Source organism: Heteronotia binoei, chromosome 3 (assembly GCF_032191835.1).
Source record: "Heteronotia binoei isolate CCM8104 ecotype False Entrance Well chromosome 3, APGP_CSIRO_Hbin_v1, whole genome shotgun sequence".
NCBI classification, from domain to species: domain Eukaryota; kingdom Metazoa; phylum Chordata; class Lepidosauria; order Squamata; family Gekkonidae; genus Heteronotia; species Heteronotia binoei.
This window is the reverse complement of record NC_083225.1, coordinates 92,850,067-92,987,879: the sequence shown is the minus strand read 5'-3', so window position 1 is coordinate 92,987,879 and position 137,813 is coordinate 92,850,067. Positions and strand designations below refer to the sequence as shown.

Sequence of the window (137,813 nt, the reverse complement as noted above, 5' to 3'; positions counted from 1 at the left end):
CCCTACAAATTTTACATCACCGGCACACCGAGCCCTTTGTTTCAGCCTCCAGATGCCGAAACAAAGGGCCATCACCTTCACCCCTGAGTAAAATCCATCTATACCTTATATCATTGTCCCATAGTTTTCCTGTTTATGTTTTATGTCTTTCTATCAGACAGTACTTTCTTTGGCAGCTGTCTCATAATCCTCACTATGCTGCCTCCTACCACAAAGTTCTTTTCAAAGCTTTTGGCTATAATTCTTCCCACCATATCCCATGTCACAAATTTTACTACTACGTCTCTTGGTAATTTATTCTTTTTGCCATAAAGGGAATTGACTCTATACACATAGTCATATTGGTACATTGATGTTTCTAAATCATCTTCCCAAAAATCCACAATAATTTTTATTATATAGTCCTTCAGATCATGTTCATTTTCAGATACTACAGTTACTACTACTGTTACTACAGTTTCATTTTAAGGTCTTCAGATTTTTTCTCTAGAGCTACTGTACTAGCTTCAATGTCCTTTTTAATTTCTTTCCTGAGCTCCTTCATTCCTTTTGCCTTGCTTCCATAGCCTCTAACTGCTCCTGCATCTTTTCCATTGAGGTGGCCCTTGTATGTATTGGCTTGTGATCTGACATTAAAAAAATGCTCGAAAATTTGATCTCAACAAATTGAAAACTATGTATCAGATTTGAAAGAGCAGGACTTCCCCTTTCCAATGAGCCTAAAATCGCCGCTCTAGGGCCCCCCCAATCCGAGATATTAATATTTCAATTTTTTTAAAAAAAAATCCAAAATGGCGGTTGCGAGTTTTCTTACCCTTTTTTTTCAAAAAAATTTCTTCCTTTTTAGGTCTCTATAGTTGCTTTCAACAGTCCTGTCCAGTAGGATTAATTTTATAATGTCCAAATATACCAGTACCACCAATTTTCAAAGTCCCAAGCACTTAAAAAAATATTTTATTTTGCCCTTCTTTTAATGGCCGCTGATGTTTTTCTATGGTTTTTCAGTCCTAGAGTAGGCTGGCTGACTTGCAATTTCACCTTCTTCCAATGGTTACTTCCTGCTTTTCTTGCCTCCAAGTCCTGTTCTCACTGGTAGTCAGATCATGTGATGGTACAAAACATCACTTCCTGTGGAATTCTACCGACCAGCTATGCTGTGACGATGGGGGTGTTTTTCAGAAACCACAAGTATTCAAAACATTCTTGGTTTTTTTCCACTTTTAAACTCTGTTCTTTAATATTACATAGTTCCAAATTCACCTCTCCTCCTCTTCTTTATATAAGCATGCTATAGTCTTTTTGCCACCTTTTAATTATTTTTGTAAATCCTTATTTTAGCCCCCGAGTGAAAGATAAAAATCAATACCTTCTGCAGTGGCTATCCAAGTAGACACCGTCCTGATAGTAATCCAGATGTTATTTGTAGTATAGAGGTGCTGGATCCTGGTGAGTTTAAGTCAATTTAATGACTCTGGAGTCCCTCTGCAGACGATGTAACGCACTCGTCGCCAGAGACTCTTCAGAGCTTCAAAGGAGCCTCCTCCGGAGCTCCCTTTCCACCAAAGTAGATCTCCTCCAAGTTTCCCAAGCGTGTCTTGGACTATGGACCAAAGGAAGCCTGCTTAATAATAATAATAATAATAATAATAATAATAATAATAATAATAATAATAATAATATTTTATTTTTATATCCCGCCCTCCCCGCTAGGCGGGCTCAGGGCGGCTAACAGACATGGGAGTCCCATGATTCACATTAAACAATATAACAGACATGGGAGTCCCATGATTCACATAAAACATAGCAATTTAAGCATTAATTACAAATAAGTTATTTAAAATACATAAAACATATAAAATAGGGGCTAAAATGATATAGTCCTGATGTATATAAGATGGCTAAGTATCTGTTCGTTCGTTAATCAGGTTCTGTCTCAAATACCACAAGATGTCTCAAATGCCAACTGAAAAAGAAATGTTTTGCAAGCCCTGCGGAATTGGTTCAGGTCCCGCAGGGCTCGCACCATCTCTGGAAGGTCATTCCACCAACGAGGGGCTATCACCGAGAAGGCCTGCTCCCTAGTGGCCTTCAGCCTAACTTCTTTTGGCCCAGGGATTGTTAATAAATTCTGGGAACCAGATCTCAGTGCTCTCCGGGGTACATATGGGGAGAGGCGGTCCTTTAGGTAGGCAGGTCCTCGGCCATATAGGGCTTTAAAGGTAATAACCAGCACCTTATAGCGAACACGGTAGACAACCGGCAGCCAGTGCAGATTGCGCAGCCCAGGCCGTGCAGGCTCCCACCGTGGTAGTCCCTCCAACAGCCTGGCCGCCGCGTTCTGGACTACCTGGAGTCTCCGTGTTCGGTACAAGGGCAGCCCCATGTAGAGGGCATTGCAGTAGTCTAACCTCGAAGTGACCGTTGCGTGGATCACAGTTGCTAGGTCGACGCGCTCCAGGAAGGGAGCCAACTGCCTCGCCCTCTTAAGATGGAAGAAGGCGGATCTAGCAGTGGCAGCTACTTGGGCCTCCATTGATAGGGAGGACTCCAGTAGCACTCCCAGGCTCTTGACTCTGCGCACCGGTACCAGTGGCGCACCGTCAAAGGCCGGTAAAGTAGTCTCCCCTCCCGGTCCGCCGCGGCCCACGCAAAGGACCTCAGTCTTTGCCGGATTCAACTTCAGCCCGCTCAGCCTGAGCCAGTCAGCCACGGCTTGTAGTGCCCGGTCCAAATTTGCTGGGACATCACCAGCCCGGTCGCCCATCAATAGATAGAGCTGAGTGTCATCTGCATATTGATGGCAACCCAGCCCATACCTCTTAAAATCGACAAGGGACCTGGCCTTTTCTATTATGGCCCCCTCCTGTTGGAACCAGCTGCCGGAAGAGGTGAGGGCCCTGCAGGACCTCGCCCAGTTCCGCAGGGCCTGTAAGACAACCCTCTTCCGGCTGGCCTATGACTAGCTGGTACAAGAAACTGAGCGTAGTTATACTGGATGTCTGCTGCCCCCAATGTTTTAAATGTTTTAAATGGTTTAATGTTTAAATTTAATGCTCTATGTTTAACGCCTATTTATGTTAGATTCCTGTGTTGTAAGCTGCCCTGAGCCACTTGTTGGGAAGGGTGGGATAGAAGTCATTAAATAAATAAATAAATATTCTCTAAATGAGAAAAGTAGGTAGTAGGAATTACATTGCCTTCTCTACCCCCATTTTCCAGCCCCCAGAAGTCCTCTATATTCTATTTTCTATGCAGTTATTGAGTCAATCGTGCTGTCTATACATTAATTGAGAAGAGACAAGTCAAAGAAGACTAATACATGTCCACTCTGCTGCCCATACAAAAAGGACACTACCACCACCCAGTCAATACAAGTGTTCAAGGTTAGACGTATCTTTGTATAGGTGGCTAAGAAAGTTCAGAAGAAATCTATATCACCCATCACCAGGGGTCCTTTTTAAGACAAAAGGTGCAGGAGCTCAGTAACATATCTTATTTGCATATGCCCTGGGATTTGTGTGCAGCATGGAGCGAAATCCCCACTGCATGCAGACCCTGGCTGGAGGTTCAGGAACTGTGCTCCTGTGAGCTCCTGTGAATTCAAGCTGTGACCATCACCATCACTGCACCTCTTACACTCCTCTGGATATTTATCTCTGCTATGCGCTCTTCAGATAGAAGTTTGTTTGTGTACATATACATGGACATGTGGATCATGACTGCTCTATGACAAAGATAAACATGGAACTTTTCACATGAGTTATGCTATACTGCAAATGAGTAATTAGTTTAGCACTGTGGTACATTTCTTTCTTCTTGGTAATGCTGGATATAATTTTAGTCATAGCCAAGCTGTGTCTGCTGCCTTTTCTCTGTTAAAATATTCACTCAAGTCAAATAAGACAGCAAACTTTGTCCTCTAGCTCATCACCTCACACTGAATTGGGTAATCTTTAGCCATTGGTCTTTCTGCCCTGTCCTTTGTACATTTTTGTGTGCTTTCCTCCCTCATTCCTCTCTTGAGAAGGCCCTAGTATTTTACTTGCTTTGTGCTTATGAGTATTCTGGAATCTGGGAGCAGTCATGCTTGCTTACATAGGTTTTTATTGTTGCTTATTTGAAGGCTGTGTGGGAAAAAAATCCATAAATAATTGCCCATTTTAATAAATCTTAGTTATTTATCTTTATCAATTATTTCCCACCTTTCCAGGAGCTTAAAGTTTCTTCCATAATGAAATTTATCTACACAAGAATAACAATTGCAGCATTTCAGCAATAAAAATTACATATCAGAAGTGCTGCCCTGCTAAACAAACTCTGTTTCAAACAATTTTAGCAAAATACTTTCTGAAATAAAATTCTCACAAGTGCATTTAAAGGCCAACAGAGATGTACATATTCTTTAGTCATTTGTTCCTTAACTGTAGGATAGTGCAAGGAAGGAAACACCCAGGTTAATACCAGGAGATGCAGTCCTTTAAATGTTTGGATCCCAGGCTATGAAGAGCTTTATAAGTAAGTACTAGCACCTTGAATTGAACTCAGAAGCTTACAACAGCATGGCTCACTATAGGCACATTAGCTGAGTCTACAAGGGAGGCTGTATTCTGCATTAGATGTAATTAGGAAAAGGCAGACTTGGTTTGGCATCAGTGACACACCCAAAAACCATGATAAATCCAAAAACACCCCAAGACTTTCCTTTTGATGAACTATATGTCACCTGACTCCATCTAAAATTGGCAGATTTATCCCTTCCAGCACAACAGCTTTTCCAGCCAGGATCACTTCTGTCGTCCAGATTCACTTTCAGGATAGCAATGACCATCATCATATTTCTGAAACCCAACCTCTGGATGGTCTCTAACAGTGATCCAATATAAATATTTAACAACATAGGTAATAACACAGAATTCAAGGGATTACAACAGTTTAAATCCCATGTAGCTGATTCAGCCTCCCCAAAATGAAACTTTCTGACTACAACCAGACAATTATGATTGAAATCATTGGAATGAAATCCCTGTGATACTCAGCTTTGTTTCCAACCATGCAAGAAGATGGAATGGGCTGCTAATATCAAAGAATCAATCAGGGTGACAAATTTTATCCATTTGTATATGGTGATCATGCACCATTATAACCAAGCCTGTCCCTAAACTAGACCTGAAATTAGGCTGAAATAAGTCAGTGGCAGAAATGTCATTCAGGTGTCCCTGAGGTTGTTCTTCTTTCACCATCTCAGTCATCTTACCCTCCAAAAGGAAATCTGAAACTCATACATATTTGTCCAGTCCTTCCTTCAGCAGAGAAGTTTCCTTTGGAGTGGCCTGGCTACTGCCTCTTTAAGAGATTTTAGAAAATGCCCTTCAGTCAGATAAATATTTACAGTTCTGACCAAGCCAGGTTTAATCACATCCTGACAAAATATCAAGGAGCAAGAGTCTTGTGTTGAAACTGGCAGTCTTTACAACCCCAAAAACTCTCCTCCACACTGGTCAGGGAAAGCAACCTGAAACTATTCATATAAATTTGACAAGAGGATACTTTTAACGCCTGCCTTGACAAAGGATCTGCATGAAACTGGGCATCAAAATCAGATCAAGTGAGAGAAATTTTATCAACAGAATCTTGCCAAGCATTGCACTGATCAACTGAAACCTCTCCACTCATGCAAGTAGACCCTGCCCCACCCTAAGTAATTAAACGATAAGAATTTGCTAATACTATAGTGGGGGAAATAGCCTTCTTTTACCATCATCACCGGTCTATCTGTATATAAATGGACTCTGGTTTGCTCTGACTGATTTGGTTTGGGACTTCTACCATTGTCATCCTTGCTATCTCTGAGCCCATTTTATCTCCCCCTAGTTCACTAGAGAACCAAATAGCAAGAGCCTGTTGTGCATGGAGTGGCGTGAGGGAATAACTCGATAAGGCTAGCTAGGCTTACTAGCTGTAGCTGGCAGCCTGGTAGAAGAATTTTTTTGGGGGGAGGGTGGGATCTCTTCAGTGTCACACTGATGTACTTTATCACTTCTGATGCTAAATAAAAATTATGTCATCACTTCAAGACGTTGCTATAGAATCCACCGCAAACTCTATGAATAAACTGTAAAAAAATCCATTTTAATGTTAGAAGTGATGTAAGGCATCATTGTGACACCCAAGAGTCTCTTCCATTCCCCCCCTGCTAGCCTGTCAACCAGTGGTGGGGAGAAGGGGACCCCAGTTGGGTGGTCTCCCCCTGTAGCTGGGTAACAAGGTTGCAGAAACAGGGGCTGGGGAAGGTGTTCTCAGATTCAGTTCCAAGTGACGCTACCTTCTTCAAATGGAGAGGTCGTTTCAGACTTACTTTTCTGCACATTCCCCAAATGATGTGGAATTACTTCCATGTAGAATCATAGAATCATGGAGTTGGAAGGTTCCTGCAGGATCATCTAGTCCAACCCCATGCACAATGTAGGAAATTCTCAAATATCCCCCACACCCCCTCGTGATGCCCACAAGATGTAACACTCATGCCCGCAAGATGTAACACTCTAAGGTTATGAGAAACTTTCAAGGTTCTTTTAGAAACAGCACTTGATAACTCTCTGTATCTTTAGAACAGAGATCTCAGTAACCATTCATAACAAAACATATTACTACTTTAACAAGTTACACACTGCACAATTACTTCTGCATTTTTTCAATTGTTCCCTTTTAGTAACATCTCAATCCAGTAAACAAATGACCCACTTATTTTTTTAAAAAATAATATTTCAATTCACCAGATTGGGGAGAGCATTTTGTTATCTTTACATGCAGTGCAATTCTCCATATATGTTCTATAAATACTTATTACAAAGTCTGAAGCAGAACTTGCAACTTTCCAAAGAAAAGAAGACAGCAGACCAAAGACAAAGAGGGATGAAGCTAACCACATCATTTTTTGCTTTGGCTTTTTATTGCATCAGGAAGAAGCAAGGTGTCGAACAGCAGAAAAAAGAAACAGAAAAGGCGATTCGCATCTGTTGTTCAAGTGGTCTAATAAGCATTAGCCTTTTGCAGGATTCCACTGGTGCCCTGTCATCAGGCAACAATGGATCATGATGATGCAATGCTTGCTGAACAGCTTCCTCATGTAGCAAAGTGGCTTTGGCTTGAGTTCTTCATGTATAACACCCTCTCAGGCTTCTGGAAAACATTTTATAGTCCACACTCTGGATGGAGAAATGGAAAAAAACATTTAGCAGCAACATTTGATTTCACTTCTCACCCCAAAGAATTCCCTTAATGTGCCCATTTCAAACTACACAGTAATCACAACTTGAAAACTAAGGTCAGAAAGGGAATTTATGGTAGCTCTGTAGCTGCCACCAAAAAGGCAGCCGCAAGTCTCCTCCTTTTTCTCCTCTCTCCCTGGTAAGATCCAACAATACAAAACCTGTGATCATGTTGTGAGTCTCAGCCATTCCCTCCCTTTCATTAGATGGAGCATGCGGGGGTGGGGAAATCTGCAGCATGATGATGTCACATTATGCATTTGTTTACTAAACATGAGAAGATGAGTAGAGGAGGAGCCTGCAGTTGCTGCTTTTGGAATATTTAGTTTCAGCATGAGGCTGCCCACCTGGATCTATCTACATGAGATGTAGTTATTGTTTTTAAGCCCAAATGTATGCAACAAGAGATGGGGTTCATCAGAAGAATCCTAGAACAACACAATAACCTTGAAGTCTCCATTGACGTTTCCTGCATTCTGTGATAATGTCAGACAGGTAGGTAAGGGGCCATTTTGCCTATTACACTGCAAGAAATCCAGATTTACTACCAAGGTTTATGTCTGCTTTGGTTGTCAAATGGCAGCACTTCTTTTGGGGAGCATCCACATGACATCATGTTCTAATAATGCTCTAGCCATCCCTTCCCCATGCTCACTATACTTTTCCCCAAACCTGCATTTCTCTGGTTTTTTTAGGGTGAGACAGACAAAGGACATTGATGAAACACTGAAGTCCAAAATAAACCACAGACGAGGATACTAACCATCAGAAAAATCAGGTTTAAAACACCAGGGGACACCAACCACATTTGAATCAAAGCAACAGTTCTTCTGACTGCATTCTATTTCACCAATGCCTGGGTAGCCACAGTTTTCTCGTAACCTTGATGGAACATTACATACTCCTTCAGCTATTTAAAACAAAGCACAAACACAAAGCTGCTTTCTATGAGGCAAAAGATAACAAATGAAATAACTAGCTATTTGATCTTTTTATAATAATCCTGCTAATTAGTTAAACAAAAGCAATCTGAGTTCCAGTGTTGAAATTCTTTTTGTTAATTCCCTGCTAAAGTGATAAGTGGCATTCTGATCATTTATTGTTTCCATGGGCAAGCTGGGTCATGAAACTCATATGTACAGTCCTGCATGGTCTTGTCAGATTCCCAAAAAGATCCATTCCTTTTCTTAATGATAAATTTCTAGCCCTCCTGGTTCCATAGAAAAGACTGAAACTGGTGAAGGTTGTGCACCATTATCAAAAGCCTCAGAGCAGGCAGGCAAATAATAAATACTTATAGTTGCTGTAGATTTTTCTGGACTGTATGGCCGTGGTCTTGGCATAATACTACTATGCCAAGACCACAGCCATACAGCCCGGGAAATCTACAACAACTAATGAACTCCAGCCATGAAAGCCTTCAAAAAGAAATACCTTTCCTTCAAGGTTTCAAAATTTTCCTTTAGGCGTTTACAGAATTACCCTTTAATTCTGAACATTTGTGCTTTTTACCTTTTAAAAATTAGCACATATGATTTTATTCCTGGAACATGGATGGGAAATTGTATCTGCTGCATGTTGTATCTGCTGCAACTATAGCATTACTATTGCTTGGATTAAAACTTTCCCCAGTTCTCACTCACATTGCAACTAACTTTTTTTCTCAGTGACAAACTGAAGACAGCCTACTTGCAGTATACTTAGCAAAGACTCAGGAAACAGTTCTCCTACCCTTCCCCCAATCAGCATGAAACCTGAGAGTCACAACTTCTTGGGGACCTTCTCCATTTGTATAATGTAGAGAGTGCATTCTACTCCTTAGGTCATACTAGGTATAACTACAACACCAAAACTAAAATCAAAGTCAAGCCTAAAACTATTACATTTCAGTTTTCAAACTCACATTTACCCCACTACGTTTCCCTTTGTAACGTTACTATCTTTGTATTCTTAAGACCAACCAAGTTTTATTCAAAATGTGAGTTGAAAGCACACTTCATCAAACAATATTGTCTAATGAAGTGTGCTTTTAGCGCACGAAAACTCACATTTTGAATAAAACTTGGTTGGTCTTAAAGGTGCCACTGGACTCCAACTTTGTTCTATAGCTTCAGACCAACACAGCTGCCCACCTGGACCTATCTTTTTATCCCTTACATGTTTCCCTTTGTAATGTGACTATTTTTATATGTTTCATTTTAAATTTTCAAAACAAAATTAAAACAAACAATAATAACAATTTTAATTAAAAGCCATGATAATGGTGTATGTGTCTCACAAGCCTGAAAATATATGGGTCTCTTCTACTTAAAGTGTAAAGGTTTGGGAGTTGCAGACTGGGTTTTCCCCTTTAAGGTCAGCACAGCTTTCAGTTACTTTCCATGGCTTCCAGCTTCATCCTGCCCCTGCAAACCTACTCCCTTCTTAATTATTCTAAGGCTTTATCCACACAGCACAGGATATTTCTTATCATTACTCTGTGGTAGTCAATTGCAACTGGGTTTTTCTATTGTGCGTTATCCAGTGATGTGTGAATGCAGACTATAGGTTTTTTTGTTTTTGTCATCCCACTTCAAAACTCTGTAAATGCAGACAGTTCTAAATTGCTGGCTGGTAATGTCACATAATCCTTCCAGATCTAGCAAAAAAAAAAAAATTACTCTGCCTTTTTAGTACTGAAATTTGCAGTGCCACCCTAAGCAGAGTTTCATCCTTCTAACCCCACTAATTTCAATAGACTTAGAAGTGTGGAAATTTGCTTAGGTTGGCACTGTGAATGTAGTCTAGCTCAGGCTACTTGATTTTCCATAGAATACAAGCAAAACAACAACAACAACAACTGAAAATCTGAACTTACGCAGCAAGGCATTGCTGAGCCCTACAATTAGGACAATGGTGAAAACCCAGAGCATTTTCTTTTCCATTGCAGTCTTCAGTGCTCAGCCTCTTGGGAAGATTGTGAATCTGTGGGTTTAAAATCTCCCAAGAGAATTTTGCTTTATATGGTTTTGTGTGTGTTCATTTCAAACAACATTTGCCTAAGGTGGTACTTCCATTTTCTTTATCACCTTTTGATTAAAATTAACACATTGAACAATGAATTGACTAATCTTTCTTGATTAAAAGAAAAAGCTGATTCAGATATTAAACTTTGTTAAAGGCTTGTGCAGCAGAGCCATGACTACACAAAACCCTACATACATTAAGGTGTCCGTCAAGACAATCAACATGTGTATAGCGCTTACAAGTATTTTGGTACACTGTGTAGTAATCCTCACAACGAGCCTTGTAGCCCCATCCTAATACTCCCAACACTGGAGTTTCTTTAACACTGACAGTGTACCAGCACTGCTAGTCAATACCGTATTGCAAACAAACAGCATTACAAACAGGGGAAGTAAGTGACAAAACCCCTCTTGCGAAGGTTCAGACCCCACAGTGAGTCCACTGGAGTCCACAGCAAATGCACCAATCTCCACCATTCATGAAGCAGCATGTTGCTAATGCTCCCATGAGAGGTACACATGGATGAACCCAATCAAAACTGCCATACGTGGCCATGATCCACCCCCATGACTGGCAGCTGCTGCCTATATGAGGTGCACATTTAGAGAGGGAACAAAGGAAGCATAGCTTCACCCCCATTAGAAGGAGCACAATGGTATAACTGGCAAGAATCCCAAAATGAATATACTCCAGGGAGCTCTGGAATTGTACATTAAAGTCTGTACCTGAAGCCTGTACCCTTTACCCTTTTGCCAGGGACATACTAGAGGAAAGAAAAATGGCCTCTCTAGCCACAACATTCTCATATTCTCATAGTTCAATCAGCCATAGTTCACTCAGCTATGATAAAACAGGCCAGACTGCTCCCCTGCCCCCCAGGGGTCAGATACTGACCAGCAGTTGGAATACACACCAGCTCCTTTCAGAAAGCAGTTTTGCCTCAACAGAAAGCTCACTGGGGAAAGGCACTCCTGTGGCAAATGAGAGACAAGGGTATGATTCCCAATGCACTCAGATAGATTCCAATCACTGTGATGAGTGTCTAGAAGACACATCCAAGCAAGGACCAGGATCACTCTGTCCCCTAGGTTATACTTTTCCTTATTTATGAATAACCTTTAGGGACCATCTTGGATTCAGGGTTTGATTCCTACTCCTCCACTTGCAGCTGCTGGAATGGCCTTGGGTTAGCCATAGCTATTGCAGAAATTGTCCTTGAAAGGACAGCTGCTGTGGCTCTTTTCCCAGCCATGATATAAAATCTCAATGCTAAATGCTAGATCAGTCATAGGAAAAATAGCAGCTATTTAGAATTTAATCCTGAAAGAGAGGCCTTAATATGTATAATTTGTATTAGGTGTGTGGGGGAAGGGGTAACTCTTCAAACTGTGTGGTACTTGGTGATGCATCAGCATAGGCCAGTAGAGTTGTCATCCTCCAGGTGGGACTTGGAGTTATCCTGGAATCAAACTGACCTCTGGACCACAGAGATCAGTTCCCTTGGAGAAAATGGTAGTTTTGGAAGGTGGACTCTATGGAATCACATACACACTGAGCTCCCTTCCCTACCCAGACTCCTCCCTCCCCAGGTTCTGCCTCCAAATATCCAGAAATTTTCCAAAATAGAGTTGGCAACCTTATTAAGGCCAGGTGGGCAGAGAAGTGGTGTCACTTTATTGCATAGGGACTCAGTCCCCCTAGCACAGTGCCCTGACCAGGACATTTCAGGTGAAGGAGGAGGAGATTGGATTTATATCCCACCCTTCACTACCCAAAGGAGTCTCAGAGTGGCTTACAATCTCCTTTCCCTTCCCCTCCCCACAACAGACACTCTGTGAAGTAGGTGGAACTGAGAGCTCTGACAGAAACTGCTCTTGACAGGAACTGCTCTGCAAGAACTTGAGAATGACTCAAGGTCACATCAGCAGGTGCATATGGAGAAGTGTGGAATCATACCCGGTTCTCCCAGATAAGAATCTGAGCACTTAACCACTACACCAAACTGGCTCTCAATCTTAATGCTAAATGCACCTAGTGTTGAGTCTGTGCACCTAGTGTTGGGACTGAGAAACAGTATTGAGATTGTGTTGATATCCTGCCCACTCTGCTGCTCAGCTGTCTCCCTGACTGAGGTGGTCTCAGGAGTGGTGTTGAGGTCTCCTAGGCTGATTGTCCTGGAAGACTTCAGCACTAATGCAAAGGCTGTATTGTCAGGAATGACTCAATACTTCTTGGCCTGCATGACTGCCATGAGGCTGTCTCAGGTGGTCCCACACATTGTTCAGGTCACACTCTTGACATAGTATTTTGTTCTCAGCAGAAAGAAGATAATCTGAGGGTGGAGGAATTGATGGTGTTTCCTTTGTCACAGTCAGATCACTATCTGCTTGGGTTTAGACTTACTTATGAAGATACCAAGACAATGAAGGATTATTAAAATGGTCTGTTGTCAGAGCCAGATGGATCCATATGGCCTTCTGACAGCTGTAGGGGATTTTCCTGTTTATATAACTGATGTTCCTGTCAATGCCTTGGTTTGTAAACGTCACCAAACTCAGAAATAACACTGAGATACTGGGAAGGTACTGTGGTTCAGTAATAAAGCATCTGCTTTGTATGCAAAAAAATCTCAGGTTCAGTCCCTGACATCTCTGGCTATAAGGAGTAGATTTGCTGTGAAAGACCTCTTCCTGAGATTATGAAGTAACAACAGAGACTGCTGACTTGGCTTGACCAATGGTCTGATTCAGTAGGAGACAGCTTCATATATATATGTGCTTCTTGCAGTGTGACATCGTCATCATTGCACTAAACATTATAGCTGATGTGGTTACTCATGATGGTGAATTTACTTTTGACTGAATATCATGGTATCTATTGCAATGTGTAATGAGCAAAGTTAATGTTCCAAACCCAGGTGGGTCTTTTCCATCCAGAAGTTAATTATCTATTTGCAATAGGCTGGACTTGTAACTACCTACTTCCCTCCCTAAAGTTAAACAAGCGATTTTAGATTGCATATACTAAAAGCAATCTTTTAGATTGAATTATATGGGGGGAAGTCCATTGCATTCTTGCTGTGTACTCATAGCTCATTAGGAGAACTCCCTCCTGAGTCCTGGTTACATAGAAAGGGTTGTAAAGATACACCAGCAGAAAGTCAAATGACAGTTCTCATTCATGAGAAATGTTTTTTGAGGAAAACAAATCAGTATCTCATTTTACCAATGGCGTGATCATTTTTAAGTCCCTGGAGACTGCTCTCAAGTGCCAAACTTTTGTTCCTTTTCCTTTTCCACTTTCTTTTCTTATGTTTTCTTGTGGTGGGGGGCTTCATTTCTGCTTTGGGTAACTGGAGAATGGATTGCTTGTTTTGCTGTTTTGTTTTTTTAAAAAGTCTTACAATGCTATTCCAAAGTCAAAACAGGGCTAAGCAAAGAAAAATACTAAGACATTTCATCTACAAGTATAATGCTTTTCAAATAATAAATAAATGAATTGCAGTAAATTAAAACAAATAGTGTCATGCACAAATTATCATGCAATGACTCCACTCTTTGGTGCATCATTTTTCTTTGAAGACAGGCATAATAGTTGCCCTTTGCTTTTATCAAAGGATACAAAACAAAGTCAGCAGATTTTAAAAAAATTATCAGACTGCTCATGTATGGATATTTAAACCCTTCTTTTGGCACATTCCATACAGATTATGGAACTCCTGTGAAATTTTCCTGGAGCATGCAGGTCAACTGGACTTGCAGCACACTTTTTCAGGCTCAGGTTTGTGTGACTGAAACTACAAGGATCAGTGTAGCTGTGGATACATCACCGGTGTGAAGGCAGCAATGCACTCATGAGGCACTTCTGTAAGATCCCAGCACAAAGTGGGCTTGCACATTTTCAGGGGGGATAGCTGTATCATCCAGGTCTTACCTTAACACAGGAGTCAGTTATTTGGTTCAACGCTAAAGTGTGCAGTCGGTATTAAGCCCTGGTGTTGTTGCTGCTGCTTGTGAAAAGTTGTCTAGAGCCATTCTGTCTGAAAGGTGATATGTTTCTAAATCCTTCCTGTGTCTGTAACACCATCATGTGGAAATGCAGGTACTTTCCATTGTGGTCTGAGTGAGTCAACAGTACTTAAACTGTTGTATAATAATATTGTTTAACAGTGAAGCAGAAATACATACCATCATCCTAATCCAACAATTTCTAATGAGTTTAAGATGTCTGGTGCACATATAGCGCTAACGAGCTCCTTTTTTCAGTGCAGCAGAGGAAGTAGATCTGCATTTCAGATGACTAAGGGGGGACATGATAGAGGTTTATAAAATTATGCATGGAGTGAAGACAGTTGACAAAGAGAAATTTTTCTCTCTCTCCCAAAACTTAGAATGCGAGAGCATCCAATGAAGCTGATGGCCAGTAGATTCAGGGTGGACAAAAGTAAATACTTCTTCACACAGAGAGCAATTAAATATGGAATATGTAGTGATGGCCAAAGGAATAAACAGCTTTAAAAGAGGATGAAATAGAGTTATGCAGGAAAAGTCTATCAATAGCTACTACTAGCCACAGTGACTGAGAACCTCCACATTCAGAAGCACTAATCCTCTGAATCCCAGAGCCAGGGGGCAGCATTAGGGGAAGGTCTCAGCCTCTATGCCCTGTTGTTGGCTGTCAAGAGGAACTGATCGGCCACTGTGTGAGACAGAATGATGGACTGGATAGACTACTTATCTGATCCAGCAGGGCTCTTCTTATATTCTTAAATACATTCATATCCATGTATGAATCATTTCTTCCTTTAGTTTGCCAAGTTTTCCTCAACAAATTTGAGCACTTGAAAGATTCCTGGCTACAGTTACATCTAAGCATTAGGAAGGGGTACAAACTTTTGGAGCACATGAAGAATAGTCAAGACCCAGGTGCTGGGTGATTTCTCAAATGGATTCTGTTGCATAATTCCAGCTTGATTAGACAGTGCTCGCTAGGGACAGTCAGAGGTTGATTCATTGAAAAACAGAATTGATTCACTCTATGAGATGTAAGGTCTTATGTCTGGGTGTGGATCTAGCAACATTAGTATCAAATTTTGATTTAGGGATCAATGGACTACAAGGCAGACCAGAGCTGAGCTGATTATCTGAATGGAAATTTTTGCTTTGTAAAACCTCGAAAGCTGAAGAGGCTGACAATGATGCACCCACCTTCATGCCATAAAACTACCTTGTTGTCTACTGATCACACAAGAAGCATTTGAATAACTTTTTATGTCATCAGCCTGAGCTGAATTGACTTCTTCATCTTTCAGATTAAGCATAGTGATATACCTTATGTACTGCAGAAGGAGATTTATGTTTAAAATAACTTAAACTGCATAAAAGGTGTTAACATTATGAGACCAGTGTGTTTGTTTTCTAACATGATCTACACTTGTGACAGATTAGTTATCTTGGCCTTTGCACTGAAGGCAAACTACATTCTAATTTTTTAAATGAAAAAGCAGCCTTGGGAAGCTGGATTTTGAGTGGAGAAACAACTGGGCATGGCGGGAAAGGATACTTAACTCTTCCCCTGCTGACTGTGTTTACCCTCCCAGAGGTACACTTGCAGGAATGAGTGTGTATATGGAACTCTCTGGAGTGGAAACATAGTGGAAAGAGCTGGCGGAGGTGATTTTGAGAAGAAAAATGGCCAAAAGAGAAAGATATGTGTGTGCTGTTCTTTCCCCCTCTTTACTGAAACAAAAAATTTCCATGGGTCCCCCCACAAAAAAAAAAAGTCAGGACTTTGTTCTATGCATCAGCATGTAAACTACAGTCAGCAGGGAGTTCTGTGTTATTGCTGTGACTGCACAAGATACTGGACAAAAACCAAAGGAACTTTAACTCTCATAGGGTGCCATATAGCTTGAAAATGTTGTCAGGTTCAAAGATCTGAAACCAATTACACAGAGAAAATCGTCATGATCTCCAGCTGGGGAAATTCACACTATTTCTTTACTTCCTGTTTTCTAAAAATAAGAAACATGATAACTTCTTACAGTGTGTTACAAACAATGGAGATGAAGCACCAGATGTTTTGCAGTGTAGCTAGGTGCAATAGTTTCCAAAAAATGCATGTGAGAGGATACCACAGCCTTTTCCCGTCAAGATACTGCAGAAGGACATTTCCATTAGTTAAAAAAAATGTTTAGTGCATGCATAATATTTTTATAACTTATTTACATTTATCATCTTTAAACATACTGCACCGTTTCAAAGCCTCAGGATAAGCTAAGATCCTGCTCGCTTAATTAGGTGCCAGGCATATTGCAGTCCAAGCTCTCCTCATGACCTAAGTTTGATCCTGGCAGAAGCTGGGTTCAGGTAGCCAGCTTAAGGTTGACTCAGCCTTTCATCCTTCCGAGGTCAGTAAAATGAGTACCCAGTTTGCTGGGGGTAAAGTGTAGATGACTGGGGAAGGTAATGGCAAACCACCTCATTAAAAAGTCTGCCATGAAAATGTTGTGATGCGACATCACCCCAGAGTCAGAAACGACTGGTGTTTGCACAGAGGATTACCTTTACCTTTATAAGTCATGCAAATACTACCTCCATATGCTCCTCTGGCTTGTCCTATGTAAAGTCTGTGAAACGGAGAGCCAAACTAGACATGATGGAGACCACTCCCATTTTAAAGTGATTTAAAACAGTGTGTAGAGTTGCCAGCTTCCAGGTGGTTGCTGGAAATCTCCTGGGATCACAACGGATCTCCAGGCAACCAAGATAAGTTCACCTGAGAAAATGGCCACTTTTGAAGGTGGGGTCTATGGCGTTACCCCCTCAGGCTCCACCCCTCTCCCCAAATTTCCAGGTATCTCCCAATCCAAAGCTGGCATCCATACAGTGTGGCAGGCTGAAGCACTCTTGCTCCTGCCCCTCTGCACCTTCTCAAGTGCTGAAACACCTGCAGGGGGAGGGGATAGTGGTGGTGTAGCTGTTTCATCCTGAGGGCCAAACTATACATGAGGTTTGCTGGATATATCCCCTGATATATCAGAGGGCGGGGGGAGGCTGCGGATGTAGGATTATCAACCTCCAGGTGGGGCCTATCAATTAAAATTCTCTCAGAATTACAGCTGTTCTCCTGACTACAGACATAAGTTCCCCTGAAGAAAATGGCAGCTTTGGAGGATGGATTCTTTGGCATCATTTCCCTGCTGAGCTCCCTTCCCTCTGCAAACTCCCCCCAGGATCCCTGGAATACTGGTTTGGTTTTTGGTTTTTTAAAAATCCTTTTTGTGTTGTGTTATATGCTCAGTTATAAAAAGCAATATATTCATAGTTTTATGTCCAAATGTATGAGTTCTGTGTTTTTGCCATTCAAGACTGCAAAATGAGCACTGTTAAATTAAGTCATTCACTTATAAAAGTACTCAGATCTATTAGACACTGACCATAATTTAGAAATCTCATCCTAAGTAGAGTTACACCCTTCTAAACTCACTGACTTCAATGACATTAGAAGGATATACCTCAGCACTAAGTACTGCACTGTATACATTTGTGCAAGAGAGCAACATCATGTTTATTCGCCTCCTGTGTTGGGTTGGAGTAAAAATAGGTCTTTTCAGTTTTAGAAAGAAACACCAATCTGCTGACCAATGTATGCTGCAGAAAGCATCACAAGACTAATGTTTAAACAGGTGCAGGAGGGAAATAGCTGTGTACATCTGATCTTTGAGGTAGATCATCAAAGTCAGAAAACAACAGCTGGCAATCTGATTTGTGTACATGCTCTCTTTCTGTTGTTAGCAAATATTGACTGCGTCTAAGGGCATTTATCCTTTGCATTGTGATCCTTCTTCTTTAATAAAAATGTCTTAGTATCAAATATCTGAAATCCTCAGCATTCAACAGCATTGCTGCACCAGTAGTGATTCCATGATTCTTTCTTACTTTGGAGTCTGCAGGGCATTCAGTAGACTCAGCCTCCAAATCTTCCATCATTTGGGATCTTCCTTTTTCTTCCAACCACACAAGAGAAGGGTGGGGTAAAAGAGATGGATTCTTGGCATGCAGGTATGTTTACTCCTATGAATGAGGTGAAGGACTCAAGAGAATGTGGCTGTGCTTCATAATGAGATAGAATGCATCACCAAAAGTGATCGACTAATAGAAAAGATAATTGCAGTCACCCTTCTGTTAGCAAATGCAAAAGGTGCATACAACGAAGGTTGGTTTTCATAAAGTATTTCCAGGAGTATGTAGAGATGACATTACCCTCCTCTTTTCCATTCTTCTCTCTATAAAATAAAAATAAAGTATGTACTGTTTGAGACATAAAAATATAATTTCTTCTCATTGAGAAAATAACATAATTTACTATGGAAGTGATTTTGAAATCTGGACTTAGGGAGGATTGTGTCACATAATCAGGGCTTTTTTTGAGCAGGAACACACAGGAACACAGTTTCAGCTGGCTTGGTGTCAGGGGGTGTGGCCTAATATGCAAATGAGTTCCTGCTGGGCTTTTTCTCCAAAAAAAATCCCCTGTGCATAATTAAAAGAGGACACAAATTAGCATTCATTCTGTTATTCCTGAACCAAATGTGTTTTTTAAGTCAGGACCAATGGAGAGACAATAACAGTTTTTGTTACATAAATGCTTCTAGAATATCTGTTTTTTTCTATCCAGTTTATGGCTAGAGCTAAAATCATGTAGAAATGATTGCATTTCTACATATGCACTGGCATACCTTAGTCTCTTGTATGTTAACACATCAGTTCTCAGGGTTGCACTATAACTGTTTTGCATTACCATCTACATGAAAATATAAGTTTCTTTGAGAGTAGAGGCTCAAGAAAGTGCTACCATCAGCACAGGTATAAGAATGTTCTCTTAAACCTGTGGAGGTACCAGCTCACAGAAACAGCTGCCACACAAGCCCAGTGGTTTCTCATGCTCCCAAGTTCTCACATGTTAGCAACTGCATTCTGAACAACTCTTAATGCCAACAATGACTGTTCATTTTGATTTTTATCTGTCTGTCTGTCTGTCTATCTCTATCATCCTGTGTTGTTTTAAATAAATAAATTACAGGCAGCATTATGGGAATGATGCATTCAGCGGTAGCCATTTGATCAAACTGGCAATTGTATTAGATGGAAGGGCTAATGATGGCTACTTAGAAAAGGGTTGCTGGAAGTGGCTGCTTTTTCTTTCTAGTCAAAGGTTGGGGTTTTTTTCAGCTGGTGACTGCCACAAGTGAATCATATACTTTTCTCACACTGGCAAGATCCTCACCTGGTTTCATTTCTGCACCATAAATAAAACATTTCCTGTATGATCCTTTAAGTGCATGCTGTTATCAAGCAGCCTTCCCTGGGCCCTGCTAGATAAGCCAGGCATTTCCCCATGGCAAGGTCTTCTATTGCTCTGCATTCCTTAGGCATGTGAAATATCAGCTTCGAACAAGCCTTATATGATACCTGCGGTCATTGCCTCCTGAGCTCATGATTGGGAAATCATTGCACATAATCTGCTGTGCAAATCATACAGGAAATGCACAGTCCTGGAAATCATATCTAATTTCCTACTGTCTTATCAGTGATATGAAAACGTCCGGATGTTGCCAGGCTAACATGTTTACCACAGTTCAGTTCAGTAGTCTTCAGCTATAGCATTCACTGTCCTATAGAAGAATGCTGCTTGTTTTGCATATTTAACACTTTCCCCTTCACCCTCTTGGAAATAAGGGCCTGGGAGAGGAGTTCTTTCTTAATAAACACTGAATTTAGGCAATTATTCTTGGGTCAATAGGTAGCACAAAGTGAGGCAGTAGAATTTCTGGGGCTCTGAGCAGCCACTTTCCCCTCATTCTATACAAATAAATGGGGCTAAAAATCTCTCCCCATTCACTAATATGGAACAAGGAAACAGAGCTGCAATTCAGAAAATAACTGAGGAGGAAATATAACTCTCCCACCCTGTGCTGAATGCAAGGAACACTGGGGGAAAGAAAAAGATGGAAAACAAACCTCCATCTGTTCATGTATCCAGTCAAGGAATGAGGTGGTACGACTGTAGACCCCTGGTTTGTTTTCTTCTGCACAGCCCACCCCAAAACTGGTAGTTCCTACCAACTTCCAAGTATGCGTAACTTCACATACCAGTGGTCCTCCACTATCTCCCTGAAATACGCAAGAAAAAAGAGTGTTTGCCTGTGTCTCAAAAAGAAAAGTACATCAAATAGTGAGCATTTATTGAAGGAGTTGAAGCATTTTTGAATGACATAGCAGATTCAAACAGGCAACGGGCTTTTTCCCCTCTTCTCAGTAAGACCAAGATATTGTAAAGTGTAAAAAAAAATGGCATGTGATTGGGGATCCTCCTTTGAGGAACTCTTTGCCTTTATATTGCCCACCCATCTGCCCCACCACACACACACACACACACACACACACACACACAATTTTGCAGTCTCCTGCCTCATAATATCTCTAATGTCATTTTCTCGTAGCATTTCAATGAATAAATTATTTATTTATTTGTTTGATTTATATCCCGCCCTCCCCACCAAAGCAGGCTCAGGGCAGCTTATATGTTCATGTATATACATGAGATATAAAAATACATTAATACATAAAAACATAAAATCATAAAAATATCAAAACATTTCAAGTGCTATATTGATCTTTAGATGGTAATCTTTTTGATAAGATGGGTAGCTGCCTATTCTAGGGTTGCCAAGTCCAATTAAAAAAAAATCTGGGGACTTTGGGGGCAGAGCCAGGAGACTTTGGGGGTGGAGCCAGGAGACATTGGGGGTGGAGCCAGGAACAAGGATATGACAAGCATAATTGAACTCCAAGGAAGTTCTGGCCATCACATTTAAAGGGACAGCTCACCTTTTTAAATGGCTTTCTTCCATAGGAAATAATTAAGGATAGGGGCACCATCTTTTGGGATTCATGGAATTGGACCCTCTGGTCCAATCGTTTTGAAACTTGGGGGGTATTTGGGGGAGAGGCACTAGATGCTATACTAAAAATTTGGTGCCTCTACCTCAAAAAATAGCCCCCCCAGAGCCCCCAATACCCACGGATCAATTCCCTATTATTCCCTATGGGAATTGTTCTCCATAGGGAATAATAGAGTGCCTAGTAGACATTTCCCTCCCCCCCCACATGCTTTCTAAAGGGGGGGAGGGGCTCCATACCAGGGAATCCCCCCTCCCTGCCCCCTCCCTCTCTCACACACACAAATACTTACTTGGTCTTCTTCCGGAGAACTCTGCCTGCTGTGAAAACGAAAGCAAAGAAAGGGAGGGGCCATTCTCCGAAGCCCTTCCTGTTTCCTCTTCCTGCCCAGCCTTAAAGGGGCAGACATTTTACAAACTGCTCAGGAGCTCTACACCAACATGAACCCTACATGTATGTTCTCCCCCCCCTCCACCCCCCCCCCCGCTTCCCGATTTCTGGAGACCGGGGGATGAAGCTGCAAACCCAGAAGTCTCCCGCCAAAGCGGGGGGGTTGGGAAGCCTAGCCTATTCTGTTTTATATCAAGTTTTACTATTCTACTGTTCCAGCTGGATGTTCTATATAAAAACAGATCTTAGGTTCATGCTAGAGGTGGTTCAGATGTTTCAGAGTCTGTTGTAGCTTGTGATCTTAATTAACAAATGCCTGGTGGAAGAGTGCCTTCATGCAGGCCCTGTGGAACTGTACAAGCTCTTGCAGGGCCCTAATCTCCTCAGGGAGCTCATTCCACCAGCATGGAGCTATAACAGAAAAGGCCCTGGCTCTGGTTGTCATGAGCCTGGCCTCTTTGAGGCCAGGGATTGAGAGCAGGTTTTGTCACCCTGACCGAAGTGCTCTCTGGGGACATGTGGAGAACATGTGGGGAACATGTGGGGAATGGCAGTCCCGAAGGTATAGTTGTATATCATTTTGCAGCAGTAAATGTATAGCTGTATATCATTTTGTATAGTTGTATATTATTTTGCAGCAGTATATCATTAGTTGTATATCATTTTGCAGCAGTAAAGTCTCCCTTGTGGTGTCTTCTCATCCCATTCCCTCCTTCTCATCCCATTCCCTTCAGTCTCTTTCTCTCTAGAGCCAAATGACATGATACACCCAACAAATACCAGGCCATGGTTCACAACTGCATTCAGATGTACTTCAGGGGAACTCAAAAAGAGCTTGCTTTCTCAGTGCTGTAAGGGAGCACTGCAAGGCAGGAGAAGGAAGTTCCAGTTCCCCTCCCACCCCACTTTAATCAGGGTTCACATGCCCTAGAAAGGACAAACAGAGCCAGAGCAAAGGAGCAAAAAGCTCCACCCTTCAGAGCCAGTCTGGTGTTGAGTTAAGAGTGGTAGACTCTAATCTGGAGAACCAGGTTTGATTCCCTACTCCTCCACATAAAGCCAGCTGGGTGATCTTGGGTCAGTTACAGCTCTCAGAGCTCTCTCAGCCCCATCTATATCACATGGGGTCTGTTGTGGTGAGAGGAAGGGCAAGGGATTGTAAGCCACTTTGAGATTCTTTTGGGTAGTAAAGGGTGTGGTATAAAACTCTTATTCTTCCTCCCTTTCTGCTGGGGAAAGTGGGGTGGGAGAAAAACTAGAAATTCTTCCCCTCTAGCAGTTATCTCTCGTAGTACCAAGCAAACAAGTCCTTTTTAAGCTGAGCTCCCCTGACGTACATCTGAATGCAAGTCCAGTCGCACACCTGTGACCTGGAACGTATTGAGCATATCATGTAGCTTAGTCTGCAGTACCTGATCATATATACCCGCCTCAAAGTGGTCCCTTTCACATTCTAGAATTATACATCCCGGCTTGCTCTACTAGCCTGTACATATAACCATCTCTGCCATTTTCACCTATCCCTTCATGTAGGTAGATGTTCATTGTCAGTATATATTGAAAATAATTAAGTTAGCACTATTACTTTGAAGATGAAAGAGTTGCATCCAACTCTGTCATGAGTTGAATGAATTCTTCAAATGATTTTCCCCCTACCTCCCCTTTCCAGATGCAGCCCCCTGAAAAGCCATTTCTGAGGGCAGGAACAGCATGGGATTTCCCACTAAGTCCTTTTTTCTCCAGTTCTGCAGTACTATTCCTGAATAGGTTTGCCACCAGCTGCTTATTTTTTAAAAAATGGTTTCTTATTTATATAATTAGAAATATACATGGAAAAGAAGAGCTGCATCATAATTGCAACATATGACTTTAATATCTTACAAGGGCACTACATTCTAATATATTCTTTAAGCACCCAAAAGTAGCTGGGGAGTTGGCAGAACCATTATCCATTAGGACAGGTGATGTGCTAGTTGATTGGAGAATGGCAAATGTTGTCCTTATTTTTTAAATGGGGAGGAAGGATGATCTGGGGAACTATAGGCTGGTCAGTTTAACTTCTGTCTCAAGGAAAATCCTGGAGTGGATTTTTAAAAGGCTGATTTGTAGAAAATAACTTGGCAAAAAAATTTCTAGAAGATAACTTGGTAAAAAGACATAGCAAGCATGGATTTGTTCCTAATATGTCTTGTCAAACTAGCATCATTTTCCCTTCTTAGAGCATACTATGATGAGATTGTCAGTCCACAGAATCTGCATGGAAAGTCAGTAGTGAGTAAACTTAGAATTCAGAACTCTACACAGTTCACTATGAAATGTTTATATATAGATCCTCTTAATTTACTGTTAATCTATTTAATTCTCTTAGGAAATTATAATTGTAATATTCCTACCTGGCAGGAATCTACACCACCTTTTAAAAAACCTGCACAGAGCATTGAAGAAGTTACAATTCCTCCGTAAACCTCTCGGTGATTGCACACCTTGTTAGAAATCAAAGGGACACCAGCATAATTCATGGTTTCTGAAGTGTCACCTAGTTCAAAACAAATTACATCCTTCAGTTCAATGTTAACAAAACTGCTACTTTTTAGAAAGCAACTCTGTATAGTAGTTTAAATTCATGGTTTCTGAAGTGTAGTTCATGGTTTCTGTATAGTAGTTTTAATTCATAGATTCTGAAGTGTCACCTAGTTCAAAACAAATTACATCCTCCAGTTCAATGTTAACAAAACTGTTACTTTTTAGAAAGCAACTCTGTATAGTAGTTTAAAGAATCATCCCCTCCCCCATTTCATTCATATTCATGTATATAAATGCAACAGTGGAGCAAATTCTTTGGGTGTGAATGAGTCATTTATTCCATATGATACTTTTTAAAAAAAATTAAGACATCTGCAAAAATATTTATGGGTTGCAATATGGAACTGCTGCTTATGTTTTTCAGCTCAGTGAGATTAGTGGCAACAAATATGTTAAATTCCAAGAAGAGACATGACATTTCCCACCCGCATACCATAATCTGAGGGTAAGAATGGATGGCTCTGTATAAATATCAACTAACAAGTCTGTTCCTGTATTCTGGTCAGCTAAAATCATTATATATTAGTTTTTGTAAGTATATCTTGACTTTTCACACCTGATAGATTTTCAATTAGTAAAAAGTCAGCATTTGTTTTACAGACCAAAAAACCTACCTCCTTCTTCTGTTGCTCCCCATCCTGATATCCAACACATTTTCCCATCTGGAAAATATTCTCCAAAATTAGGAAGACAAATTGGCTCTATAAAACCTGTGTAAAAATAGTAATGATGTTCATACAGGAGCATTATAACCATGTATATTCTTGGCACTTTAACCAACAGTTCCACTAAAGAGTTCACTGGAACTTACATGTGATGTTACCAGAGAGAAGCTATGTGACCTGGTCATATTGCTGGAGCATGAACTCCTCTATATGTTACTACAAATTTCATTCTCAGTTTAGATATATCACAAATCTGTTTCTTTCATTAAATACAGAAAAAAAGCAATAAGAAAGAAACAGCAGGAGAATTAAAATTACCATTAAGTACAAGTGGATTGGCCAGTTTAATGAGTGCAATATCATTTCCCATTGTTTTGGGTTTATAATTTCTATGATATATAATTTTGTCCACAGAGTATGGATTAACAGAGTTTTCTTCCAGTGTTACAAAGCCAACTTGCACACTCCAAGCACTAGGGAAATGTAAACTAGAACAAAGACATAACAAAAAGAAAATGTTAGTACCTCTCAACGTTTAAAATTCTCCACCAAAGCTATATGATACATTTTTGGTCTTGATGCCAAATCAAATATGGCACAAGCACACATAGCCAGCACTGACACGCACACACCTATAATAAAAGTACCAAATTTCAAGGAATCAGGTTATAAGGACTTTGTGGCAGAATTTCTTTTGGGGTTGGTCCTTTTTATGAAATTGGCCACAAGAGGTCCAAGCTATCCAGCACTATCAAGCATTCATATTGCTAATAGCTTAAGCTGAGAATGTAGGTCAGCAGAAAGTAGGTTAAAGGTAAACGCTATCTCAGGAGAGCCTTAAGCCTTATATGGTATGAGTAGGAACTGGATAGAGTAAAGATAACTGGCCACCTGCAGATAAAGCTGGTAGTTCTGGAATGTAGATGATGAATATTATCAGATAAGATATAGATTGTGATACCAGTTTCCAGGGAAAATGCTTTATAAACCCTGGGATTTAGAGTAAAAGGGCTGCCTGCATGAGAGAGGGGGTCTCTATGCTGGTCAAGCTATGAAATTAACAATCCTTGTTAATTTCAAGCCATGAATCTAATATCTCCTGTTTGAGGACTCAAACATAGAATATAGCTCTAATATAAAATGGGACATGCTTTCTTTAGAATATAAAATAGATTAAGTTTGACTATAAGAATTGAGTAAAGATTCATCTGAATTCTAAATGCATAACCTTCTCTGTATCCGGAAACTGTACAAATGTTATCTATTGTTCTGCCTTTTATGTATTTTCATAAGTAGAAACTTAAGTGTAATAAAGTTTATCTGAGTCAGTTTCTGAGGTTGTTTGGGTTATTGAGCTGTACAAAAGTAAATCCCATCTCAGACTTATTATGAGTTTGGTTTTCTTTTCTTTTTTTAAGTTACAAGGAGTGATACTTGAATACCTGTGAGTTTGGCTCCTGTTAGCTGATTCTTCAATGATAGGTTTGATTGTTTGGCAACACATTCATGACCGTTCAAAAGGTTACATCACTACATTTCTTCCTAACAAGATTTCTTCCTAACAAGAAGCCAGATCCACATTTTTTTTAGTGGGGGTAAAATCAAAAAATTACACCCACACTCAAATAATGGGGGGAGCCATGGGCGATCTGCCCCCTCCCCATTTAAACAGCCTGCCTTGCAGAGAGGTGACAAAGGCAGGCGATCTGACTGCTTTTGCTGCCTCTCCGCCTTGCAGAGGGGTGGCAAAGGCTTGTAGAGAGGCAGCAAAGGCAGGCGATCTGACTCCCCACCCATTTAAAGACCCCACTGGCCAGCTGGCTGGTGAGGTCCTTAAATGGGAGGGGAAGCCACAGGGCTGCTTTTGCTGCCTCTCCACAAGGAAGAGAGGCAGCAAAAGTAGCCAATCTTTCTCCCCCCTCCTGCCCTGGGGGGGGGGGGCTCACAATTTTGCACCCCTGGGGGTGCCTGGGGCAAGCGCCACCTCTGCTTTCCCAGATCCAGCCTTGCCTAACCATGCATTCAGCTTTTCCTGTAGCCATCGTCACCGTTTTCCCAGTGTCACTGGAGGGCTCTTTTAGTTATTTTTAAATGGTAATTGCTATAGGACTATTGCAAATTAACATTCTAACAATGTATTATCATAATCTCTGAACTTGCAACTTTCTTTTTTTTTAAATTAAGTCTCTTATGCTTGCTAAATTATAAGGGAAAATATGTTGCCTGGTTGATTTGCTTAGGAAGAAAATGGATACTTCATTCAAGAGTCATGCCATTTCCTGTGACTGGTTGGAAAGGCAATCTTAAATATAGAAGAAGAAGAAGAAGAAGAAGAAGAAGAAGAAGAAGAAGAAGAAGAAGAAGAAGAAGAAGAAGAAGAAGAAGAAGAAGAAGAAGAAGAAGAAGAAGAAGAAGAAGAAGATATTGGATTTATATCCCACCCTCCACTCTGAATCTCAGAGTCTCAGAGTGGCTCACAATCTCCTTTATCTTCCTCCCCCACAACAGACACCCTGTGAGGTGGGTGGGGCTGAGAGAGCTCTGCAAGAGCTATGGCTGACCCAAGGCCATTCCAGCAGCTGCAAGTGGAGGAGTGGGGAATCAAACCTGGTTCTCCCAGATAAGAGTCAGCACACTTAACCACTGCACCAAACTAAGCTGCCTCATACAGAGCCAACCCACTGTCTTTCAGTGTTAATATGGTCTACTCTGAGAGATTCTTGTGGATCTCAGGAAGAAGTCTTTCATGTTATCTATTACACAATCATTTTTCAAAAACTAGAGATGCAAAGGATTAAACCTGGAAACTTCTGCATCCAAAGCCAATTCTCCACTACTGAATGACAGCTATCTATTTTATCAGTCCCCTTGCTTCATTTTTCAGTACATGAAGCTGTCTTATACTGAGCCAGGCCATTGGTCTATCTAGCTCAGTATTGTCTACTCCTCTGACTGAGAGCAGCTCTTCAGGGTCTCAGTCAAAAAGGTCTTTCACATTACCTCTTTTCCAATACTTTTAACTGGAGATGCCAGGGATTGAACCTGGGATCTTTTGGGTGCAAAGTAGATGCTCTGCCGCTGATCCTCATGGAAAAGACACATTCACAATTGCTAGTTTTCTTGTAGCAGAAGGTAAATGTGCCTTTTTATTATGCTGGATCCTAAATGCTTAATTATCCTATATCAAGGATTTGCTCCTCATTTTCCACACACACTACATTTCCATACACACTACAGTGTGCTTTACACATTACAACGGTTGCACAGGAGCTGTTTTTCTATTACTTTTCCTCACAGTACTGCTGTAACATTGCTGAGTGTAGCCAGGGTTGAACACAAGGGTCCTTCCCACACAATCATTGCACAGTTGGGATCAGGGCAAAAATTTGGTGGGAAAGCCTGGTGCAATTGGTCCTGCTCAAGAAGGTCTGGGTTTTTCAAATTCACAAAAATGCCACAGCGGAAAAAGCAAGGAAAAACAGTTCCCATACTATTGCTGTAAAAGTCACCTCCATAACATGTACTGGGGGCCAAAGGGAGCATGGATGCCTTGCAGCATTATATTTTAAAAATGGAGTCCATAGTACAAAATGGAGAACACACACACTTCCCAAGCATCAAAGTTTGATACTGCCATAATAGCAAAATGAAACTAAATGTGACAAGAGTTCATCTGAATGTACCATGAATCAAAGCCTCTTAGGGTAAATCAACCAAATCTGTGATAACACAGCAAGCGAAGAACACTTACTCATAAACACAGTGAGCAGCTGTGACAATCCACCATGAGGTAATGACAGATCCACCACACAAATGATATCCTTGAAACTGAAGGCTGGCCTGCCATGGCCACTGGTGAGGCCAGGATGAATTCCCACCAACTATACGTGGGGAATACCTGGACCTAGTGCCACACTCTATGAGAATGAGAGGGTGGAATGAGACATGCTATCAGTTTCAATGTGAGGTATACATTTTTAAAAAACGTCTTAAACTGTAATTTTGAGTCAGACAGACAGTATATTATCCATTCCTCATAGTTCCTAGAAAATGCCTCATATATACTTCTGGTGAGTACAGAAACTCCAAATCTAACTGCTCTCTTTTCCTTCAACTCACCTTCTTAAATATTCTATAATTTCTAAAATGTCATTTTCTAAAAATACTTTCTGCAAGATACTGCCATAGAAAACATGGCAACATTTAAGCCATAATCCCCCAAGAAAGTTCTTCTGCACAAGATGCATTAAAATGGATAGGAGCAACCATAATATTGCAGAACCTGCATTGCACTGGGTTTGATCCTGATGAACTTTTCTATGATCCTGGACTTTCAGCTTTCATATCCTTCCCCAACTCTTGTTGTGAAACTGAAGTTAGATTTTGACATTATTATTCCAAGACACTTACCCAAACATTTTAAGACAACCACATTTCCTGAGGCACACTCTTCTCTGAAATTTTTAAAAAAGACAAAATGTAAAGCATATTGCTCCCCTCTCCCCTTTTGTTCCTTCACCCACTCAAAATCTAGAAAATAAATTGAGTTACAGCCCAAACATATGCAGGGGTACTTTAATGGTGATTACATAAGAGTGCATAGGACTGTAGCTTAGGCAGGCAGGCAGGCAGGCAGGCAGGCAGGCAGGCAGGCAGGCAGGCAGGCAGGCAGGCAGACAGACAGACAGACAGACAGACAGACAGACAGACAGACAGACAGACAGACAGACAGACAGACAGATAGATAGATAGATAGATAGATAGATAGATAGATAGATAGATAGATAGATAGATAGATAGATAGATAGATAGATAAGTTCCATGTTCAAAATACTCTGTAAGCATAAGCTTCATTTATGTAAAATTGAGCCAACTGGGAGAATGTTTAATCTTTCATTTCTATACATGTTTAATAATACTCATCCCTACCTTCATTTAGGTGGGTTCTCATGGATCATAATGGAACTGTACCCTGTCCTTCTCACTCATTCTGTTCTGGACCTCAAAATGTACAAGTAGTGCTGAGCACGATGCAATATGTCTGACTGTTACCCTAGTGCGAATGTCCCACTTAGGGGGAAGAATGGAGATGCTGGATTTATTTATAGGAGATGCAGCATAATAAGGAAATCTGCAGTAACTCTATTAGCATTACTTGCACATGGCTGAGTGTTAATTGTGGAAAAGAAGATGAAAATTCTTTATTCAGTGTGGGGTTTTGTTTTATTTAGTACAGGATGGGAAAGCATCTGATATGAATGCACTTTTCCCCTTTAAGTCAATTAGAATCTGAATAAACTTTATATTGAATGATGTTTCATTTACTAATGAAGAAATAGTAATGAAGCCCAAGAGTACAGATTTTACAAACAGCATGAAACATTGTTTTGCAGATAGGTCATGTCAGAATCTGCAAACTTCCTTTTATTCGTTTTAACCTGACTGCTCAGCAATTTCATCGAATGCCCACAAGTTCTTGCATTGTGAGAAAGGGAGAAAAGTACTTCTTTCTCTACTTACTCCATCCCATGCATAATCTTGTAAACCTCTTATCATGTCACCCTGCAGTCGACATTTCTCCAAGCTAAAGAGCCCCAAGCATTTTAACCTTTCTTCATAGGGAAAGTGTTCCAACCATTTAATCATTCTAGTTGGCCTTTTCTGCACTTTTCCCAATGCTATAATATCCTTTTTGAGGTGCAGTGACCAGAATTGCACACAGTATTCCAAATGAGACCACACCATCGATTTATACAGGGGCATTATGATACTGGCTGATTTGTTTTCAGTTCCCTTTCTAATAATTCCCAGCATGGCATTGGCCTTTTTTATTGCAATCGCACACTGTCTTGACATTTTCAGTGAGTTATCTACCAAGACCCCAAGATCTCTCTCTTGGTCAGTCTCTGCCAGTTCACACCCCATCAACTTGTATTTGTAGCTGGGATTCTTGGCCCCAATGTGCATTACTTTGCACTTGGCCACAATGAACCTCATCTGCCACTTTGACACCCACTCACCCAGCCTCAATAGATCCCTTTGGAGTGCCTCAGAATCCCCTCTGGTTCTCACCACCCTGAACAATTTAGTGTCATCTGCAAACTTGGCCATTTCACTGCTCACTCCCAACTCCAAATCATTTATGAACAAGTTAAAGAGCATGGGACCCAGTACCGAGCCCTGCGGCACCCCACTGCTTACCGTCCTCCACTGCAAAGACTGTCCATTTATACTCACTCTCTGCTTCCTATTCATTAGCCAGTTTTTGATCCACAAGAGGACCTGTCCTTTTACTCCATGACTCTGGAGCTTTCTAAGGAACCTTTGATGAGGAACTTTATCAAAAGCTTTCTGGAAGTCAAGGTAAACAACATCTATCGGGTCTCCTTTGTCCACATGTTTGTTCACCCCCTCAAAGAAATGTAACAGGTTAGTGAGGCAAGATCTTCCCTTACAGAACCCATGTTAAGTCTTCCTCAATAACCCGTGTTTCATCAATGTGCCTACTCATTCTGTCCTTGATAATGGTTTCTACCAACTTTCCCGGTATTGAAGTCAGACTGACTGGCCTGTAATTTCCCGGATCTCCTCTGGAACCCTGTTTAAAGATGGGGGTGACATTTGCTACCTTCCAGTCCTCAGGAACGGAGGCAGATATCAACGAAAGATTACATATTTTTGTCAGAAGAGCCACAAGTTCAACTTTGAGTTCTTTCAGAACTCTTGGATATATGCCATCCGGACCTGGTGACTTATTAGTTTTTAATTCGTCTATCAGTTGTAGGACCTCCTCTCTTGACACCTCAATCTGACTCAGGTCTTTCAACACCCTTCCAAAATTAGTGGTCCTGGAGCGGGCAAACACTTCTCGTCTTCCACAGTGAAGACGGAGGGAAAAAAGCATTCAGCTTCTCAGCCATTTCCCTATCCTCCTTCAGTAATCCTTTCACCAAGGGCCCCACTGCCTCCCTGGCTGGTTTCCTGCCTGGTTTCCTCCCTGGCTGATTTCCTGCTTCTAATATATTTGAAGAAATTTTTGTCAGTCTTTATGGTTTTTGCAATATGCTCCTCATGGTCCCTTTTTGCCTGCCTGATCACAGTCTTGCATTTGATTTGCCACAACCTGTGTTCCCTTTTATTAATCTCACTTGGACTAGCTTTCTACCGCTTAAAGGAGTCCTTCCTACCTTTTACAGCTTCCATTACTTTGTTTGTAACCATGCAGGCCTTTTCTTATACCTGTTTGTGCCTTTCCTAACTTGTGGTATATATTTTATCTGAGCTTCTAGGATTGTAGTTTTAAATAGCCTCCAAGCTTCCCCAAGCGTTTTGACCATTCCTTTCAGTTTCCTCTTCACATGCCTCCTCATCTCAGAGAATTTACCCCTTTTAAAGTTAAATGTGGTTGTGCTGGTCTTTTGGGGCAACTCTCTATTTATACAAATAGTTAAATCAATAACATTATGGTCGCTCCCAAGCGGTTCGATCACTTTTACATCTCTCACCAAATCTTGGGCATTACTTAGGACCAAATCCAGGATCACCCCACCCCTGGTAGGTTCTGAGACCATCTGCTCTATAGCAGTCATTGACAGCATCAAGAAACAGAACCAGAACCAGAACCAGACCAGAACACATATTGACCCAATCAATCATATTGACCAGAACCAGACCAGAACACATATTGACCCAATCAATCTGCAGCTAGTTAAAATCACCTATTACGACACAGTTTTTACGTTTAGCCACTATCTTTAGTCCTTCCATCATATTATAATCGTCCTCTATCTTTTGATTTGGTGGGCGATAACAAACTCCCATAGTTAAATTTCCTTTTGGGACCTCTATTTCAACCCAAAGCATTTCTAGAAGGGAATCTAATTCTCTGACCTCAGTCTTACTGGACTGTATACCCTCTCTGACATACAGAGTCACCCCACCTCAAACTCTTCCCTACCTATCCTTACAATATAACTTATATCCAGGAATCACCGCGTCCCACTGATTCTCCTCATTCCATCAAGTTTCTGAAATTCCCACAGTGTCTATGTTTTCTCCCAACACTAAACATTCCAACTCACCAATTTTACTTCGAACACTTCTAGCATTTGCATACAAACATCTATAATTTCCCAGGCAAGCTAGGCCCACCACCTTGAGACTTTGGCAGACAGTCCATACTGTTTGTCACCATCTCAGTGGACAACTCTGATCAATTACCCGGTAGAAAAGTAACAGCTAACCCTTCATCTCTTTGAGATGAGTCCTCCCGAACCAGAGACATTTCATCTCCTGTCGGCTTTCCCCCAAGATTTAGTTTAAAAACTGCTCTGCCACCTTTTTGATTTTAAGCGCCAGCAGCCTGGTTCCATCTGGGGACAAGTGGAGACTGTCTCTTTTGTACAGCTCCCGCTTGTTCCAGAAAGCATCCCAGTGCCTAAAAAACTTAAACCCTTCCTCCTTACACCATTGTCTCATCCACACATTGAGACTTCTAATTTGTGCCTGTCTCTCCTGCCCTGCACGTGGAACAGGTAGCACTTCTGAGAAGGCTACCTTGGAGGTCCTGGCCTTAAGTCTCCCGCCTAGCAGCCTATATTCTTCCTCCAGGACCTCACGACTGCATTTTCCTACATCGTTGGTGCCAACATGCACCACGACCACTGGCTCCTCCTCAGCACTGTCTATCAGCCTATCTACTACACGCATAATGTCCACTACCTTCACACCAGGAGGCAAGTCACCATACGGTCAGTACATGGTTTTGCCACCCAGCTGTCTACTTGCCTAATGATCGAATCACCAACTACCAAGACCCCTCCTCTCTCCCTGCCCAGGGATGGTTCTTTGGCACGAAAGGATTCCCGCTCACCAACTGAAGAAGAGGTTCCTTCTGAGGGTGCATTCCCCTTATCCTCAGCATGCTGCTCTGTTTCCTCTCGACCCTCATGCTCCCTGGCAGCAATGGGGCTGCCACGTTTAGAGCGGGGCTCATCTAATATGCCCCCGAGAGTCTTCCCCGAGTGCCTAACTGACTGTCTCTGCTTCTCCAGGTCAGTCACCTCGGCCTCAAGGGTACGAACTTGTTCCCTGAGGACCAGGAGCTCCTTGCACCCAAGACTTCTGTCTATGGACAGATAGTCATACATGTGACACTCAGTGCAAAACACTGGAAAGCCCCCACCCCCCTTCTGGCATTCTACCTTCATGATAGCTTTTTTTTAAATATATATATATATATATATATATATATATATATATATATATATATATATACAGTCCCCTTTAAATCCTGTTTGTTTATGTGGCTCCCTTTCTGGAGGGTCAACTTAGCTTATTGGGAGCACAAGGAAATTAGGGATCTGGGTTTCTGGTCCTTACAGAGCCCCCAGGCTAAGAGCCACAGGCCAAGAGCCCTTTAGCTCTCTGCAAGGCGCAGCTTAACAATGCAAAGAGGGTGGGGAACACAGCCACTCCTAATCAATCAGCAACAATCACCTTCACCTTCAGCCCACTCAACCAAACAAACAGCAGTTCCCCAGCAACCACAAACTCAGAATTTTCAGCAGTCACACAAACTCAGAAATTCTCAGCAACTTCCCCAGCTGCTCACCCTTATATCAGTTATTCTCTGCTCTATCTCAGAGCTTCTCTGCTCTCTCTCAGAACTCTCTGAAATGTCTCACTAGGGGGAGAGGCCCTATCTCTTTAGTGAAGCATCCAAAACATACCTCAAGAAAGTTGCATTCTGTGGAGATGTTGCCTGATCAGCTGATAGCCAATGATTTGCAGTAACAAAGTACCTTTGAAACTCTTCTTCAATGACAGTCACAGGAACGTAATCTGAACTCACAAAGCTGCAAATGAATCCAATTTAAATAGCAAATTTCAATAAATGTTAACACTAATTTATCAACCCCATTTATTTGCCCCATGCTTTAAACTTTCTAGATGGTTTTTCTTCCTCAAAGTAACAACCTGGCCAGTGCATTCTGCACCAGCTAAAGCTTCCAGATTTGAGACAAGGGCAGTCCCTTGTAGAGGGCATTACAGTAGTGTAGTCTCAAGGTAACTGTAATATGGATCACAGTTGCCAAGTAGCTGCATTCAAGGAAGAGAACCAATTGCCTTATCCACCTAAGATGATAAAAGGCTGATCTGGCAGTAGGGTTGCTAAGTTCCCTGCTTCCCATAGTGATGTCACCCAAAAGTGATGTCATCAAAATGGTGGCTCCCGTGTGGGGCTGCTCTAGGTGTTTCCAGAAAAACTCTAGCCATTTGGGAGGTAAAAACTCTATGGTACCCATTGTTTCCCCTCCCAAATGGCTAGAGCATCCGGGAAAATCATAGAGTTTTCCCGAAAATGCCACATGGGTGCCGCCATTTTGATGATGTCGCTTCCTGCTGACATCATTGTGCCAGCGATTGGGCTGGCGGGTTGGGAACCTCCCACCTAGGGGATTCCCCGCCCACACTGGGGGCTTAGCAGCCCTGTTTGGCAGTGGCCCCCACCTGGGCCTCCATTGCAAAGAAGACTTCAGGAGTATCCCCAGGTTCTTATCCTTAGGTGCTAACATCAAAGGCACCCCATCAAAGGTCACTGCGACTTAGGTACAGGACCTCCATCTTTGTAAGATTCAATTTCAGTCGACTCTTCCTGAGCCACTTTGCCACAGCTTGCAGCACCAGGTCCAGATTTTACAGGGTCTAATGAAAGCAAAACGAAAATGCTAACCTAAGCTCTGCTAAGGCAGTTCATAGAATTAAAATTTTACTGAGTAATAAGTCATTGATGTTAGTAAGCACTTTGTGGCAAAACCATCTCACTTGGTATCAATGGCATATATCAAAAAGTGGGGTTTTATAAGCAGGACTTTTTTGTAGAAAAAGCCTAGCAGGAACTCGTTAGCATATTAGGCCACATCCCCTGATGCCACCATTGTTTAATATAGGGTTTTTTTGTAGAAAAAGCCCAGCAGGAACTCATTTGCATATTGCCATACTCCCTGATGCTGATCCATCCAGAAATATGTTCCTGTGTGTTCCTGCTCAAAAGAAGTCCTGCTTGTAAGCAACATTTTGACACATAAAGATTAGTTTTGAAAAAGAGATTTTTAAAAATTCCCCTTATTGTTTAGCAAGGTCTGTATTCCTATGCAGTACCTTGAGAAACCCAAGTATTTACATGTAATACTCCCATATTTGCTTTTCCAGTCATCCGAACAAACTGTCTTCCACATTCCAAAAGCAAACACCTGCAACACAGCCTTCTTGCCACTCAGCCTCACTGTGGGATGCAAAAAAAAAAAGACTGTTGGTAAAGAGCCAATAGACGAGCCAGATTGTTACAGCAGTATCTCAATTCATTGCAGACTCAGTCTGTGTTGTATAGAATGCTGGGCTAGGACTAGAGTCAAATCTTCATTTGCTGTTAAACTCAGCAGGTGATGGGTCACTCATTCTCTTTCAGCCTAACCTACCTCACAGGGTTGTTGTGATGATAAAATGGAGGAGTGAAGAAGTGCAGTGCCTTGAGCTCTTTGGAGGAAGGGTGGGATAAAAATGTTCAAATGTTCTAAATAAATCAAATTGGGCACTGTCCTGTATAGCATAGAACTGAATCACATGTACAGTATAACTAGCACTATGCCAAGGGTGTCAAACCTGCAGTTCAGGGGCTGAATCAGGCCCCCGGAGGGCTCCTATCAGCCCCCCGAGCAACTAATTCCTTGGCCCACTCTAGTCTTACTTCAGACATGGTTATAGGACAGAGAGGGCATTAGTTACAATGACAGATGATCTGTATCTATAGATCAATCAAAATGAATCTTTCTACATTCTGTTAGACTTTTCAGTGACATTTGTCACAGTCAATCATTCCTTGTTTTGGGATCATCAAACTCAGGAGTAACTGATGCATTTATGAGGTGTTGTATGATGTTCTTTTAAACTACCCTAAACATTCAAAAAGTTAATATACAGAGACTTAAACAAAGAAAATCCCTGGACCTGGGAATTGCCCTCCGTGTGTACCCCCTTTTGTAGGCAGTAATAACTAAGCTACATACAAAAAAATGATTCCATGAACAATAAGCAAGCATTTTTTTGTTTTTCAAGTAGTCATAATATTTGAATGCACTCTTGGGTCTGAAGGCAAAACTCTGTTTTGGGGGGAATTATTATCAATAATCCATAATAACAAATTTACCACATCGATATTCATCCTCTCCATCTTTACAGTTGAAGACACCATCACATCTTGCTGACAGATCGATACATTTAAAAGATGACCTGCACCGAAATCTTCCAGTACAGTTGAAATATACTGATAGAATGGAAGAAACCAGTCCATGTTAATAGGTCAAACCTTTGGTTATCTTGAAGTATTTTAAAAGATACTTTAGAACACAATTCATGTTGGGTGAATTAATGAAAACATAACTTTGTATTAATAATGCCTGAAGGTAATATGTTAATTGCTACACAATGTTGTTAAACCTATTAATTAATAACACCATTCTAAACCAGTAGCATTGCAAAGTTTAGCCATCTCGTCCACATTGGTAATGGTAATCCTAGTTTCCATAAAGATTTTCATTGTGTGTGTAGACAGACCGACAATCTCTGTTTTTTATAGCACTATTGCTTGTCTCCAGGCCAGTTATGAAAGCAGCAACTCAAGACAAGGTCTTTGCATGTTTGCTAGGTATGTACAAGAAAGTGATTTTGTGAAATCAAAAGGAAAAGGAAAACGTAAAACCAGCCTAATGAGAACTGAATATAGAAGAGATAAAAATTTGAGATCAGTTTTGAAAATGGGAAAGGGGGGCAGAGGTTTAGCCTTAGTTTATGGAATTCTGGAAGGCGAGACTTTGGACAGTTCAGCAATTAATTATATACTAGATACACTGACCCCATGCTGGAATGGGTGATGAATCAAGATGGAATCAAGTTGGCCATGCCCAGTGACAGTTGATATAAGAGCATCATGGTGACTGATGCAGAGCATCATGGAGGCTGATGCAGGGGAGACCGATGTCATTGGACATCTGCTGTCTCTATTGAAGGCCTGGCGGAACAACTCCATTGTATAGGCCCTGCAGAATTGTAACAAGTCAATTGGGAGCATGTTCCACTGTGAATTACTTTGGGATGTCTTTTGATACAAAAGGTGGCACATCAATTCACTATATAAACAAATTCATTAATTTATTGAGTCTTTGGGCGATTTCCCACACAGCTTACCGAGGAGCGAAGTCCCTCCTCACCGCGCAGCGTCTGCTCGGATTTCCCACCAACTGCTCCACGGATTCAGGAAGTGCCGCACCTTTTGCGTCTCAAATGGAAATCGCTAAAACCCTAGTTTACATTAGCAACGCAAAAGGTGCGGCACTTCCTGAATCCGCAGAGCAGTTGGTGGAAAATCCGAGCAGACGCTGTGCGGTGAGGAGGGTCTTCGCTCCTCGGTAGGCTGTGTGGGAAATCGCCCTTTGATTCATGTTTTAATTTATTATAATTGAATAATGACTACTTATGCTAATTTCTAGCCACTAGTATTAGACAGAGAAGCAGTTTGATATAGGCTTACAGCACGTGTAGGCCTCTTAATATACTAGGCCTCCCATTTACTTTCCAGGGTGTGAAATTACTTGCCCCCAGCCCTAGTTGCCTGGCCTTGAGGAACTGATGGTGAAGAAAATGATCTCCATATAGTGACACTTTAAGGAATTTCCCCAGTCTCAGTGGTAACAATTATAGACACTATAATTATAGACACTATAAAAAGGCAGCCTAGAGAGTCACCCAGAACTGACATCTCATCCTTCCCAATCTCCACCCTCCCTAGGCAGTGCCTCTTAAATCTCCCAGCATTTGGCAAAGCAGTGCTGTGAAATCTTGCATGCACTGGTTTTGACTTGATATTGCAATTTAAAAAGAACATACTTAGGAGCTCACAAAAAGTCAATAAGCTAACATGTGTCCTTGACCAAATTTCAGCAAAGGCCACCATTAGGGATGGGCATAAACCGGCTCACAAACTAAAGTTCATGATGAATTTTGACTGGTTTTTTGATTTGCAAACTGAAGTTTGCCTATGCTTTTTTGCTGTTTTCCCCCCTCCATTGAAAACATCGAAGCCCCAGTCTCCTTCTTTGGGGAACCTGTAACTTGGATCCTGTAAATCCTATCCTCACCAAATGTAGAGGGCAGACAGAGGAGAGTCAGATGGAAACCCCTGTGAATTTGTTATCTCTAGTTTGCACAGAATCCATTCTATACATTCCTGAACCTCCTGAACTTGCACTGTCATTTCCCCAGAAAACATTCTTTGGGGGAACTTTCTTTGGGGGACCATAACTTGGACCTCATAAATCCAATCCTCACCAAACAGAGGGCAGACAGAGGAGAGTCAGCTGGAGATTTCCTGTAAGTTTGGTGTCTCTGGCATGCTGGTGGGGGGCATTGTATTGCATCATGAACCTCACAAACTGAACCAATTTATTTATCCCCTAAAAGCCCATGAGAATTTGTGGTTTGTGAACTGGGCATGCTGCATACCATGAATCAAACTGCATTTTCTTGGTTCATGGCCATCCCTAGCCACCATCATCCTTGGCTTGAAAGCAGGCAAAGTATGTGGACTCTTATCTGGGAGAACCGGGTTTGATTCCCCACTCCTCCACTTGCACCTGCTAGCATGGCCTTGGGTCAGCCATAGCTCTGGCAGAGATTGTCCTTGAAAGGGCAGCTGCTGTGAGAGCCCTCTCCAGTCCCACCCACCTCACAGGGTGTCTGTTGTGGGGGAGGAAGGTAAAGGAGATTGTGAGCCGCTCTGAGACCCTTTGGAGTGGAGGGAGGGATATAAATCCAATATCATCTTCTTCTATTAAGAGCACAGGAGGGAGGCTGGCAGAGAGGGCTTATCTAGGATCTTCTTAATCAACAAATTGATCAGATTGAAATAATTCACCTGATTTTAGAGCTTTATAGAAGTCCATGGCATGTGATGAATAGCTCTCTCGGATCATCTGATTCCTCAGACCAGGATGATTCTGGTCTATGTCATGGCTTTAAAAGCCTGGAGTTGCTTCCTCAAATTTGTGGCCTCGTAGTGCAGGAAACTGAGAAGTGATGTCTGACCGCCAGCACCACTAGCACCATATGAACCTGGTAGCATCTGCCATACACCCAGAGTTCTATATGTTTATACACAATGGTCTCCACGTGTGGCACTGGTAGCTAAAAACCAGCATAAAAAGTGGCTGACATGCGCAGGAGGTAATAATTATTAGACCAGTCCTTAACCAAAGTGCTTCAGCAGTCTTCATACTGTGGATTATGCCAATGATCTTCTTAAATACCAACTTCTTATAGATCTTCCAATGTTTATTTTATTTCAATATTAAACCTTTGGCAGCAGGGTGATCCTATTCTCAGTAGGAGACTCATGAAAAATGCAAAGTTGTGACTGGTAATTTAGAACCTAATAAATAAGTTATTCATACTCACAACCCAGGCCAATGGCAACTGCTATGATCACGGTGAGTAATAAGGCAAGGATAACAGGAAGCAACCTTAGTGGAACTAAAGAATGGCACTCAGGTGTTGGGATCTCTCCTGGAAATGAAACAGAAAAGTGAGAAACAGCAGCCATACAACACAAGCTTTCACACTGGAAACATTGAACAGTATTCAGTGTTCATTCTCTGATGTTGCTTTCCTTCCCAGTCCATGTTTATGTATTACAAAACAGTACAGCTCTTTCCAAATAGTATGTCTTTCTCTTTGCCCCCTCTCCAGCACCTGTGTGATCCTTTTTCTTAGGATAATCAGAACCAGGAGTGATCTTAATGATTCTGGAGTCCTGGGCAAAAGTCCTCTGAAGCACTGTTGCTACCCCCTCCCACTCTAGGGCCAACCACTGCAAGGGCCACAATGGAAAGAAGGCTAAAAGGATGGGCAGCAGTAGCACCAGTGGGGTGCAAAGAAGAATAATGAAGGGGCAGAAAATGTCGCAATTCCTTTATTAGGACTCCCAGGACTGCCATCACCTGAGAGGCACCCAGAAGGAGCAGTTTAAGAGAGATCCACTGCTGCATCAGGGCTGCTGCTTTATCCTGGGGGGGGGAGCAAAGGGGACCAGGCTCTTACCTGAGGGTGACATGCATCACACAGTTCCTTGTCCAACTGGCTCCTGGTCAGGGCCAAGCAAGGGGTTGCCCTTATCCTGTGCAACATAGGCAAGATCTGCCCCACTGCTGGAAGCTAGCTGCTCAAGCCCTGGATAGGGTGGGCAAGAGCAGTTGCCAATGCCTTGGATCTGACTGCCAGAGTCCTGGATGGGATGGGCACAAATGGCCATCACTATGACCGGGTGTTTCAAATCCTGAATGGGGCAGAAATGAGTAGTGATGCCAAAGGGACTCTTCTTTTCTTGCCAATTTGGTGCAATGGTTAAGTGTGCAGACTCTAATCTGAGAGAACTGTGTATGATTCCTCACTCCTCCTGATTTGCCCTTGGCTGATTTGTCCTTGGCCGATTTGCCCTTGGTTGACAGCCTTATCAAACTTGGAAATATGATGATATACTTGTTTCCTCTCTAGTGTATCTCCTCTGTATTCCTACAATGATTTCATGAAAGTTTTGCACAAAAACCATATAGTCCTGCTCACATAATATTATGAATGCAAGTACATCCTGTGGGCTTGTGTGCACATCTCTTTTTGAGTTAGCCAACACATGTTCACTTTACAAACGAAGCCAGGAACCAATATCTGGATAAGTATGGGTTTTAAATCACACTTTGAGCTGTACATGCATTGAATGTAAATTATGCAACATGAGAATTACTTAATTTAACATGAGAATTACATATAAGGAAAAATCAAGTGTACCTTTTACATGGGTTTTATGTATGTTCACTGTAACTTGTGAACCGGATTATAATAGCAATGTGGTGACTAATAACAGTTTAAAATTACATACTTCATTCATAAAATCAATTGCACAGCATTAGCAAACAAATAAAACTCCCTAAGATAAAATTACCTGGAAGATTTTTTTTTTTAAACTGATCCTCATTTCTCAGATGTGATTTTCACTTCAGGTAGCAGAACTACTGTTATTTTATTTTACAACAACAACAAAGAATCCCACACTGACTTTCAGCAAATACATATGCATGACAATGATGTTACTTCTATATAGCTCCAAGATGGCAAATTCCATGTTATTCTGCAACTCTGGACTAACACAAATGTACAACAACATCCAGAATCTAGGGCTGCGATCACACACATTGAATAATGCACTTTCAATCAACTTTCAATGCATTTTCCAATTGGATTTTGCCAGTTCAAACAGTAAAATCCAGTTGGGAAGTGCATTGAAAGTGCATTATTTAGTGTGTGCGATTGCAGCCTAGAAGTACTAAATACCAAAAAATGAAATTAAAGGAAGAAGAAGAAGACTATAGATTTATACCCCACCCTTCTCTCTGAATAAGAGACTCAGAGTGGCTTACAATTTCCTATTTCTTCTCCCCCCCCCCACAACAAACACCCTGTGAGGTGGGTGGGGCTGAGTTAGCGCTCACAGCAGCTGCCCTTTCAAGGACAATTTCTACAATAGCTATGGCTAACCCAAGGCCATTCCAGCAGGTGCAAGTAGAGGAGTGGGGAATCAAACCCGGTTCTCCCAGATAAGAGTCTGCACACTTAACCACTACACCAAACTGTACAATATACATTCAAAATTTCAAATAATGCCAGAATATTCTAACCAAAAACTACCTAGATCGAGGATGTCAGATTTGGTGCTTCTGCTGAGAGTAGACTGAAGATGTTCTCTAATCCTCATTTTAACACCATCAGACATAGAGGGCCTGAACAATTTATGACCCCTCAGAAACAGCCTAGAGGTTCAGTGTTGTTGTGGCCTGTGTTACCGGGAATGTAAAGTCTCTGTTTTGCTAGCCTCTTTCTCTGCTCCCCATCTTCGCACGTGCGCACGCGCGTGTGTGTTATGACAGCCTCTGTCAGCCACACACACAGAAATTTGTAACAATTTTAGGTCATTTGCAGAATAATAGGAGGCAGATTAGCAGGACAATAGGCAGCTGATTGCACTTTAGGCACAAAAGTAGAATGGTAAATTAATGAAGTTGTTCAAGGCAACATGATAGATTAAATGAAACAGTAACCAGTGTAAAAATGCTGAAGAAACAAACTGGTCTGTTCATGCATTGAAGGCTCTGAAACTATTGTTCATAATGTTTCTGCTCCATTAAGGTACCTTTTAGCACAGTGCCCTCTTCTAGCATGAGAGACCTTGGTAATATCAGCCTTTAATTAATAGTAAAGAGTCCAGTAGTACCTTAAGACTAGCAAATTTTATTGTAGCATAAGCTTTCGCAAAACATAGCTCTGTTACCATTTTGCAGCAACAGACTAACATGGCTAGGAAAGGAAGGGTCCCCTGTGCAAGCACCAGTCATTTCCAACTCTGGGGTAACGTTGCTTTCACGGCAGACTTTTTATGCGGTGGTTTGCCATTTCCTTCCCAGTCATCTACACTTTCCCCCAGCAAACTGGGTATTCATTTTACCGACCTTGGAAGGATGGAAGGCTGAGTCAACCTTGAGCTGGCTACCTGAAAACCCACTTCTGCCAGGGATCGAATTGAGGTCGTGAGCAGAGCTTAGGACTACAGTACTGCAGCTTTAACACTCTGTGCCACAGGGCGAACTCCTTTTTAATTTTTAAAAAGGAGAGCCAGTTTGGTGTAGTGGTTAAGTGTGCGGACTCTTATCTGGGAGAACCGGGTTTGATTCCCCACTCCTCCACTTGCACCTGCTAGCATGGCCTTGGGTCAGCCATAGCTCTGGCAGAGGTTGTCCTTGAAAAGGGCAGCTGCTGTGAGAGCCCTCTCCAGCCCCACCCACCTCACAGGGTGTCTGTTGTGGGGGAGGAAGGTAAGGGAGATTGTGAGCCGCTCTGAGACTCTTCGGAGTGGAGGACGGGATATAAATCCAATATCTTCTTCTTCTTCTTAATTAATAAAGTATTACATTTTATTTGTACTGTCTGCTTTCATTTAATTCCTAGAGTATAGGGGACAGAAATCCCAAAATGTAACTATATATATATATATAGTTACATTTTGGGATTTCTGTCCCCTATACTCTAGGGGATAATGGGATAACAATTATACTATTTAATAAGAAACCAAATTACATTTCAAACTCTCTAAATTGGAATAAGTCTCCAGCTAATAATCTGCATGTGCTTGATCTCTCTATAGCTCCCTGACATATCCCTGTTCATGAAGCTTCCACAAGCAATAGAAATGCTTGTAAGCACATTGAATTCCTTCTCTATAACATACAAGGGTTAAAAGAGGCTTAGAGAGACTCAGAGCCCATATTTGTATTTAGTATTAGGAAACCACATGTCCTTACCATTTTCATTTTCAGTGGAATCTTCTTTTGCTTCCTGTATGCAGAACAATTTTTTGTAGTAAACACAGAGGTCTACCTCTGGCAATTGATCTTCTATAGCAGAGACAATTTCAACAGATCCAGGACTGGAATCGGTTTCTTGGACCTGACCCAACAGAGAATATATACAAAAAACAGTGCACTATCAGGGCAAAATAACTGTCTCCTTGCTCAACAGAGATGTTTTTTAGACTGCCTTTTAATAGCTGAAAGCATTGGCTTTCTGATAAACATAAAACAACCATTCAATTTTCATTAGCCTCCATGAGACTGCTCCAGAAAAATCCTATCAATTAAGTCTTGGGATGCTCAAAGACATTCTAGTTCAGCTCATGTCCTGTTCGCTGGTCACAAATAGTGGACTGGTTTGTTGTTTTGGTGGACTATCAGTCCATCAACTTGCTCATGGCAACTTGCTCATAACAGATTGCTTCACCATATTCTTTTCATAGTGCAGTACAGCACAATTGGCTTTTCACACATGCACTTTCTCACACTGCCTAACAGAGTTCTATTCCCACCCTTGCTGTGCTGCTGGTCTGCTTAGCATGCAATTGTTTAAATAGGTTGTCTCCCCCTCAATGCACATGGGAGGGTATTTTTCTGGTTGTTTTTTTTAACAAGGCACCATTCAAAAGATCTATTGCAACCGCCTTCTCTGAATTCCAAGGTTTAATTTTTTTCAAAGTAAGTCTGTAGCCCTTTTATGTTGTGGAGATATTGGGGGGTTGCATCTGGGAAATCAGAGAAAGTCTGAGCAATAGATGATTAGAACTTTAGAGTCCTAGCAATTGCTGGTTTTAAAAAACACACACCAAAAATGCACTCCAGTGGCAGAAGGGAATGGTAGTGCAGGGAATGAAGCTGGGAAAGTGCAGGAAAACTACCATGTGGAAACAGCCATAGAGAGTTAAAACAGTCACAAATCATATAAATCAATAATAAATAGTGTTTTAAAACAATCTTACCACCAATGTTTCCTCTAAGCTGCAGAGTCTTGTGAGCAAAAATTCTACTTTGTGAGCTACTGGCATTAAAGTTGTGAACTACTGCATAAATTAGTGTGCTCTGGGGTCATCCTTCCTGAGCTAAGACAAAAATCTGTGAGCTGGAGATTAAAAATCTGTGAGCTAGCTCACACTAACTCAGTTTAGAGGGAACACTGCTTACCACTTAGTTTTCACCTAAGTAGTCCTTAGTGACCATAATACCTGGTGTCTGGAATGGATTGGCTGTGTTTTGGTGCATACAATCATGATCATTGATCATGTTGCTCATTAGGCACAGAATGTGAATTTATAACTACTAGTACTGAAGTAGAACAAAGTTTGAGTCCGGTGTCACCTTTAAGACCAATAAAGTTTAATTCTGGGTATAAGTTTTCCTGTGCATTTCAAATACATTGAAAAAGTTTTCCGTGTGGTTTACACATAATTAAGCAGGTGGAGGAGTTGTCGCCTGGAAGATCAAGTTAGAGTGAAGGTAAATAAATATCTGGGCAATAAGTACAGTTGAGATTGGATCAGAGCAGTTGGTAAGACCTGCGAATGGCAGAAAATTAACATGCAAATACAAGAGTTAGCAGATGGGAAAACTAAGTTTGAGTCCTGTGGCACCTTTAAGACCAACAAAGTAGTTCCGGGTATAAGTGAGAACTGAGTGACTTAGCATGTGTAGTGAGATAAGAACCCAATATCTCTATTAAACCCTGAGTGTTCCATTGTCCTGAGTGTTGTAATAAATTGTAATTCAGCAGTATCCCATTTCATTCTGTTTCTGAAATTCCTTTGCAGTAGAATACTTTGAGGTCCCCCACTGAGTGCCTGTGGTGCAGAAAAAAGAACCCCGTGGTGCAGAGTGGTAAAACTGCAGTACTGCAGTTGGAGCCGTCTGCTCACAACCTGAGTTTGATCCCAGTGGAAGCTGGTTCAGGTAGCCAGCTTCAGGTTGACTCAGCCTTCCACCATCCTTCCAAGGTCAGTAAAATGAGTACCCAGCTTGCTGGGGGAAAAGTGTAAATGACTGGGGAAGGCAATGGCAAACCACCCCGTAAAAAGTCTGCCGTGAAAATGTGAAAACAACGTCACCCTAGAGTTGAAACTACTGGTGCTTGCACAGGGGACTACCTTTTTAATTGAGTGCCTGGGAGGTTGAAATGTTCTACAAGTTTCTCAGTTTTGTGATTCTTGGGCCCTTTGTACATTCTGTTTTTACTCCACAGTATCCCATTAGTGAAGTCATTATGCCTTTGATTCGGATCACTCTCTGCAGATTATGCTTTCTGTATTTCCACCCTATGGTGGGGGATCTGCAGTTGGCTAGTCTGTTTGGGAAAGTTCCTGCTGCTGTGGCAGCAAATAGAAAGCCAGCACCACAGAAAAAGAAGCCACAGGGAAACCCCACCCCCAATTTAAAAAAAACACCCTCAATAAAACTATTAACAAGGGAGGGGAGAGCCAAGCCCATAGCCAAGGGGAGAGCACGGGAGGCCTGCCCCCCACAACTGGAATTTTCTGGCTACGGTCCTGGGAGAGCTGATCCTGGTTGAACATTGATGGTGTTTTCCTTTGACAGGGCATGAGAAGAGAGAATAGTGGCACTTTTACATTTGCTAAATAATGCAGTTTCAATCCACTTCAGGACTGTTTGCAAGTAGATTTTGCCATTTCACACAGTAAAATCCTGTTGCAAAGAGCATTGAAAATGGATTGAAAGTACATTATTTAAGATGTTTGAAAGCTCCTTAGAACAGTGTACCTTTAAAGAAACCAAACCAGGAATCCTCACTCTGATGCCCTGAGAAAGCATCTTTCAGATTCAGCCCCCTTCATAATTCTGCAAAAAGAAAGGGAAGGGAGGGGGAAATCCTTTAGTCTTTTATATCTACTGATTCATTCTTATGCTTTCTCTGGCTATTTTAAAGTTTGCCTGTCTGGGAGGACACATCTTTCTTTTTTGCCTTTGGAGAAGGAGGGAAAGAAAACAGAATGGGGAGGGAGAATAAACCTAAAGAAAGAGAACATTACAAGGGAGGGCAATGGGAGGGCTTCGAAGATCCCGCAGAGACATTCTACTTCTAAAAAGATACCAGGTTCAAACATAGAGCTGGCAAAAGGTTCACCCCAAAAGGAATTTTGGAAACTACAGTGAGAAAGGAAGCTGAAATCTGTGTGAGTTCTAGTCACACAAAATGAATGCAGAAGCTAGAAGAAACTGTGTGGCAAGACAGAACTGAATGTGGTAGTTAATGCAGAAGGTCACTTTGAAATGCACACAAAGAAAAGATCAAACAGCTAGTGCAGAAAGGACCAGAATGTCAGATTTGTGTACATTCATCCTTTGGCATAGGGTTTGACCTGTTTGCCCTATGTGGAGAACTGAAGGACATTGTTGGCATTTGATGGTGTATCTAATGTTAGAAAATGAGCAAATGAATAAGCCTGAGATAGTGTAGTTGATGTTGTTAGGTCCAGTGATCGTGTTGTCTAGGTGTATGTGGCATGAAAGTTGGCATCTCAGTTTATTGCAAGCTCTGGTACCAGGGTCCATGTTCAAATTGGATGTACTATTGTGGGTGAGGAGTTGTTTGAGATTGGGAGGGCTGTCTGTGTGCAAGAAAATGTCCCCCCCCCCCCACCCAGTACTTGTGTAAGAGAGTTGTCATTACTCAGTTGAGACTGCAAGTCACTGATGACACATTTGAATTGTTTTAAATTGAGAGTTGTATGTGACCACTAATGGTGTTCTGTTATTGTCTCTTTTGGACTGTCTTGCAACAGGTTTTCTCTGGGTATCATTCTGGCTTTGTTTATCTATATCTTGATTTTATCAGGTGGATACTTTAGTTCCAAAAATAGGTGAGAATCTCTGTCCTTAGGATTAGAGCAGATGTGGCATATATGAGCTTGTGGAAAAAACATTCCAACTCCCAAAGAAGTGTGCATGTACATATGCTAAGTCTCTCAGTTCTCACTTACCCAGAATTGAACTTTGTTGGTTTTGGAGGTGCCACCGGACACAGACTTAGTTCTCACATCTGTCTGCTAATTCTTCTATTTGTATGCTATTTGCGGCCAATTGCCCCACTTCAAAGAAGAAGATGCTTGAGAGAAGCTGGAGCATGATAGCAGGGAATCCGTAATAGGGTTGCCAAGTTGAATTCAAGAAATATCTGGGGACTTTGGGGGTGAAGCCAGGAGACTTTGGAGGTGAAGCCATAAGCAAAGTTGTGACAAGCACAATTGAACTCCAAAGGGAGTTCTGGCCATCACATTTAAAGGAACCACACACCTTTTAAATGCCTTCCCTACATCAGAAATAATGAAGTATAGGGGCAACTTCTTTTGGGGCTCATAGAATTGAACCTCCTGGTCAAATCCTTTTGAAACTTAGAGAGCATTTTGAGGAGCATCATCAGATACTACACCAAAACTTTGGCACCTCTACCTCAAAATCAGCCCCTCCAGAGCCCCAGATACCACCAGATCAATTCTCTATTATACCCTATGAGAATCGATCTCCATAGGGAATAATGAAGTGCCCAGCAGACATTTCCCCCCCTCCCACCTAGGGATTGGCATCTCTACTCACGAGTTGCTGAACTTCCAGCTTCTTCAAAGTAACACAGAGCAACCAAAGGTTCAAGTTTACCTTTCCTATGCAAACGACCTCTGAAAAGATTGTGCAATCAACCGAGGGTCTGGGCTGCTTTCACAGCCACTGAGAGCAGCCATGTTTTTCTGCCTCCTCCCTCCGCCCCCATTCAGCCTTACAAACACAGACACACCGTCCCAAGAGGAAGTCTTTCCAAGTGGAGTCTGAAGCCTCTGGAGGTAGAAAGGCACATGGTGGCTGTGGAGGCGGGGCTTCCCCCCACTGGCCAGCTGACTGGGAGTGAGAAGGAGCCTGAGAAAGCAGGAGAACCCCCACTGGGACCTGGGGATTGGCAAGCCTAGTTAATTACTCTCAGCATTCCACAGCTAAGAAGGGTACATCTGATCCTGAAATTAAACCCAAACAAATGGTAACTATATAAACTAAGCTTGTTATTTCAGTTTGGTCCTTGCATCTTTCAAACAATTTTATTAAGCTGTATGCTAATTTGCTGCTCATCCTCTACCTATGTATATGGACTAACAACTTCTATTTCAATCTGAAGACATATGCATGCACACAAAAACTTATACCTTAAATAAAATTTTGTTGGTCTTAAAGGTGCCATTGGATTTGGACTTTTTTATGTTGGGTTGCTGCTAGTATGCACACAACATTCAGGGCACCATATACAGAGAAGCAGTGAGCTTAGATGTGCAGACTCTGCCTTGTCTGAGTACACTGGCCTCACCCTCTGCAGTCTATACATATTCATCATAAATTAGCTCTTGAGCCACATGCATACAGATTCCATCCCCATAACTGATGTAGCAGAATGTCTACATGTGCAGAATGTCTACATGTACAAGCTTTATGAACATAGGCTCAGTAGGTGGGGTGGGGGCAATCATTTTTCAAGGGCTACTGGAAGTGTTGGGAGCGTTTGAAGCAATCAGGACAGGATAATGCTGTTTACTTTTCAGTTGCATTTCTTAGGCTATCAAAACATCTAATTCTCAATGTAACCAAATCTGTGGATTCCTACACCCAAAGACTGGAGCCATGAGCAGATGAGACAGCTCTTTCTACAAACCTGAGAAAAGCCCTAGATTTATGGGGACAAATGAAATCTAAATACCCACCCACTGTTTTTTTAAGCCTCCCAAATAACAGAAGCAATACTTACACCATGTGTACAAGATTAATACTTTTCAACCTGTTTCCTTTCCCTACCAATGTCATCATCAACCAAAACAAATTTCCCAGTAACTAAAATTATGCAAAAATCAGATCAGATGGTAGATTTCCAGCTAGGACTGTGCCCTGGTAGTACCATTTTCAGTACCCATACACTGGAATTTTCCATTCTGAAACTAACATTTCAATGTATATTATTCTAGAAATATAATCTTAGAATTTCTCCTCTGGAAGGAGAAATCCCTTTCAGAAGTGTGCTCTAGCACAATGGCACTTCAGTTTAATGGATGTTCACAGAGATACCCCAGAAATGACAGAAAGAGGCATACAGTCAACTGAATTGTAATACACAACCATGTTGCTTTACTTCCATATAAAGAAACTCATTAGGTAATGTCAAAGAGAAGCTTCAACCTTCGATGGCAACTGTCCAGAAAATTACCTCTCTCTTGAATGAAACAGCTTTCCACACTATAACATGCAATTGAAGGACAGAAGGGAACTGTTTAATACACACTCACACACCACTGACTCCACTTACCTCTTCCAGTGAAGCCATTTTTAAAAGTAAAATTGGTTTCTTTTTTCATTATAAACGTTAGCCAGCTAAAAATCCTACAGCCTATTTCTGAAATATTTTCATTGAGCCATCCAGAATTGCTAGCTGAATCATTGTAGCAGAAGGCATTATTACTGGTGCCGATGTAATTCAACCTATCCATAGATATCAGGTAACCTAGAATGGCATCATTCCAAAGGACAGGAAGGTAAAGAGGTAGCAATTCCTTTAATTAACAGTAATCAGGGAAAGTAACATAGTATTTGCAAACGTTTCAAGTATTTCTGAGGAGCCTATATGGTGGGCATTTTTACCTTTTTCGCATCTAACACAGATCACACTATTTTGGTTAGAGAGCATGTCTTCATTTATTTAGAAGGGCCTGTCTGAGATGTAATAGAAGGCAGCTTAAAAGATGGTACTTAGATAACATAACATTTCAGTAACAGAGGAGATGCTTCCTTCTAGAAATACTGAAAACAGAGCAGAGTGCAGATTTCATCTGCTGAAAGCTTAGAAGAGTCTATTTTCAGATATATGTCAGGATCTAGCAAGGGCATTCCATAAATACAAAAGGCTTTTTGTGAATGCTTTTCTGTGGCCAGGAGCATGAACAATAGATTGAGGAGTATAGGAAATGTTCCATCTAGTATCTGGGGTGCCTACCAATGAAGATCCCCTTCCCAAGCCCTACCATCTGTGCCCCCAGCTGCAAAAGTGAAATGGGCCATAACAACAGATAAGGCATTTTCTACAGGGGCACCTAACCTTTGGAATGTTCTTTCTCTTTTGTCTGTCATCCTTAAATGGCCTTCCTCTGCCCCAGCCCCAATACCACATGTGAAAGCATACCATGTTGTTCCTGCATTGTGCAGGGGGTTCAACTAGATGACCCTGGAGGTCTCTTCCAATTCTATGATTCTTTGTCAGGCTGCCTGGTTTCCCCTTTCTGCTGCCATAGCAAACCCAGCTCCTTCCCCCTCTCCTTGTGTGAGGAAGGGGGCTTTCGAATGGCATTAAACCCTTTTTTCAATATGTGGACTTTGCAGTCAGAACTAACCTTCTGATCAGCACACTGGGAAGGGATTATGTACAACAAACACATGATATTTATATACAACAAGCATGTGGTGCTTGAACATCTCCAGATCTCAGACACAGTCACTCTTTTGAAGGACCATACCAGTTTAGATATTGGAAACAAATGACAGCCACTTGAGAGACACTCTAAGGCAGGGGTATCAAATATGTGGTTCAGGGGCTGAATCAGGCCCCCGGAGGGCTCCTACCAGGCCCCAAAGCAACTGGCTGTCATCTGCTTCCATCTCTCTCTCTCTTACTTCTTTCTGTATCACAGCTTGCTTTGCCAGGCTTGCTGAATCGCACAGGAGCTACAGAGCAAAGCCTCTATTTTCTCCATTGACTGAGGCTCCTCCCTTAGGGAGGAAGGGGAGAGGGAGAGCTTGCTTTGCCAGGCTCTCTCAATCACACAACAAAGCTACACAGCAAATCACACAGCTCTCTTCCTTCTATTGGCTGAGACTCCTCCCCCTCCTGGTGCCCTAGGGAAGGAAGGAAAGAGCCAGAGCTTCCTTGCCCAGTTCCCTGGATTCTGTGGGAGAGATACAAAGAAAGCACCTTTACAACCATGAGTGCTAATGTTTTAGACATATTTTATTTAAAGCTTTTAAAAAATCTTTGTGTTTGTCTGTGTCCTTTATAAAGTTTATATCTCTGCTACCTGGCATTGCATTTTATGACACCCATGGCCCAGGCTGACAAGGCCTCATTTATGTCAGATCTGGCCATTTTTGCAAATGAGTTTGACACCCCTGCTCTAAGGCTTGCTGAAGTTGTCCTGCTTCACTAGTGCCAGCATAGTATTTCATTGAAAAAAAGGTGCAGTAAGGAGTGCCAGAATATTTCTGCTGCCGAACCTTAAATGAGAGAACAGAACTGGGTTGGTTGTTTTTTTTCTTCACTGGATGGCTGCATGGATGGAGAGAGAGAGGGATTAAGGTACTCAATCAGTGACTTGTCATATAAGTCCCACCAACATTTCCCTGCTTATTTCCCTGCCTTGACACTGGTAGCAGGTGGTCTTTCAAAATGGATGCATGTTTAAGCATGAGGCTCTTATGAGGGCACCAAACAGACATCTTTTACTATTATTTCATTCATGCTGACCCAGGTACTGTTCTGGGTACATTAAATGCGGATCAAATTAAATGGCTGGCACAGAAATATTGTGTAATAGACAATTCAGATGGTGATCTGAAGCTTGCACTGGATCTACCAACCCCAGCTAGTACATCAAAATGTTGCACTCACTTTTTCCCTTTCAGCCTTCTTACAGTCATCATTCTACGAACCACAAGCTGGTGTAAAAACAGGATATCAGTTTGTGTCAAGCAGATCATAGGAGGTTTTGAGGTTTAGTTTTTTTATCTTAGCAGACTGCCTCTCTTTCACTATACATTTGTCTGCATATATTCACAGAAGAAAAAAGAAGAGATGGCGGAGGCAGAGACAACACTTTATGCCAAGATATTGAACAAGTACAAAACCAGAAGAATTCAATCCCAGTCCTTACTGGAGCCTCTCTTGGCAACTGGGGTCCCAGCACATACAGCGTGAGTACCTCTTTCACTGTTCCACTATCACAAAATAATCTGCTGTCTGTTTATAGATGTCCAAATACTAATAGACCCTCTGGGAACATGAATATTTCATTTCATGTATCTCATTTGGAAAGACCCTTAATTCTGTCCTTGGGTATCACAAAAGAATGCTATATTTTCCTGTCAAACATATGGGAAGAAATTCTTCTGAGTCTTTTTGAAGACATATTAAACTGAAATATACCCCAACATTCCACCTGCAGCTAGTTTCAAATTGCCATGTCTGAAATCCTAGAGTGTTACCCAAATAGGCAGTCTTCCAAATAGTTGGGGAAATTAGCTTTAAGGAGAAAGAGCAAGAGGGGGTAACTGGGATTCTTCACCTATAAAGGGGATTTTTACCTTTAAGAGAACTCTCAAATAAATCAGATAAATGTTCAACCAAAAAGATTTTTATTTAAAAGAAAAGAATAAAACTCAAAATGTGCATAATAAACACACAGAGCTAGCTAACAAAGGCAAGGTGAAAATGGGAAAACTTTTTACGAAAAGGTAGTATTTACCAGTCTTGAAGAGGTCCATGAAAACAGCAAGTTGAAGAGCAAAAACCAGCATTTCAGGAAGCTGATGATACAGGAAGTGAAATGCTCATCCATTTTGTTTAATTTTGGGCCAGGAAGCGTTCTGCACTTATTAATTGGGGGGGGGGGGTTAAGAAGGGTGTTTATAGGTTATTCTAACTATAAACTGACCCTCTGCAAGAGGAGAAGGTCTGACTGCTAACAAGAGGGGACAAACTTGGAGGGGATAGTGGAAGCTTAGTAGTAACTGGATATATGAAACTACATTATATCAAATCAGACCATTGGTCCATGAAAGTCAGTATTGTCTACTAAGACCGGTAGTGGTTCTCCAGGATCTCAGACAGAGGTCTTTCACATCACCTTTTACCTTTACTGGAGATGCCAGGAACTGAATATGGGACCTTCTATATGTAAAGCAGATGCTCTATCACTGAGCTGTGCCAAAAGCATCATAGAATTCATAGAGCTCCAGGGGGCCTTGAGAAATCTTAATTTGCTTGATAATGACAATGATTATGATAAAGATCAGGGCTCTCAGGTGAGGCACCATCAATGTGACCCACCATCTCTACCACCATCCACTTCCTCTGATCTGGACATATTTCCAGGGCAAGTAAAGGGAAGGTAAGATAGCAGGAAGCTGATGATACTTTTTTTTTGCTTCTTGTGTTGTCACTGCCAGATATGTCAGAGAAGAAAATGGATAAACAGGTGGTGATGAGGAGCAAGGGGTACAGCAGAGGTAGAAGGCTCCAAAAGTTGGCAGTAGCTCCTCTGCTAAGACATGGGGTCTCTGCTGTTACTGAACCATGCCTTTCCAAGATGCCAACTCAGATTGTTGTTATTGTGACAAGACTAGGGTTGCTAGGTCCTACCTTGCTCCAGTGAGGGGATCCTGGACCCAATCCAGGAGTCTTCTGCTTTGTGTGCAATGTGTGTGTCACATGATGTTGGCACTCAGAAGTTATGCATGATGCACTAGGTTCTGAGCAAAAACTCTGGGGTTTTGCTACAAAACCATAGAGTGTGCCCAAAACCCCGAGCATTGTTGCACAATGTCAGTGATGTGAGAGGTCAAAGACATCACACAATGACATCACTGTTTGAGGTGGGTTTTCCCCAGTGGATTGGAGCCCCAAAGACCAGGGGATCTTCTGGCCAGACCAGGGGTTTGACAACCCTACCAACAATTCACTGCAATTATTGTTGAGTTGTTTTAGTTAGAAGTTGTTTCCAAATAAGTAATGAATTTACATGTTTCTTTTTCAAATGTTATGTACAAAGTTATAAAAATAAAATAAAATAAAAAAACTCACTGCAGTGTAAAAAGAATTTTAAAAACATCTCTGAACCACGGACTCACAAAGTAGTCTGACAAAGGGTGTTTCATTCTACCTCACTTGACCAACATCAGTGGGGATGTCTCCCAAGGAAGAGCTAGCAGAATGAGGGTTTGGAATGATTTAATTACCTGAAGCAATATAGTGTGGGTCTGAAAAGAAGCAGAAAGCAAAACTCAGCTTGCTAAGGATAACAGTGCACATGTGCTCCATAAAAATCTAGAGAACAGTGACATGAATCAGTGTAAAAGCAGGCCAATCAGAAAGTTTCAAGAGAAACGCAAGACAATAAAGATGCATCCGCATTCACCTCTTCCACAAGCTGATTCCCAAGTTATGACACCACAAAGTCTGCGTCAAGTGGTTATGATAGCCTGAATCTAAATCTTAATTTGCAAAGTTCAGGAACTTAGTCCCCCCCACCCCTAATCTTTACTGACCTTTTTATATGGGATTTTGGTAACTTGCACATTCAATATAAGAATTAAATTATATGTCCATATTTGACAATTTTATCCTGGGGAAAATATGACATGTGACCTAGGAATGCATAGATTTGGTACACTATTAATTATCCTGCTCCATAACCTAAGATGAAATTAAGAAACATGTAAAGCCTTTCCTGGCAGTCAGGTAATATGATGTAAAAAGATGTACCTTCCTTCCTTCTGTGTGCCAGTCTGCTTTTAGGCTCAGGGTCAGGAGGAAAAAGATGGCACTGAATGTAATTAACCATGGGTGAATTCAGACGTACCATTAGTGGTGACAGATCTGTCTCACTGACAGATTAAATGTTTGTCCAGACATCCACATCTGGCAATTGAGCATCATCCAGGGTCATCCCGGCTTGCCCCGGATCAATGCTGCACTAATTTGATAGTGCAGAAAGTCCATCCCTTTTTCACATAAGTGACATACATTCGGGTTTTTCCTGTTTGGCAAGCTCATACATGATACTGCCCCTTGGAATGTTTAGCGCCTGCCATCCACCCCTCCCACTTAAAAAAAAAACAAACCAGCAGACATGTGCATGGCCAGATTATCCAGGAATCTGAGGTGGCGCTTCTGCTTCTCCCATCAACACAGGATTGGAGGGGGAGTGATATCCCACTATTCAGAACAGGGGGGCGGAAATCTTTTTTTCAATGTGGAGGATTTCCAAATATCATTGTGGATCAAAAACTGGCTTATTAATAGGAAGCAGAGAGTGTGTATAAATGGGCAGTCTTCGCAGTGGAGGATGGAAAGCAGTGGGGTGCCGCAGGGCTCAGTAATCTTTCATTGATATCTGCCTCTGTTCCTGAGGACTGGAAGGTAGCAAATGTCACCCCCATCTTTAAAAAGGGTTCCAAAGGAGATCCGGGAAATTACAGGCCAGTCAGTCTGACTTCAATACCGAGAAAGTTGGTAGAAACCATTATCAAGGACAGAATGAGTAGGCACATTGATGAACACAGGTTATTAAGGAAGACTCAGGATGGGTTCTGTAAGGGAAGATCTTGCCTCACTAACCTGTTACATTTCTTTGAGAGGGTGAACAAACATGTGGACAAAGGAGACCCAATAGATGTTGTTTACCTTGACTTCCAGAAAGCTTTTGATAAAGTTCCTCATCAAAGGCTCCTTAGAAAGCTCGAGAGTCATGGAGTAAAAGTACAGGTCCTCTTGTGGATCAAAAACTGGCTAATTAATAGGAAGCAGAGAGTGAGTATAAATGGGCAGTCTTTGCAGTGAAGGACGGTAAGCAGTGGGGTGCCGCAGGGCTCGGTACTGGATCCCATGCTCTTTAACTTGTTCATAAATGATTTGGAGTTGGGAGTGAACAGTGAAGTGGCCAAGTTTGCAGATGACACTAAATTGTTCAGGGTGGTGAGAACCAGAGGGGATTGTGAGGCACTCCAAAGGGATCTATTGAGGCTGGGTGAGTGGGTGTCAACGTGGCAGATGAGGTTCAGTGTGGCCAAGTGCAAAGTAATGCCACTACAAAGAATCCCAGCTACAAGTTGATGGGGTGTGAACTGGCAGAGACTGACCAAGAGAGAGATCTTGGGGTCTTGGTAGATAACTCACTGAAAATGTCAAGACAGTGTGCGATTGCAATAAAAAAGGCTGTAACGTACTCAGACGGGAGATGCAAGTAGGGCAACATTCGGACTATGCCGGGGTGGGTCTCATGGAGGGATTCTAGAACACGCTTTTGCAGCGGGGGCGGAATCACCACCCTACTTCCCCATAGTAGGCACCCCTTGTGGGCTGCTAGTTCCTCCCTCCTGACCTTATATGGCTTGAATTCTTCCCCCATGTTCTCCTCTGGCCAGCCCCTTACCACCCAGTCGAGCACCCGTGCCAGTGTCTTGTGTTTCTGGGTGGCCTTGGCGACCTCCGCTGCATGTAGGGGCTGCTCTGGGAGGCCCTCCATCAGCATGACCTGGTGTGCGGGGGCGGGGTCTGGACCCATTTCTGGAAGCGGCAAGCGGCTGAGTGCGTCTGCGTGACCCATAGCCTTGCCGGCCCGGTGTACCAGTGTGTAAGTGTAGGAGTTGAGGAATTGGTTCCACCTCAACACGCGCTGTGACAGAATTTGGGGGATTTGTCGGTCTGGGGCCAGCAGACCTAAGAGGGGCTTGTGGTCCGTAGCTATGGTGAACCTCCGCCCGTACAGATACTCATGGAACTTGCGGACCCCCGCCACGATTGCCAGAGCTTCCTTGTCTATCTGCGCGTAATTGCGCTCTGCTGGTGTCAGTGTGCGGGAGTAGTACGCTACCAGTACCTCCCTCCCGTCCGGGAGTTGGTGCCCCAGGACTGCTCCCACCCCATACGGCGACGCATCGCAAGCCAAGATGACGGGGAGGCCCTCGTCAAAATGGTGGAGCACCGCATTGGACACCAGGACATCCTTGACCGCCTGAAACGCGGCGGCTTGTCGTTTGCCCCAAACCCAAGGGGCTTTTTTGTCCAGCAGGCGGTGAAGGGGCTCTGCTAGGGCTGCCTTGTGGGGGAGGAATGAGTGATAAAAGTTAAGTACCCCAAGAAGCTTTGTAGCTCCGCTTTGCAGGTGGGGGCCGGGGCTTGCACGATGGCTCGTATCTTTTCTTCCGTTGGGTGGATTCCCGCTGCATCTACGGCGAACCCCAGGAACTCCACCCGTGGGACCCCCAGCAGGCATTTCTCCCTCTTGACTTTGAGCCCCGCAGCCTGGAACCGGCGGAGCACCTCTCTTAGGCGGTTGCCGAATTCTTCGGGGTCTGGGGCGGCGACTAAAACGTCATCGAAGAACGGCTGGACTCTGGGGATCCCTTTAAGAAGGGTGTCCATTATACTCTGGAAGATCCCCGGAGCGACGCTAACCCCGAACTGTAGCCTCCTCACCCGGAAGGCCCCCCTATGAGTCACAATGGTTTGAGCCTCCGCTGTCTTAGCATCTACTGGGAGCTGCTGGTAGGCCTGTGCCAGGTCCAGCTTCCTGAAGATCTTAGACCCCGCTAGGGCAGCCAGAACGTGGCTCACCACCGGCACTGGATAGGGGTTATCCTGCAGTGCCTTATTTATTGTGCACTTATAGTCTGCACAGATTAGCACCTCCCCGTTCGGCTTGATTGGGGTTACGATGGGGGTCTCTCATGTTGCGTAGTCCACCGGCTCTAGGACTCCCTGGGCCGTGAGGCGGTCCAGTTCGGCCTCTATTTTAGGTTTCAAGGCGAACGGGACCCTCCTTGCCTTGAGCCGGATCGGCCTGACCGCGGGGTCTAGTGGTAGGGAGATGGCTGGCCCTTTGTAGTTCCCTAGGGAGCCATCAAACACGTCGGGGAACTCTTTGCATATCTCCCCGAACCCCCTGAGCGTTAGGGTTTGGCCCACCCCCTCCAAGCGGATCCCCAGGGGTTTGAACCAGGCCAGGCCTAGTAGGGTGGTAAGCTGGCGCTTCACCACCAGGATGTCCAGCGGGCCACAGAAGGACCCCCGCTCGACTTGCACCCGGGCCCACCCCACGATTTGCACCGGATTCTTCTGGAAGTCCCGGAGTATGATGTCCGCCGGCCTTAGTTGCAGCCGCTGGTGGGGGCACAGTTCCCTCAGGGTTTCCTCCGCTATGATGGAGATGGAGGAACCCAAGTCCACCTCCATTTGGCAGGGGTTCCCTTTGATGAGGACCGCCAATTTTATTTTATTGGGGGTGGCAAGGGGCAAGTTCAGTACCTGCATGGTCGTGGAGGCTGTGGAGTGGAACTCCGCCGACTCGTGATGCGTGGTCGGCTTCCGCCGGTTGGGCCTGGCACGGCAGGCCCGTGCGATGTGGCCGGTCTTCCCGCAGCTCCGGCAGTCCCAGGTCCGGTACTGGCAGTCCCTCCTGTCGTGGGGGTCGCCGCAGCTGGTGCACTTTGTGGCGGGGACTCTCTCCGTCGCTGGGGGTCGTTCGGGCGCTCGGGGGCGTTGGGCTGCTCTGTTGGGTGGCCCGGCTGGGCGGCGCAGCTGGTAGGCTTCTTCCTCCTCTGGGCGGTCGTGGTCCAGCTCCTCGCAGTGGACGGCATCTGCCCGAGCCTTGGGGAAGGTCCTCGCGGTCCTCTCGAACGCCACTGCTTCGTTGAAGGCGCTCTGGAGGGTGAGCTCTTCTTTGGCGAAGAGCTTCTGCTGGAGCCTCTCGTCGCGGAGGCCCCACGTGAAGCGATCGGCCAGGGTCTCTTCCATCTGGGGGAAGTTGCAATTCCCGGCAATCCTGCGCAGGGCCGCCAAGTAGTCAGCGGCCGACTCTCCTGCTGCCTGGTCCTTTTTGTGGAACAGGAACCGGCGGGCCACCCGTGAGGGCTGCGGCAGGAAATGGCCGGTGAGGAGTCTGCTGACCTCCGCGAAGGACTTCTCTGTGAGGTGGGCGGGGGCCGAGAGACCCTTGGCGATCTCGAATGTGGCCGCCTTGCAGACGCTCAGGAGAACGTCCCTCTTCATGCTGTCTTCTGCGACTTTGTTGGCCCTCAAGTAGCATTCGACCCGTTCCAGGTAGGACTCCCAGGCCTCTGGATTCGCGGGGTCGAACGGCTCAACGTGACCAGTGTTTCCGCCCTGGCTGGCCATGGTGGCTGCGGCGGCGGTCGTGGCCGGGTGGTGCCCTTGGTCTCCTTCGTAGCCGATGAGGCTAGAATCCCACCTTCGTCGCCAGTGTAACGTACTCAGACGGGAGACGCAAGTAGGGCAACATTCTTTATTAGGAGCACGTTGCAAGAGAGAGAACACGCGGGCCGGGTCCCACTTATATACAATCCTCGGTACAGCCTACTGGGCCGGTCAGGCCAATCCTGACCTGTTGAACTTCCCGCCACAGCTGTTGATTGGCGGGGGATTCCGCGCCCGGCGCTGGGGCGTCTGAGACGGCCCAGTTGCCGTGTTGTTTACTGATACACTACAAAGGCCAATGCCATGCTGGGAATTATTAGGAAGGGAATTGAAAACAAATCAGCCAATATCATAACGCCCCTGGATAAATCGATGGTGCGGTCTCATTTGGAATACTGTGTACAATTCTGGTCACTGCACCTCAAAAAGGATATTATAGCATTGGAAAAAGTGCAGAAAAGGGCAACTAGAATGTTTAAAGGTTTGGAACACTTTCCTTATGAAGAAAGGTTAAAATGCTTGGGACTCTTTAACTTGGAGAAACGTCAACTGCAGGGTGACATGATAGAGGTTTACAAGCTTATGCATGGGATGGAGAAAGTAGAGAAAGAAGTACCGTATTTTTCGCACCATAAGACGCACTTTTCCCCCCCAAAAAAGTGGGGGGGGAAAGTGTGTGAGTCTTATGGAGCGAAGGTACCGTACGTACCTTCCTCCGGGGGGGGACTGATCCGCTGCCTCCGTCCCGGCGCTTCCCCGCGCCTGCCTGCCTGGCTCCAGCTCTGACGCTTACAGCAAGCGCCAGGATCGCTCCCTCCACCCTCCGATCCCAGCGCTTGCTTTAAGCATCAGCGCCGAAGTCATGCAAACAGGCAGGGAGAAAGCACGCCGCCCCCTCCACAGCCGGCGCTCATGAAGTGCTGGGTTTGCGGAGGGGGCGGGTGCTTCCTCTGTGCCTGTCTGCCTGGCTTCAGCTGCTGCTTATAGCAAGTGCTGGGATCGGAGGGCGGAGGGAGCGATCCTGGCGCTTGCTGTAAGCATCAGCTGAAGCCAGGCAGGCAGCCAAGCCTCCGATCCCAGCGCTTGGTATAAGCAGCAGCTGAAGCCAGGCAGACAGGCACAGAGGAAGCACCCGCCCCCTCCGCAAACCCAGCGCTTCGAGTGCTGGGTTTGCGGAGGGGGCGGGTGCTTCCTCTGTGCCTGTCTGCCTGGCTTCAGCTGCTGCTTATAGCAAGCGCTGGGATCGGAGGGTGGAGGGAGCAATCCTGGCGCTTGCTGTAAGCAGCAGCTGAAGCCAGGCAGACAGGCATGGAGGAAGCACCCCCCCCTCCACAAACCCAGCGCTTCGCGAGCGCCGGCTGTGAAGTGGGCGGCGTGCTTTTTCCGTGCCTGCGTACCTGGCTGGGAGACAAGCAGCGAGATCGCTCCCTCCACTCCCATCGCAAACCCAGCACTTTGCAGGGAGCGATCTCGCTGCTTGTCTCCCAGCCAGGCACGCAGGCACGGGGGAAGCACGCCGGCGCCTGCATGCAGGCTGGAAGACAAGTGGCAAGATCGCTCCCTGCGAAGTGCTGGGTTTGCAGTGGGGGCGGAGGGAGCGATCTCGCCGCTTGTCTCCCAGCCAGTCCAATGGACCGAAAAATACCATACTTTTCTCCCTTTCTCACAATACAAGAACTCATGAACATTCAATGAAATTGCTGAGCAGTCAGGTTAAAAGGGATAAAAGGAAGCACTTCTTCACCCAAAGGGTGATTAACATGTGGAATTCACTGCGACAGGAGGTGGTGGTGGCTACGAGTATAGCCAGCTTCAAGAGAGGAGTGGATAAAAATATAGAGCAGAGGTCCATCACTGGCTGTTAGCCACAGTATATACACTGTGTGACACAGAGTGTTGGACTGGATGGGCCATTGGTCTGATCCAACATGGCTTCTCTTATGTTCTTATTGTCACTGAGAATTTCCAGGAAAGTAGTTCCTGGCAGCCCCCTGGTTTCAATTGGCAACATTAATTCCTGGAACTCCCCCCCCCCACCTCTGAAGCAGCGTTTGATTTCCCACCTCCCAATGAAACACTCCCTCCCCCCCAGAATCACCATCTGATCATGCACGCTTCAAGAAAAGAGCATGATAGCATTGGACATCTGATCTCTCAGCAACAGGATGAGTCGCATTCACAGATGCTCATCTGATTGGCCCCACATCGAATCAATATTCAGCAGTTCAAATTTCAGCGCTACACGCCCGCTTTTAATGTGACATGTGATCGCACCCCTTTTGTATGATAAGTCTTCAGCATGTATGTTTGTATACTTCAGTGGAATGCTTGTAATCAGAAAAATAAGGCGCCCCAAAATTAATCAAGCCACATATTTTTAAAAATTGAAGTCTTTTCTTGATATAAATATTTACAAAATAAATTCATAAGCAAAGATATAATAAATTGATTGATTAGTTAAAACCAGTGGCATTTATAGCATTAAAGGATGGAAAAAGATAACTTGCTAAAAATGAAACACAGGAAGGATAATTTTCTGCATCAAATTCTAATTTTAGCCAGTGTTGTAAGCTGGATTCAGAAAGGTTCTACTATGCTGAATGCCTGGAAAAGAGAACATACATTTGAAATGAGACCATGGCTTTCTTTCTAACAGTGAGTTCATTGCACTTTCCTTAGGCTGAAGGCTTTGGCAGCTACTGGACAAAAGACAGTAGAAGAAGCAGCAAAATGGTGAGTGTGGAAGAGTAATACTGTAACTTGCATCCATCCAAGGTGTTGCCTAGGTTTTTTCCTTCACACAATCTAGGGTTGCCAAGTCCAATTCAAGAAATATCTGGGGATTTGGGGGGTGGAGCCAGGAGACTTTGGGGGAGGGGCCAGGAGACATTGGGGTGGAGCCAGGAACAAGAGTGTGACAAGCATAATTGAACTCCAAGGGAGTTCTGGCCATCTCATTTAAAGGGACAGCACACCTTTTTAAATGTCTGCCTTCCATAGGAAATAATGAAGGATAGGGGCACCTTCTTTTGGGGCTCATAGAATAGGACCCCCTGGTCCAATCGTTTTGAAACTTAGGGGATACTTTGGGGAGAGGCGCTAGATACTATACTGAAAATTTGGACCTGGGGATTGGCAAGCCTAACACAATCTGACATCACAGGAGATGATACCCCAAGATAACACCTGACTTTGTTTAGAGTATTTGTATGCCCTTGACACAGTCAGGAAACAAGGCAAGTAACAACAGCAATAACTAGAATGCAAAAATAATCATTTATAAAGACCATTACCACACAACACTGAAACAAAGAATTAAAATAGATAAGCCAAAATCTTTGTCTATAATTTCAAACTGCCCCATAAACTCTCTTAAACAGCTCAATTTTAAAGTCTTGCCTGAAGACTTTCTGGAAAATGGGACAGCAACAAAAAACACCAAGGTTGTACAGGATCGTACTCTTGAGAATAAGGGAACTGCTAGGGCAGAGGTGACTAATGGTAGCTATCCAGATGTTTTTGCCTACAACTCCCATCAGCCCCAGCCAGCATGGCCAATGGCTGGGGCTGATGGGAGTTGTAGGCAAAAAACATCTTGAGAGCTACCATTGGCCACCCCTGTGCTATGGGACTATCTACACCATTTTGATTCTTTAGAGACTTTTGTCTGTTGCTCTCTTGCTTACAGGTTGCATTCCCATTGCAATGATCCTTCTCTGGATGATCCAATCCCTCAGGAATATGTCTTATATTTGTGTCCGACTGGGCCTTTGAATGACAAACTGATGGAATTCTGGAGACAAACCAAACAGCAATGTGGAAAAAACAAAGCCCTGGAAATTTTCCCACACATTACACTTTCTGAATTTTTTACAGTGAGTCAAACATTCATAATGTAATAATGATCATGGAAGTGATATTGTGAATCAATAACGCAACCATTTCTCTTATGTTTATATAGTCATGCAAAATTTTCAAGCCAACCAGGGGTGATCTTATTGGGATATTTGGTTAATATAGCAGAGTTTTGACCAGTTATAGAAGCATGATACTGAATACAGTAAATAAATCTCCTAATATTTCAAAAAGAGAGAAGTAAACTTGCATTTATTCAAGAAGATCCAGTTCACATTCAGGTTGCAGACAAAATAAGAAAAAAGCACCTAATCTGAAGAGTACTTCTGTCACAAAGGCCAGCTTGTCTGGCATCATGTGTGTGGGAGCATGAAGGCATTGTATCTAGAGGAGAGATCTGAAGAGACATGTATCTCCATGTAAGTCCATGTTGAGTTAGTGAAAGGACAAAGCAAGTGAGAAAGGAGGGGTCAGAGAGCAGCTCCCAGGTTAAACAAAGAGAGGCATCCTATTCAAGGAGAAAATACCTATACACCCTAAGAGTGATGTAGTGCCCCCAATGTCCAGGCATGCTGAGTCAGTAATTCCAACACTCCTTTTTGAATCTGTATATCCTCAAAGTTCACAATGTTCAGGTTGTGCTGTGGGTCACTCTTAGTATTTGTCTCTTGGTAGCAGTTGGCAAATATATCTGCTGTCATTTTCTACATAGGACAGTAGTGTAGCTTGACATCTCCTTATCCCTGCAGGACCCTTACATACTGGTTCCTAATTCCAGTGTGCTTTGTCCACACACACTGTTCCTTTCTGAAAGAGACAAGGCTATATAACTCTGGTTATCCTTTAACATTCGAACTGGCTATTGGGATATGGCAGTCTCTAAATTTCAGTCATTATAGGGTTAATATATTTGTTTTGATTCTAGTAGAGACCTGACCTGGAAGTACAACCTGGCTCAGAGCTAATCTTCAATGTTAATTGGTGTGTTTGTTAAACTGATTGGGTGGTTTTAATTTATCAGTGTTTTGGTTGGCTAATGAGTTCAGTTTCTTCCTGTCAAGATTGTAGAAAAGAGGTGCCTATTAGTTACAGAACCCTCCCTACCTTGCTACTTCTTGTACTTTGTTACCTGTTGTAGCTGCAGCCACCCTTGTTTTATGTATTAGCCTACTTGTAGAATAAATATGTAGTTTTAGAACTTTGTTATTTTCTTAGGATTATCCCGTGTTTCCTCTTCCTAATAGACTTAGATAAAGAACTTTATTTTGAAATAACGATCCATTGCCTCCATACCTTATTTACCCAACACTGGAGAAGGTCCTTTAATACCCAAATCCTCCAGTAACATCATAGGCCGTTCTAATTATCTGCACACTTCAGAAGCAGATACAAATTCTGCTTCAGCAGCTGACTGGGCAACAATTTCTTGTTTACAACTACCCCTAGGGAAAAATACATTACCACAAGTAGAACTTAGGTCTGGTCTTTCTCTACACAGTCTGCATCAGCATATCCCAACAGTGTGGGATTATTAGTTCCTGGTAGTCTCAGTCATTCTATTAACTGCAGTCCAATCCTTTGTGGTGCCTTTGACTAAGAAGGTAACTTCCTTCTGGTTCCTGTTCAATCCTTAAGTAATTCAGTGAGAGTTCACATGTTGGTCTTATGCAGTGCATCCATTTCTTCTTGTGTTGTTTTCCTCCACTTGCTTGCTTCTGGTTCATGTGGTAATGACACCTTGCAAGATAGGTTAGTTTCTCAGCTGGAATGCCCTTGTTGGTTCCCTTGATGAGCATCTGGAGTCCAGGGTCTCATCTGCCTCTGCAGAGGTCTCCAGCTCCTCCTCTGATTCAGGAACTTCCATCTTTTCTTCTCTTCCGGTTGACCATCTGGTTATGTTTGTGTAGTGACTTGGGATGTGCAAAAAAATAAAATAAAATCGGAAGTACATGGATTCGGAAGTAAATGGGGGGGGAAAATTCGGAATCCCGTATATTTCTGAATTCCATAGTTGGAATAGCTGCATATACAGTAGATGCACGGCTATTTCCGAATATACGGCCCCATTATACCCTATGGGCCATTGAAATCAATGGCAAATAGGGTATATTTGAAGCCGCTTGGAGGGAAGGGGGTTTGAGGGAGAGCCCCCAAATTTGCAGAGGACCTGCAGGGGACTCTCCCCTACAAAACCCCCAAGTCCCAAAAAGATTGGGCCAGGGGGTCCCTGTCTTTGGGCTCCCCAAAAGGCCCATTGCCAACAATGATGGGGAAAGCCCAATTAGCCACTTCCTCCACTATAATTGCTGTGGGGAAAGTGGCTCTAGCCAGAGGGGAGTTTGAGAGAGAGGCCCCAAAACTGCAGGGCAGCTTCAGCGGACTCCCCAGCATGAAACCCCCCGGCCCAAAAAGACTGCACGCATCTGTGGGCACCCCAAAAGGAACACTGCTCCCAATGGTGAGAAAAAAACAATTAGAGCCACTTCCTCTCTGTAATTGTCGTGGGAGAAGTGGCTCTGGGGAGCAGGAGGTTTTGAGGAGAGCCCCCCAAACTGCTGTGCAGCTTCAGGGCACTGTCCCACAGAAAACCCACAAGGCCCCCCCAAAAAAATTGGACCAGGGGGGGCCAATTCCTGGGGCAACCAAAGCCAAACCTAACTTCACACCAGAGAATCTCTATAGGACCCAAATGCACTACATCCCTCTATCTACTCTATGAACCCTGCAGGCCTGGAACCAATATAAACCCAGTTGCCAACATCACTGCCACACAAAACACAATCTGCTCAAGGTCTGCTCTGCAGACCTGGCTGCAGCAAACCCAGATGCCAGCTCTCCAGCCCTGCCCCAAACAACATGGGGAGAGCTGGCCAAGCACAACAAGCCTGCTGGTTCTGGGTCTCTCACCCAGGTGCCAGCTTCCCTGCCACAGAACACACAATCTACAGATGCCAGCTCTCCAGCCCTGCCCCAAACAACATGGGGAGAGCAGGCCAAGTACAACAAGCCTGCTGGTTCTGGGTCTCTCACCCAGGTGCCAGCTTCCCCCCCCCCCAAAAAAAAAACCCCAAAAGCAGGAAAAGGGACAACAGGAGAAGGCCAAGAAACTCAACTGTTAAAAAGTGGCCTTTTAAACAATGAAAATTAAGCCAAACAGCACCCCCCCCCCCCAAGAACCAGAAGAGAGAAGGAACAGTAGCACAACACAGCAGCAATAAATCAAACACAGAATCCTTTTAAAACAGTAAAAAAACTTAACTTTTAACAATACAGGCACTTTGTCAACCCCTCTCAAAGGGGTTTGGCAAGTCCCTTTTGTGAGAGTGTGGGCACACTTAGCAAATTTACCTTTAAATCAGAAATATATAAAATATCTGCAGTAATTTCAATTTCACCATCACCTATTGGGCAATTTAATGTAACTTTTCCTTTACCTTGTATATCTACTTGATTTATTGGCAAGGCACACTTTTCCTGAAGCATTTGAGTCCATATCATCAAACAAATTGGTATCTGATGCCAGATGTATGGAAGCACCATTATCAATTAGCCAAGACTTGTGATAACACTGAAGTCCTCAAGCGGGCAGAGGTTACCAGCATCGAGGCACTGCTGTTGAAGACGCAGCTGCGCTGGGCAGGGCATATTTCTAGGATGGAAAACCACCGCCTTCCCAAGATTGCCCTGTATGGCGAACTCTCCACCGGCCATCGAAATAGAGGGGCACCAAAGAAGAGGTACAAGGACTCCTTGAAGAAATCCCTTAGCACCTGTCACATCAACCATCACCAGTGGTCTGACCTAGCCTCAGATCGCAAAGCATGGAGGCACACCATCCACCAGGCTGTCTCTTCCTTTGAGAACACACGCATAGCTGGTCTTGAGGACAAAAGGAGATTGAGGAAGAATCGCACTGCTACAGGACCAACCCTAAATCAGACTTTTCCCTGCAGCCACTGTGGCCGGACCTGCCTGTCCCACATTGGTCTTGTCAGCCACCAGCGAGCCTGCAGCAAACGTGGACTATTGCACCCTTCTTAAATCTTCGTTCGCGAAGCCAAGCCGAGAGAGAGAGAGATAAATGAGATACACAATACTTAAATTGCTTTCTTTGGAAGAAATCCTTCTGTCTCTGTGTTTGAGTGTGAGATTGCTTGCTGGTGCTGGCATTTCCATTCTATTAAGCATTCCCACTGGAAATAACCTGCCTTATTACAATGGAAGCAGTGAGGAACATTTATTTTGTCTTCGGGGTTGGGTTTTTTGTGGTCCTATGGTGCAGTGTGGTAATACTGCAGTCCAAGCTCTGCTCATGACCTGAGTTTGATCCTGGCAGAAGCTGGGTTCAGGCAGCTGGCTCAAGGTTGATTCAGCCTTTCATCCTTCCGAGGTCAGTAGAATGAGTACCCAGCTTGCTGGGGGCATAGTGTAGATGACTGGGAAAGGCAATGGAAGCCACCCCATAAAAAAGTCTGCTGTGAAAACATCATGCTGTGATGTCACCCCAGGGTTGGAAACAACTGGTATTTGCACAGGGGACCTTTACCCTTTTTTCCCCTGTGGTCAATTGTGTTAGTTCTTTCCCCCCTTGAGCTGGTCTTTTGAACAATGTAGCTTGAATCATTATTGGTTTTGTGCTGATCATGATAGCCCTTTTGTTTATGGTACTCAGCTCTTACCAGTCCCAGAACATCCTACAACTTAGAATCTTTCCCATTAAATATTGAAATGAATAAAGAATAAGATTCAGGTAGGAAACTTAGTCCGATTTTTAAATCCTCATCTAGCACTTTAGTACTCTTTCTACCAACCTCAAAAGGATGGAAAGCTGAGTCAACCTTGAGCTGGCTACCTGAACCTTGCTTCTACTAGGATTGAACTCATTGTTGCGTATGCTCAAAACTTCTATATTACGCCATTCATGAATCACTTTGAAGCAAGAGACTTTTTAAAAAGCCTAAACATTAAACTGATTTCCTTTCAGTGTGAAGATCAAAAGGTTGATGGCTTGTATGAAGCTTTAAGGAGAGCTGGTGACAGGTTTTCAATCTGTTTTCCATCAGTCATATCCCTATCACTGCACGCATCCAGCAGCTACATTGGCTTTTTCATTAGTGATGGGCCAGCAAACATCATCAAAGCATTTGCTGCAGCATTTGCCTCAGAAGCGACAACCTTAGCAGGTAATTCTGTTAATGTGCATTGAAAGAAATCATTATGTTTCAAAGCTTCAATGTGTGTGTAGATGAGCAGAGGCTACTTTTGCCATTTCAGTATTAGGGGCAGGGGGGAATCCTGCATGAATATCTCCATGACACATGCATTCCCTTTGCCTGATGCTAAAACAAATTGGTCTACCCCTTCTTATAAGCAAGTTGACGTCTCCATGTGTGTATTAAAGGCATTGGACCAAAGCCATTGTGTAAAATGTTAAAAACTGGAGAATAATCTAAAAATAATCTCATTTTGCAATGTCCTTTGATGGTCATTTTGTTTGTAGATTGCCAAGTGAAACCTTCAACAAAGCAACTCCATCTTACATTGGCCAACAAATTTTACCCTCATCATCAAAAGACTTTGGAAGAACTGGCCAAATCAATTAATCCTAAACAAAGCTGTCACTGGGTAGCAGCCCTATATTCTAGAGACATGCGTTTTGTACATTACCAGGTATATAATTAAAATATCTCTCTGTCTTTGAAGAATAGGTTTTAAAAGTTTTTGGAAATAAATTACCTTATGTTCAGGGGGAGAGAGGAACAATATCTTTGTTCTTTGGTTTGGCTGCATGGAACTGTAGTGCATTGAGTATTTTTAAGACCCCCAGGTACTGATGCAGAGGAAAGGCCTCCAATGTCATAGTTCCCTTGAATACTATTTAATGCAATTTTTCTCAGATTTCTGGTGGTTATGCCACACTTTTTCTGAATTAAGATTGAAGGCACATTTTTACAAAAAAAAAAGATTTACTTCTGGTGTGTGCAAGAATGAGAGTTACTCTTCCACCCCAGGAATCCTCTTTCTGTGTTTATTTATGAATGACTGCTTTTGGTATGCCTCCTGATTGTAAAGAGGCAAGTTTAGAGACAGATTCATCATGGAGAATTGTAACAAGCTGCCTCTTCCTAGGATAAGTAATTCTGCTGCATGACTGCATCAAGAGTGATTGAATGCAGGATTATCAAGTGGACGCTGATTGTAACATGCCAAGGACCAAGTAGCAGTAAATTGTGCAGAGATATAGCAGGAAACCTCTTGCCTGGAAATGAACACGTTGGGCTCACTGGATCCTTTGATGATTACACTTATCATTTTGCAAAACATTCTAGCAGTGTAATCATGGCACATTAGTATGAGCAGCATTTATTGTGTGTAAAGTGTCATCAAGTCTCAGCTGACTTACACTGACCCCAGCAAGAGGCTTTCAAAGCAAGTGATAAGCAGAGGTGTTTTGCCATTACCTTCCTCTGCAGAGTCTTAGCTTCCAAGATCTGATGAGATTGGGCTGCTATACCATGCCACCTTCCCTCCCATGAGCAACTTGTTTTGAAATTACTGGTTTACATGCACTTCATTTCAGAGATAGTTTTATTTTTAAAAATCTACCCATTTGACTCTCTCTTACAGACTAACAGACATACAGATAAAGGAGATCTGCTACTTTTTAACAAACATAACTAGCAATACATCAGAAGTGGCTGACTTTCTCAAATGAAGATTTAATTTAACCATCATAATGTAGGAATATTTTAATTTATTCTCAAAAGCATTGTCCAGTATTCTATAATCAAAGATGTAGATACGTTTCATGAAAGCATTAGCTCTATTTGATTCTCATTGAGGGATAATTTCCCAATATAACACACATGATTCCTTGATGACATACCACAAGCATATAATCAGAGCATCAAGTGGCAACTTCAGTTAGTATCACGTGAACTGTGTGGCAAGTGAACTGTCCCATATTCTTCAAGGACAGAAGCATGTCTTCAACTCAGCACCACGGATTTTCTTCCTATGAATACAATTTGCTTGCTGTCTTGCTGTGGCCTAAAGCACATCACCATCTTGTCAATAACTTCAGTTGAAATCCGCGAGGCTTTGTTTTGTATGATTTTGCTTATGTCTTTCATTTCCATTGCTGAAGTAAAAAGTTTGCTGCAAATCAAATGAAAATGCCAATGAAATTAAGAGTTTGCAGCACCCTTTTGGCTTATTCTTAAGTTTAACAACCTACATCTCGTTTTTACTGTCTTTATTAAAAATGTGTTTTTATCAGGTTTTGAGGGCACTGTTCCAGTATAAACCTCAGAACACTGATGAACTGATGCTAAATGCTGGGGATTTTATATATGTTGACCGAGCTCAACAGAGTGAAGCTTGTGATGGCTGGGTGATTGGTGCCTCCCACCGAACCGGGTGCAGGGGATTTCTTCCTGAAAATTACACAGAGAAAGCCAATGAGTCTGATACCTGGGTCAAGCACAGGTTAGTATTACTCCACACCCAATTCTTTATGAGGCATATGCACAGCTGTACATCTCACCACCTTTGTGTTTCCACTAGTATAATATGAAATGAAGACAGTCCTACTTTCCTTCACCATCCATTTGCTGGAGGAAGATCAGGATTAAAAAAATGGAACATAAGAAGAGCTCTGCTGGATCAGACCAATAGTCCATCAAAGGACTAGTGTGTAGCTTCCCCTCAGTCACCATGGCTAGTAGCCATTGATAGACTTATCCTCCATGAATCTACTTAATCCCCTTTTAAAGTTGTTTATTCCTGCGGCCATCAGTACATTCTCTGACAATGTGAAACAAATAAGTCTAAAATGTTTAATCAAGTAATAGAACTATTGAATAGATAAAAACTCTTCCAAATTATTTTAAAAGTGTCCACCATTAATTGGCATTGCTTAGAAATTCCCTTGCTTTCTCTTCTAAATTGACCCCTGCAATTTCCTTCCTCGCCTCCACCATCAGTTGGGCAACTGGATGAGATAAAGTAATAATAATAATAACTTTTATTTATATCCCGCCCTCCCCGCCAAGGCAGGCTCAGGGCGGCTAAAGGAGCTAGGTGCTGACCTAGAAATGTGGAGCATATTCTCACACCATTGCTGGTTCTTGCTTGGGCTTGGCTTGCCCCTTGGCTTGGCAAGAACAAGGTCAATTAACTGGCCAGACACCACAAAGACAAGACATGATTACACCAATGAGGCTATGAAGCTAGAATGCTGCAACTTTCCTTGAGGGTAGGCTCCCTTAAAGTCAGAGGGATTTATTTCCAACTAGTCTTGAAAGAAAGCTTTTATTATAGCCAGGGCTTTTTTTGAGCAGGAACACGCAGGAACGCAGTTCCAGCTGGCTTGGTGTCAGGGGGTGTGGTCTAATATGCAAATGAATTCCTGCTGGGCTTTTTCTATAAAAAGCCCTATGTAGAACAATGGTAGCATTGGGGTGTGGCCTAATATGCAAATGAGTTCCTGCTGGGCTTTTTCTACCACTACCCCCTAATTTTAGCATAGAAACAGCACATACAGCACTGGTAATGAATAAAGACTACTTCGAGGCCAAAGTGCCATGAGAGACCAGCTTGGCTTCTTTCCTATGTACAACTTGTATGTTTCTCTCCTCATAAGGAAAATGGTTCTGCTAAAGGTGCCCCTGGAACTTCTTGATCCTGGGTATCTGGAAACATGATATGGTAAACTGTTCACTGACTAACACTAAATACATGGATTAGGAATTATTTCAATAATCCATGAAGTAGTCAATCCCAGGATTCCTGTGAGTTTAGTTTTCTTTACAAGGGCTAAATTCCTGAAGGCTAGCCAAGCCAGGTTAGTGTGTTACACCCAAAACAGTGCAGAGTCTTGTGGCATCTTAAAGACCGAGGATGGGATCTCTGATCAGAATAGTGCTCAGATAACAGATTTTTTCTATGTCTCGCTTTCTCCCCCTGTGTCACTCTGAGAGTTCGGGGACCACTGGAACAGTGTGGGTTGCAATTCAGGGCATCTGCCACGCATGTGGGACATCCCTGAAAAATGCAAAGGCTGAGAACAGAACTGCCTTCTGCTCACAAAAGAGCACCTTTGGATCCAACCATACCGATTTATTGTTGGATAACTCAGGGGTGGGATTCTAGCAGGAGCTTCTTTGCATATTAGGCCACACACCCCTGATGTAGTCAATCCACCAAGAGCTTACAAGGCTTTTTTTTGTAAGCCCATGGAGGATTGGCTACATCAGGGGTGTGTGGCCTAATATGCAAAGGAGCTCCTGCTAGAATTCCACCCTTGGTATAACTTATCATGAGGTAGAGACCATTTCACAGGAGCTGCCTTTTATGGTCTTATGTGAGTAACCTTTCCATTCAGGATGGATTTTGAGTTTGACTTCCAAGGAAATATGGGCCTGGCACTCTTCACTGCTTACTTTCTTTTTATTCAGCGTCACTGGCATAAAACTTTCCCTTGCAGAGAATATGTGTTCATTCCATCATCAGGACAACTTTCCAAAAACCAAACTGAACCTTACACTATGTCGAAAGAGCAGAGTTCAATCCCGAGGAATGTAGTCAAAATGCTTACTGTCCAGGTAACCAGTTTTTGAATGTCATGCTGTTTGTTGTGTCTAAAAACACCACTATCAGTAAAACAGGTTTTTACACATACATGTGTTTTTGTTGTTTCATAAATTCTAGATTAAAGAGGCAATGTTATCAAAACTGCTTAGGAATAAAGAGACCTCTTCAGAAGTGACAATACATTCTCCAAGCTTTATGGCCACTTTATACAATATATTTTAGGTGAATAAATACTTTATCCATAAATATGCAAAAAGGACACTATCTTTTCAGTGAAATTACCATAAAAGAAAGAAGCTGAAAATCCAAAATGGTTAAGTAGAATGAATCCACTTTGACTGATGCTGTGCAACATATTTAGATATGTAACTTTCATATTTGTGTTTGTGCCTGTTGGTCACAAAAAGCTAATGCAACATCCATATACAAAACTAGTATACAGCTGATTGTTAGATGCAGTGACAATCTCTTACACCAAACCTATTTCTGATTTTCCCAAGGAAATCTGGCCAATTTCTGCTGGAGATAGAAGCCTGCATTAGATAATTCATCAAGGCTATTCTTACATTTTTATCATGAACAGAACTCACTCTGCCATCATATAAAGAAATCCTGCTAGATCTTACCAATAGCTATTCCAGTATAACATCTCAGAACATGAAGCTGTATAATTATTAGTGACACAAGTACAACTGACCTTATGTAAATTTCACTCCTGCTCAATTAACTTCTGATTATTTGAAAGAGTGGGTCATTTTAATAAGTAGAGCTGTCATGTAATTTCTTCCAGCTTTCTATGAAAACTGCCAACCGAAGAGGGCTGTTGGTGATGCGCCATGGAGAAAGGGTAGATCAGGTGTTTGGGAAATCTTGGTTACAGCAGTGTTTTAGTGCGAATGGTAAGTCTGGAGGGTCTGAACGGTAAACTAGACTTAAAGTTAACTACATTATATTAACAATGCAAACAACAAAAAAAGGATTCACCCACTTGATTCCCACAAATGCCACCTGAGAATGGAAATAATCTCCCTACCCAAGCCCCCCCGTTTTCTTTCAGCTTGAACTGGAGTCACCATGAAATAATAAAGGATCGTACTTTTGAAACATGCGCCTTTTTCCCCCCAGATCATGATTCCTCAGCTTACATGGGGTAAAATGTGTGTTGTGGAAACTAATGAGATTGCAGTGTAGTCCTGAAAATTATTGAAAGGCATAGGAAGATTAGGTGCACTTGTCTATGAATGCTTTTGCATGCATCAGTAGTAAAGCATTCTGTTTTGTTACAGGCAAGTATTATCGACCAGACCTCAACTTCCCTGCTAGTCTACCAAACCGCAAGGACAGCATTAAAAACTTTGAATGTGATCCTCCTTTAACATGCTGTGGTATATTCCAGTCTAGACTCATTGGTAAGCTATTCAAGGAAACAGAGGGTAGGACTATGAATCTCTCAGGGCTTACCTAAATGATACAACTGACAAGAGTCATGTCAGGGGTCCCCCAATACAACTCACCTTTGCATAGTGCTTCAAGAGCTATGAGGGGGAGGAGGTGCTTCAGGCTTCCCCCTGTATCATTTTGCCAGCAGAAACTGATCTGTGAGGCTTGGGGGATTCTGTTTGCCCCTTCACTGGGATCTAAGTGTACTGGAATGATGTTCATGGGCTCCAAATGTCTTCTCACAATGCAGCACTTCAGTAGTATGAATATCGATTTCCCAGTATTCAAACTGTAATGGCTTCCTCCCCTCACATAGTTTATTCTTTTTAAATTTATCATGAAAAATAGCAGAATATGGCTACACAAGCAATGGGGGCCCTGTGACTTCATTAGTTATAGGGAAAGGATGTGTCAGAAAATTCTAGGTCTCCATGTCATTCTTACCTCCTTTGTGTAGCACCTGAATACTTCAAAAAGGAAAGAGATGGGAAGTGAATCAGTGAGAACTGCAAAGGACACTTGCTCCATGGTGGTACCCACAGTATGGAATTCCCTTCCCAATGGGCTTCACTTGATTCCTATATTGGTGGCTTTTAGGCACAAAGTAGAGATCTGCTTTTTCAAGAACACTTCTAAAAATTAATTTGACTTTAAGCCAAGAAGAAGAAGCTGCCACCAAAACTTTGCAACAACTCCTATACAAAGACAGGTTGCTTACCTGTAACTGTAGATCTTTGAGTGGTCATCTGTGCATTCACACTCATGGGATAGAGCGCCTGCGCCGATCCCCGTATCGGTATCTGAAAAGCCCGGGATTTTTCCATGCTCGGCGCCAATGGGCATGTGCAGGCGTCCCAGTACGCAGGCTCACCGGTGCCAGCGTGGGGATCCCACCAGTTCTTTCCTGACCACTGGAAGCCCCTACTGGAGGGAGACCATCAGCAATGGGGAAGGAGGGCGGGTAGTGTGAATGCACAGATGATCACTCAAAGAATTACAGTTACAGGTAAGCAACCTATCTATCTTCTTTGTGGTCTCTGTGCTTCACACTCATGGGAGATTAGCAAGCAAGACCTGGAGGTGGGAAGATGGTCAACCGGAAGAAACAGCTTGTAGCACCGCAGTTCCCAACCGAGTCCTCTGCTGAGCATGCACGTCCAGCGTGTAGTGCTTCATGAAGGCATGCGGAGAAGACCAGTCAGGGACACGCCTTTCAGGAACGCCACTGACATAGCCATCGCTCTTGTGGAGTGTCCACAAATAGGCCCAGGTAACGGCTTCTTTGCCAACAAATAACAGAGTTTAATAGTCTCAGTGAGCCATTTTGAGAGTCTCTGAGACGAAATTCTGGAACCTAACTTGGGAGCAGCATACGAAACAAAAAGCTGCTTGTCCTTACGAAAAATCTTTGAACGGTTCAAATAAAACAGCAGAGCATGCTTTACGTCCAAAGCATGCAATCTACATTCCTCATCCGAGGAAGGTGTAGGGAAAAAAGTGGGCAACCAAACCTCTAAGTTGAGATGGAACTGGGAGACCACCTTAGGAAGAAAAGTAATGTCTAGAGCTAAAGAAACTCCAGCCTCCCGAAAAACAAGATAGGGATAATCACAACACATCGCCGTGAGCTCCCCTACACGACATGCTGATGTGATAGCAACTAAAAATGCAGTTTTCCATGATAGGAGCTGCAAAGAGCATGTGGCCATCAGGCTCAAAGGGGCAACAGGTTAGTTTGTCCAGCACTAAGGTTAAGTCCCACAACTGCGGGGGTGATCTTGATGGTGGATGCAGCCTAAACAAACCCCTCAAAAACTTTTTGGAATGAGGGTGCACAAAAACAGAATATCCCTCCACTGGATCATGAAAGGCAGATATTGCTGCCAAATACACCTTAATGGGGGAAAAAAAACAAGACCAGCATCCACTAAGGATAACAAAAAATCAAAAATTACCAACAACCCCACCCTACTAGATGAGACTGAAGGGTCAACTACGAACTGAGTGAATTTCCGCCACTTCCTGTCATAGGAAGCGCGGGTGGAAGGTTTCCTACTGTTCATAAGGACTTGCTGGACCCTGTCAGAGAACCCCAAGGATCGATGAGCCACGCTGTCAGCTTCAGGTGGGGCATGTTGTGATGGAGTACATGGCCGCCCTGAGCTGACAGAAGGTCCGGTTCTGCCGGAAACTGGTAGAAGACCCCCTTCGACAGTTGCAGCAGGTTTGAGAACCAGTTCTGGTGAGGCCACCAGGGAGTCACCAGGATGCAGCATGGTCTCTCTCCTTGACTGCCTGCAGAATCACTTTGGTGACAGGCAAAGTGATTGCTGTGGATGTGTCCTTTTGCATAATGTCAAAGACATTATCATCCATGACAGGTTGTGGTTGCATCACAGGCAGGGAGAGGGAGGTTGCTATCCTCTTCACCAGTTCGCCATAGAACTTCAGATCTTCCAATGGCTATATAGGAAGATCCTCGGTCGTATGGGACACTGGTGAAGGCTCCAAGGCTCTTTCCTGGTTGTCGGTACCGCTCTCAGAGTCTGACGAGGAATACTCCCTTTGCATGGAGTGCTCGGAGAGGATCGGCGTTGATTCCCGGATGGGTGAACGGGTCGATGCCGATGGTCGCTGATGAGTCTCAGCCACAGGGGTGGTGCGCCTCTCCGGAGGGATCGATGCCAATGCCGTGGGCCTTCTAGAGTGGTGTGAAAGCCTCGACATGTAGGATGCCTCTGATTGCTGATCCCACTCTGCAAACTCCTTCAGTGAAAACCACTGATATGGTGGGTAAGAGTACGGATAGGTGGGTGGCCACTGGCACTGCTCCCACGGTGGTAGCAGTGGGAAATAGCGTGGTGCCATGGAAGGCTCCAGATGTCGTCTGCCTCTAGGTTCCATCGGGGTTGATGAGTCCATCGGCACCGATGCCTCCACTTCGAAGATTGAACCACTCCCACTACGACGCCTTGACCCGGAAGAAGAGGATCACTGAGTAAGGTCGATCTCCTGTTCGGACATCAAGAGATGAGATTGATGAACGCTGCCTCTCAATGCCAATGGGCTGCGGCACGGGGACACCAGGATCTTCCTCGGCGGAGCAGAAGTCATCAGTGCTGAAACGTTGTGGGAAGGCTATGGAGTGCAGGACCTCTTCCGCTTCTCTTTCAACTTTGCCTTCTTCGGAACGGATGCTCAGGTCCCCGAGTCATCCTGACATTTCTTGGCGGGCGTATCCACTGATCCTTCATGGGATCGTTTTGTGGAGGAGCCTCGCTCAATCGGCAATTCGGTCGAGACCGGTGCCACATCAGCCAATGTGACCCTCGGGGCCATAGTGTCCGCCATCATCGATGCCGATGGGCCCGATGCCGATTTTTGAGGGCGGAGTGCCGACTCAGTTAAAGCAGCCAAAAGCCGCACTGCCCAGTTCTTTCTCGTTTGCTTGGAAAAGTGGAGGCAGTGCGGGCAGGACTCCACACGGTGTGCTTCACCCAAGCAGAGAAGACACAGCAAATGGCCATCTGGGGGGGCAATCTTCTTCCCACAAGAGCGGCAGCATTTGAAAAAACCCCAACGTCTCTCCATAGACGCCAAACACAAAAAAACCCACTCAGAGTCCTCTGAGGGGAAAAAAAATTTGGGGGGAAACAAACGGGGGAAAAGGCCCCAAATGGCAAGTCCAACAATCGCAAACTTTTTTTTTTACTAAATATCTACTAACTAACTAACTAACTATCTATACTAGAAAAAAACAACAAACGGGCTATATACAACGATAAGGCAAAAACTAATATCTCACCGACCGGGGACACGAAAGGCAAACCTCTCCGTGCAGCGGTCAGAAAGGAACTGGCGGGATCCCCGTGCTGGTGCCGGTGAGCATGCGTACTGGGACACCTTCGCATGCCCATTGGTGCCGAGCGCGGAAAAATCCCGGGCTTTTCAGATACCGATTCGGGGATCGGCGCAGGCGCTCTATCCCATGAGTGTGAAGCACAGAGACCATGAAGAAGATTCATAGTTTACATCTGAAAGTAGGTTCAGGTGGGTAGCTGTGTTGGTCTGAAGAAGTGTGCATTAAACTTTCTTAGTCTTAAAGATACCACTGGACTCAAACTTTGTTCTATCTGACAGTTGGGTTAGGGAAACTGAATCTGGTGAAATGTTACGGTGAACCAAAATCCACCTCTGGATCCACAACTCCCTCTCTTTTTTTAGCAAGGGATAGCCCACCATTTTGAGTGAGATGGTATCAATAATGCCAGAACCACATTGAAAAAAACTCTATCAAAAAAGGTGATACCAAAAATACTGCCATAACTTAACCCAAAAGGCACAATAACACAATAAGAATATTTTAGTGATAGCCAGTCATGCACAACAGAACACTAATTCCAAATATACATTCCCAATATATGGATACACAAATCTCAGAAATGAATTCCAAATACAGTACGGAAACTGGAAGTCCATTGTCCGTCCTCTGGTCCCATGTTAGACCACTTTAGTCACCTTTCTCAGGAAGATGTGGACAGGATCTTTGCTGCAGTGAAGCCGACCGCTTGCCCATTGGACCCATGTCCATCCTGGCTTCTTAAAGCAGATGGCGAAAGTATCCAAGGTCCTTTAGAAGAAGAAGACGACACTGGATTTATATTCCGCCCTCCACTCAGAGTCTCAGAGCGACTCACAATCTCCTTTATCTTCCTCCCCCACAACAAACACCCTGTGAGGTGGGTGGGGCTGAGAGGGCTCGCCAATCGCCATCTTTTGCCCCGATCATGGAGAAAGGAGAAGAACCACTGTAAGGCTACCCCCTGGACTCCAGTATTGGCAAGGCGGTGGGTCATTAGATCGTAATCAACCATGTCAAATGCTGCTGAAAGGTCTAGCATCAATAGCAGCGCTGGCCTGCCTTGATCCAGATGCCTTCTAAGGTCATCAGTGAGGGTGACCAAGGCAGTCTCCATCCCAGGACGAAAGTGGGACTGGAAGGAGTCAAGGATAGAGTTATCCTCCAGGAAAGCTTAGAATTGCTCACCTTGATCTAACTTTTCTGTTAAGGAATTAATTGCTCCGCAGCATCCCTGCCAGAATACTGCCACAACTAACTCCATGTGTACATGGATAACTGAGCATTCAGTACTTTGCCTCAAATATCCTAGATGGTAAAGTGCTGATATGAAGCCCAACACAGTAAAAAAAAAAAGTTCAATTTCATACTCATTGAAATATTATGCACTATGCTGTCATAACTGTTTGTGATATCTTCAGGCATTATTAAGGCAGAGTTATTTAATGAGATGCACATTTTCCAATTAAATTTCCCTCGGATTGTAAGTTTCTCATTGTTTCTTTGTTCCAAAAGTGTTTAATTCATTGAGATAATGTACTAAAAGTAGAAGCTCAAGTGGAAACAAGATAATGAAAATCTGTGATTTTTCTCCCCATTTCCAGGGGAAGCCCTACTGGAAAAGGAGCTGAGCATTAGCTGTGTATACTCTTCCCCAGCACTGCACTGCATCCAAACTGCACATCATGTGTTAGAAGGTAGGAAAGCTTTTCCAACAGGAGGACTGCTTCAGATTTATATCAACAAATAGATTTTTGTTGCTGTTAAAAAACCCAGCTTTTTACCTATAGGTTATGAAAACATTCACTAGGTATGCTGAGTATACCTTTTAACCTCTAGTACACAGGTGGTCAAACTTGTTTAGTGTAAGAGCCACACAGAATAAACATCAGATGTTTGAGAGAAGGAAGGAAGGAAATAGATGGGTGAGAAGAGGTGGAAAGAAAGCAACTTTAACTTTAAATGCCTTCTCCAAACCGGCCAATGGGGTGGTGGGGGCTTCAGGAGCCACACAATATGTATGAAAGAGCCACATGTGGCTCCCAAGCTGCAGTTTGGCAACCCCTGCTCATTTTGGAATGCCTTTGATAATACCATCAAGAATGGAAGCAAGTCATCTTTAATCAAATAATTTTCTGCCTGATGTGGCAGTTTTATTATTGGTATATTATGATTTTGATCACTTATGTGAAAGTGTGTTAGGAGAACTCCTGATTGCTTAGAAAAACTGTATTCATTAATAGTGTACTAGGAGCTTTTATGTATTTTAGAAATGAGAGCCTATGTTTAGGATTATGTTAAAATTGTAAAAAAAAAAAAAAAACCCACTCCCAGGAGTCACAGCCAAACTAATTTCAGTTAAGCCTAGTTCCTGCAGGAATGTACCATACATGATCCTCAAAATACAGGCATGCTGATGATGGTCCTTCAGAACCTCTCTACTCAAGGCATTTTGAGTCAAGACAAGCACCTTGAACTGAATTCCAAAACAAATTGAGAGTCAGTGTAGCTGGTTTTATATGGGTAGCCTGAAACATCACAGTAAGAACCCTTGCAGCCACATTTTGCATCAATCAAAGTTTCTGAACTATCTTTAATGGCAGCCCCACTTAAATCATATTACAAAAATTGAACACAGACATTACCAAGGAATATTTTACTGTGACCCCTGGTTGGCTCCCTCCAGGAATGACCACAGCTAGCAAAGAACACTTATTCAGGTAAAAGATACTTTAGGCACTTTAGACACCTGTTTGTCCAAAAAACCCACAAACTATTAACCTGATCTTTCAGAGCAATTTTTGCTTCATCCAGGACAGAGCACCTATTCCCAGATCAGTTTTATTCCCCACCTGCAGCATTTCTGTCTGGTCTGTTAAATTTCAATTTAATAATCGCATCCAGTCTTCCTGGTGCCTAGTGTCTGGTTCAGAACTTCAGAACTGCACTTCTGGATTTAGATGCAAAAGAAATCTGACCCTTGGGGCAAGGAAACCATTGTATGTCACCAGCATACTGATGGTACTGTGCCCCAGATCCCTTCATAAGAACATAAGAGAAGCCATGTTGGATCAGGCCAATGGCCCATCCAGTCCAACACTCTGTGTCACACAGTGGCCAAAAATTATATATATATATAAACACACACACACACACACTGTGGCTAATAGCCACTGATGGACCTCTGCTCCATATTTTTATCTAACCCCCTCTTGAAGCTGGCTACGCTTGTAGCCGCCACCACCTCCTGTCGCAGTGAATTCCACATGTTAATCACCCTTTGGGTGAAGGAGTACTTCCTTTTATCTGTTTTAACCTGACTGATCAGCAATTTCATCGAATGCCCACGAGTTCTTGTATTGTGAGAAAGGGAGAAAAGTACTTCTTTCTCTACTTTCTCCATCCCATGCATTATCTTGTAAACCTCTATCATGTCACCCCGCAGTTGACGTTTCTCCAAGCTAAAGAGCCCCAAGCCTTTTAACCTTTCTTCATAGGGAAAGTGTTCCAACCCTTTAATCATTCTAGTTGCCCTTTTCTGGACTTTTCCCAATGCTATAATATCCTTTCTGAGGTGCGGTGACCAGAATTGCACACAGTATTCCAAATAGCTTAAGGTTGATTTTTAAAAAGTACAGAGGATAGAATTGATATTTGAGGTACCACAAATAGTAATGGCCAAGATTCAAACAGCACTCTTCCAGTAACACCTTCTGGGATCTGCTCTCAAGAAAAGAGAAAAACCAACATCCTCCCAGGATCATCCTGGCAGGTTGTGCCAAATATATATATATATATATATATATATATATATATATATATATATATATATATATATATGGCTGATAGTATCGAAGGTTTCAATGAATTCCAGGTCATATAGAGACACATTCCCTATGTTGATCTATCATCATAGATCATATAACAGGGTGGCTGAGGCAGTTTCTCTGCTGTGACCAGGTCTGAATCCAGACTGAAAAAGTTCCAGATATTTATGCAAGATTCCCAGAAGCTGTTTAGCAAACACTCATACCAATTCTGCACTTAGCACTTGTCTCACTCCAAAACATTGACTAAAAATGGGAGATTGGAAACTAAGCAAAGGAAGCTCTGGCTCTTTCCTTCCTTCCCCAGGGGACCAGGAGGGGGAGGAGCCTCAGCCAATAGAAGGAAGAGAGGTTTGGCTCAGTAGCTCTGCTGTGTGATTGAGAGAGCCTGGCAAAGCAAGCTCTTCCTCCCCCCCTTTCCTCCCCAAGGGAGGAGTCTTAATCAATGGAGAAAATAGAAGTTTTGCTCTGTAGCTCCTGTGCGATTGAGCATGTCTTGCAAAGCAAGTTGTTATGCAGAAGTAACAGGGCCGGTGTGTGGGAGTAGGCCAACTAGGCAGTCGCTTAGGGCTCCACAGGGCTCCCTGTCCCAATGCATCCCGCGCCGCTAACTTCCCAACCTTGCGGAGGCTTGAAAAGCCTCCGCAAGGTTGGAAAGAAAGTGGGCGTGCTTAGAGCTGCTGGCTCTGAGTGCACTTGCACCCCACTCTGCCAAAGCTCCCTGCCCCCTGCCAAAGCTCCCCCAACCCTGCCGCTGCCATGCCCCCCCAGTGTTGGCAATGTCAGTGGAAGCGGCATGGCAGTGAATGTGCTGAGTGCACTCACTCCCTGCTCTCCTTGCCAAAGCTCCCTGCCACTGTCACTCCCCCCCCCCCAGTGTCGGCAATGTCAGGGGAGGCGGCGTGGCAGCGAACACGCTCAGAGTGCACTCGCTCTTAGTGCGTTAACTCCCCACCCCCCCTCCCTTACTAAAGCTCCCGCCGCTGCCACACATACCCCAGCGTCGGCAACGTCGGGGAGGCAATGTGGCAGCGAACACGCTCAGAGCCATTGGCTCTGAGCATGCCCACTGTCTTCCTGCCCTTGCCGAGGCTATGCAAGCCTCGGTAAGGCCAGGGGGGGGTGCCTGGCCCTCTCTTGCTTCAAAGTGGGAGAGGGCTGAGAATTGGAGGGGGGTTCCGCGCGCTGCACACGGCCCGATGTCACTTCTGGTGATGTCATTGAGTCATGCACGCACATAGCACGTGCGAAATTTTTTTTTAAAAAAAGAGATGGGGAGGGAGGATTTCAGCCTGGGGCGCTAGAAACTCCAGCGCCAGGCCTGAGAAGCAAACAAGAGAGAGGGAGAAGAAAGCAGACGACAACCAGTTGCTCAGAAGGCATGTTTGACACCCCTGCACAAAACAATTAGCAAACATTATTTAGTGTAGAAATTATACAAAGTATCACAAAATACCCCCAAATGCTACAGTTGAACTATAAATGCAAATCATAGTATATCATACTGATGTCATTTCATCATATTCATTCATGTTTAATCATATTCATTCCTTCAGAACCTCTCTATCCAAGGCATTTTGAGTCAAGACAAGCACTTTGAACTGAATTCCAAAACAAACTGAGAGTCAGTGCAGCTGGTTTCAGATGAGAAATCCAGAGTATGAATATGATAAAATGACATCTGTATGATATTTGTGAAGATTCTTGATACAACAGATTCTGTTGGACCAGAAAAATCATTTTTTGAATATTCTGAGATATTCTTTGTACTTGATTTGCATTTATAGTACAATTTTTGCTAATTGTTTAGCATCTTATTACAACAATTATCCTACTTACTATAGCACTGAGAATCCAGACTGGTAATATTGATAGCCTTAGAACATAAGAGAAGCCATACTGGATCAGGCCAATGGCCCATCCAGTCCAACACTCTGTGTCACACAGCGGCCAAAAAAATGATATCTATCGATAGATAGATGATAGATAGATAGATAGATAGATAGATAGATAGATAGATAGATAGATAGATAGATAGATAGATATTGTCAAGCATGCGGTTTCAATGGCAAATCAGATTTGATACAAAACTACATTTATTGATAGACCAATACTTTCAGTGCAACAGATTCTTGCGAGTGATGCTAAAGATACATTGATACAATACTTTTAAGGCATACTTCAAAAGAATTCCAAAAGGTGGGGCTGAGAGATGCGCTCTCACACATAAACTATCATAAATGTCTACATTCTCATGGTGTTATCAGAACTCCATCCTTGCTTTCCCCAGATGTGCCACACTCCCTAACAGGAATGTATGGGAAGGTGCTGATTACTCTTTCTCAAGTTAGTTTCGTTTCTCTCTACTTCTACTTTGCAAGCAATAAAGTAAGAAGGGGGAGGGGGAAAGAATAACAGTTAATAGACCTTGGTCCTCCATGATATTTCACAGGCGTATATATATACGCACGCACACACACACATATATATATACGCACTGTGGCTGACAGCCACTGATGGACCTCTGCTCCATATTTTTATCTAACCCCCTCTTGAAGCTGGTTATGCTTGTAGCCGCCACCACCTCCTGTCGCAGTGAATTCCACATGTTAATCACCCCTTCGGTGAAGTACTTCCTTTTGTCCTTTAACCCGACTGCTCAGCAATTTCATCGAATGCCCACAAGTTCTTGTATTGTGAGAAAGGGAGAAAAGTACTTCTTTCTCTACTTTCTCCATCCCATGCATAATCTTGTAAACCTCTATCATGTCACCCCGCAATCGACGTTTCCCCAAGCTAACAGCCCCAAGCGTTGCAACCTTTCTTCATAGGGAAAGTGTTCCAACCCTTTAATCATTCTAGTTGCCTTTTTCTGGACTTTTTCCAATGCTATAATGTCCTTTTTGAGGTGTGGTGACCAGAATTGTACACAGTATTCCAAATGAGACCGTACCATCGGTTTATATAGGGGCATTATGATACTGGCTGATTTGTTTTCAATTCCCTTCCTAATAATTCCCAGCATGGCGTTGGCCTTTTTGATTGCCATCACACACTGTCTTGACATTTTCATTGAGTTATCTACCACGACCCCAAGATCTCTCTCTTGGTCAGTCTTTGCCAGTTCACCCCCCCCCCCCCATTCACTTGTATTTGTAGCTGGGATTTTTGGCCCCAATGTGCATTACTTTGCACTTGGCCACATTCTTATGAGAATCCAGACTGGTAAAATTGATAGCCTTAACCCCTGTCCTCTTCAAACCAGGTCTCCATTCTACATGCCAGATTGGCCCTCTCATCTAGAATTAAATGCTGGATTATAGATATTTTTCTATTACACCAGTTAGAAGTAATGGTTACTCAGTGAGCATGGGACTCAGACCTAAGTCCAGGGTTTGAATGTGTTCATCTGTTAAAACATTTTTATCATCTGCAGGGCTTCATCTAGAACAGAAAGCTAAGATTCGTATAGAACCTGGTCTCTTTGAATGGCCTAAATGGGAAATCAGCACAATTATTCCTTCTTTTATGACATGGAAGGAACTGGCAGAGGCCAATTACAGTGTAGACACCACATACAAGTAAGTGCTACCTTTATAGTGTCTTACCAAGATGATGCCTAAATATAATAAATAAAAATATGTACAAATAAATGTTATGATGAGTGACTCCAGAGAAACAACCCAACAATGAACCAAATACTTAAACACCTTCACTTTGTGGTGAGCAGAATGTGCAGAATTAACTTCTGTTGTTGTGGTAAGGATTATATTATCTGTGCAAGAATCTGAATATGACACTTGAAGCTTGACACATACTCTGGACTCCATCCCACATACTATTCTTACCCATTTATTTGGTTTAGGGGCTCGATGGGTGTACTAGAAACATAATTCTGAAATGTGAGACCTAATCCTATGCCTTCTTGCAGTTTTTATGGCATTTTGTGATAGACAGGCCTAGCAAAACTGGGCTAAATTGAGGCATGGAGCAATCCACACCTCATGTAGCACAAGGCTATGATGGAATTGTGGGAGTTCAGTATGTAACCACTGGCCTTAGATTTGGTACAAGAGTCAGGTAGCAACCCTTTCGTGGTCATTTCTGTCTAACCCCTACTGGAAACAGGATAAACATGGATAAAATTCCTTTTTATCTTGGCAAAATATTGTATATAATAAAAATTTGTTGGAAATCACAGTTAAAAACAGGTGTAAGGTCACCATATCATCTGCAGTTAGTGGCAGCATAACATTTTGTAATACTTTTTCTTAGAAGAGTATTTGGAGAGAGCAGCCATTGGTAGTTAAGGGAAAGAATAAATGCTAAAAGCAAAGCAGCTTTCATTCTCCAATACTATATTTTTCAAGATATTACCAACTGATTCAAATATATATTTTACTGATTGCATTAGAAGTGTAAGTTGTTTGCATGTTCAGCACAAAAGTAATTTTTGCCCTCTAAAAACTATTTAGCTTTCGCTTTGGCTACTTCCACAGAGCAAGGATTCTCTGAATTGCTTCTATCACCACTTCCATACACAGCCAAGCATGTTGGCAACTGAGCTTCCATATATGGGATGTTTTTCTGTGCACTTTTCTGTATCTTTTTCTGATTTTTCCCTTTCACACTTGCTTTGTAGTGACTAGGTATTAGCCCTTGCTGGTATAGTTGTAATGGCTGCAACTCATCCTCGCCTCCCGTGTTCTTTTTTTTATCTATAAAGTATAGCGTTCTATGGGTTGTATTAAGATTTGAAACACATAAATGGCAATTGATCATTATAGTACTACAGCAATTATTTTTTTAAAAAAACCTCTCTGTGGTATGGAGGGGGAAATGCTGGGGAACAGGTTCCTGTGAGGGGCTGATGGCAGGGAAATGGCACTGTCACACAAAGCTGCCTTATACTGAATCAGACCATTGGTTCATCAAGGTCAGAACTGTCTACTCAGACTGATCCTTTCAACTGGAGATGCTGAAGATTGAATCCCAGACTTCCTGCATAGAAAGCAAAGGCATTACCACTGAGATACAGCTCCTCCCCATTGCAAGGCAGGAAAATGTGCACCCTTCCTCCCAAGTGGCATGATAACATGCTTGGACTGTTTTCTTTCCCCAAAAACTGAGGTAAAACCGGTTCAGAAAAGAACATGCTGAAAATGAAGAAAACCTGGAAATATGTCAACTATAGCACAGCAGGGTATGGAAGTTCCAAAAATCATATAAAACAAAAAACAACAATTCTACTCCAGTTTGGAAGGCAAGACAGAGAAAAACTTATTTGGAAACAGCCCCTTATTCTTTATAGCAAAGCAATTTTGTGGTCTGATGCAATTTCCGAAAATTTGCAAAACCACAAACAGAACAGGAAACATCAGCAGCTGCTGGACTGGTTGCAGTAATATACTTTGCTCCTGGAGTTACTTGTAAAATACTCATAGTGCAAAATCCAGCCCTGGAAATTGTTCAAATAATGAAAGTGATGAGTTGACCATATGTGTGTTATGAAGAATACACCCTGACAAGAAAATTGTATTCCTCAGCACAGAGAAAATGCCTCAGCATGCTATGCAAACAAGTGTATGTCAGGCTTTTAGAAGCAAGGCATGCTGGGTAACTATAATTTGTCCCTAGCAATAGATAATGAGGATATAGTGCTTCTAAACACAGAGGTTCTTTTGGCTAACAGCCATTAATAAATTCTTAATAAACTTGTCTACTTTTAAAAATATCAGCTATGCTACTGGCAATAACACATTTCATTGCAATGAATCCTACCAGTCGTAATCCTATAGAACTTTCAAGCTGGGGCTTTACAGTCTGTGTCTCATTATCATCAGTGTGAGGTATGGCATACTATTCCAGGTTTACATATAAGGTGCTAATGCTGAAATACAGTTATCCCAGTTCTCCAGTTTCTTGGGGAAAGGAAAAGGTCCAAAAACATTTATCTAATTCACAACTGCACCATAGCGATTAATAGATTTGCAAAATGGAGCTAGGAACAGATAAGGATTTCTCTACAAACCTAAAGGAAGTCCCAGGTTTGCAGAAAAAGCTGAATCCAATAAATAAATACATGCATAAGGCCCATAATAGAAACAGTACCTGTAGATTTAAGGAAAAAATTCCCACTGAGCTCTCAGTGGCCATTTCTGAGGTTGCTAGGCAACCACAACAATATTACTGAGTTTTCCAGTCCTTGATTCTGAAAAGCAAAGTCACAGAGGTTGAGCAGGGGTGGGCCTGGAGGCCAAAGCAGCCCTAGAAAATATCTCAGATTGCTTGCAACCAGCAACCACTGTATAACTGGACAAGATTTTTCTTGGGGAGAAGCTGCTGGGGGCAGGGGAAGCTGAAGACAGGAAGGCAAATAAAGGAAGGTTGACTAGTTGGAAAGAAGGAAGCAGTAAAAGGGGAGAAGCTATGGGGACTGCCAAGGAATAAAAAGAGGAAATAGTGGGGGGAGGGAGATATGGGGGAAATTGTGATACCCCCTGCAATTCCTCATGGGTTCCCCATTTGCTCATATGAAGTTTCCACACTTTCAGTGCTACATGTCATCCATGTAAATGGATGGAGCAGTTCTTCACAGCTACACTGAAGCCCATTACTACAAAAGCTCTCCATGTGCATTAAAATATATGAGCTGTAGACTGAGTGGATTCAGTGGTGGGAAAGAGATTGAAAGAGTGAGGTCAGACGTTCAGAAAATCCCGCTATGGGCATGAGTGGAGTCCGGAAGCATGTCAGATTTTAAGCGGTTGCCCAAACATCAGCATCTGCGAATGGTGGTTAGCTCGTTCGAGTCCCGCGTTGAGACGACTAGGGCGTGGACTAATTTGATACTGCTTTAAATCTGGAACAAAATTCTTCTGACGGTTCCTGAGCGGAATTTCTCTGTTTGAACGCTCTGTTGTTGGGAACTCGTCAGAAGCGCACCACTGCTTCCCTCCCAAAGCCCTCTGCAAGTGATATCACTGAGCCAGTGAATGAGCGAGCGAATGTTGGCTCGATAAATCATTTACCCGCCCCTATGTCTGGAAACAAAACTCAGTTTTGAAACTAGATGTGAACTGATTTGAATTCCTGGGGGGTTTTTATGCACGCGTAGTGCTTGTGCTGGAAAAGTAGTGCCAACGGACTAGCAAAACTGTTAGTGATCCGACCCATTTAAAAGTGACGCGCTGCAGATAGCGGGCATCACTGCACCTGCGCTAATGCAGATTGACGTCTCATGAAACGAGGTCCGGTAGAGCACTCTGATCGACCAGCAACGGGACCCACATGGGATAGAATGGGAGCCTGGCTGTTGTCTGATGGAAAAATTGGTTGCGCGGATTATAATAGAGGCGCGTTGCAGATAGATTTAATGGTGAGTGTGACCGCACCCGAAATGTTCCTGTGATGGACTGTGCTTTAAAAGCTCATAAGTGCTGTATAAACATGTGCCAGACTGTGAAGGGTTGATGCCTCATATAACCAGAGAGCAGAGTGACAGGCTGCTCAAACAGATTTCATTGGCTAGAGTGAGTTTAGAAGAAAGAGTTGGGAACTGACTGCTGAAGAGAACTCAGTTTAGTGCTGAAAGATGACTGGGAAGGTGGCAAGGAGTGGGTAGATCATGGAAGACCCCCTTTTGAACCAGAAAAATGGGATAGATCTTCAAGTTTAGAAAAGTAGTTCCCTGCCCAGTTGAAAAGGGAGATAGCTCTAAATATGGGAAAGATTCCTGGTTTGTTTAGAGAAGGATTTGGAGCACTTAGTAGTGTATCCCTGCCTTCTGAAACTTGAGTCAGTTAAGCTCAAAACCGCTGATACCAAAGCCTCTCATCTCAAAGTTTCTAAGCCCTTTGTGAAAAGCTTAAAACTCTCACTTGCTGGAAATATATTAAATGAAGTTTATGAAATTACTGAGTTACCTCAGAGTTATTAGAAGAAGATATTGGATTTATATCCAGCCCTCAACTCTGAATCTCAGACTGGCCCACAATTTCCTTTACCTTCCTTCCCCACAACAGACACCCTGTGAGGTAAGTGGGGCTGAGAAAGCTCTCCCAGAAGCTGCCCTTTCAAGGACAAACTCCTACAAGAGATATGGCTGCCCCAAGGCTATTCCAGCAGCTGCAAGTGGAGGAGTGGAGAATCAAACCCGGTTCTCCCAGATAAGAGTCTGTGTACTTAACCACTATACCAAACTGATTCACCTCACACATTTTACCCCTGATTCCCCTGGACCTTTTCCCCTCTATGTTGAATAAAATATCTTGTTCATTTTAAAACTTTCAAATGCCTCTTGGGTGCCATTTTCAGATGTATAAAAAGCGGATCTTGGCTCTTCCCTCGAGACCCTGGGCTGAGCCAGCATCAAAATATAATAATGTGACAGGGTGAGAGAGCCATAAACCTTCTAATATGAAGAAAATAGATGAAGGGACTGCCCAGCAAGAAAGAGAAAGAAGAAAAAAAGGGGGGGGGGGAATCCTGTGTGTGAGGGAGGAAAGAGGACAAAATCACCATGGTTTCAGAATTAATGTTTACTATAAATCAACAAATGTTAACCAAGTGGATTATTTCATTAACAGATGCAATTTTCCTCTTTCTTCTCTGATGCCATCTGAAGGTTACGAGGATTATGTTAATAGATGCTCAATAAACATAAAACAAATTATTGACTCCTGTACATCTGAAGGTAATTATACAGTAACTGTTGATTTCACTACTTTGTACCTACAGTGACAGAATCATCAGCAAAAGAGCTATATGAACTTCTCTCCCATGACTGCTAGAACAACAGCCTCCTATCATGTATCATTTATCTGAGGTTTTTAAAGAGATTCATTTGTATTCTCTCTTGTTCCCATAAGGTCTTAAATGCACCAAAACATTTATATTTGCCTAGTATCTTTAGCCTGCCCTTCCTCCAAGGAGCTGAGTAGTGTGCAAGGTTCCCCATTTTATGCTCAAAATCCTAGAAGAGCATCCCCTGGACAAATTCATGCTATAGTGGAGATTTAATCCAGGTATCCCACAAGATTCTAATCCTGCCACTAAACCATACTGACATTCGAATACATTCATATCTATCAAATTCGCAGTGGTATCCTAAGAACACTTTCCTAGGAGTAAGCCCCACTGAATAGACCTGAGTAGAATTATGAATAGACCTGCTTAGGATGGCTCTCTGAATATATTGCACTCAGAATCCACATTTCTGATGATAGGCATCATCCTGATTGTGGGGCATGGCTCATCCTTGGATTCCTTCACTCGACCATTATTGGATCTCCCTGCCAGGCAAAGTAGTGACTTTGCTCAGATTGTTCGAAAGGTAAGGTATAAAGCATGATATTGCTATACACATCTTTGTGCTTTACATATGCCCCCCACCATTTTTTTTTTTTGCATAATGCTTAGAGATAAAGATTGGGTTCTGTCCTGCTCAGGTATAGAAAATGGCTTGCAGAATCTTTAGTGATTTATGAAATCTTTTAAATAAATTATCTAAAGAAAGAAACCCATAGCATAATTATGAATCCCATGATTCATAAATCCCTTTGTGTTATTATCTTCTTTGGGTGCACATTTCAAGTATTGGAATCCTTTATCAATTCCTTAAAACAACCTCAAATGATTTCTGCCTAAACTCTCTTGGGTAATGAAAAATACTTCAATAAATGATGGAGTCATGCTATATGAGGTGGCTTTCTTGCTTGTACTAATCAAACCCTCATTGAAAAATTCTTTTCCCTTCCTTTAATAGATACCATCACTGGGCATGTGTTTCTGTGAAGAATTTAAAGGGGAGAAACGATGGCAAATGGTTAACCCTCCAGTGAATATGCTAATTCATGGATCAAATGATGCATTTAACTGGAGAATTATCCTTCAGGACAACTGAACTGAATTTTAGAATCCCCCTCCCCTCATATTTGACATCTCACACATTTCTGCCCTGAATTCTGTTTCTTGGTTGAAACAGAATGGTAGAATGCAGGATCTGGTTTTTATAGTGAGACACTTTATAGCTCCTGTATTTCAAGCATTAGTAAAACATTTTCAGATTTTTATAAACATCCAGAACAAGGAAGGCAATAAGCATTTATCTTCTAATTGCATTTCTAATCTAGTAATGATGTAGCATAGACTACTGCTGCCTGAATCACTTTCCTTTGATTTGTTAACCATGCCACCCTAAGTACAGTTACACCCTTTTCACTGAAGTCAATGGGCTTAGAAGGAAACACTGCTTAGGTTGCACTGTAAATCATTAATTGACCATTAGTTCAACTTGAGAAACCAATACATTGTTTTGCTGTTGCTATGGCTGTGCTCTGTTGATTGATAACATTAATTTCATATTTCAGTTAATTATCCACTGGAGATTTCCTGAGATAGCATTCATGTAATGAAACCACTTGATTAGGGTTTGTAGAATCTTTCGGGCTCAAGTGCCGTGTTCTACTGGATAAAGTTTTTCTTCCAGATGTTTCGTTCTCAGCTGCGGAGAACATTCTCAGTGGCGTTGCAGCCGGAGCAGGCGCTCTGACCTTCTTGGCTGCTGTGCATTGGCTCATGCACAGCAGCCAAGAAGGTCAGAGCGCCTGCTCCGGCTGCAACGCCACTGAGGATGTTCTCCACAGCTGAGAACGAAACGTCTGGAAGAAAAACTTTATCCAGTAGAACACGGCACTTGAGCCCGAAAGATTCTACAAACCCTAATGATGTTACCAGCTGTGAAAACCTGAAATCTTTGAAAGCCACACTTGACTTTGTCTTCAGGATATCACCTCCCCCACCCCCACATATTTCTGTATAGGATAAGGCAATACTTAGTTTGAGAAACAGATTGGATTAGGCCATTTAGAACTTTAAATATGAATTGGGCTTGGAAAATAACTGGCGACCATCATGGATGATACAAAACAGAGAGCCCAAACCTGGCGCCTTGCCTTTACTAATGATCAGGCAACAACTAGCAGCAGTTTCCAAATTCTTTTCAAAGGGAGCCCACCCCCACCCCCATGCAGCACATTGTAGTAGCCTATTCTGGATAAGGCACTTTTGTCTAGGAAAGGGTTCAGGTACACCAGACAAAACTGGTAAAAAACCTCCATCATTTCAGTGCCCCTCTCACATCACCTTTAGTTTTCCAAGAATACCATGGCTTGTCTCCTGTTCGGTTTTCTCTTTGCCAGCATATTTCAGTGAAGAGGTTTCTTTTATCCTCTCTTCTGCTGTTGCCCCAGTGCCTTGAGTTTAATCAGGGCAAGACAGCCAATAATAGCAGCACTTTACTACTTAAGACTCTCTTTCCCAAAAACATGGACTTCTATAATTATATTCATTCCAAGGGAAACTCCTGAAATCTTTCTTTTGTCCCTTGAACATGTCTTCCTGGCACAGCCTATGGAGAGAGTTACAGCTTGAGAGAAAGTTTGGTTTATACCAATTTTACAGGAGCTATAGCATACACAATGGTAGATGAACATGAAGGCTGGTGTAATCCAGTCCTGGCATATAATAATGACTTGCAGATAACCACATATTTGAGCTGTTTTAATAGTGGTATGGTGATAGCCACATATTTTGTTTTAATATTTTAATATTAATATCATAGTTGTTATTTGTTTTAAAGTTGCTTTTATCTTATTGGTTTTAATGCTGTAAGTCACCACAAGACCCTTCAGGTGAGTGGCTGCTAAAAAAATCTAACAAATAAAATAATTCTGCTGTTTTTGGAACAACCAAGGCCAGATTCAGGTTTGAGAAGTAGTGCCTAGTTTTTAACCAGACAACAATCTAGAGTGACATCTAGTGGGAAAGATTAAAAGTGAAACTATCCAACAAATATGAAAAACAAGTCTGAATTAATAGAACAAAGCAATAGACAAGTGCACCTTTAAGACCAACTAAGTTTTAAATGAATAAAACTTAATTGGTCTTAAAGGTGCACTTGTCTACTGCTTTGTTCTATTTCCATTACCAATACAGACAAAGCAAAAAACCCAGAAAACACCCTGAAGTGTCTGAAAATGTCCAGAGTTTAACTAGATTGGATTACAATCTGCACCACAGATAAAGGAGTCAGAAACCTTTAATTCAAAAATATCCAAACTCATGCCAAGCATCCATAAAAACATGTATTCAAAACAGTTTAACAGATATTAGAATTTAAAAAGAATACCATCCTAATATTATAAACTCATTTTAACACCATGGACACAGTCCTGCCAAAGCTAAGCACTTTTCAGTCCCAGCAACTTCAGAGGAACAGTTAAGCACATGCTTAGATCGCACAACTGAAATAAACGAGACTTAAAAATTGCTTAGCCTGGACAAGATCTGGCACCTGTTCTTTGTATGCCACTTTTATTTGATCTTCCATTATTCTGGAGGCTCAGCTTCCTTTGCTTCCTCTTCCTTTTCCTCTGCACCAGCAGCAGCAGCTGTGAAAGAAAAAATGAAACTGAAGGGGGGGAAATGATAGCATACAATTTAAAAACAATATCTGCTCCTAAAAGCATTATAATCAAATTCAGATAAGGCTGAAAGGAGAAAGAAGAAAAAGAATTTACACAGGCCTTTATATTTTCAGGAAAAATCCCAAAGGGATACATAATCTTTGAGTGAACATCTAAACAAAACAAAAAAAAAGATTTGGAAAAAAGAAAATGAATACTACCGCAGGTATAATCTGAAAAGAAGCTCCAAAAGTCAAGAATAAGAGCAAAGAGATGAATGTTTTTAGGGAAGAAATTAACTTTTGCCCTGGAAAACTGGACGCTTTGTACTACGCTATGTACTAACACTACAGTACTGAAATAGAGAGTCTATTCACAACTAGGGATGTATACTGGAAAAAATATCGGCAATATTCAGACTCAGGTTAAATGTATTTGGGGTTGCCATATATCCTCAAATACCAGGTTTGTAAAGCAAGCTGATTGAAGAGATATTTGCGAATTCTGAATATATGGCTCCATTATACCCTATGGTCCACTAATGTCAATGGCAAAACTCATAGGGTATAATCTACAGGCTGGGGGCAGGAGTTTGAGCGAAATGCACCAAATTTGCAGTCTAGCTGCAGGGGCCTCTCCCTCAGAGAACCCCCAAGTTCCAAAAAGACTGGGCCAGGGGGTCCAATTCTATGGTCCCTCAGAGAGGTTGCCCTAATTCCTTATTGTTTCCTATGATGGGAAAAACTAGCAAACACAAGCAGCAGTCAGATTCTCCTAGAGAATCTCTGCAGTGGAAATTCAGCTCTGGTGAGGGTGCTTGTTTGCAAGGATCATAACAGTGCTATGTGCCCAGCAGAACAAGTGCCACTGTAGCAGAGCTACAGGACCTTAGTTCAAATCTGAGAATCTCTCTGATTTATGAACAGGGGGGGTGGGGGGTTGCGTTCTGCAAGGACAGCAGCACAGAACCAGTGCATTGCACACACTAGTGCCATGCAGCAGAGCCCTGTCCCAACCTCTTTCCTCAAGCAGCAAGGAGGCTCAAGTTGCTTCTTGAGGCATGAAATAAGCAGCCCAGAAGCAATGAGAAAACCCAGATAGTTATAGCAACTGCTGGTACCTTCTCGGTTGCAGAGACCCTATTCCTTACAATAGCCATACCAGTGCATAAAATGGGAGAACAGCCATGAAACACGCAGCACAGCATCCAGTGGTGGCCTCTGCCTTTGGGAGAGGACAGGGGCCACATAGACTGATTCTGAAAGACTTGTAGATGGATGACATTTGCAACCAAAGGCTGGATCATGTGTTTGGTATGAATGGAGCATATTGGCCATCTATTAAAGTGACCAAAATTTTGTATATTCCTTTTCTCTCTCACCCTGATCTCCTTGGTCTTCTTTATCCTCATCTTCCTCAGGCTCTTTAGATGGTGGTGTAATTTCACTGGGCTCAGCTGCATCTGTAGGTGCCTCAGCACTATCAGCAGGAGTTTCCAAAGGAGTCTCACCAGCTAAAATAAGGGAAAACGAAACATTAGGATGAGCAAAAATGATACATGATGCTTTATGAATATTATAACTGGACACAGATCTCTCCTTCAAATCAGGAATTTTCTATACTTCCCTCTTTTGTAGGTATTTCAATGCATAAAAACCAGCAAGATTGAATCTGAAATTGAAGCTTGCCCCATAAAGCAATTACCACTTTTCTCCCCTGGGTTCTTGAGTATAATAAAGTGAAATTTGTAATAGAATGTTTTCCCACTATTTCACCTGTGTATGCCCTCTTATGTCGACTGAAGCTAGATCTACCATTACAAAAAACCAAATCCATGTAATACTTTTTATTAAGATGAACCAAAATGATACAAAATATTCATTTAAAAAGATTTCATGTGTTTTAGATTTTATGTGGGCTCAGGGCCGGTAATTGGGAGTTGGCCTTGAAGGTAGGATCAGAGGAGTGCTGCACAGTACACTAAGCTCTTTGGAGGCTTTCAACGAAGCCTCCGAAGAATGCACTGTTTTAGCGGCACCAGTCGCTTTTGAATTGAAAGCTGCCAGGCAATACCAAAACAGTGTGCTCTTCAGCGGCTTCCTTGGAAGCTCCAAAGAGCTTAGTGCAGGGGGAAAGCAGCAGCGAGTCAGCACTCTTGTGCGCTGCCCTTAGCTTTCTTGTCCCCTGCTGCCCTGCACGATGATGTCACTGCCAGTGACATCATCATGCTGCACATGCAATGAGCTCCATAAAGGGAGCTTGCGGGGTGGGGGGGGGTGCAGAGGTCTGCCTTGAGCGGCAGAACCTCTAGTGCCAGCCAATACAGCTGTTTACAATGTTTTTAAAAGGTCTACCAGTGACATTTTCTCCACAGGCTAAGTATGTCTATGGTATATCTTCTCTTTGGATTTTGTTACATACAGTGATTTCTAACCAAAGCTTTCCCATTGTCTGAGCATTTACATGGTTTTTACTTGTATGAAATTGTTCTTCGATGTACAGTAAGTTCGGAGATGAAATCTTTTCTTACAGATACAAAATGTATGTAGTTTCTCTTTTGTATGGACTCTGTTGTGGGAAATCAAACCCAGTTCTCCCAGATAAGTCTGTGCACTTAACCACGACACTAAACTGGCTCTCAAGACAGTGAAGCAGGGGGATTTAGTAGTGAGGGGTGGCTACCTGAAAGGTTCCTCGGGAACAGTGAGAACAGTCCCAGGGGGACATGACAGAGAGGTATCTGGAGGGGAACCCCACAAAAGAACAGAGTCTGGAGGCCATCTCAGAAGCAGGCAGTGCCATGGAAGAAGTTTTTTTTTTTTCCTTCAGAGGAAACAATGTTGGGATGGTGGCACCCTCTTTGGGTGCCCCTAAATTTGGACTCCCTGGCCCAATCTTTTTGAAATGTGGGGGTTCCTTGTGGGAGAGGTTCCTGCAGCTACACTGCAAATTTAGTGCCTCTCTCTCAAACCCCCTCCCCCCAGCCTTTACACCCTATGTTTTGCCATTGACTTCAATGGCTATAGGGTATAATGGAGCCATAAATTCAGGCAGGGCTTTTTTTTTAGCAGGAATGTACAGGAACAGAGTTCTGGCTGGCTCAGCATCGGGGGTGTGGCCAAATATGCAAATGAGCCCTGTGAGAAACAATGGTAGTGTCACAGGTGTGGCCTAACATGCAAATGAGTTCCTGCTGGGCTTTTTCTACAAAAAAAAAAGCTCTATATTCATGAATAGCTGAGTATCTCTTGAATCAAATTCAGGCACCAAATCTTATACTGAGAGATATATGGCTCCCTGAATATCTTTGCCCCTGAATGCCCCAAAGCTGGATTTTACTGATTTTTTTTTTATTTTTTGGCAAACCCCTACTCTGTAGCATACAATAAATACATTGTGTGTAGTAAGATTTGAAGTCTTCATTGCGGTTTTTCCACAATCTGGACATTTTGTACAATTTCTCTTTGTATGTGTGCTCTTCAGTTCAATGACTTTTGATAATCTTGGACTGAAGACTCCTGCTCCTCAGTCTCAATATGCAATTCATTTCTATCTTGAATGCATCTTCTGATGACTGATTGAAGTTAGAGTTTCAATTTAAGATTTTTTCCACAAATCCAAACATGTTATGTGTTATAGTTTTAAACAGCATAACATTGTTTGGGATACAAGTCTCCTGTATAAGCTTTATCGTGTTTAACAAATATTTTTGCAAAAATTCTCCCACAGTCTGAGAATTTATTCCCCACCCCTTCTTTTTTAATGTTTCATATATCTACCACTCTCCATCAGTGCCCTAATATCTCTCTATGGATCCCCTTTTGGACTCAGATTATGATTAGCCATATGGCTATCTCCACAAAGAATAGGATTAGATTTTATAGGGGGGAGAAAAAAGAATAACCAATACATGCCTGGTACTCTGCATTCTTGCTACAATAACACATTGCAAAAATTGCCAACTTCATACAGGAAATTCACTGAAAGGATTACAACAGAGCTTTAAGGATTGCTTCTGTGGCAAAGTACAAACCTGAAAGCTCTTGCTCTTCAGGTAGAAGTACCTCTTCAGTAGCTACAGGGGCTGTTTCTGCAGGAGGTGGTATTTCAGGTGCCCACAGTGTTAAAGTAGTAATTTTTGTTGCTTTCCACTTTGGAACAGTTGATGTTAAGGCCTCTTCTTCCTCCTCTTCTTCTCCTTTGTCCTGCACAGCAGATAAATATCCAGTGTAATGATTTGAACAGAACAAAAATTACTAGGCCTGCATATGAGATCTGTGTTTTGCCTAGGTAGTTCACACAGTCACAGACTCCCCATGTTGCCTTGCAGCCCTCAGGAATACACATGCCAGAACAGCAGTTTTTTCACAGAAACTAGTTCTATTGGTCTTGTATCCTCAAATAGCGTAATAAAGAAATTACCATGACTTTTCATCCCTTCCAGAAGCATTCATAACAAATGCAATATCTGCAGCCATTTATACAAAAAGAATCAAGATATGAACCAACAATGCAATCCACTATAGAGAAAAATTAAGGAACAACTGGGTGATATCTGTGACAAAGAAAATGTGTCAGTTAAAACTAATACCAGACTTCAGAGCTTTTGTCCCTCATCTGGATAGCTCAGATTAGCCTAGTCTCAGGATATGCAATCATTGGTGTAGTTTTGAATTTGTTTATAAATGCTGGAGCATCTCTGTCAAACTTTAATCATTAGTTGACATAATTCTCTTTCTCTTACTTGAGAACTGCATCTCACTGTATTGCTAGCTCTTGCTAAAGGATGAATTTCTGAAACTTCAGAATGAAGAGTAGGATGATGCATGCAAATAAAAAATGTAAATATTATATTTAGACACGAAATGTGATGTCAGTGTTGTAAGGATTCCACTACACATCAAAATGGCTTGCTCATAACTCTTCCATGAACTTACAGAAAAAAGTATATTTATTTTCCTGTTTTGGTTGATGGAAGGTATGCTGGTACAAACTTTTTTAGGCAGAAACTAAGTCCAAGTGAACTCAATATGTTTAGCTCAGAGTAACCATTACTACCGCCTTAACTAATGAACACCGGTGTCTATCATGTTAACTATTGCAATATTAAACAAATGTTGTACAAATGCTGTTTACTGTGCTTCTGTGGACCAGGATTTTGTCTCCTTATTTTACGTACGAGAATATTTCTTTGACATCGAGAGGTATACAGATACTCAGATCCACCTTCATTCTATGAAATCATCCTGCATCTTGGGAGTATATGCTATTACATTGCATGTTTCAGCTAATAGTTTGTTTTTGATAAACAAAACTGCAGAAACAGAAATTTCCGTAAGTTGGTACAAGAGATATTGAGGTTCATATTTCAAGGACACAATAAATTATTCCACCCACTCCCCCATGTGTACAACAAAAATAAACATTCTATTAAGGAAAATACTAAAATGCGCAAAAAAAAAAATCTGAACAGAGAGACTGAAAAAGTAATGCTTTTAGAAGGTAGAGCACGTACAGAAACTAGTGTTCCAAAGGTATTGTTTTTTCCAAAATGCATTTCTAATTTATGTCACATGCAAGCAAATCATGCAGCACTCCACTTCAAAGCCAGAGGGCACCTCTGTTATTCTAGGCTCCCTGAAGATGAAGGCTTCTATGATCGGTTGCTTCTCATAGCTGTGAGCAGATGGCAGTTCTGTGCTGCCTCTTCTCTTGTTCTTGATTTGCCTCAGCTAAGCAAGTTGTGAAAAGAAATTACTGTGAATTTTGAATTCCAGGGCACCAATGTTGAAAAGGCCCATTTGCATAAAAATGGACATTTCCCTCCAAAGGAATGGAACTCATGTGTAATAAGTACAGTAAGCTTTGGAAAATGAACTTATGAAAACTGTATACATAATTTAAAATGTCTTTTGATCCTGTAAAACAGAGATATGACTATTTACAGGAAACCCTGAATTTAACAAGCACAGTGAAAATGCAATTCAGTTAAACTGTAATTCTTGCGTTCAAAAATATGAAATTTGTTTCTGAAAAGAAATCAGTACTCAGGTGAGTTGTATATTTTAAAAGCATAATTTAATTGCTAGCAAAACTCTAAGCTTAAAAGACTAATTTATATATAATGCTACAAATGAGAAACTAAGAACTCTTCCATACCCAAGATTTGATATCTTGGTGCACCCTAGGAAATTATTTCCCAAGGTACAGCACTTCAAATACATTAGAAAGAGCATCCACAGCACTGAGGGAGGTGGGTGGGTGGAGAGAGACTCCTGAGCTGTGCCCTCCCCCTGCCTCTTCTGATGGGACTTGGTGGCAGCAGTGATCCCAAGCATAGTCTGGCTGGTACTTAGTGTGAAGAGGAGGGGGAAAGTACTATGTGTAACAGGGATGGGCATGAACTAGGAAAATGGAGGTTCATGGTGGTTCATGGCATGTGTGAAACCACAAACCCTCATGCATTTTTCAGTCTCCCCAAACTAGTTTGTGGTTCATTGGTTCATGAGTTGGGGAAGCTTTCATGGAGCTATCATTTTTAAATGCCTTCCCCTCACTTGCTGAATTGTACAGCTGCGACAGCATGACTCAGCAAATGAAGGGAAGAAATTTAAAGTGATCTATATCCTTCCCTTCACTCACTGAGGCATGCCCCCACAATGCATCTCAGCAAGTGAAGTGAAGGCATGTAGGCCTCTTTAAAGAGCTGAACAAAATGCTGCAAAAAATGCTGTGGGCAAACCAACAAACCAGCCCGGTTCATAACAAACTTTAGTGCATAAGTCTATTTGTGCCCATCGTTAATGAGTAATAATGAAAATAATGAAATCATTTCATATTAAAAAAAATAAATATACCAAAACAAAATTTAAAAATTGTGCACAGCATGACTAAAAAAACTATATAAGATTCCCCCCCTCTGGATTGAAGCAGGACCACAGAACACTGGCAGATCTTATATATCAATTTTATGTTGGAAATAGTATGGCCCCTTATAAACTGCCTTTGTATTCTGTTTTAATAACAGGTTGCTAATGGATTTTTTTTTTTTGTCATTTCAGACAGACCAGCTGCTAGGGGAATTTATTTACCTGTTTTTTACAAACCCACTTGTGTCAGGTTAGCAAAGCATGGTTGAGTCACTTCTGACAGCAACTACCTTCTTCCATTTTCTACTCTGTTGCACTTCTGAATCACTGTGGTGTGCTTTTTAAAATATCCACAGTACTTCCTACAATGCTGCTTTCCTCACACCTGCCCTTTTTGCCACATGATCTTCCTTGGACTTTTTGAAAAACATTCTAAGTTAAACACTACAGTGCTAAACCTATAGCACTTCATTGATATGGTGGCACCATTAAGATGCCTTCCCTCCTAACCACAGATTTTACCTGGAGACTGCATGATTTTTTTTAAAAAAGATAAAGTTCAAAGAACTGGCTGAAATTTCTTTAGCAAGTTTAGAGCACTATTCTTGGAAAGATAAACTTCCCTGTTTCTGTCTGGGAAGCAGAGGATGAGGCTTTACTTTTAATGACTGCACAGAATGAAAGATTGTGTTGTTGTCAGAGGCAAATCCCCAGAATAAGAGCTTTACAGAGCAATCTTATACAGGTTTGCTCAGAATCTTACCAAACTCTACTCAGTGGGGCTTATTCCCAAGAAAATATCATTAGGATTGCACTATTACTGTAACATCACTGTGGTAACTGCATGTTATAAGCCTTATTGAGGGTTGGAAAGCACACCTACAAAGATAGGAATTTCTTATTACCTATGTCAGAAATGTCTCGTGCTACTTATGGAGGGTTATAAGGAAATTGCAGAAGGAAATGGAGAAGGGGATTCCAGTACTGTGCCAAACCCTCCATTTTTTGCAAAGATCAATTCAATGGCTAATCAAAGCCTGCAGAACACCTTCTTCTCCATGAAACACTAGTGAACACAGCCAAGATTACAGGATTAATAAGAACCAAGGGTCATTTTGTAGAAAAACAGGTGGTGGAGCTCATTAGCAGAACTCATTAGCATACGCCACCCACCCACCCCAGCCAAAAGCAATCCAATGCAAGAAAGGAGAGCCCCAGGTGAGCGAGGCCTGCTTGGGCTGGCTAGAGATCCAAGCAGGCCTTGCTTGCCTGGGGCTCTCCTGCCTGCCCCACTCAAAAGGCCAGCAAGCCTCCCGCCACCCAAAATCACAGAAGGTGGAAAAAGGTTGTGTGGGCTTCTCCAGGGGTTAATGAGGGCTGCTGGGGCATGGCAAAGCCCCTTGTGGCTGGCTGGCTGCCCGCTCTCCTAATCCAGAGATTGTTATGCAGTTGAACCTACTATTCAAAGGACGAGGTAGGTCGGGAGGAAGAGGGGGAACCCTCAGAAAGGTTCAGGAGCTGCACTCCTGTGTGCTCCTGCTGAATTCAAGGCCTGATAAGAACTAGTAATAGTAATAAGAACTATTACTATTATACTTCAACAAATAGGGGACTCAAAGGGCTTGTCAGGAAGCACTCTATTATTTCCTTCCCCCACTATTTCTTCTTTTATTTCCCTGAAAGTTCCAACAGCCTCTCACATTTTCCTGCTTCCTTCTCTCTGTCCAATCAACCTATCTTTATGTATCCCTGCCTTTACATGTCACTCCTTCTGACAGCCTCCTCCTGGGAAAACTCTGCATGGTATTGGCTGCTGAGCTCTGGCAGACTAAATTGTATGGTGCCAGCTCCTGGTTCAGCCCAGCTGCACAATGGGGAGCCCACAAAAACTTGCTGGAGGTCACTCACTTTCCCTGGTATTGTCCTCCCTACACTATTTAAATTTTCTTCTCCTCTAGCCTCCATATGCTCACAGCTTTTCCTTTTCTCTTTTCTACTCCCACCTTCACCTATATTTATTATTTATTTATCATCTGAACTTCTGCATCCAGAGTTAGTAAACCCCCAGAGGCACGAGACAACATCAGGGTAAGGTCTTGGCCTCTATGCTCTGTTGTTGGCCCTCCTGAAGAGCTGGGTGGCCACAGTGTGAGACAGTATGCTGGACTAGATGGACCACTGGTCTGATCCTGTAGGGCTCTTCTTATGTTTTCATACCACGCTTTTCTCCACAATGGGAACCCAAAGCAGTTTACACCCTCCTCATTCTCTCCTCAATTTTATATTTACAACAACCCTGAATGCTGACAGTCTGTGACTGGCCCAATGTCATCCAGTGAGACTTATGGCAGAACAGTTTGTAGAATAATTTGTCTTGTCTGTTCATGGCCCCAGTCTCCAGATTTAAGTATCCACAGATGAGGTCATTTTGAGATATATGGATGTTATCAGGGCTTTTTTCCTTGAAAAAAAGGTGCCAGAACTTTGAAGAGGGAAATGAAGGAGAAACGCACAGGTGCCCCTCATGAACTTTAAACTATTTTTTTTAGAATTTTGTTTCCACAAAGAGGTTCTCGAACCACACTGGTAGCCCTGGATGTTATAAAAGAATGCTTAACCAAGATTTATTGCTTCAATCAGTTTAGCCAACAGACATAAAATACATCAAATGAATAAACATAATTTGTGGTTATGGGAATAATACTTACTTCATGAATATATTCACCGTGTTGTTCACATCCAATATCAAATACGTATTTTCCAGGACCCATTGGCTGTGTAAGACAACAACAAAAAACAACCAATATTCTAACAATTTGCATCCTAAAACTGCAAACCACCTCAAATCATATTCCTTCCCAGGAGTTAAAATTATACAGAGACCCTCCTAATTGTTCCATCAATCAAAGAAGCTTCTTTGGTGTGTGTGACGGTAATGAAAGGGTTAACAAAAAACTAAGGATGCATAGAGCCTGCGTCAGGTGACCTGAGGGTGGGGGCCAGAGTGCTTGGAACTCTCAGAGGTGATTGACAGCTAACGGCTGAGGGCAGTTAGTGTCAGACAGAGTCTGAGGGAGACTGCTGAAGAGAGCAGTTGGTCTGAGAAGGAGCTGAGACAGGAGCTGAGGAGAGTCTTCGAGAGAAGCAAAGCTCACTGTTCACTCTATAAAGACAGCCAAGGGGCTGTGTGTGACTAGAGAAGAGTCACAGTAAAAGACCTGAGAGGTCACAGACACAGAGACACTTCTCTTAAGAGCTAAAGAGGTAGTTGAGGGAAAGATGTGGGTCTAGAAGTCTGAAGGGCTGGGAGAAGAGACACCAGTCGACTTAAGAGACTTGGCATATTATACCCAAGAGGCCAACCTAGAATAGTGTTGGAGAGTGAAAGCTGTATGATCTTTGAAACCTGAGAGACATAAGTGAACTTGATATTATAACGCCTGAACTACAAAGAAACTGTTAACTGCTTGAGATACAATATAGCCCATGTATATATTTCCCATTCCCCAGTTGAAGACGGTGTGTGTACGTTAATAAATTTCTGTGGTTTACTTTAAAGTTCTCTGGTGCCAGTATATTGGGAAAACTATCAAAGCTGCTGTGGCCCCCTACCTACCAACTGATATCCATCAGAAAGCAAAACAAACCCCCCGAAGAGACTAGTATTGAGAAATCCATATTACACCCACCCCTTGAGTTCCATAGCCGTGAGGTAAAATTCAAGAGGAAGAACTGAGGCTGAAGAGGGGCTGGGGTAGCCATAAGCCGCATATAGAAGCGATCCAGTGAGACCGCGAGGCGCACTGTTATAGTGTGCAACACAAAGAGGTATTTTCAGAGGCAGCCCTACCATTATGGGAAAACTTCTTCAAGGAGGTAGGTCTGGCCCCCTCACTTTCGATTTTAAGGTGGCAGCTGAGAAAGATTTGGTTAAAGCAGTCCTAAATTGTGATTTTAAAGTTTGGGGTTTTTTATTTATTTACCATATTTATATTCCATATTTCTTTCTTTATAAGAACCACCAAAATGGCTAACAAATTAAAAAGTACATGTTAAAAGTACAGTATAAAACCATTAAAACAACCCCCTCCCAAACACACTTCACTAAAACCATTTGAACGGTTTAAAAAGAGAGTTAATTATAAAACAATTAAAATACATACAAAACTTAAAATAAATGTTAATAAACAGAGATCACTGAGGGAATGTCAAAACAAAACCACCCCACAAAATTTGGCTGTGGAGTTGGAAGCCATGGTGAGATGGCTGAAAAAGAGTCAGCCAAGACTAAACCTGATCAAGACAGAGGTTATGTGGTTGGGTGAGTGGGATTCAGGATTGGGGCACCAACTTCCTACTCTTTGACAATGTGCCCTTAATACTGACACAGACTGTCAAGAGTTTAGGTGTGGTTCTGAATGCCTCCTTATCAATGGAGGTCCAGATCATGAATGTTGCCAAGCTGGTGTTTTTCCAGCTACTGCAGGTGAGGCAACTGGCCCCCTTCCTGTCTCATCCCAATCTAGCCACAGTAATCCCTGCAATGGTCACCTCCAGATTGGACTACTGTAATTTGCTTTATGTTGGTTACCCTTGAGACTGACCTGGAAACTCCAGCTGGTCCAGAATGTGACAGCATAGGTCCTGACAGGAACATCACGGACAGCACATATTCAATCTGTGTTGCGTCAACTGCACTGGGTCCCAGTGGAATATCAAGTCAGGTACAAGGTTTTGGTTTGACCTTCAAGGCCTTGAGCAGCCTGGTACCCATGTATCTTTGGGACCGCCTCCTATGGTATGTCCCCCAAAGGGCTTTATGCTCTGCAGAGAACAACTTACTGGTAATCCACAGTTTTCTTAGCCCTGGCTCCTACCTGGTGGAATAACATCCACCAGGAATAACAGCCATGCCCTACAGGACCTAATGCAGTTCTGCAGGGCTTGCAAGGCAGAGATGTTCCACCAGGCTTTTGGTGGAGGACAGCAATGGACACCATCTTGTCTGGTATTCCCTTCATCTTGCTTCCTCTCTTGTGAAGCAGTGACATAATTTTGGAACTTTGACATTTCAGCAGCATTGGAGACTGTTTCAGTTATTTATTGAATTGTCAGAATTGTTTTAATGTATGGTTTTCTTTACTGTTATTCACCGCCCTGAGCACTGTGTTCTTAGGAAAGGATGGACTATAAGTTTAAATTATAAATAAATAAATAAATGATCACCCACTGATGATTTTTAATGTAACCTACTTCATGTATTTTATTAATATTGCAAGCTGCCTTGTACTCAGTAAGGAAGAAAGGCAGCTAATAAACAGTTAAAATAAACAAAAATAGTATATTTCACAATTACATACTGTTTTGTATTTTATAAACTATTTACAAGAAATAAAAATGTATCAAGTATATAAAAATATAAGTAGTTACTGAGGACAAATGGGAAGCAGTATCTGTAAGTGTGCCAGTGGGTTTGCTCTGTTATTACTCATGATTGAGACTACATTCCCACCACCCTGTTGTTTCCCCATGTTTTCCTTATACCATTCAAGAGTTAATTTGTTACAATATTTTTTGCTTAAAATTCAGTTGGTGTTCCTACAGTCTCCATTCACTTGGTTGGAAGGTAATGGTTAGGTCACATTATTGTGATTTCCCATTATTTTTTGGTTGTCTTGTCACACTCATTGCATGTCTTATTCCCTACTTTTTACTGCTTTTTCTTTAAGAACAAAAATTCTGTCCTTGGGAGGAAAAGAGGAGAGCAAAGAGCCACCTCTCTGGGGGAAATTGTCCTAGGTCTCTAATTTCTCTTGCTCTCCTTTCACTAATACTCACTTGAATCAAAAGGAGGAGTAGATCAGGAGAAAGTGGAAGAGAGGAACATGTAGCAGGCTCTGAGACTGAGGATGAGGGTGACCTGGTTGCCCACTAGCAACAACATAAGCAATAGCAAGTGACATATCCCTTTAGCTGCTAGAAGCTGGATTAGTCATCCCTCAGCTGAAAGCAACTGAGAACAGAATCCTAACAAAGACTCCAACAAGGAATACAAGCAGCTGCTGCGGTAGAGGTGGCAATGCAAGTTCTGTAGTGACAGGGAGGGGGTTCTCAAAGGCACAATTCCAGCCTATATTTTATGTTGTTTTAAATGCACTAGGTGTATGTGTCAAATAAAAGACAAAATAAATTAGCTCTATCTGATCAGGTATTGGAGCAAACATTCAAGCAGAGAGAAGTCAGATACATATGCAAAGCTGAAAGTACACACAATTACCTGTTGCAAATTTTAGAGGAGCTGAGACTTAGCAATGCACTTGGGAGAGTGGCAATGGCAGCTTGTGTGAGGGGAGTGTTTCTGTCTGCCCAGCTTTCCTAGCCTACTTCCACACCTTGCCAGCATTGTCTTGGAAGGGCACAGCAGACCATGGACTTCAGGTGGTTCCCTGTACTAGCCCACAATCAGCAGGGCACAATCTTTTCAGCTTTGCAAGAACTTCAGAGGTCCCTCCTCTGCCACCACCTTCACTTAGATACATTTTCCACCTCTGTCCATTCTATCCACACAGCTTTGTGTCTTGGTATCAGTCCCTTCATAGATTAGTGGTGGGCTGCCTACATGTGTGCTTGCTGTGGGGTGAGGGTATCACAAGATTTAATGGAAAGGGAACTTCCGGCTTGGTGTCATGGAGGATTGACGTGCTTCTCACAGAGGAGCAGACCAAAACCTCTGTTCTGGGCAGAGAAGGTGATTCTAACGCCTGTTGCCTACATCTTCTAGGCAAGGAGATGGCCAAGACATGCTTATAAAATTTTGAGAGGATTTACTTTGGCTGACAAGGAATCCCAGTGGGGTTCCTTTTTGGCTCTGAAGAGTCCCCGTGGAAGAATTGCATTATAATGTCTACAGAGGACATCTGGGGTCATTAAATCGACTTAAATTCATCATGCGCCAAAGCTTCTTTGGGACTAATTAATATCTACTTTGGAAGAGGATGGTGCTTTGAAAGGATCACAATCTTTAAAGGTAAAGATCTTTATCTATCACTCTGGGGCTAAAATAAGATTTATTTGGAGGAAAAACAAAGGTCTGGGTACATTTACATCATATTAAAGTAAAGAAGAAGAAGGAGGGGGTAAATTTGGGACTAAGAGAATTAGAGAATAAGGTTAAAAAAAGGAAAAACAAAAACTGTTTGGCATACCTGCGGTCGGGCAACTCCCTCCGAAACAGAACAGAACTGCAGATCAACAGCACGTCACAAGAAGTGGCGTCATAGGAGTATCACGAGACTTCTTAACCATAGAATACGAGACTTCGTAGCAAGAAAGAAAGGAAGCGGCCATTAAGAGAAGGGAAAACTGTAAACCTCCAAGCCCTCTCTAGGACTATAATCATAGAGAAACATTGGCGGCCATTGAAAGAAGGTCAAAAGTTTAAAAATTTTAAAAAAGATAATGGGACTTTAAAAATTAGCAGAGCCAGCAAATATCACCATTAGAAGACTAGAGTTATTGGACTATGTGATTTGAATTAATTTTGGAGCACTTTAGAAGAAAAAGAAATTTTTTTTTAAAGGGGCAGAAAAACCGCGGACGCCATTTTGGGAAAAATAAAATTTTAAAAAATTAATATCTTGACTTTGGAGCTCATCTGTGATTTTGGGCTCATCTGAAAGAGCATGCTCCATTCTATAAGACTGCATTGTTAAAAGTGATTGGTGAGGTCAACTTTAAAGCCTACATTTACAACGGGAAGGCAGTGATGTCAGCCCAAATCCCAGGAGCAAAACAGATACAGACAAGGGCTAAGACGTTGGAAGAAGTGAAAAAGTCTAAAACACAAGATCAAATGGATGCCATGGAGGCAAGATTGGTTACAGTGATTAAAGACTCTATAACTGAATGTAAGAAAGAATTTTAAAAAGATATAGAAACTCTCAGTAAAGATTTCCAAGCAGTGTCAAAGAAAATGCAGGAGGTTGAAGAGAAAGTGAAAGACCATGATGTAAGAATAAATACAGTGGATTCCACAATTTAAAAAATGCAGGAGAAAGCAGTACTACAAGATTGCAAGTTAATGGAAAATCAGATACGTTTGAGAGGGGTTCCTGAAACTGATGAGACTAATTTAAGGACATATATAATAAAAATCATTGCTGGATTTTTGGGAGATGATCCTGATGAAACCAGTTACTTTTATGATTACATCTACAGGGTCAACTCAGACTATGCAAGGAGAAATAAACTACCAAGGGATGTGGTAGTGAGATTTGTGACAAGAGACTTGGTTGGTAGGATTTTAAGTAAACAATTTGAGAACAAATTGGAGGTGGATGGCAGTAGTGTAAGAATAATGAAAGAATTGCCAAGGAAAGTCATAAATGATAGAAGATTATATAAAAAACTGACTGATAAATTGAGAGAAAGTGAAATAAGATATAGATGGATATTTCCAGAAGGTCTGGGCTTTGAATACAAGGGGAAGAGGTTTACCATCACAACCACTCAAGACACAGCAAAGTTTTTGCAGGAGAATAAAGAATTTGGGGGTACAGATTAAAAATAGAAAACCATGATGGATTACAAATTGTTATCTTGGAATGTAAATGGATTTAATTCACCACAAAAAAGAAGGGCAACTTTTCATTGGATTGGAAAGCAAAAATGTAATATAATTTGTCTACAAGAAGTACTTATCAAACAAATGGATTACAAATTTTTATGGAATAAACAACTAGGTATAGAATTTTGTTCATTGGCTAAGGAGAAAAAAAGAGGTGTGGGTTTTTTATGTGAAGCAAGAATTAGACCCAAAGTTGATTTTTAAAGATAAAGATGGCAGATTTATTGCAGTGGAAGTGATGCTGAACCATAAAAAAAAACTTTGTTATTGGGATTGTATACCCCCAAATGGAGCAAAAGACTCTTTTTTTAAAGGATATTATGCAACAACTAGATCAAGTGACATATGAGCAAATTACGTTAATGGGAGACTTTAATGGAACAGTTAGAAATATTTTGGGCAGATCTGGGGGAAAAAATAATGAAGAAAACTACCAAAGTCATTTTTTGAACTAGTTAAGCAAGAAAATTTGGTGGACATATGAAGGGAATTTAACCCTAAAGTATGGGACTATACTTTCTTTTTAGCAAGAAATAATTCTTTCTCAAGGATCGATATGTTATGGAGTACAAAAAATCTGGGATTTACAACAACAAAAATAGAGATTCTTCCTAAAATAGGAGCAGACCACAATCCACTAATGTGATCAGCAAAACCCATAAAAAAGACTTTAAGATGGCGAATAAATGAAGATTTGCTGCAGAAAAAGGTGGTAATAGAGTCTCTGGAAAAGACCAAAGCTTTCTTTCAAATAAATGAAAATGAGGACATTCAATTCCAAACGGTGTGGGATGCATATAAAGCGGTAAGGGGGGCATCCTAATTACATTGAATAAAGATTAAAAAAAGCCAAAGAGAAACAAATGATAGACTTACAAAAAGAGTTTGGAAAGAAGCAGAGGGAGCTTAAAAAGAGGCCTGGGAAAAAGAAAATTATAAGGGATATTACAATACTACAAGGTCAATTAAGACATTTGTTAAATAAAGAAGTCGAATGGAATCTAAAAAGGCTTCAACAAAAATCTTTTGAAGGTGCGAATAAACCTGGAAAATACCTGGCCTGGCAAATGAAAAGAAAAAGGGAAAATAAAATTATTAATAAAATTATTGTGGGAGACAAGGAAATTGTTGACCAGGAGGGAATTAAAAGGGAATTTTATAAATACTATGCCAAGTTGTTTAAAAGTCATGTGGTGGATAAGGAAAAAATAGATGCATATTTACAGAAAATTAAGGTAAATCCCTTAACTAACAATATGGAGAAGGTACTAAATGAACCAATTGGAAAGGAAGAAATAGAGGCGGCAATTAACTCAATGGAATTGGGAAAAGCTCCCGGTCCAGATGGTTTTACAGCAAAATTTTAAAAAGTCCTCATGGAGGCTCTACTTCCAAAATTTCAGAAATTGATGAATATTATAATAGATGGGAAAATACCTAATACTTGGAATAATTTTGTTGATACCGAAAGAAGACAGAGATGCCACGAATGTAAAAAATTACAGACCAATTTCATTATTTAACGATGATTACAAAATATATGCTAGAATATTAGCAGAACGCCTGAAACAGCATTTGAATAATTTTAAAGAAGACCAAGCAGAGTTTCTTCCCAGAAGGCAAATAAGAGACAATATCAGAACAGCAATAGATATTATCGAATACTATGAGAAACATCCTGAAAAAGAAGTAGCATTATTCTTTGCGAATGCAGAGAAAGCATTTGATAATGTACATTGGGACTTTATGTTTGCAGTGATGGAGGGATTGAGATTGGGTGAAGATTTTATAAGAATGGTGAAGGTGACCTATATTGAACAACAAACAAGACTCTGTATAAATGCAGATTTGACAGAAAGAATGATAATCAGTAAAGGAACAAGACAAGGTTGCCCTCTATCTCCATTGATATTTATAATGACTTTAGAGATATTGCTCATGCGAATCCAAGAAGATAAGGAGATAGAGGGACTGAAACTGAAAGGTTTTTCGTATAAATACAGAGCGTTTGCAGATGATGTAATGTTTATAAATGAAAATCCAACTCAAGTTACACCACTGCTGCTTCGTAAGATAAAAGAATATGGAGAACTGGCAGGCTTCTATATAAATAAAGAAAAGTCAAAAAAATTGTGTAGAAATATGTCAAAGATTAAACAAAAAGAACTACGAAGTCTAACAGAATGTGAAGTTACTTCTAAAGAAAAGTATTTAGGGGTGGAGATAACAACAAAAAACATTGACTTATATAAAAATAACTATGAGAAGCTCTGGCAGAAAATTGATGGAGATTTATTAAAATGGAACAGGCTGAATTTGTCTATACTGGGCAGAATTTCGGCAATTAAAATGAATGTGTTACCAAGAATTATGTCTTGTTTCAAACAATTCCAATAGTGAAAGATGACAAACGATTTAATAAATGGCAAAGGAAACTTTCAGAATTCATATGGGCTGGCAAGAAACCAAGAATTAAAATGAAAATTTTGACCGATGCAAAAGAAAGGGGAGGCTTCCAATTGCCGGATCTAAAATTATACCATGATGCTGTTTGCTTGGTGTGGATCAAGGAGTGGATAATGTTATTAAATAGACAATTATTAACACTAGAAGGCCATGGAAATGTTTTTGGTTGGCATGCATATCTGTGTTATGGGAAAAGTAAGATGGATGACTTTTTCCTACATCATTATATAAGAAGTAATTTGTTAAAAACCTGGTCAAAATATAAAAAATATGGGGATGAGAGGAAGCCGCTTTGGATTGTGCCAACAGAAGTAATAAAGCTGTACTCAGATATTAATGAAGAGAAACTGTTATCATATAAACAACTGTTAAAAATACAAGGCGGTAAGGTGGAGTTAAAATTGGTGGAAGAATTGGATTATAAGTATAATTGGTTTCAATTGCAACAAATTAAAAGTTTGCTTGAACAAGATATTAGAAATGATGGAATAAGACAAGAACAAACAGAACTGGAGAAAGTGCTGTTTGGTGATAATAAAAAATTGATTTCAAGAATTTATAAACTATTATTGAAATGGTCTACAGAGAATGAAGTGGTTAAATCTAAAATGATAAAATGGGCGATTAATATAAATAAAGAAATACGGATGGAGCAATGGGAGTATTTATGGAAGAACTCTATGAAGATATCGACATGTAATATTAAAGAAAACTGTTTTAAAATGTTGTACAGGTGGTACATGACTCCTAAGAAACTGTCGAAAATGAATAATCAGGTGTCTGATAGATGTTGGAAATGTAAAAAACATGAAGGATCTTTCTACCACATGTGGTGGACTTGTGAAATGGCAACACAATTTTGGCAAATGATTCAGCAAGAGATTTCAAAGATTTTGGGTTACAACATAAAGAAGGCACCAGAAATCTTTTTGTTGGGATTACAAATGGAAAATTTTCCTAAACAAGATAGAACGCTACTTTGGTACATGCTTTCAGCTGCACTGACATTGTTTGCGCAGATGTGGAAGCAAGATAAAATACCAGAAAAGTGGGACTGGCTTATGAAAATTATGCATTGGAGTGAAATGGACAAGTTTACAAGAATCTTAAAAGAATATTATATAGAAAAGTTTAATAATGAGTGGGGAAAATTTCAGAAGTATGTTGAAAAACAATGGAAGGTGAAAGGACATTTGGTGATTTTTGATAATAGTTAAATGCTAGGGGAGAGATAAATGGACTATAGTTAAAAATGTGAATATACCCTTTCTTTTTTTTTCAATCTATTTTGATAAGGATTACAGCTGAAGTGAGATTATGAGAATATATATTTCTTCAATTTTATTTCATTTTTAGGATAAGGATTGGGGACTAAAGGACTATAACGAAGATGGATAACAATTATAGTAAAAGGTTCTTTCCTTATCTTTATTTAAACTATAGTTATAAGATTTTTATGAAGATTCTTAAAATGTTAAAACTACCTTTTTCTTTTTTGTATTTTAAGTAAAATGCACCGGTGGAAGTCACGAAAAGGGGGAGAGGGAGGTGGAAAATGTGATGCAATGTATTGGTACTAAATTTTAATAACAATTGAATATTAATATAATATGTTGCAAAATAATAAAAAAATGGTTTACCAAAAAAAAAAAAAGATTAAATGGAAAGGTACCAACATGTTAATTGTAATGTGCAACTACTGTTTCAATACCACTTCTATATGACAATGGAATGGTGATAGTGGAATAGCGATTTCCCCCAGAGAGTGTTTCTGTGCTCTTCCCGCCCCCCCCCCCCAAAAGAAGAGTTTTTAAAGAAAAAGCAGTCAAAAGTAAAGAACAAGGCACGTAATGATAGGGCAACCAATTATTATTTAACATAATTATATGAGGTCCTCCTAAAGACGCAGCCTTAGATCATTTCTGCACACATGCAAACCACCACACTAGCATTCTTAAACCACTGATGTTTGTAAAACTTTCCACACAACTTTTGGATGTCCCAGGTGTACCTCTGAATTTACTGCCCCATTACCCCACATTTTCTGGATCCAGTTTCCCCCCTTCAGGTATTAACTCAGTTTTCCAGCATGAAATTCCCGAAATTAAATTTTGTTTCCCGCCACCCTTTGCCGTGTCAGTGAGGCATGTACACCCAACAGTCTAATTTATTTTTAAGTGTAATTTTAAATGTGTTATGATATGTGATATTTTTAACATAATATTGCTGCATTATAATGCTGGGACAAAATGGGCGATGAGGTTTAATGTAGCCTTCTCTGTACAATTACCCATCCATGAAGTTTCTTTCCTTTCCTTATTTAATGTGGGTTTTTTGTGATTAGATTTTGTCACCTCTTGCCCGTATTGTTTCTTCATTCTCCCCCCCCCCTTCTTTTCTCCCATAGCTTCCTGTGTGTTTTCGATGACAGTTCAGTCTTTTAAACTGTTTAAAATAATGGAATTATATAATTGATTTGGTACTTATGGAAACTAAACACATGCGGTATTTTCCTTTAGCGTACGTTATTTTTAAATTGTCATAATAGCGCTGTTATGAATTGGTGTATACAGTTCAGCAATCACAAACAGAGTACTATTTTCCTTAAGATTTTGTGAGAGTCTTCACTGGCCATTTTGTTAGTTGGCAACTAAAGAGGAGTGAGGGACCGTTGAAATGGCAGCAACCACACTGTTCCCATGACTCTGTTATGCGTAGTCACTAAGCACAGATCAGAAAATCGCAACATCACAAAAACTTTCCAATGCACTGGCTAGAATTCAAACTTCCACCAATAGTGATCACTGCTGGGTGTGGCAGGAATCTAAATTACTTTGCAACCAAGATTGCATCTGCAAACTCGCGCCCAGCACAATTATTTAGAATAATTGGGGATCTTATAACGTTGCCACAAGGCAAATCAAATGCTAGAGAATTGGAAATAGGCTGTGAGGCATTTGCGAGATATTTTGCAGATAAAATCTCATTGCTCCGCCAAGACCTGCCTACCACTTTGGATACAGTGAGTGAAATTGAGGCTCCGTGCCTGTCTTCGGGTTTAGTGCTGGACCACTTCGACCCGCACAGCCTGGAGGAAGTTGACAGAATCCTCTCTGCTGCTCGCCCGACAACATGTGATCTGGACCCTTGCCCCTCTTGGCTGATTAAATCTTGCCAGGGGGAGCTTAGATGCCCTTTACGGGACATCATAAACAGGTCCCTCTTAGAGGGGCATTTTCCAACACCTCTGAAAGAGGCCTTGGTCCGCCCTCTCCTGAAAAAAGTTACAGCAGACCCGGCCGAATTGGCGAACTACCGACCGGTGTCTAAGTTACCGTTTCTAGGTAAAATTATTGAGAGGGCCGTGGCGTTGCAGCTTCAGAGGTTTCTGGATGACGCTTCTGTCCTGGACCCATGTCAGTCTGGCTTCCGGCCGGGCCATGGGACGGAGACGGTGTTGGTCGCTTTGGTAGATGACCTCCAACGGCAACTGGATCGAGGCGGCGTTGCGGTGCTGATGCTGTTAGATCTGTCGGCTGCATTTGATACAGTCGACCATCGGCTACTGACGCGCCGCCTCGCCGACATTGGGGTTGAGGGGTCGGCCTTGCAATGGCTTTCCTCCTTCCTCCTGGGTCGGGGACAGAGGGTGGCTATTGGGGGGGAACGGTCCCGGAGGCGCACACTGGATTGTGGGGTGCCTCAGGGAGCAGTCCTCTCCCCGATGTTGTTCAACATCTATATGCGCCCCCTTGCCCAGATTGCCCGGCGGTTTGGGCTGGGTTGCTATCAATATGCAGATGACACCCAGCTCTATCTACTAATGGACGGCTGGCCCGACCCCGCACCAGGGAATCTCGACCGGGCCTTACAGGCTGTTGCGACATGGCTCAGACTGAGTGGGCTGAAGCTGAACCCAGCGAAGACAGAGGTCCTTTGCGTGGGTCGCGGCGCTCTGGGAAGGGAAATAGCTCTCCCGGCCTTCGACGGTGCGCTATTGAAAGCAGCGCGCCAGGTAAAGAGCCTGGGTGTTTTACTGGAGCCTTCACTATCGATGGAGGCCCAGATAGCAGCCACTGCCAAGTCAGCATTCTTCCATCTGAAGCGGGCAAGGCAGTTGGCCCCTTTCCTCGAGCGCCGGGACCTCGCAACAGTGATCCTTGCAACGGTCACCTCAAGACTAGACTACTGTAATGCCCTCTACTTGGGGCTACCTCTGTGCCGGACTCGGAGACTGCAGCTAGTGCAGAACGCGGCGGCCAGGCTGTTGTTGGGACTCCCAAAACGGGAACATATACAGCCGTGGCTACGTGAACTGCACTGGCTGCCGATTATATACCGAGTCCAGTACAAAGTGTTGGTCGTTACCTTTAAAGCCTTATATGGCCGAGGACCTGCCTACTTGAGGGACCGTCTTTCCCCATATGAACCCCAGAGAGCACTGAGGTCAGTTGGGAAAAATCTAATGACCATCCCTGGGCCGAAGGAGATTAAATACCAGAGCACCAGAGCACGGGCATTCTCGATCACGGCCCCTACCCTGTGGAACCGACTCCCCGAGGAGGTGCGGGCCCTGCGGAACCTTGAGCAGTTCCGCAGGGCCTGCAAGACCGTCCTTTTTAAGCTCGCACACTCAGACTGCTAGGAAGATCAGTAATTAAGGAGCCGCCATTGTGGTTTGAAGATCTATACCACCGAATACTGTATTTATTGAACTGGTTTTAATGTCATTAAGTTACTGTTGATGTTTATATTGTTAAATTTAAAGGCTTTTATTGTTATTGTATGTTTTTATAAAATGTTGTTAGCCACCCTGAGCCTGCCGAGGTGGGGAGGGCGGGATAGAAATAAAATTTATTATTATTATTATAAATGGCCAATCAACAGTGAACCTTCCTCAATTCTATATCCAGCCTTTTTTTTTTGACAATGTTATGATTTTATAAAGTTACTGCTCACGCACAATCGCACTGCTACAGGACCAACCCTAAATCAGACTTTTCCCTGCAGCCGCTGTGGCCGGACCTGCCTGTCCCACATTGGTCTTGTCAGCCACCAGCGAGCCTGCAGCAAACGTGGACTATTGCACCCTTCTTAAATCTTCGTTCGCGAAGCCAAGCCGAGAGCTCACGCACAGAAAAAAATTTTTGAGGAGGTGCTGCCATTGACAAAATTCATGATGAAACAGCTCACAACATGACCCCTTTTCAAAGGAAGCATAGTATACATGAGATGGATCTGATCTTTTTTTAAAAAATACCCCTAAGTAAATACCATTTTGCAGAAGGGGTGCTGCAAAGACAGAGCATTAGCTGGGAATTCAATTCATCGAGAAGCAGCAACAGCACCAAGGTATGGAAAACATCTCAAGCCAATCCAAATCTCCACAAGAGCTTTTGTGTGTACCAGTAGAACTTCCCTCAGCACGAAGCTCTAGCTCACATGAAGCTTTTTGTGTAAAAAGATGTTCTACATATCACAACTATTATTTATGAGTTTTAAAAATGCACAATAAACAGGAGGGTTTGTGCTAAATATCAATGAAAAACAAAGATAATAAGTGATATCTTCCACAATATTCTAAAAATCAGTATCATTTCTAACATACATACATTTCTATTCACAAACTTCCCCTGGTATCTGTGATTCAGATGAATAACTTCAGCAGATCCCTCCTGTTGGCCATTTACCCAGGTGCCAACATATTTGGAACCAGTTAGTGCATAGACATATGTTCCTTGTCCATGTCTATAGAGAGAAAACAACAGGTTGTTCAATTTCCAAAGGCAGTTTCATAGTAGCTGGGAATATGTACCATTTATTTTTCTCACACAATGAAAGTGTCAATTGATTTAAATCCCACTGCTGTCATGTTCTTGCTAAACCTCCAGTAAACTCAAATAAGTTGTTCTGTTAACCAGTTAAGCTTTTTTAAAAGAAGATGATATTGGATTTATATCCTGCCCTATACTTTGAATCTCAGAATCTCAGAACAGTCACAATCTCCCCCCAAAACAGACACCCTGTGAGGTAGGTGGGGCTGAGAGAGCTCTTTACAGCAGCTGCCCTTTCAAGGACAACTCCTACGAGAGCTATGGCTGACCCAAGGCCATTCTAGCAGCTGCAATTGGAGGAGTGGAGAATCAAACCAGGTTCTCCCAGATTAGACTCCACGCACGTAACCATTATCCCAAACTGACTCTTATTTATTTAAAATACGCGTATTTAACCATTACCCCAACCTGGCTCTTATTTATTTAAAATAATAATCCAAAATATTTTAGTGAAAAAATATTTTAATGCCTCCTTGTAAAGTATCAAAAGCTTTTAAGAGTTAGTTTTCTCTCATTAACAATTCTGAATCTTTGCTTAGGCAGGGCTTTATTTGTAGCAGGAACTCCTTTGAATATTAGACCACACAACCCTGATGTTGCCAATGCCCCTGGATCTTACAGTAGGCCCTGTACCAAGAGTCCTGTAAGCTCTTGGAGGATTGGCTACATCAGTGGGTGTGGCCTAATATACAAAGGAGTTCCTGCTACAAAAAAAACCCCCTGGAACTATATAAGGGTTATTAGACAAACAATCAAAGGCTGGAAATGTTTTTCCCCCTGACTTCTAAGAAGACAGGTGTCATGCAAGACCATGATATCCTTATACAACTTAATTAACACAACAGTAGATTCACTGGTTTTATGAGGATGATAAAATCCACATCGTAGGACCACCCACTTTATATTCTCATGGGATTTTCAGGTAGAGCAATATGACCTTGTGAAAAAATCAAATTTTTAAAATCCTTCCAAAAACAGACAAATGAAAGCTGAAAATAATCCAGAAATGACATATTGAAGGGGAGAGATGAAAGCAGTCTATTCAGGTCCCTGGGAATTTAGAGAATCCTGGGTATGAGATTATAAATGTAAATCAAAACTTCCATTTTCAGAGTCTGAAGACGAGTTGTTGAGATCAACAGTGGGAGCAACTGTTGCCTTCCTTAATGGTCATGATTAATAATTTATCCAGAGACTTGAAATAGATTTTAACCATATTGTATCTTGATTGCTATAACAGATTTTAACCGTATTGTATCTTGATTGCTATAACAGTTTTTGCTTTCTATGGATTTAAAGTTCATATGTAACAAAAGTAATAAAGCCTCAGTCAAACAAACCTGTTATGATTAAACCAATCTCCAGTGTATGTATCTCCATTTACATAATAATAAACACCACTGCCATGCCTTTGGTCCTCTACCCATTCTCCTGTAATGAAGACCAATAGAGGTACACACATTAATACAGTTAAATTTCTTTATAAACCACAGGATTCAATCTCTCACTTAAGTGCCTGACCATGTACTTAATTTACCTTTACATTAAAAAGTGCTGGTTATTATACAATAAAGCAAAAATCCCCCAAAATCATGACTGAGAGATCTAGAACAAATCATACTGAACCAAAATCATTCTACACTAAGACCAGGGTTTTTGAACCGGAATGCACTGGAACGGCGTTCCAGCTGCCTTCCCAAGCGTTCCAGCTGCCTTCCCAAGCATTCTGGTTGCTACTATTCCCATAGAAAAAGTTAAAAGTTCTGTAAGTTTCTTATTCCCTCCCACTCCCACTCCTTATTTCCTCCCACTCACAGTAGCAAACAAGCCCGGGTGTCTTAGGCAGGCGGGGCTTCGGGATGAAGTAAGTGTAGCGTGGGAAGTTCAGGGAAGAGCGATTGTTGTGTCGGTTGCCTATAGCTTTGCACATGGTGGGGATTGCTGTGGTTCCTGTCCCAGTAGAGTGCAGTGTTTACTGCCTTGAGGGGTTTTTCGCTGGCAGTTTCTACCAAGCTAAGAGTTGAGGAAACTTCTTCCACTTTGGGGTGGTGTAGCTACGGGGCTTGGCTTGCTTGCCTGTGGAGGGTGATTGGCGCTACAGGCCGAGTTCTGTAGAGGATTAAGGGCCATGGGGTGGTTGTGTCCCTGGGCGCCCTTCCTGCACCCCCCCTCACCATTTTCTGTTGGAGTGCTGTGGCTGCAGGGCCAAAATTCGGGGAGGATCAAGGCCCCTGGGGTGGTTGCCTTGCTGGACGCCTTTCCTCTCCCCCCCCCCCGCTGCTTTCTGTTGGAGTGCTGTGGCTGCGAGGCTGAGATCCATAGAGGATCAAGGCCCCTCGGGTGGTTGCCTCACCGGGCGCTTTTCCTGCACAGTGCAGGGGCTTTCTTCCTGCCTTTGCAAAATCAGGGAGAGGCTCTCCCCCCCCCCCCCATGCTTCTCCAGAGTTTCCTCAGAGTCAGGGGCTTTCTCCCTGGCTATGCACTCCAGGGGTGCAAAAGTAGGGAGAGATCCCCCCCCCCGCATGCCTCTCTGGAGTTTCCAGAGAGGCAAAGTGGTGGGGGCTTTCTTCCTGCCTTTGCATCTCCGGGGTGCAAAAGCAGGGAGAAGATCTCCCTTCCCCCTCCTCTCCGAGTCTCCCAACAGGTACCAGGGGCGGGGGCTTTCTTCCTGCATTTGCACCCCTGGGGTGCAAAAGCAGGAAGAGACCCCCCCATGCCTCTCCGGAGTTTCCAGAGAGGCAGGGAGGTAGGACCTTTCTCACTGCCTTTGTACCCCTGGAATGCAAATGTAGGGAGAGGATCTCTCCCTCCCACCCTTCATTATATCCTATAGGCCCATTCTTTCCTATGAGCCCATAGGATAGAATGGAGGGATCGTGCCACCTCTGTGGCGCAACGTCAGAGAAGGTATTTAAAGTTTAAATCTCCTTCTCTAGCATCGCTCCGCAGAAGTGGCAAGATCCCTCCATTCTATCCTATGCGGCCATAGGAAAGAATGGAGGGATCTGCAACTGCTGCTGAGCTCTAGAGAAAGGGATCTAAACTTTAAACCCCTTCTCTGGTGTGGCTGCTGGGCGCCATTCCTGTGACACCCCCCCCCCTTTCCCTGCTTTCTTTTGGGGGGTTGTGGCTGCCTGCCGGGGCTTGCTGAGTGGTTGTGCCTCTGGGCGCCCTTCCTGCAGCCCCCCTCCATTCACCGTTGGTTTTTTCCCCTCTGAGATGGAATGGCTGCAGGGCTTGGGTTGTCCCTGGAGAGAGGGAGGATTATTGGCGCTGGGGGCTGAGATCATCAGGACTGAGGAGTACAGCGTGCTTCTGGAGCTTCTAACTGAGATGATGGTGGCCGGGCAAGTGGAGGCGGTGGAAGAAAGGAGATCAGGTGGTGAAGCTGTCACTTGGGCTGTAGGAACTGACTGGAGCTGCCTCATAGGCACACAGGAAGACCCCCAGCAGTCACTGAAGTTGACGTCCAGCAGACTGGTGGGCAGCTCAGCCCAGGAGGAGGGGGCTGCGGGGCACAGCAGCAGGATCAAGCGATGCCTCCTTGTAGGTTATTGCTGCCAGGCCCAGGCTCCCAAAGCTCTGGAGCTCCTGCCTGATATGCGTCCTAGCCTGCTGTCTCCCTCCTTGTGTGCATATCTTATTGGCTCCAGCTCACTGAGCTTCGTTCACTTGGTTGCTGATCGGAACAACTCAAGTGCAAAAGGCACTTTTTCAATAAGTGAGTGAGTGAGGTGTGAGTGATGCTGGCAGTTGGTGCCTGGGAGCTTCCTGGCTGTGTTCTGCTGAGCTGTGCTTCGTGAGCTCAACACATAGTCCCTAATCAGACAGATGGGTGAGAGCGGGATGGGGCAGGGGTTGTCTAGCAGGAGGCTCTCCCCAAATCCCTCTGTTGCAAGATCAGGCATGCAGTGAGAGTTCAAAGTTCTGGGTTCAGTTTTTGAAACTGGTTCTTAAGAATCTGTTTTGTTAGCTGGAAGTTCTGTTGAGGGTAGTGCAGCCAAATAAAAGCAGGAGTTGAGTGGGTGGCATAATTTCTGGTAGCCTCTAAAGTGCTGCTAAAATAATAAAAAAGGAGTCCCGTGCCACCTTAAAGACAGACAATATTTACTCTAGTGGAAAGGGAGAGGGGATGTGTTTATCAAGGATGCCGTCATCTTTTCCCTTCCCAGGAAAGTTTCATCCTTTTTAGAGTTCCGAATCCTCTTAAAATTCTTCCTTTTTGGAACATTGTGCTTGTTTTCCTGTAGTAGAAATTAGAGGTTCTGCAGGTTTTCAGACTCCTTCCTAAAAGCCACTTAGAATCATAGAGTTGGAAGGAACCTCCAGGGTCACCTAGTCCAACCCCCTGCACAATGCAAGAAACTCATAAACACCTCCCCCTAAATTCACAGGATCTTCATTGCTGTCAGATGGCCATCTAGCCTTTGTTTAAAAACTTCCAAGGAAGGAGAGCCACTACCTCCTAAGGAAGCCTGTTCCACTGAGGAACTGCTCTAACGATCAGGAAGTTCTTCCTAATATTGAGCCAGAAACTCTTTTGATTTAATTACAACCCACTGGTTCTGGTCCTTGTTGATGTGAATGTATGACCTGTACTGACCACAGTCCAGGCTGGTTCCCATGTACTGTATATGTGTTTTTTTTCACCTGTTGCTGTTGCACTGTTTTTTAGGGGGGTGGACCACTGTAAATCCAAGTTGGATGGCTGGTGCCGACTGATGATGTGGCAGAATAACACTGTGCCTTTCAGTGGGGTCAGTTCACACATTCTAGTGTTAACAACCAGTTCAGACATGTGATCCAGTGTTTTGATTATTACAGGCAGTGTTCCCTCTAAGCTGAGTTAGTGTGATCTAGCTCACAGGGTTTTTTTAGCCGCCGGCTCACGCATTTTTGTCTTAGCTCAGGAAAAATGTCCCCAGAGCAAACTAATTGGTGCAGTGCAGTACTTCACAACTTTAATGCCAGTAGCTCACAAAGTAGAATTATTGCTGACAAGACTCCACAGCTTAGGGGGAGTATTGGTTACAGGGGGTAATGATGAATAGAATTTACTGTGCAAATGGCATTACAATAACTGAATGTGCTTAGAACAGTGTGTGCAAACTACAAGATAAGTGTGTTTATTTATATCCATTTATACCTTACTTTTCTCCCCAATAGGGTCTCAAAGTAGCTCATAACATTTCCCCCTTCCATTTTATCCTCACAACAACCTGTCAAGTAGTGTGTGTGATTATGTCATCCAGCAGGCCTCCATTGGGCATTAAACCTGGGCCCTCAAATACTAATATGACACTCTTAACCACTATACTTCTGTCTAGTACCCCTGTGAGGCAGAGAGAAGAATCTGGTTCTTGGGCAGTCTGTGCCTACATTGCTATGTGTGAAAGGCTGCTATGCACATGAACACACTGTTTAGTGATGGATGAGCATATTCCCAAGGTGTTGGGCTGGAGTTTGCCACTATTCATTAGTGCATCTGATTTGCCAGCAATAACACCTAACATTGAACAAAATGTCAGAAACCAGAGTGCAGAGGAACCAAGAGTTGTAACTGCATGGTAGCAGCCTAATGAACCTACTGCACATGTGTTCTTCTTTATATGCTTAAAAGCTGGGATTGGCTGCTCTGTGTGTGTTGCAATTATCCTACAATTCAAGCTGAAATGTTATAGCATTTATTTATTAAAACATTTATATCCCATTTTTTATCATAGTTCAAGGCAGCTTAAAATTAACAGCCTGTGTATTTATGGTCTGACTTATGCTTGTGATGGGAGAGGGTGTGTGTTCCATAGATGGTTTTTAAGGTGCTGTCCCCCTTGCAAGTGGTATATAGTGTGGGAGCTACAGAATATTGCTTGCCAAAATATTTCACTTTCAAGAAAAATTTCAGGAAATAAAAAAGAGTGCGCCAACAGCTCAAGGCTGCTTTTATTCTTGCATGATACACATTCTGAGATTCTCTCAGTATTGTGTAATTATAAAAAAATATTGACCTTTTATGACTGAACTCTTCTTCATTTTGATAGTTATTGAGTACAGAGGATTTTGCTTAGAGAATTATGGTTTGAGGGAGTATCATACCATTCTGCTAGTTGAAGCTGGACAACAGCAACTTGTTCCCTGGAACTTTGTGGATACTCTCTCATTTTCAAAACTGCCACAGTCCCACTTTTAAGGAGGTTGATTTCAAATGTGTCGTTGAAACGAGCATCTATTCCTTTATAGGGACCTCCCAAGCAATACTACCTCTAAGCAGTGTACTCCTGTGAGCCAGAATTCAATTTGGTGAGCTACTAGCATTAAAGTTGTGAGCTACTGCATAAATTAGTGTGCTCTGGGGCCATTTTTCCAAGCTAAGACAAAAATGTGTGAGCTAAGATAAAAAACTGTGAGCTAGCTCACATTAACTCAGCTTAGAGGTGGGTGTGGTTGGATGACCATACTTCTGATGTCAGAGGTGTGGCCTATTATGCAAATGATGGTGATGCCAGAGGTGTGGCCTATTATGCAAATGATGGTGATGTTAGAGGTGTGTAAAAAAAGCCCTGACTAAAACTGAAGTAATAAGTCATCAAAACACAAATCAAACATCCAATATTCATCCCATTGTTTCTCACCATTTCATTTTTCATTTACTCATTCTCTCTCTGACACACAAAGAGAAACTGTGCTGAACCAACCCATACTATCAAAACCCCCACAACTATATATTTTTTAAAAAATCCAATTTACCTTCATATTTGGATCCATCAGGATAAATAAAGGTGCCTTGGCCATGTTTTTTATTGTCTAAGTATTCCCCAGTGTAGCGTGCACCATTTTTAAATCTATATAGCCCCTGAAACACACATTATAGAGAGTTCTTGGTCATTCTCATCTTTGTTTTACTGAAGTGCCTACATTAGCCAAGCAACTGACTAATTAAGAAGATAAGAACATAATAAAAGCCTTGTTGGATCAGGACAATGTTGGATCCAGTCCAACACTCTGTGTCACACAGTGGCCCAAACCCAGGTGCCAAAAGGGGACAGAACTCCAGAAGCCCTCCCACTGTTGCCCTCCAAACACTAAGAATAGAGCTGGGCACGAAATTTTGTCCAGTTCATAGTTTGTGAAACAATGTTCTCAAATTGAAGGATCACCATGAACTTTCATGTATTTTTTAATGCACAAAACAGCTGAGCTGGGAGCCATTCAAACCACTGTTTTCTGCTCCTTATGAAAACCCACAGGGAGTAGAAAGCAGGGGTTTAAATGGTTCTGAACCAAGGGCTGGCTGCCCAAGAAATCCCCTTTAAATAACTAAGCTGCGCAGAGCAGGTTGTTCCTGTGGCTTTACATTTGGATAGGAAACAGCTGAGCCACAGCAGCTAGCTGCCCAAGAAAGCCCCTTAAACAGCTAAACTGAGGGAACAGCCTGCTCCCACAGTTCAGTTATTTAGATTTGAAACTGCTGAGCTGCAGGTGCAGCTTGTTCCCTCAACTCAGCTGCTTAAAACCCAAAACAAATGAGCTACAGGAGCAGGGTGCCCCCACAGCTCAGCTGTTTCAGGCATGAACCTCACAAACTTGGTTCCATTCACATGAAAGCCAACAAGGTTTGTGGTTCTCACACAAACCAAATGGCATTTTTGTGGTTCATGCCCATCCCTAATCAAGAATACAGAGCATAACTACCCCAGGCATGGTGTTTCATCTATACTTTGTAGCTAATAGCCACCCATGGATCTCTGCTCCATATCTTTATCCAATCCCCTCTTGAAGCTATCTATGCTTGTTGCTACCACCTCTTCCTGCTGCAATGAATTCCATGAGTTAATTACTCTTTTGGTGAAGAAGTACTTCCAAGGCTTTTTTTGTAGCAGGAACTCCTTTGCAAGAGCTTACAGGGCTCTTAGTACAGGGCCTACTGTAAGGTCCAGGAGGACTGGCTACATCAGGGGTGTGTGGCCTAATATTCAAAAAAGGCCCTGAGTACTTCCTTTTATCTGTTCTAAGCCAACTGCTCATCAATTTCATTGAATGCCCAAGAGTTCTTGTATTGTGAGAAACGCAGAAAAGTGCTTCTTTCTCTACCATCTCTATCCCATGCATGATTCTGTAAACTTCTATCATGTCACCTCTCAATCGTCATTTCTCCATGCTAAAGAGCTCTAGCCTCTTTAACCTTTCTTCATAGGGAGATGTTCTATCCCCTTACTCATTTTAGTTGCCCTTCTCTGCACATTTTCCATTGCTATAATGTCTTTTTTGAGGTATGGTGACCAGAACTATACAGTTTTCCAAATGAGGCCTCACCCGGGGCATTATGATACTGGCTGATTTGTTTTCAGTCCCCTTCCTAATAATCCGCAGCATAGCATTTGCCTTTTTTTATTGCAGTCGCACACTTAGTCAACATTTTCAGTGAGACTCCAAGAACTCTCTCCTGGTCAATTATTGCCAATTCAGACCCCATCAACATGTATTTATAGTTAGAATTTTTGGCCCCAATGTGCATTACTTGTACTTGCCCATGTTGAACCTCATTTGCCACACTGATGCCCACTCACTGAGCATCAACAGATCCCTCTGAAGTGCCTCACAGTCCTCCCTGATTCTCACAGCCCTAAACAGCTTAGTGTTATCCACAAATTTAGCCACTTCAGTGCTTACTCCCAACTCCAAATCATTAATAAACAAGTTAAAAAGCACTAGTATCAAACCCTGCACTACCCCACTGCTTACTACCTTCCATTGTGAAAACTGCACATTTATACTGTTTCTGGTTAATTGGGGGGCGGTATTTTTGTAGATTTTTATTTGTATGTGTGTGCACACACACACACACACCTGGAAGTCATGGCAACCTCTGATAACTGACCCCTACTGGGGCAAGGAGGATATTCCGAGAGGTGGCTGAATAAAGCCTACCTCTGCCCTCTGGACTTCTGGTATTCCGAGGTCTTCCCATCCAAGTACTTGCCAGAATTGACCCTGCTTAGTTTCCAAGATCTGATGAGACTGGGCTTGCCTGGTCTATTGAGGTCAGGGCTGTGTTTCCTGTTAATGTATCAGTTTTATCAGGGGCATATTGCAAAGTGCCACGAGAAAAAACGTGCTGCGGGAAGTATGCCCAGTAGAGGGGGAAGGGAGAGCTGATGGGCTGGCACGGTACTTTTCACACCTGCTGGAGAGGCACAGGAAGAAGCTGGCTGAGGGGGGGAGAGGAGGAGGAGGTGGTTGGAGTTGTGCCTTAATTTAACCTTTTCACTTTCTGCTGGGCCTCCCTTTTTGTGCCAATGCCTTTGTCTTGCCAGGTAATTAAATGTAATGGGGAGGGGGATTGAAAGATCCTAACCGGGACTTTGCTAGCAGCAGCACAGTTGAGGTGCACTGGAAGATAACAATGATCACCTTACTGTAGCTTATTTGTACTTAATCATATTTGTGTTCTGCCTGCATACTCCTAGGAACACATGCATGGGGGAGTCAATGAGATAATTATATATTCAGATCTAATGCTCTTACATCTTACCGGCTTCAAAATGTAGTATAGTTTTCTCCTTGGGAACCTAATATTAACAACTGCAGATGCTTTTTTTAAAGAAGATTTTTAAAGAAGTTTCTTTAAAGCCCCTCTCAGGGCTGGCCCTTTTACTAGGCAAATTAGGCGCTTGCCTAGCGTGCCGGCCCTGGGGGCTGTTGAATTGGGCATCCCCAACACTCACAAGTGCCTTCCCTGTTCTCCTGCAGCCCTTCTCGGTCTCGATCCAGCTTCCCTGCTGCCCTTCTCGGTCTCCCTCTGGCTTCCCCACTCTCCCACAGCCCTTCTTAGTCTCACCCCAGCTTTCCTGCCGCCCTTCTTGGTCTCCCCCAGGCTTCCATGATCTCCCACTGCCCTTCTTGGTCTCCCCCAGGCTTCCCTGCTCTCCAGCAGCCCTTCTCTGTCCCGCCCTGGCTTCCACACTGCCCTTCTCAGTCTCCCCCGGCTTTTCTGCTCTCCAACCACACTTCTCAGTCTCACCCCGGCTTTCCTGCTCTCCTGCCACCCTTCTCAGTCTCTCCCCTGGCTTCCCTGCTATCCCACCGCCCTTCTTGGTCTCAATCCCCCCCTTCCCTCTTCTCCTGCTACCCTTCTTGGTCTCCCCCCAGCTTTCCAGCTTCCCTGCTGCCTTTCCTGGTCTCCCCCTGGTTTCCCTGATCTCCTGCTGCCCATCTAGGGTTCCCCCCACTTCCCTGCTTTCCCGCCGCCTTTTTTTGGTCTTGCCCTGGCTTTGCCCGTGGCCCATGTGTGCAGAAGGAAGAGGGCAATTTAGCCATCCTGGAGTTCTTCTGAGCCTTCCATTGAGCTGGCACCTTTGTCTTGCCAGGTAATGAAATGCAAAGACCTGGGGGGGGGGGGTAGAGAACCCTAATCAGGGCTTTGCTAATAGCAACACAGTTGAGGTGCGCTGGAAGATAAGGATAATCACAGGGTCCCTTTTGGATACACACAAATTTCCCATTCTCCTGCTGACCTTTCGAACTGCTTGCTCGGAAAATTGCCTCTCTCTCTCTGCTTTACCAGAGATGCTGCATTTTCTCATCTTTAGATGCAAATGCCTGCCTTCTTCCCTCCCTCAGGATCCCCTTCTGCTCCTTCCAGCCTCCACAGCGGGCCAATGAGGCAAGTTGGAGATCTCCTGCAAACGCTTCACTTCAGTTTTCCAAGGAGAAGGGTAAAGGAGCTTTTGATCCCTTGGGCTGGAGCTTGCACATTTCTGGCTCTGGCGGTGGAACAGAGGGCTATGGGGCCATTTTAGGTTGAGTGGTTTAAGTGGCGGGTGTGTGTGTGATTGCTGAGCAGCATTCGATAGCTTCCAAATCTGAGGGCAGAATTCAAACCGGGAGCCTGGAAGTTCCCATCATGCAAGCAGGAGCTTGCAAGGAAGTTATAATTCTGGTTGCTGGATTCTGCAATTCTCTGGAACCCAAATCCTTACATTCCAGTTGCCCCAGGATCATTCAAGTGCCTCACTAAGGTACTTATAAAAACAACCCAAAAACTTAAAGCAGTCCATCTCACTGTGAAGCTTAAATTGAAGTTTTGAGATAAAACACTCAGTTCCCCTAATGGCATTCCCAAATCCTCTTTTCTACCACCATTGACTCTTCCTATTTTCTACTACCATAGCAGCTGAATCTTTCTGGTCTCCCATCCAAAAACTGACCAAGTGGCTCACAGCATTATCTTCTCAATTTTATTTATCCTACCATGAAAACTGTGATGTGGATTAGTTGTGAGATTGGCCACAGATCACCCAAAAAGCTTTCATAGTGGCATTTTCCATCAACACTGGAGGGGGGGGGGGGGGTTACCTACTTAAAAAAATATATTCACACAAATGTTTGGAATTTCTTTTGGCATTTCCCGCGCCAGAGTTGACAAGCCTAGCTCAACCACTCAATGGGAGCCATAGCTAAGGTTGCCATCCTCCCGGTGGAACCTGGTGTTCTCCCTGAATTACAACTGATATCCAGACTTAACTGATATCATTTCCCATGGAGAATATGGTGGCTTTGGGAGGAAGGTGGATTTTATGGAAGCGGGGGGGGGGGGGTGTTGGTCTGCAGTAGAAAAGCTAGATTCAAATCCAGTAGCATCTCAGAGACCCACAGAATTATTGGAGTCTAAGAATTCAATGTAAAAAAAAACAACCTTTCTCTCCCTCAGCTACCCAGATTTTAAGGCAAGCAGTGGATTTGTGGTTTTACTTATGCTTGTGTTGGGAGAGGGTGAGTATCCTCTAAGTGGTTTTTATTGTGCTCTCTCCCTTGCAAGTAGTGTGTGTTCATGCGAACCTGGAAGTTATGTCAACTTTTGGTGACTGACCTCTACTGGGGGCCTGGAGGATATTCAGAGAGGGAGGATGAATAGAGTCTGCCCTCCCAACTTTGTTATTTCAAGGAGGTCTCCCATCCAAATACTTGCCAAATACTTGGCCCTGCTCAGCTTCTGACGGGATCAGGCTTGCCTGAGCTATAAAGGTCAGGGAGCGATTTCAAGTTTTGTACTTTTCTTTTTCCCCATAATCCATCTGGTTTTGAAAATTAATTATCAGTGGGGGGTGGGGAGCATCAGAAGCTAGCCTTGCTTAGGGCACCATATAGTTTAGGGCCGGCTCTGGCCCTTCTTTGATATCTGAAGAAATGTGCATGCACAATGTGCATTGTGCATGGAAGTTTATATCCATAATAAAACTTTATTGATCTTAAAAGCGCCACTGGACTCAAAATTTCTTTTGCTGCTTCAAAATGGAATTGTGGGCATAGCAGAATAATTATTGTTTTTAAAAGCTGATCCTATGTTATCAAATATTTTGCTTTTAAATACTAAGTAACACTTAAACTGACTTGGTAATTTTAATAGTGAAACATATTGCTTTCAGTGTTTTGTTCTAACTGGTATCAAGCTCAAATGGGTTCCATCCTCTTGAGGTGCAACAGAGCCATAAAATAGCTCAAATCTGTGGACTAAATAATTTATAAACACTACACATCAGTGCTTTTGCTTGGTCAACACTTGACTTCAGAATTTGGGAAATATGCTTTTTAATACCATTGCAAGAATGCCTTACCACTTTTATTTCATATCAAGTTGCTGGACTTAGAGATTCCATTTTAATCTGTACTGTTTGTTAATATCTATAAATCCTTATGTTAGCAACAATTGGAATTGTTGCATTTCTCACCTTTTCTGGGCTTAGTGCCCCTCCATTTCCTGCGCAAGGAAAACAGGAACAACAGAAAAATAATTTAGAAGTAAACAGAGTGGTATACTCAGTGGTCATCTGTGTTATAAGGTATCATGCTAATGTTCCCCTCTCAGCACTTTCATCAGGGCAACTGTAACTAAAACATCAAAACAGCTGTCAGTCACTTAGCTGGGGTTTTTTTAAATAGAGTTCCCATGTGTTCCTTTAGACTGCACAAGAATCTGCAATTGGAAATCTGGTAACTGCTGAAGAAGCATGCATATTCAAGGAGTGTAAATTGTAACATTACAATTCCACAAGATTATTTAAAATGATTTGAGATTTGTGAGCTAAAACTGTTTTCTTTTGAGAAAGAAAATGAAGGATAGTTGTATTACTAGTTCTCACAACTATTTAAAAAGCAATTTCAAGTTGGTTTCTTTGTTTTGTATGTGTGTGTGTGTGTGCAGACACCTGGAAGTCATGGTGATAATTCATCCGTTTTCAAAAATTGGTTGTGCCGGGGGTGGGGGGGCAGAAGTTAGCCTTGCCTAGGACATCATAAAGTCCAGGGCCGGCCCTGGTGAAAGGTTGCATACAGTATATATGCCAGGAGATCCACAAGTTCACATTTGAGTTATTTCAGAACTTTTAGATGTATGCCATCTGGGTCTGGTGCTTTGTCAGTTTTTAATTTGTCCACCTATTATAGGACCTCCTCTTTCATCACCTCAGGTCTTTTGACACCCCTCCTGAAATCAGAAGTTTTGGGGTGGGCAAGCACCTCCCTTCTTCCACAATAAAGACAAAGGCAAAAAAATGCATTCAGTTTCTCTGACATTTCCCTATCATCCTTTAGTAATCCTTTCACCCCTTTGTCATCCAAGGACCCCACTGTCTCCATAGCTGGTTTTCTGTCAAATGTATTTGAAGAATTATTTATTATTAATCTTTATGCTTTTTTTAATATGTTCCTCATAGTTCCTTTTTGCCTGTCTGATCATCAACTTGCATTTTATTTGCCAAAGTGTGTGCTTCCTTTTTTTTTAACCTCAGTCAGACTAACCTTCCACCACTTAAAGGAATCCTTGTTATCTTTTGCAACTTCAATTGTCAACCATGCAGGCCTTTTTAATATATATATATTTGTATCTTTCCTAAGGTGCAGTATACATTTTATTCGAGCTTCCAGGATTGTACTTTTAAATAAGCTTCTCAAAGGGATTTGATCCTCCTTACCTTTCTTTTGAGTTACTTCTTCAAAAGTTCCCTCATTTGAGAGAAGTTACCCCGAAAGTTAAATGTGGTTGTGTTGGTCTTTTGGGACAACATCCTATTTACATATAAGCTAAACTTAATAGCATTATGGAAACTGTTCCCAAATGGTGCAATCATGTTTATATCTGTCATCAGGTATTGAGCATTAGGACCAAGTCCAGGATTGCCTCCCCCCAACCCCAGTAGGTTCTATGACCATCTGCTCCATGGCACAGTCATTGAGAGTATCTAGAAGCCCAATCTGTTTCTCCTGACTTGAACACATACAGACTAATCAAAATGTAGTAGTTAAAATCACCTATTATAACACAATAATTTCATCTAGCTGCTTTACTAATTTTTTTGGTGTTTCTAAATCATCCTCTAACCTTTGATTTGGTGGGCAATAACAAACTCCCAGAGTTAAGTTTCCTTTATTTTGGGTACACTATTTCCACCCATAGCATTTCTGAAAGTGAAACTATTTATCTTAGATTCTCAATTTTACTGGACTGTATACCCTCTCTTATGTCTGGTTACATCTTACCTGTCCATTTCTTTTACCATTTGCATATTGTCCTTCATAGGTATCACCATTAGGCAATCTGGCCTTCCCATGTCCATGTCGTTCACCGGCTTCATTGCGTTCACCTTCATATTCCTATTTAAAGTGGATCAGATAGTCATCCTTTCAGCTAAAACAGGGAGATATTTAATGAATATGCCTATTCTTTCAGCTTTATTATAAAACCAGCTGAATAATGAAAATCATTCATTATTTATTATTTATTCCAAATCTCTTGTTGACCTTGATGGACTTAGAAGTGAGTAAGTCTGCTTAGATGACAGCAAATATCTTCAGTGGAGCACAGAGTATAACATTCTTCAGATGTGAGGTGCATAATTTTTAATGTAGGATCTTAGGCCACAGCACTGTTGAATAAGATTATATTTACGTATGTTCTGTAATTATTTGACTTTCCACGTAAAATTCTATACCCAGATAGGATCTTGCCAAAACTTTCAGTGTAAATTGTGCCTTGTCAGCACATTTAGCATCATGTTCAAATTCAGTTACCAAACCCTAATATTATTCTATATAACCAAATCATGAAACATATTTGCATGCCATTACTTCACATTCATGTATTCACATAGTTTGGATTTTGTGCCTTTTGCTGGGGTGGGGAGGTCAAGACTAGTGAAGAATGGGTACTTCTGAAAAGGAGGGATGAGACATTACAGTTTATCCTTATGGAGGATAAGATTCTCAGTTAAACACCCATTATTAATAATCAGTATCGGCATCTTTCAGTTTAATAAATTTCTTATGAGAGCTGGTGTCTGTCTTTGTTCCTAAAAGTTTCCGTAATCTTGCAATTGTTGGTGAATTTCCTGGGGGGGAGGGTCTCCTTTTTGTATTCTCATGTGTCTTTGCCCTTTTGCGATATAACGAGAACATAAGAACATAAGAGAAGCCATGTTGGATCAGGCCGATGGCTCATCCAGTCCAACACTCTGTGTCACACAGTGGCCAAAATTATATATATTATACACACACACACACACACACTGTGGCTAATAGCCACTGATGGACCTCTGCTTCATATCTTTATCTAACCCCCTCTTGAAGCTGGCTATGCTTGTAGCCGCCACCACCTCCTGTGGCAGTGAATTCCACATGTTAATCACCCTTTGGGTGAATAAGTACTTCCTTTGGTCCGTTTTAACCCGGCTGCTCAGCAATTTCATCAAATGTCCACAAGTTCTTGTATTGTGAGAAAGGGAAAAAAGTATTTCTTTCTCTACTTTCTCCATCCCATGCATAATCTTGTAAACCTCTATCATGTCACCCCACAGTCGAAGTTTCTCCAAGCTAAAGAGCCCCAAGCGTTTTAACCTTTCTTCATAGGGAAAGTGTTCCAACCCTTTAATCATTCGAGTTGCCCTTTTCTGGACTTTTTCCAATGCTATAATATCCTTTTTGAGGTGTGGTGACCAGAATTGTACACAGTATTCCAAATGAGACCGCACCATCGATTTATACAGGGGCATTATGATCCTGGCTGATTTGTTTTCAATTCCCTTCCAAATAATTCCCAGCCTTGGCCTTTTTTATTGCAATCGCACACCGTCTTGACATTTTCAGTGAGTTATCCACCACGACCCCAAGATCTCTCTTTTGGTCAGTCTCTGCCAGTTCACACCCCATCAAGACCTCCCACTCTCCTGTATCTTCCTCCCTGTTAAGGTTTCGCCCTCTCAAGCACCCGAGTCTGCTTTTCCCCCGCCGCTGCCTCCCCCCCCGCCACTGACCCCCAAATCATTTTCTGCTTCCTCTTCGATCTCTTCCGAGCCTAGATCCGACATACTTCACACTCACAGCGTACTCTGGCAGAGGGAGGGGAGTGTCGCTATGGAAACAGCGTCCTCGCCCTCTCAGGAATCGTTTTGGAGGCAGTGCGTGAGAAGCGTTGTCACTATGGCAACCCCGTTTAGCTGTCGCATCGGGGAATGCGATACTTGTTCTGCAGTGGCTTGCCTCTACAGTTGGAATAGTTCGAATATCCGGTGAAGATACTACGTCGGGCGGGAAAATGCGCACCTAGAATATTTAAGGTTTCCTTGTCACTGCGACGTGGAGGAAGAGCTTCGTTATGATAGTACTGCAGCTCAGCCAATGAATAAGGATGTATCAAAGGCCACTTTTACTTCATTTCCTTATTGAGGCGGGCAAGTTGCACGCTCCCGACGCGAATCTTCTGGCGTGAAATGCGATGGGAATGGGAAAAGCCGTGATCACGATAGCCTAGACGTAGAACTCTTGACTTATTCTGACTTCTGGAATCTTTTATTTCTGTGTTTAAAGGAGTCATAGGAGGACGAACAAGGTTTTGTTCTCCACTTTTTTCAAGTTTTTTTTTTTAACAGAGACATCACTTTCTGTTCCAATTGTGGGGCAAGAGTCAGAGAAGTGCCAATGGACACATTTTAATAAACAAAGACAAGATTACATATTACTTTTTATTGCTTTGCTTTAGAATGATCATGCCAAAAGGAAAGTTCTTTTGCCCACTGGGTGAGGCTACTTCTTTGCCTTTTGCAACTAAACTCCAGAGTATTAAAGCAAAAAAAGTAGTTGTACTATTTATTATGGGCAAAAGGAAATAGCAGAGAAATTAAATGCTAAAATTTGATAGCTAAATATGATTTGTTTGTTTTGTAAGTAAGAATCACAAACAAAAGGCAATTTGGAAACTCATTTTCACCATTTCTTTTCCAATTGCAATGTAGACATTTGCAGAGTTTAAAGTAATATTTCAGCACCCTTTAGATTAAGGTTTAAAATCTTGCTGTTTAGAGATCCTGTAGGATGAAAAGCCATGCCACAAATGTCCCTAATATGCACCTGGAATGCACCTGTCTCATCCCCCACCCCACCTTTAAGCAGAATTTCCGGTTTGCACTCCTGCCACATACTTGAGGAAGTGAGATTTGACTCATGAAAACTGTTACTGAAATAAATGATGTTGCTGTTTAAGGTGACACTGGACTTTTATAAAATATTTCACATTTTTAGGTTGAAAAAATAATTAAGTGGGACATAAGAAAAACATGCATGGTGAAAACAGGTGGTAAAGGGAAAGCAGACCCATTGATTTGCAGTAGGTTCTGGAAATAAAGTATTTTCTCATCACCAAGTTGCAAAACTTATTGTCACAAGATTTATTTGAGATTTTTATATCCTTTCACTCAAACAGAAAACTCGTTTCTAGAGCAGCTAACAACAATTTTAAAACACTTAAGATCATAGCAAAAATTTAAGAAATCAATTTTTTATTATACATAAAACGGCAAAACAGCAGCAGCAACAACAACCATTCAGCAAGAAACCTTAACACCAACAAATTGATCTGCAGAACTAAAAATGGTAGATCTGTGAACTGGAAATACCTGGTTTAAAGTTCAGAAGACAACTTTATTTGTACCAGTGCTAGTTTTTCTTGAAGAAATATGGTGAAGATTACATGCAGTGCTATCCTAAGCAAGTGTACTCAGAATCTTACCCAACTATGTTCAATGAGATTTGTTCTCAAGAAAGTGTTCTTAGGACTGCACCGTTAGATAACATAAGCAAACAAAAGTTAAACTGCCATCCCATGCAAAAGGGAGGGATGGTGGCTCAGTGGTAGAGCATCTGCTTGGGAAGCAGAAGGTCCCAGGTTCAATCCCTGGAATCTCCAAAAAAGGGTCCAGGCAAGTAGGTGTGAAAAACCTCAGCTTGAGACCCTGGAGAGCTGCTGCCAGTCTGAGAAGACAATATTGATTTTGATGGACCGAGGGTCTAATTCAGTATAAGGCAGCTTCATATGTTTATATGTTCAACTTAAACCAATGGTCTTAGACTGGAGGAACTCTATAAGATTGCACTGCTAATCACTGAGGAACATTGAAATATAAATACTAAGTATTACTATGGCCCTAAATGAAAGGACATTATATTTTGTGTTCTAGTATCGTAGCAAGGTTCTTCATCATTTTTGTTATATGCCAGTATTAATAGGGAAAGGATTTGATTTCCTATATAGATACTTTGTATTGGTGCACAGCTA

General features: G+C 42.4%; 3 protein-coding genes across 3 annotated transcripts; 1 reads left to right on the top strand and 2 right to left on the bottom strand.

Annotated features, from left to right (window-relative positions):
* Positions 1 to 16,165: 16,165 nt before the first annotated feature.
* TMPRSS3 (transmembrane serine protease 3) lies at positions 16,166 to 50,724 on the bottom strand. The gene is made up of 13 exons (XM_060235261.1): positions 50,707 to 50,724; positions 44,337 to 44,481; positions 40,387 to 40,494; positions 37,085 to 37,201; positions 36,040 to 36,163; positions 34,608 to 34,733; positions 29,287 to 29,330; positions 28,628 to 28,793; positions 25,195 to 25,364; positions 24,826 to 24,921; positions 24,022 to 24,164; positions 20,297 to 20,449; positions 16,166 to 16,210 (listed from the first exon to the last, which is right to left on the bottom strand). Exons 1-13 carry the CDS (start codon positions 50,722 to 50,724, stop codon positions 16,166 to 16,168), a joined length of 1,455 nt encoding a protein of 484 aa, XP_060091244.1.
* Positions 50,725 to 53,228: 2,504 nt separating this feature from the next.
* UBASH3A (ubiquitin associated and SH3 domain containing A) lies at positions 53,229 to 92,858 on the top strand. The gene is made up of 14 exons (XM_060235127.1): positions 53,229 to 53,357; positions 63,058 to 63,111; positions 64,067 to 64,253; positions 69,218 to 69,416; positions 69,734 to 69,903; positions 71,513 to 71,721; positions 73,721 to 73,838; positions 74,618 to 74,726; positions 75,114 to 75,236; positions 80,731 to 80,823; positions 86,390 to 86,534; positions 91,542 to 91,648; positions 92,181 to 92,287; positions 92,720 to 92,858. The coding sequence occupies exons 1-14, from the start codon at positions 53,239 to 53,241 to the stop codon at positions 92,855 to 92,857; spliced, it is 1,878 nt and encodes a 625-aa protein (XP_060091110.1). The 5' UTR covers positions 53,229 to 53,238; the 3' UTR covers position 92,858.
* Positions 92,859 to 95,789: 2,931 nt separating this feature from the next.
* RSPH1 (radial spoke head component 1) lies at positions 95,790 to 135,636 on the bottom strand. Its single transcript, XM_060235260.1, has 9 exons — positions 135,517 to 135,636; positions 133,748 to 133,861; positions 125,960 to 126,065; positions 120,556 to 120,646; positions 118,994 to 119,129; positions 104,998 to 105,063; positions 99,454 to 99,625; positions 96,802 to 96,933; positions 95,790 to 95,812 (listed from the first exon to the last, which is right to left on the bottom strand). Exons 1-9 carry the CDS (start codon positions 135,568 to 135,570, stop codon positions 95,790 to 95,792), a joined length of 894 nt encoding a protein of 297 aa, XP_060091243.1. The 5' UTR covers positions 135,571 to 135,636.
* Positions 135,637 to 137,813: the final 2,177 nt, after the last annotated feature.

Coding starts and splice junctions, on each gene's coding strand:
- TMPRSS3 (XM_060235261.1), bottom strand. Junction 36,164..37,084: donor AGAGGATGAATATCGATGTG/GTAAATTTGTTA, acceptor TGCATCCCACAG/TGAGGCTGAGTGGCAAGAAG. Junction 20,450..24,021: donor GTGGTGTAGATTCCTGCCAG/GTAGGAATATTA, acceptor TGCGTATTTCAG/GGAGATAGTGGAGGACCACT.
- UBASH3A (XM_060235127.1), top strand. CDS start 53,239: ATGGCGGAGGCAGAGACAACACTTTATGCCAAGATATTGAACAAGTAC. Junction 53,358..63,057: donor GGGGTCCCAGCACATACAGC/GTGAGTACCTCT, acceptor CACTTTCCTTAG/GCTGAAGGCTTTGGCAGCTA. Junction 74,727..75,113: donor GCAGTGTTTTAGTGCGAATG/GTAAGTCTGGAG, acceptor GTTTTGTTACAG/GCAAGTATTATCGACCAGAC.
- RSPH1 (XM_060235260.1), bottom strand. CDS start 135,570: ATGTCGGATCTAGGCTCGGAAGAGATCGAAGAGGAAGCAGAAAATGAT. Junction 133,862..135,516: donor AAGCAGAAAATGATTTGGGG/GTCAGTGGCGGG, acceptor CACTTTAAATAG/GAATATGAAGGTGAACGCAA. Junction 99,626..104,997: donor ACGGTGAATATATTCATGAA/GTAAGTATTATT, acceptor TCTGCTGTGCAG/GACAAAGGAGAAGAAGAGGA.